This window comes from Podarcis muralis, chromosome 4, assembly GCF_964188315.1.
Source record: "Podarcis muralis chromosome 4, rPodMur119.hap1.1, whole genome shotgun sequence".
NCBI lineage: Eukaryota > Metazoa > Chordata > Lepidosauria > Squamata > Lacertidae > Podarcis > Podarcis muralis.
The window spans coordinates 94,552,745-94,671,264 of NC_135658.1; the positions used below are offsets into that span (position 1 = coordinate 94,552,745).

The following is a 118,520-nucleotide window of genomic DNA, read 5'->3' on the forward strand; positions in this document are numbered from 1 at the left end:
CCAAACCTCTCAGGGGAGCATTTGCAACCATTTGGGAACATTTTTGAGTGAATGGCTGAAAGTCAAAATTTTGATGAAATTGTGACCCCGGGGCTTAGGGATTTTTTCAAAAAAATCTTTTTCTGCGATTGACGTTTTTTAGGGCTGATTTCTTGTCCTGTGGTAAAAAGCCTGCTGTTTCGACCGCCAAACCTCTCAGGGGACCATTTGCAACCGTTTGGCACCATTTTTGAGTAAATTGCCGAAAGTCAGATTTTTGCTGAAATTGTGACCCCGGGGCTTAGGGATTTTTTCAAAAAAATCTTTTTCTGCCAGTGACGTTGTTTAGGGCTGATTTCTTGTCCTGTGGTAAAAAGCCTTCTGTTTCGAACGCCAAACCTCTCAGGGGAGCATTTGCAACCATTTGGGAACATTTTTGAGTGAATGGCTGAAAGTCAAAATTTTGATGAAATTGTGACCCCGGGGCTTAGGGTTTTTTTCAAAAAAATCTTTTTCTGCGATTGACGTTGTTTAGGGCTGATTTCTTGTCCTGTGGTAAAAAGCCTTCTGTTTCGACCGCCAAACCTCTCAGGGGAGCATTTGCAACCATTTGGGAACATTTTTGAGTGAATGGCTGAAAGTCAAAATTTTGATGAAATTGTGACCCCGGGTCTTAGGGATTTTTTCAAAAAAATCTTTTTCTGCGATTGACGTTTTTTAGGGCTGATTTCTTGTCCTGTGGTAAAAAGCCTGCTGTTTCGACCGCCAAACCTCTCAGGGGACCATTTGCAACCGTTTGGCACCATTTTTGAGTAAATTGCCGAAAGTCAGATTTTTGCTGAAATTGTGACCCCGGGGCTGAGGGATTTTTTCAAAAAAATCTTTTTCTGCCAGTGACGTTGTTTAGGGCTGATTTCTTGTCCTGTGATAAAAAGCCTTCGGTTTAGACCGCCAAACCTTTCAGGGGACAATTTGCAACCGTTTGGCACCATTTTTGAGTAAATTGCCGAAAGTCAGATTTTTGCTGAAATTGTGACCCCGGGGCTTAGGGATTTTTTCTAAAAAATCTTTTTCTGCCAGTGACGTTGTTTAGGGCTGATTTCTTGTCCTGTGGTAAAAAGCCTGCTGTTTCGAACGCCAAACCTCTCAGGGGAGCATTTGCAACCATTTGGGAACATTTTTGAGTGAATGGCTGAAAGTCAAAATTTTGATGAAATTGTGACCCCGGGGCTTAGGGTTTTTTTCAAAAAAATCTTTTTCTGCGATTGACGTTGTTTAGGGCTGATTTCTTGTCCTGTGGTAAAAAGCCTTCTGTTTCGACCGCCAAACCTCTCAGGGGAGCATTTGCAACCATTTGGGAACATTTTTGAGTGAATGGCTGAAAGTCAAAATTTTGATGAAATTGTGACCCCGGGTCTTAGGGATTTTTTCAAAAAAATCTTTTTCTGCGATTGACGTTTTTTAGGGCTGATTTCTTGTCCTGTGGTAAAAAGCCTGCTGTTTCGACCGCCAAACCTCTCAGGGGACCATTTGCAACCGTTTGGCACCATTTTTGAGTAAATTGCCGAAAGTCAGATTTTTGCTGAAATTGTGACCCCGGGGCTGAGGGATTTTTTCAAAAAAATCTTTTTCTGCCAGTGACGTTGTTTAGGGCTGATTTCTTGTCCTGTGATAAAAAGCCTTCGGTTTAGACCGCCAAACCTTTCAGGGGACAATTTGCAACCGTTTGGCACCATTTTTGAGTAAATTGCCGAAAGTCAGATTTTTGCTGAAATTGTGACCCCGGGGCTTAGGGTTTTTTTCAAAAAAATCTTTTTCTGCCAGTGACGTTGTTTAGGGCTGATTTCTTGTCCTGTGGTAAAAAGCCTTCTGTTTCGAACGCCAAACCTCTCAGGGGAGCATTTGCAACCATTTGGGAACATTTTTGAGTGAATGGCTGAAAGTCAAAATTTTGATGAAATTGTGACCCCGGGGCTTAGGGATTTTTTCAAAAAAATCTTTTTCTGCGATTGACGTTTTTTAGGGCTGATTTCTTGTCCTGTGGTAAAAAGCCTGCTGTTTCGACCGCCAAACCTCTCAGGGGTACATTTGCAACCGTTTGGCACCATTTTTGAGTAAATTGCCGAAAGTCAGATTTTTGCTGAAATTGTGACCCCGGGGCTTAGGGATTTTTTCAAAAAAATCTTTTTCTGCCAGTGACGTTGTTTAGGGCTGATTTCTTGTCCTGTGCTAAAAAGCCTTCTGTTTCGACCGCCAAACCTCTCACGGGAACATTTGCAACCATTTGGGAACATTTTTGAGTGAATGGCTGAAAGTCAAAATTTTGATGAAATTGTGACCCCGGGGCTTAGGGATTTTTTCAAAAAAATCTTTTTCTGCGATTGACGTTTTTTAGGGCTGATTTCTTGTCCTGTGGTAAAAAGCCTGCTGTTTCTACCGCCAAACCTCTCAGGGGTACATTTGCAACCGTTTGGCACCATTTTTGAGTAAATTGCCGAAAGTCAGATTTTTGCTGAAATTATAACCCCCCCGGGGCTTAGGGATTTTTTCAAAAAAATCTTTTTCTGCCAGTGACGTTGTTTAGGGCTGATTTCTTGTCCTGTGGTAAAAAGCCTGCTGTTTCTACCGCCAAACCTCTCAGGGGTACATTTGCAACCGTTTGGCACCATTTTTGAGTAAATTGCCGAAAGTCAGATTTTTGCTGAAATTATAACCCCCCCGGGGCTTAGGGATTTTTTCAAAAAAATCTTTTTCTGCCAGTGACGTTGTTTAGGGCTGATTTCTTGTCCTGTGGTAAAAAGCCTTCTGTTTCGACCGCCAAACCTCTCAGGGGAGCATTTGCAACCATTTGGGAACATTTTTGAGTGAATGGCTGAAAGTCAAAATTTTGATGAAATTGTGACCCCGGGGCTTAGGGATTTTTTCAAAAAAATCTTTTTCTGCGATTGACGTTTTTTAGGGCTGATTTCTTGTCCTGTGGTAAAAAGCCTGCTGTTTCGACCGCCAAACCTCTCAGGGGACCATTTGCAACCGTTTGGCACCATTGTTGAGTAAATTGCCGAAAGTCAGATTTTTGCTGAAATTGTGACCCCGGGGCTTAGGGATTTTTTCAAAAAAATCTTTTTCTGCCAGTGACGTTTAGGGCTGATTTCTTATCCTGTGATAAAAAGCCTTCGGTTTAGACCGCCAAACCTTTCAGGGGACAATTTGCAACCGTTTGGCACCATTTTTGAGTAAATTGCCGAAAGTCAGATTTTTGCTGAAATTGTGACCCCGGGGCTTAGGGATTTTTTCAAAAAAATCTTTTTCTGCCGGTGACGTTGTTTAGGGCTGATTTCTTGTCCTGTGGTAAAAAGCCTTCTGTTTCGAACGCCAAACCTCTCAGGGAAGCATTTGCAACCATTTGGGAACATTTTTGAGTGAATGGCTGAAAGTCAAAATTTTGATGAAATTGTGACCCCGGGGCTTAGGGATTTTTTCAAAAAAATCTTTTTCTGCGATTGACGTTTTTTAGGGCTGATTTCTTGTCCTGTGGTAAAAAGCCTGCTGTTTCTACCGCCAAACCTCTCAGGGGTACATTTGCAACCGTTTGGCACCATTTTTGAGTAAATTGCCGAAAGTCAGATTTTTGCTGAAATTATAACCCCCCCGGGGCTTAGGGATTTTTTCAAAAAAATCTTTTTCTGCCAGTGACGTTGTTTAGGGCTGATTTCTTGTCCTGTGGTAAAAAGCCTGCTGTTTCTACCGCCAAACCTCTCAGGGGTACATTTGCAACCGTTTGGCACCATTTTTGAGTAAATTGCCGAAAGTCAGATTTTTGCTGAAATTATAACCCCCCCGGGGCTTAGGGATTTTTTCAAAAAAATCTTTTTCTGCCAGTGACGTTGTTTAGGGCTGATTTCTTGTCCTGTGGTAAAAAGCCTTCTGTTTCGACCACCAAACCTCTCACGGGAGCATTTGCAACCATTTGGGAACATTTTTGAGTGAATGGCTGAAAGTCAAAATTTTGATGAAATTGTGACCCCGGGGCTTAGGGACTTTTTCAAAAAAATCTTTTTCTGCGATTGACGTTTTTTAGGGCTGATTTCTTGTCCTGTGGTAAAAAGCCTGCTGTTTCGACCGCCAAACCTCTCAGGGGTACATTTGCAACCGTTTGGCACCATTTTTGAGTAAATTGCCGAAAGTCAGATTTTTGCTGAAATTGTGACCCCGGGGCTTAGGGATTTTTTCAAAAAAATCTTTTTCTGCCGGTGACGTTGTTGAGGGCTGATTTCTTGTCCTGTGATAAAAAGCCTTCTGTTTCGACCGCCAAACCTCTCAGGGGAGCATTTGCAACCATTTGGGAACATTTTTGAGTGAATGGCTGAAAGTCAAAATTTTGATGAAATTGTGACCCCGGGGCTTAGGGATTTTTTCAAAAAAATCTTTTTCTGCCAGTGACGTTGTTTAGGGCTGATTTCTTGTCCTGTGGTAAAAAGCCTGCTGTTTCAACCGCCAAACCTCTCAGGGGACCATTTGCAACCGTTTGGCACCATTGTTGAGTAAATTGCCGAAAGTCAGATTTTTGCTGAAATTGTGACGCCGGGGCTTAGGGATTTTTTCAAAAAAATCTTTTTCTGCCAGTGACGTTGTTTAGGGCTGATTTCTTGTCCTGTAATAAAAAGCCTTCGGTTTAGACCGCCAAACCTTTCAGGGGACAATTTGCAACCGTTTGGCACCATTTTTGAGTAAATTGCCGAAAGTCTGATTTTTGCTGAAAATTGTGACCCCAGGGCTTAGGGATTTTTTCAAAAAAATCTTTTTCTGCCAGTGACGTTGTTTAGGGCTGATTTCTTGTCCTGTGGTAAAAAGCCTTCTGTTTCGACCGCCAAACCTCTCAGGGGAGCATTTGCAACCATTTGGGAACATTTTTGAGTGAATGGCTGAAAGTCAAAATTTTGATGAAATTGTGACCCCGGGGCTTAGGGATTTTTTCAAAAAAATCTTTTTCTGCGATTGACGTTTTTTAGGGCTGATTTCTTGTCCTGTGGTAAAAAGCCTGCTGTTTCGAAGGCCAAACCTCTCAGGGGAACATTTGCAACCGTTTGGCAACATTTTTGAGTAAATTGCCGAAAGTCAGATATTTGCTGAAATTGTGACCCCGGGGCTTAGGGATTTTTTCAAAAAAATCTTTTTCTGCCGGTGACGTTGTTGAGGGCTGATTTCTTGTCCTGTGATAAAAAGGCTCCTGTTTCGACTGCCAAACCTCTCAGGGGAACATTTGCAACCGTTTGGCATCTTTTTTGAGTAAATTGCCGAAAGTCAGATTTTTGCTGAAATTGTGACCCCGGGGCTTAGGGATTTTTTCAAAAAAATCTTTTTCTGCCAGTGATGTTGTTTAGGGCTGATTTCTTATCCTGTGATAAAAAGCCTTCGGTTTAGACCGCCAAACCTTTCAGGGGACAATTTGCAACCGTTTGGCACCATTTTTGAGTAAATTGCCGAAAGTCAGATTTTTGCTGAAATTGTGACCCCGGGGCTTAGGGATTTTTTCAAAAAAATCTTTTTCTGCCGGTGACGTTGTTTAGGGCTGATTTCTTGTCCTGTGGTAAAAAGCCTTCTGTTTCGAACGCCAAACCTCTCAGGGGAGCATTTGCAACCATTTGGGAACATTTTTGAGTGAATGGCTGAAAGTCAAAATTTTGATGAAATTGTGACCCCGGGGCTTAGGGATTTTTTCAAAAAAATCTTTTTCTGCGATTGACGTTTTTTAGGGCTGATTTCTTGTCCTGTGGTAAAAAGCCTGCTGTTTCGACCGCCAAACCTCTCAGGGGTACATTTGCAACCGTTTGGCACCATTTTTGAGTAAATTGCCGAAAGTCAGATTTTTGCTGAAATTATAACCCCCCCGGGGCTTAGGGATTTTTTCAAAAAAATCTTTTTCTGCCAGTGACGTTGTTTAGGGCTGATTTCTTGTCCTGTGGTAAAAAGCCTGCTGTTTCGACCGCCAAACCTCTCAGGGGACCATTTGCAACCGTTTGGCACCATTTTTGAGTAAATTGCCGAAAGTCAGATTTTTGCTGAAATTGTGACCCCGGGGCTTAGGGATTTTTTCAAAAAAATCTTTTTCTGCCAGTGACGTTGTTTAGGTCTGATTTCTTGTGCTGTGATAAAAAGCCTTCGGTTTAGACCGCCAAACCTCTCAGGGGACAATTTGCAACCGTTTGGCACCATTTTTGAGTAAATTGCCGAAAGTCAGATTTTTGCTGAAATTGTGACCCCGGGGCTTAGGGTTTTTTTCAAAAAAATCTTTTTCTGCCAGTGACGTTGTTTAGGGCTGATTTCTTGTCCTGTGGTAAAAAGCCTTCTGTTTCGACCGCCAAACCTCTCAGGGGAGCATTTGCAACCATTTGGGAACATTTTTGAGTGAATGGCTGAAAGTCAAAATTTTGATGAAATTGTGACCCCGGGGCTTAGGGATTTTTTCAAAAAAATCTTTTTCTGCGATTGACGTTTTTTAGGGCTGATTTCTTGTCCTGTGGTAAAAAGCCTGCTGTTTCGACCGCCAAACCTCTCAGGGGACCATTTGCAACCGTTTGGCACCATTTTTGAGTAAATTGCCGAAAGTCAGATTTTTGCTGAAATTGTGACCCCGGGGCTGAGGGATTTTTTCAAAAAAATCTTTTTCTGCCAGTGACGTTGTTTAGGGCTGATTTCTTGTCCTTTGATAAAAAGCCTTCGGTTTAGACCGCCAAACCTTTCAGGGGACAATTTGCAACCGTTTGGCACCATTTTTGAGTAAATTGCCGAAAGTCAGATTTTTGCTGAAATTGTGACCCCGGGGCTTAGGGATTTTTTCAAAAAAATCTTTTTCTGCCAGTGACGTTGTTTAGGGCTGATTTCTTGTCCTGTGGTAAAAAGCCTTCTGTTTCGAACGCCAAACCTCTCAGGGGAGCATTTGCAACCATTTGGGAACATTTTTGAGTGAATGGCTGAAAGTCAAAATTTTGATGAAATTGTGACCCCGGGGCTTAGGGTTTTTTTCAAAAAAATCTTTTTCTGCGATTGACGTTGTTTAGGGCTGATTTCTTGTCCTGTGGTAAAAAGCCTTCTGTTTCGACCGCCAAACCTCTCAGGGGAGCATTTGCAACCATTTGGGAACATTTTTGAGTGAATGGCTGAAAGTCAAAATTTTGATGAAATTGTGACCCCGGGGCTTAGGGATTTTTTCAAAAAAATCTTTTTCTGCGATTGACGTTTTTTAGGGCTGATTTCTTGTCCTGTGGTAAAAAGCCTGCTGTTTCGACCGCCAAACCTCTCAGGGGACCATTTGCAACCGTTTGGCACCATTTTTGAGTAAATTGCCGAAAGTCAGATTTTTGCTGAAATTGTGACCCCGGGGCTGAGGGATTTTTTCAAAAAAATCTTTTTCTGCCAGTGACGTTGTTTAGGGCTGATTTCTTGTCCTGTGATAAAAAGCCTTCGGTTTAGACCGCCAAACCTTTCAGGGGACAATTTGCAACCGTTTGGCACCATTTTTGAGTAAATTGCCGAAAGTCAAAATTTTGATGAAATTGTGACCCCGGGGCTTAGGGATTTTTTCAAAAAAATCTTTTTCTGCGATTGACGTTTTTTAGGGCTGATTTCTTGTCCTGTGGTAAAAAGCCTGCTGTTTCGAACGCCAAACCTCTCAGGGGAGCATTTGCAACCATTTGGGAACATTTTTGAGTGAATGGCTGAAAGTCAAAATTTTGATGAAATTGTGACCCCGGGGCTTAGGGATTTTTTCAAAAAAATCTTTTTCTGCGATTGACGTTTTTTAGGGCTGATTTCTTGTCCTGTGATAAAAAGCCTTCTGTTTCGAACGCCAAACCTCTCAGGGGAGCATTTGCAACCATTTGGGAACATTTTTGAGTGAATGGCTGAAAGTCAAAATTTTGATGAAATTGTGACCCCGGGGCTTAGGGATTTTTTCAAAAAAATCTTTTTCTGCGATTGACGTTTTTTAGGGCTGATTTCTTGTCCTGTGGTAAAAAGCCTGCTGTTTCGACCGCCAAACCTCTCAGGGGTACATTTGCAACCGTTTGGCACCATTTTTGAGTAAATTGCCGAAAGTCAGATTTTTGCTGAAATTATAACCCCCCCGGGGCTTAGGGATTTTTTCAAAAAAATCTTTTTCTGCCAGTGACGTTGTTTAGGGCTGATTTCTTGTCCTGTGGTAAAAAGCCTGCTGTTTCGACCGCCAAACCTCTCAGGGGACCATTTGCAACCGTTTGGCACCATTTTTGAGTAAATTGCCGAAAGTCAGATTTTTGCTGAAATTGTGACCCCGGGGCTTAGGGATTTTTTCAAAAAAATCTTTTTCTGCCAGTGACGTTGTTTAGGTCTGATTTCTTGTGCTGTGATAAAAAGCCTTCGGTTTAGACCGCCAAACCTCTCAGGGGACAATTTGCAACCGTTTGGCACCATTTTTGAGTAAATTGCCGAAAGTCAGATTTTTGCTGAAATTGTGACCCCTGGGCTTAGGGTTTTTTTCAAAAAAATCTTTTTCTGCCAGTGACGTTGTTTAGGGCTGATTTCTTGTCCTGTGGTAAAAAGCCTTCTGTTTCGACCGCCAAACCTCTCAGGGGAGCATTTGCAACCATTTGGGAACATTTTTGAGTGAATGGCTGAAAGTCAAAATTTTGATGAAATTGTGACCCCGGGGCTTAGGGATTTTTTCAAAAAAATCTTTTTCTGCGATTGACGTTTTTTAGGGCTGATTTCTTGTCCTGTGGTAAAAAGCCTGCTGTTTCGACCGCCAAACCTCTCAGGGGTACATTTGCAACCGTTTGGCACCATTTTTGAGTAAATTGCCGAAAGTCAGATTTTTGCTGAAATTATAACCCCCCCGGGGCTTAGGGATTTTTTCAAAAAAATCTTTTTCTGCCAGTGACGTTGTTTAGGGCTGATTTCTTGTCCTGTGGTAAAAAGCCTGCTGTTTCGACCGCCAAACCTCTCAGGGGACCATTTGCAACCGTTTGGCACCATTTTTGAGTAAATTGCCGAAAGTCAGATTTTTGCTGAAATTGTGACCCCGGGGCTTAGGGATTTTTTCAAAAAAATCTTTTTCTGCCAGTGACGTTGTTTAGGTCTGATTTCTTGTGCTGTGATAAAAAGCCTTCGGTTTAGACCGCCAAACCTCTCAGGGGACAATTTGCAACCGTTTGGCACCATTTTTGAGTAAATTGCCGAAAGTCAGATTTTTGCTGAAATTGTGACCCCTGGGCTTAGGGTTTTTTTCAAAAAAATCTTTTTCTGCCAGTGACGTTGTTTAGGGCTGATTTCTTGTCCTGTGGTAAAAAGCCTTCTGTTTCGACCGCCAAACCTCTCAGGGGAGCATTTGCAACCATTTGGGAACATTTTTGAGTGAATGGCTGAAAGTCAAAATTTTGATGAAATTGTGACCCCGGGGCTTAGGGATTTTTTCAAAAAAATCTTTTTCTGCGATTGACGTTTTTTAGGGCTGATTTCTTGTCCTGTGGTAAAAAGCCTGCTGTTTCGACCGCCAAACCTCTCAGGGGACCATTTGCAACCGTTTGGCACCATTTTTGAGTAAATTGCCGAAAGTCAGATTTTTGCTGAAATTGTGACCCCGGGGCTGAGGGATTTTTTCAAAAAAATCTTTTTCTGCCAGTGACGTTGTTTAGGGCTGATTTCTTGTCCTTTGATAAAAAGCCTTCGGTTTAGACCGCCAAACCTTTCAGGGGACAATTTGCAACCGTTTGGCACCATTTTTGAGTAAATTGCCGAAAGTCAGATTTTTGCTGAAATTGTGACCCCGGGGCTTAGGGATTTTTTCAAAAAAATCTTTCTCTGCCAGTGACGTTGTTTAGGGCTGATTTCTTGTCCTGTGGTAAAAAGCCTTCTGTTTCGAACGCCAAACCTCTCAGGGGAGCATTTGCAACCATTTGGGAACATTTTTGAGTGAATGGCTGAAAGTCAAAATTTTGATGAAATTGTGACCCCGGGGCTTAGGGTTTTTTTCAAAAAAATCTTTTTCTGCGATTGACGTTGTTTAGGGCTGATTTCTTGTCCTGTGGTAAAAAGCCTTCTGTTTCGACCGCCAAACCTCTCAGGGGAGCATTTGCAACCATTTGGGAACATTTTTGAGTGAATGGCTGAAAGTCAAAATTTTGATGAAATTGTGACCCCGGGGCTTAGGGATTTTTTCAAAAAAATCTTTTTCTGCGATTGACGTTTTTTAGGGCTGATTTCTTGTCCTGTGGTAAAAAGCCTGCTGTTTCGACCGCCAAACCTCTCAGGGGACCATTTGCAACCGTTTGGCACCATTTTTGAGTAAATTGCCGAAAGTCAGATTTTTGCTGAAATTGTGACCCCGGGGCTGAGGGATTTTTTCAAAAAAATCTTTTTCTGCCAGTGACGTTGTTTAGGGCTGATTTCTTGTCCTGTGATAAAAAGCCTTCGGTTTAGACCGCCAAACCTTTCAGGGGACAATTTGCAACCGTTTGGCACCATTTTTGAGTAAATTGCCGAAAGTCAGATTTTTGCTGAAATTGTGACCCCGGGGCTTAGGGATTTTTTCAAAAAAATCTTTTTCTGCGATTGACGTTTTTTAGGGCTGATTTCTTGTCCTGTGGTAAAAAGCCTGCTGTTTCGACCGCCAAACCTCTCAGGGGTACATTTGCAACCGTTTGGCACCATTTTTGAGTAAATTGCCGAAAGTCAGATTTTTGCTGAAATTGTGACCCCGGGGCTTAGGGATTTTTTCAAAAAAATCTTTTTCTGCCAGTGACGTTGTTTAGGGCTGATTTCTTGTCCTTTGCTAAAAAGCCTTCTGTTTCGACCGCCAAACCTCTCACGGGAACATTTGCAACCATTTGGGAACATTTTTGAGTGAATGGCTGAAAGTCAAAATTTTGATGAAATTGTGACCCCGGGGCTTAGGGATTTTTTCAAAAAAATCTTTTTCTGCGATTGACGTTTTTTAGGGCTGATTTCTTGTCCTGTGGTAAAAAGCCTGCTGTTTCGACCGCCAAACCTCTCAGGGGTACATTTGCAACCGTTTGGCACCATTTTTGAGTAAATTGCCGAAAGTCAGATTTTTGCTGAAATTATAACCCCCCCGGGGCTTAGGGATTTTTTCAAAAAAATCTTTTTCTGCCAGTGACGTTGTTTAGGGCTGATTTCTTGTCCTGTGGTAAAAAGCCTGCTGTTTCTACCGCCAAACCTCTCAGGGGTACATTTGCAACCGTTTGGCACCATTTTTGAGTAAATTGCCGAAAGTCAGATTTTTGCTGAAATTATAACCCCCCCGGGGCTTAGGGATTTTTTCAAAAAAATCTTTTTCTGCCAGTGACGTTGTTTAGGGCTGATTTCTTGTCCTGTGGTAAAAAGCCTTCTGTTTCGACCACCAAACCTCTCACGGGAGCATTTGCAACCATTTGGGAACATTTTTGAGTGAATGGCTGAAAGTCAAAATTTTGATGAAATTGTGACCCCGGGGCTTAGGGACTTTTTCAAAAAAATCTTTTTCTGCGATTGACGTTTTTTAGGGCTGATTTCTTGTCCTGTGGTAAAAAGCCTGCTGTTTCGACCGCCAAACCTCTCAGGGGAACATTTGCAACCGTTTGGCACCATTTTTGAGTAAATTGCCGAAAGTCAGATTTTTGCTGAAATTGTGACCCCGGGGCTTAGGGTTTTTTTCAAAAAAATCTTTTTCTGCCAGTGACGTTGTTTAGGGCTGATTTCTTTTCCTGTGGTAAAAAGCCTTCTGTTTCGACCGCCAAACCTCTCAGGGGAGCATTTGCAACCATTTGGGAACATTTTTGAGTGAATGGCTGAAAGTCAAAATTTTGATGAAATTGTGACCCCGGGGCTTAGGGATTTTTTCAAAAAAATCTTTTTCTGCGATTGACGTTTTTTAGGGCTGATTTCTTGTCCTGTGGTAAAAAGCCTGCTGTTTCGACCGCCAAACCTCTCAGGGGACCATTTGCAACCGTTTGGCACCATTTTTGAGTAAATTGCCGAAAGTCAGATTTTTGCTGAAATTGTGACCCCGGGGCTGAGGGATTTTTTCAAAAAAATCTTTTTCTGCCAGTGACGTTGTTTAGGGCTGATTTCTTGTCCTTTGATAAAAAGCCTTCGGTTTAGACCGCCAAACCTTTCAGGGGACAATTTGCAACCGTTTGGCACCATTTTTGAGTAAATTGCCGAAAGTCAGATTTTTGCTGAAATTGTGACCCCGGGGCTTAGGGATTTTTTCAAAAAAATCTTTTTCTGCCAGTGACGTTGTTTAGGGCTGATTTCTTGTCCTGTGGTAAAAAGCCTTCTGTTTCGAACGCCAAACCTCTCAGGGGAGCATTTGCAACCATTTGGGAACATTTTTGAGTGAATGGCTGAAAGTCAAAATTTTGATGAAATTGTGACCCCGGGGCTTAGGGACTTTTTCAAAAAAATCTTTTTCTGCGATTGACGTTTTTTAGGGCTGATTTCTTGTCCTGTGGTAAAAAGCCTGCTGTTTCGACCGCCAAACCTCTCAGGGGAACATTTGCAACCGTTTGGCACCATTTTTGAGTAAATTGCCGAAAGTCAGATTTTTGCTGAAATTGTGACCCCGGGGCTTAGGGTTTTTTTCAAAAAAATCTTTTTCTGCCAGTGACGTTGTTTAGGGCTGATTTCTTGTCCTGTGGTAAAAAGCCTTCTGTTTCGACCGCCAAACCTCTCAGGGGAGCATTTGCAACCATTTGGGAACATTTTTGAGTGAATGGCTGAAAGTCAAAATTTTGATGAAATTGTGACCCCGGGGCTTAGGGATTTTTTCAAAAAAATCTTTTTCTGCGATTGACGTTTTTTAGGGCTGATTTCTTGTCCTGTGGTAAAAAGCCTGCTGTTTCGACCGCCAAACCTCTCAGGGGACCATTTGCAACCGTTTGGCACCATTTTTGAGTAAATTGCCGAAAGTCAGATTTTTGCTGAAATTGTGACCCCGGGGCTGAGGGATTTTTTCAAAAAAATCTTTTTCTGCCAGTGACGTTGTTTAGGGCTGATTTCTTGTCCTTTGATAAAAAGCCTTCGGTTTAGACCGCCAAACCTTTCAGGGGACAATTTGCAACCGTTTGGCACCATTTTTGAGTAAATTGCCGAAAGTCAGATTTTTGCTGAAATTGTGACCCCGGGGCTTAGGGATTTTTTCAAAAAAATCTTTTTCTGCCAGTGACGTTGTTTAGGGCTGATTTCTTGTCCTGTGGTAAAAAGCCTTCTGTTTCGAACGCCAAACCTCTCAGGGGAGCATTTGCAACCATTTGGGAACATTTTTGAGTGAATGGCTGAAAGTCAAAATTTTGATGAAATTGTGACCCCGGGGCTTAGGGTTTTTTTCAAAAAAATCTTTTTCTGCGATTGACGTTGTTTAGGGCTGATTTCTTGTCCTGTGGTAAAAAGCCTTCTGTTTCGACCGCCAAACCTCTCAGGGGAGCATTTGCAACCATTTGGGAACATTTTTGAGTGAATGGCTGAAAGTCAAAATTTTGATGAAATTGTGACCCCGGGGCTTAGGGATTTTTTCAAAAAAATCTTTTTCTGCGATTGACGTTTTTTAGGGCTGATTTCTTGTCCTGTGGTAAAAAGCCTGCTGTTTCGACCGCCAAACCTCTCAGGGGACCATTTGCAACCGTTTGGCACCATTTTTGAGTAAATTGCCGAAAGTCAGATTTTTGCTGAAATTGTGACCCCGGGGCTGAGGGATTTTTTCAAAAAAATCTTTTTCTGCCAGTGACGTTGTTTAGGGCTGATTTCTTGTCCTGTGATAAAAAGCCTTCGGTTTAGACCGCCAAACCTTTCAGGGGACAATTTGCAACCGTTTGGCACCATTTTTGAGTAAATTGCCGAAAGTCAAAATTTTGATGAAATTGTGACCCCGGGGCTTAGGGATTTTTTCAAAAAAATCTTTTTCTGCGATTGACGTTTTTTAGGGCTGATTTCTTGTCCTGTGGTAAAAAGCCTGCTGTTTCGAACGCCAAACCTCTCAGGGGAGCATTTGCAACCATTTGGGAACATTTTTGAGTGAATGGCTGAAAGTCAAAATTTTGATGAAATTGTGACCCCGGGGCTTAGGGATTTTTTCAAAAAAATCTTTTTCTGCGATTGACGTTTTTTAGGGCTGATTTCTTGTCCTGTGATAAAAAGCCTTCTGTTTCGAACGCCAAACCTCTCAGGGGAGCATTTGCAACCATTTGGGAACATTTTTGAGTGAATGGCTGAAAGTCAAAATTTTGATGAAATTGTGACCCCGGGGCTTAGGGATTTTTTCAAAAAAATCTTTTTCTGCGATTGACGTTTTTTAGGGCTGATTTCTTGTCCTGTGGTAAAAAGCCTGCTGTTTCGACCGCCAAACCTCTCAGGGGTACATTTGCAACCGTTTGGCACCATTTTTGAGTAAATTGCCGAAAGTCAGATTTTTGCTGAAATTGTGACCCCGGGGCTGAGGGATTTTTTCAAAAAAATCTTTTTCTGCCAGTGACGTTGTTTAGGGCTGATTTCTTGTCCTGTGATAAAAAGCCTTCGGTTTAGACCGCCAAACCTTTCAGGGGACAATTTGCAACCGTTTGGCACCATTTTTGAGTAAATTGCCGAAAGTCAGATTTTTGCTGAAATTGTGACCCCGGGGCTTAGGGATTTTTTCAAAAAAATCTTTTTCTGCGATTGACGTTTTTTAGGGCTGATTTCTTGTCCTGTGGTAAAAAGCCTGCTGTTTCGACCGCCAAACCTCTCAGGGGTACATTTGCAACCGTTTGGCACCATTTTTGAGTAAATTGCCGAAAGTCAGATTTTTGCTGAAATTGTGACCCCGGGGCTTAGGGATTTTTTCAAAAAAATCTTTTTCTGCCAGTGACGTTGTTTAGGGCTGATTTCTTGTCCTTTGCTAAAAAGCCTTCTGTTTCGACCGCCAAACCTCTCACGGGAACATTTGCAACCATTTGGGAACATTTTTGAGTGAATGGCTGAAAGTCAAAATTTTGATGAAATTGTGACCCCGGGGCTTAGGGATTTTTTCAAAAAAATCTTTTTCTGCGATTGACGTTTTTTAGGGCTGATTTCTTGTCCTGTGGTAAAAAGCCTGCTGTTTCGACCGCCAAACCTCTCAGGGGTACATTTGCAACCGTTTGGCACCATTTTTGAGTAAATTGCCGAAAGTCAGATTTTTGCTGAAATTATAACCCCCCCGGGGCTTAGGGATTTTTTCAAAAAAATCTTTTTCTGCCAGTGACGTTGTTTAGGGCTGATTTCTTGTCCTGTGGTAAAAAGCCTGCTGTTTCTACCGCCAAACCTCTCAGGGGTACATTTGCAACCGTTTGGCACCATTTTTGAGTAAATTGCCGAAAGTCAGATTTTTGCTGAAATTATAACCCCCCCGGGGCTTAGGGATTTTTTCAAAAAAATCTTTTTCTGCCAGTGACGTTGTTTAGGGCTGATTTCTTGTCCTGTGGTAAAAAGCCTTCTGTTTCGACCACCAAACCTCTCACGGGAGCATTTGCAACCATTTGGGAACATTTTTGAGTGAATGGCTGAAAGTCAAAATTTTGATGAAATTGTGACCCCGGGGCTTAGGGACTTTTTCAAAAAAATCTTTTTCTGCGATTGACGTTTTTTAGGGCTGATTTCTTGTCCTGTGGTAAAAAGCCTGCTGTTTCGACCGCCAAACCTCTCAGGGGAACATTTGCAACCGTTTGGCACCATTTTTGAGTAAATTGCCGAAAGTCAGATTTTTGCTGAAATTGTGACCCCGGGGCTTAGGGTTTTTTTCAAAAAAATCTTTTTCTGCCAGTGACGTTGTTTAGGGCTGATTTCTTGTCCTGTGGTAAAAAGCCTTCTGTTTCGACCGCCAAACCTCTCAGGGGAGCATTTGCAACCATTTGGGAACATTTTTGAGTGAATGGCTGAAAGTCAAAATTTTGATGAAATTGTGACCCCGGGGCTTAGGGATTTTTTCAAAAAAATCTTTTTCTGCGATTGACGTTTTTTAGGGCTGATTTCTTGTCCTGTGGTAAAAAGCCTGCTGTTTCGACCGCCAAACCTCTCAGGGGACCATTTGCAACCGTTTGGCACCATTTTTGAGTAAATTGCCGAAAGTCAGATTTTTGCTGAAATTGTGACCCCGGGGCTGAGGGATTTTTTCAAAAAAATCTTTTTCTGCCAGTGACGTTGTTTAGGGCTGATTTCTTGTCCTTTGATAAAAAGCCTTCGGTTTAGACCGCCAAACCTTTCAGGGGACAATTTGCAACCGTTTGGCACCATTTTTGAGTAAATTGCCGAAAGTCAGATTTTTGCTGAAATTGTGACCCCGGGGCTTAGGGATTTTTTCAAAAAAATCTTTTTCTGCCAGTGACGTTGTTTAGGGCTGATTTCTTGTCCTGTGGTAAAAAGCCTTCTGTTTCGAACGCCAAACCTCTCAGGGGAGCATTTGCAACCATTTGGGAACATTTTTGAGTGAATGGCTGAAAGTCAAAATTTTGATGAAATTGTGACCCCGGGGCTTAGGGACTTTTTCAAAAAAATCTTTTTCTGCGATTGACGTTTTTTAGGGCTGATTTCTTGTCCTGTGGTAAAAAGCCTGCTGTTTCGACCGCCAAACCTCTCAGGGGAACATTTGCAACCGTTTGGCACCATTTTTGAGTAAATTGCCGAAAGTCAGATTTTTGCTGAAATTGTGACCCCGGGGCTTAGGGTTTTTTTCAAAAAAATCTTTTTCTGCCAGTGACGTTGTTTAGGGCTGATTTCTTGTCCTGTGGTAAAAAGCCTTCTGTTTCGACCGCCAAACCTCTCAGGGGAGCATTTGCAACCATTTGGGAACATTTTTGAGTGAATGGCTGAAAGTCAAAATTTTGATGAAATTGTGACCCCGGGGCTTAGGGATTTTTTCAAAAAAATCTTTTTCTGCGATTGACGTTTTTTAGGGCTGATTTCTTGTCCTGTGGTAAAAAGCCTGCTGTTTCGACCGCCAAACCTCTCAGGGGTACATTTGCAACCGTTTGGCACCATTTTTGAGTAAATTGCCGAAAGTCAGATTTTTGCTGAAATTATAACCCCCCCGGGGCTTAGGGATTTTTTCAAAAAAATCTTTTTCTGCCAGTGACGTTGTTTAGGGCTGATTTCTTGTCCTGTGGTAAAAAGCCTGCTGTTTCTACCGCCAAACCTCTCAGGGGTACATTTGCAACCGTTTGGCACCATTTTTGAGTAAATTGCCGAAAGTCAGATTTTTGCTGAAATTATAACCCCCCCGGGGCTTAGGGATTTTTTCAAAAAAATCTTTTTCTGCCAGTGACGTTGTTTAGGGCTGATTTCTTGTCCTGTGGTAAAAAGCCTGCTGTTTCTACCGCCAAACCTCTCAGGGGTACATTTGCAACCGTTTGGCACCATTTTTGAGTAAATTGCCGAAAGTCAGATTTTTGCTGAAATTATAACCCCCCCGGGGCTTAGGGATTTTTTCAAAAAAATCTTTTTCTGCCAGTGACGTTGTTTAGGGCTGATTTCTTGTCCTGTGGTAAAAAGCCTTCTGTTTCGACCACCAAACCTCTCACGGGAGCATTTGCAACCATTTGGGAACATTTTTGAGTGAATGGCTGAAAGTCAAAATTTTGATGAAATTGTGACCCCGGGGCTTAGGGACTTTTTCAAAAAAATCTTTTTCTGCGATTGACGTTTTTTAGGGCTGATTTCTTGTCCTGTGGTAAAAAGCCTGCTGTTTCGACCGCCAAACCTCTCAGGGGAACATTTGCAACCGTTTGGCACCATTTTTGAGTAAATTGCCGAAAGTCAGATTTTTGCTGAAATTGTGACCCCGGGGCTTAGGGTTTTTTTCAAAAAAATCTTTTTCTGCCAGTGACGTTGTTTAGGGCTGATTTCTTGTCCTGTGGTAAAAAGCCTTCTGTTTCGACCGCCAAACCTCTCAGGGGAGCATTTGCAACCATTTGGGAACATTTTTGAGTGAATGGCTGAAAGTCAAAATTTTGATGAAATTGTGACCCCGGGGCTTAGGGATTTTTTCAAAAAAATCTTTTTCTGCGATTGACGTTTTTTAGGGCTGATTTCTTGTCCTGTGGTAAAAAGCCTGCTGTTTCGACCGCCAAACCTCTCAGGGGACCATTTGCAACCGTTTGGCACCATTTTTGAGTAAATTGCCGAAAGTCAGATTTTTGCTGAAATTGTGACCCCGGGGCTGAGGGATTTTTTCAAAAAAATCTTTTTCTGCCAGTGACGTTGTTTAGGGCTGATTTCTTGTCCTTTGATAAAAAGCCTTCGGTTTAGACCGCCAAACCTTTCAGGGGACAATTTGCAACCGTTTGGCACCATTTTTGAGTAAATTGCCGAAAGTCAGATTTTTGCTGAAATTGTGACCCCGGGGCTTAGGGATTTTTTCAAAAAAATCTTTTTCTGCCAGTGACGTTGTTTAGGGCTGATTTCTTGTCCTGTGGTAAAAAGCCTTCTGTTTCGAACGCCAAACCTCTCAGGGGAGCATTTGCAACCATTTGGGAACATTTTTGAGTGAATGGCTGAAAGTCAAAATTTTGATGAAATTGTGACCCCGGGGCTTAGGGACTTTTTCAAAAAAATCTTTTTCTGCGATTGACGTTTTTTAGGGCTGATTTCTTGTCCTGTGGTAAAAAGCCTGCTGTTTCGACCGCCAAACCTCTCAGGGGAACATTTGCAACCGTTTGGCACCATTTTTGAGTAAATTGCCGAAAGTCAGATTTTTGCTGAAATTGTGACCCCGGGGCTTAGGGTTTTTTTCAAAAAAATCTTTTTCTGCCAGTGACGTTGTTTAGGGCTGATTTCTTGTCCTGTGGTAAAAAGCCTTCTGTTTCGACCGCCAAACCTCTCAGGGGAGCATTTGCAACCATTTGGGAACATTTTTGAGTGAATGGCTGAAAGTCAAAATTTTGATGAAATTGTGACCCCGGGGCTTAGGGATTTTTTCAAAAAAATCTTTTTCTGCGATTGACGTTTTTTAGGGCTGATTTCTTGTCCTGTGGTAAAAAGCCTGCTGTTTCGACCGCCAAACCTCTCAGGGGACCATTTGCAACCGTTTGGCACCATTTTTGAGTAAATTGCCGAAAGTCAGATTTTTGCTGAAATTGTGACCCCGGGGCTGAGGGATTTTTTCAAAAAAATCTTTTTCTGCCAGTGACGTTGTTTAGGGCTGATTTCTTGTCCTGTGATAAAAAGCCTTCGGTTTAGACCGCCAAACCTTTCAGGGGACAATTTGCAACCGTTTGGCACCATTTTTGAGTAAATTGCCGAAAGTCAGATTTTTGCTGAAATTGTGACCCCGGGGCTTAGGGATTTTTTCAAAAAAATCTTTTTCTGCCAGTGACGTTGTTTAGGGCTGATTTCTTGTCCTGTGGTAAAAAGCCTTCTGTTTCGAACGCCAAACCTCTCAGGGGAGCATTTGCAACCATTTGGGAACATTTTTGAGTGAATGGCTGAAAGTCAAAATTTTGATGAAATTGTGACCCCGGGGCTTAGGGTTTTTTTCAAAAAAATCTTTTTCTGCGATTGACGTTGTTTAGGGCTGATTTCTTGTCCTGTGGTAAAAAGCCTTCTGTTTCGACCGCCAAACCTCTCAGGGGAGCATTTGCAACCATTTGGGAACATTTTTGAGTGAATGGCTGAAAGTCAAAATTTTGATGAAATTGTGACCCCGGGGCTTAGGGATTTTTTCAAAAAAATCTTTTTCTGCGATTGACGTTTTTTAGGGCTGATTTCTTGTCCTGTGGTAAAAAGCCTGCTGTTTCGACCGCCAAACCTCTCAGGGGACCATTTGCAACCGTTTGGCACCATTTTTGAGTAAATTGCCGAAAGTCAGATTTTTGCTGAAATTGTGACCCCGGGGCTGAGGGATTTTTTCAAAAAAATCTTTTTCTGCCAGTGACGTTGTTTAGGGCTGATTTCTTGTCCTGTGATAAAAAGCCTTCGGTTTAGACCGCCAAACCTTTCAGGGGACAATTTGCAACCGTTTGGCACCATTTTTGAGTAAATTGCCGAAAGTCAAAATTTTGATGAAATTGTGACCCCGGGGCTTAGGGATTTTTTCAAAAAAATCTTTTTCTGCGATTGACGTTTTTTAGGGCTGATTTCTTGTCCTGTGGTAAAAAGCCTGCTGTTTCGAACGCCAAACCTCTCAGGGGAGCATTTGCAACCATTTGGGAACATTTTTGAGTGAATGGCTGAAAGTCAAAATTTTGATGAAATTGTGACCCCGGGGCTTAGGGATTTTTTCAAAAAAATCTTTTTCTGCGATTGACGTTTTTTAGGGCTGATTTCTTGTCCTGTGATAAAAAGCCTTCTGTTTCGAACGCCAAACCTCTCAGGGGAGCATTTGCAACCATTTGGGAACATTTTTGAGTGAATGGCTGAAAGTCAAAATTTTGATGAAATTGTGACCCCGGGGCTTAGGGATTTTTTCAAAAAAATCTTTTTCTGCGATTGACGTTTTTTAGGGCTGATTTCTTGTCCTGTGGTAAAAAGCCTGCTGTTTCGACCGCCAAACCTCTCAGGGGTACATTTGCAACCGTTTGGCACCATTTTTGAGTAAATTGCCGAAAGTCAGATTTTTGCTGAAATTATAACCCCCCCGGGGCTTAGGGATTTTTTCAAAAAAATCTTTTTCTGCCAGTGACGTTGTTTAGGGCTGATTTCTTGTCCTGTGGTAAAAAGCCTGCTGTTTCGACCGCCAAACCTCTCAGGGGACCATTTGCAACCGTTTGGCACCATTTTTGAGTAAATTGCCGAAAGTCAGATTTTTGCTGAAATTGTGACCCCGGGGCTTAGGGATTTTTTCAAAAAAATCTTTTTCTGCCAGTGACGTTGTTTAGGTCTGATTTCTTGTGCTGTGATAAAAAGCCTTCGGTTTAGACCGCCAAACCTCTCAGGGGTACATTTGCAACCGTTTGGCACCATTTTTGAGTAAATTGCCGAAAGTCAGATTTTTGCTGAAATTATGAGCCCCCGGGGCTTAGGGATTTTTTCAAAAAAATCTTTTACTGCCGGTGACGTTGTTGAGGGCTGATTTCTTGTCCTGTGATAAAAAGCCTTCGGTTTCGACCGCCAAACCTCTCAGGAGAACATTTGCAACCATTTGGCACCATTTTTGAGTAAATTGCCGAAAGTCAGATTTTTGCTGAAATTGTGACCCCGGGGCTTAGGGATTTTTTCAAAAAAATCTTTTTCTGCCGGTGACGTTGTTTAGGTCTGATTTCTTGTGCTGTGATAAAAAGCCTTCTGTTTCGACCGCCAAACCTCTCAGGGGAACATTTGCAACCGTTTGGCAACATTTTTGAGTAAATTGCCGAAAGTCAGATATTTGCTGAAATTGTGACCCCGGGGCTTAGGGATTTTTTCAAAAAAATCTTTTTCTGCCGGTGACGTTGTTGAGGGCTGATTTCTTGTCCTGTGATAAAAAGGCTCCTGTTTCGATTGCCAAACCTCTCAGGGGAACATTTGCAACCGTTTGGCATCATTTTTGAGTAAATTGCCGAAAGTCAGATTTTTGCTGAAATTGTGACCCCGGGGCTTAGGGATTTTTTCAAAAAAATCTTTTTCTGCCAGTGACGTTGTTTAGGGCTGATTTCTTATCCTGTGATAAAAAGCCTTCGGTTTAGACCGCCAAACCTTTCAGGGGACAATTTGCAACCGTTTGGCACCATTTTTGAGTAAATTGCCGAAAGTCAGATTTTTGCTGAAATTGTGACCCCGGGGCTTAGGGATTTTTTCAAAAAAATCTTTTTCTGCCGGTGACGTTGTTTAGGGCTGATTTCTTGTCCTGTGGTAAAAAGCCTTCTGTTTCGAACGCCAAACCTCTCAGGGGAGCTTTTGCAACCATTTGGGAACATTTTTGAGTGAATGGCTGAAAGTCAAAATTTTGATGAAATTGTGACCCCGGGGCTTAGGGATTTTTTCAAAAAAATCTTTTTCTGCGATTGACGTTTTTTAGGGCTGATTTCTTGTCCTGTGGTAAAAAGCCTGCTGTTTCGACCGCCAAACCTCTCAGGGGTACATTTGCAACCGTTTGGCACCATTTTTGAGTAAATTGCCGAAAGTCAGATTTTTGCTGAAATTATGAGCCCCCGGGGCTTAGGGATTTTTTCAAAAAAATCTTTTTCTGCCAGTGACGTTGTTTAGGGCTGATTTCTTGTCCTGTGGTAAAAAGCCTGCTGTTTCGACCGCCAAACCTCTCAGGGGACCATTTGCAACCGTTTGGCACCATTTTTGAGTAAATTGCCGAAAGTCAGAATTTTGATGAAATTGTGACCCCGGGGCTTAGGGATTTTTTCAAAAAAATCTTTTTCTACCAGTGACGTTGTTTAGGTCTGATTTCTTGTGCTGTGATAAAAAGCCTTCGGTTTAGACCGCCAAACCTCTCAGGGGACAATTTGCAACCGTTTGGCACCATTTTTGAGTAAATTGCCGAAAGTCAGATTTTTGCTGAAATTGTGACCCCGGGGCTTAGGGATTTTTTCAAAAAAATCTTTTTCTGCCAGTGACGTTGTTTAGGGCTGATTTCTTGTCCTGTGGTAAAAAGCCTGCTGTTTCGACCGCCAAACCTCTCAGGGGAACATTTGCAACCGTTTGGCACCATTTTTGAGTAAATTGCTGAAAGTCAGATTTTTGCTGAAATTGTGACCCCCCCGGGGCTTAGGGATTTTTTCAAAAAAATCTTTTTCTGCCAGTGACGTTGTTTAGGGCTGATTTCTTGTCCTGTGGTAAGAAGCCTTCTGTTTCGACCACCAAACCTCTCACGGGAGCATTTGCAACCATTTGGGAACATTTTTGAGTGAATGGCTGAAAGTCAAAATTTTGATGAAATTGTGACCCCGGGGCTTAGGGACTTTTTCAAAAAAATCTTTTTCTGCGATTGACGTTTTTTAGGGCTGATTTCTTGTCCTGTGGTAAAAAGCCTGCTGTTTCGACCGCCAAACCTCTCAGGGGAACATTTGCAACCGTTTGGCACCATTTTTGAGTAAATTGCCGAAAGTCAGATTTTTGCTGAAATTGTGACCCCGGGGCTTAGGGATTTTTTCAAAAAAATCTTTTACTGCCGGTGACGTTGTTGAGGGCTGATTTCTTGTCCTGTGATAAAAAGCCTTCGGTTTCGACCGCCAAACCTCTCAGGAGAACATTTGCAACCATTTGGCACCATTTTTGAGTAAATTGCCGAAAGTCAGATTTTTGCTGAAATTGTGACCCCGGGGCTTAGGGATTTTTTCAAAAAAATCTTTTTCTGCCGGTGACGTTGTTGAGGGCTGATTTCTTGTCCTGTGATAAAAAGGCTCCTGTTTCGATTGCCAAACCTCTCAGGGGAACATTTGCAACCGTTTGGCAACATTTTTGAGTAAATTGCCGAAAGTCAGATATTTGCTGAAATTGTGACCCCGGGGCTTAGGGATTTTTTCAAAAAAATCTTTTTCTGCCGGTGACGTTGTTGAGGGCTGATTTCTTGTCCTGTGATAAAAAGGCTCCTGTTTCGATTGCCAAACCTCTCAGGGGAACATTTGCAACCGTTTGGCATCATTTTTGAGTAAATTGCCGAAAGTCAGATTTTTGCTGAAATTGTGACCCCGGGGCTTAGGGATTTTTTCAAAAAAATCTTTTTCTGCCAGTGACGTTGTTTAGGGCTGATTTCTTATCCTGTGATAAAAAGCCTTCGGTTTAGACCGCCAAACCTTTCAGGGGACAATTTGCAACCGTTTGGCACCATTTTTGAGTAAATTGCCGAAAGTCAGATTTTTGCTGAAATTGTGACCCCGGGGCTTAGGGATTTTTTCAAAAAAATCTTTTTCTGCCGGTGACGTTGTTTAGGGCTGATTTCTTGTCCTGTGGTAAAAAGCCTTCTGTTTCGAACGCCAAACCTCTCAGGGGAGCTTTTGCAACCATTTGGGAACATTTTTGAGTGAATGGCTGAAAGTCAAAATTTTGATGAAATTGTGACCCCGGGGCTTAGGGATTTTTTCAAAAAAATCTTTTTCTGCGATTGACGTTTTTTAGGGCTGATTTCTTGTCCTGTGGTAAAAAGCCTGCTGTTTCGACCGCCAAACCTCTCAGGGGTACATTTGCAACCGTTTGGCACCATTTTTGAGTAAATTGCCGAAAGTCAGATTTTTGCTGAAATTATGAGCCCCCGGGGCTTAGGGATTTTTTCAAAAAAATCTTTTTCTGCCAGTGACGTTGTTTAGGGCTGATTTCTTGTCCTGTGGTAAAAAGCCTGCTGTTTCGACCGCCAAACCTCTCAGGGGACCATTTGCAACCGTTTGGCACCATTTTTGAGTAAATTGCCGAAAGTCAGATTTTTGCTGAAATTGTGACCCCGGGGCTTAGGGATTTTTTCAAAAAAATCTTTTTCTACCAGTGACGTTGTTTAGGTCTGATTTCTTGTGCTGTGATAAAAAGCCTTCGGTTTAGACCGCCAAACCTCTCAGGGGACAATTTGCAACCGTTTGGCACCATTTTTGAGTAAATTGCCGAAAGTCAGATTTTTGCTGAAATTGTGACCCCCCCGGGGCTTAGGGATTTTTTCAAAAAAATCTTTTTCTGCCAGTGACGTTGTTTAGGGCTGATTTCTTGTCCTGTGGTAAGAAGCCTTCTGTTTCGACCACCAAACCTCTCACGGGAGCATTTGCAACCATTTGGGAACATTTTTGAGTGAATGGCTGAAAGTCAAAATTTTGATGAAATTGTGACCCCGGGGCTTAGGGACTTTTTCAAAAAAATCTTTTTCTGCGATTGACGTTTTTTAGGGCTGATTTCTTGTCCTGTGGTAAAAAGCCTGCTGTTTCGACCGCCAAACCTCTCAGGGGAACATTTGCAACCGTTTGGCACCATTTTTGAGTAAATTGCCGAAAGTCAGATTTTTGCTGAAATTGTGACCCCGGGGCTTAGGGATTTTTTCAAAAAAATCTTTTACTGCCGGTGACGTTGTTGAGGGCTGATTTCTTGTCCTCTGATAAAAAGCCTTCGGTTTCGACCGCCAAACCTCTCAGGAGAACATTTGCAACCATTTGGCACCATTTTTGAGTAAATTGCCGAAAGTCAGATTTTTGCTGAAATTGTGACCCCGGGGCTTAGGGATTTTTTCAAAAAAATCTTTTTCTGCCGGTGACGTTGTTTAGGTCTGATTTCTTGTGCTGTGATAAAAAGCCTTCTGTTTCGACCGCCAAACCTCTCAGGGGAACATTTGCAACCGTTTGGCAACATTTTTGAGTAAATTGCCGAAAGTCAGATATTTGCTGAAATTGTGACCCCGGGGCTTAGGGATTTTTTCAAAAAAATCTTTTTCTGCCGGTGACGTTGTTGAGGGCTGATTTCTTGTCCTGTGGTAAAAAGCCTTCTGTTTCGAACGCCAAACCTCTCAGGGGAGCATTTGCAACCATTTGGGAACATTTTTGAGTGAATGGCTGAAAGTCAAAATTTTGATGAAATTGTGACCCCGGGGCTTAGGGTTTTTTTCAAAAAAATCTTTTTCTGCGATTGACGTTGTTTAGGGCTGATTTCTTGTCCTGTGGTAAAAAGCCTTCTGTTTCGACCGCCAAACCTCTCAGGGGAGCATTTGCAACCATTTGGGAACATTTTTGAGTGAATGGCTGAAAGTCAAAATTTTGATGAAATTGTGACCCCGGGGCTTAGGGATTTTTTCAAAAAAATCTTTTTCTGCGATTGACGTTTTTTAGGGCTGATTTCTTGTCCTGTGGTAAAAAGCCTGCTGTTTCGACCGCCAAACCTCTCAGGGGACCATTTGCAACCGTTTGGCACCATTTTTGAGTAAATTGCCGAAAGTCAGATTTTTGCTGAAATTGTGACCCCGGGGCTGAGGGATTTTTTCAAAAAAATCTTTTTCTGCCAGTGACGTTGTTTAGGGCTGATTTCTTGTCCTGTGATAAAAAGCCTTCGGTTTAGACCGCCAAACCTTTCAGGGGACAATTTGCAACCGTTTGGCACCATTTTTGAGTAAATTGCCGAAAGTCAGATTTTTGCTGAAATTGTGACCCCGGGGCTTAGGTTTTTTTTCAAAAAAATCTTTTTCTGCGATTGACGTTTTTTAGGGCTGATTTCTTGTCCTGTGGTAAAAAGCCTGCTGTTTCGACCGCCAAACCTCTCAGGGGTACATTTGCAACCGTTTGGCACCATTTTTGAGTAAATTGCCGAAAGTCAGATTTTTGCTGAAATTGTGACCCCGGGGCTTAGGGATTTTTTCAAAAAAATCTTTTTCTGCCAGTGACGTTGTTTAGGGCTGATTTCTTGTCCTTTGCTAAAAAGCCTTCTGTTTCGACCGCCAAACCTCTCACGGGAACATTTGCAACCATTTGGGAACATTTTTGAGTGAATGGCTGAAAGTCAAAATTTTGATGAAATTGTGACCCCGGGGCTTAGGGATTTTTTTCAAAAAAATCTTTTTCTGCGATTGACGTTTTTTAGGGCTGATTTCTTGTCCTGTGGTAAAAAGCCTGCTGTTTCGACCGCCAAACCTCTCAGGGGTACATTTGCAACCGTTTGGCACCATTTTTGAGTAAATTGCCGAAAGTCAGATTTTTGCTGAAATTATAACCCCCCCGGGGCTTAGGGATTTTTTCAAAAAAATCTTTTTCTGCCAGTGACGTTGTTTAGGGCTGATTTCTTGTCCTGTGGTAAAAAGCCTGCTGTTTCTACCGCCAAACCTCTCAGGGGTACATTTGCAACCGTTTGGCACCATTTTTGAGTAAATTGCCGAAAGTCAGATTTTTGCTGAAATTATAACCCCCCCGGGGCTGAGGGATTTTTTCAAAAAAATCTTTTTCTGCCAGTGACGTTGTTTAGGGCTGATTTCTTGTCCTGTGGTAAAAAGCCTTCTGTTTCGACCACCAAACCTCTCACGGGAGCATTTGCAACCATTTGGGAACATTTTTGAGTGAATGGCTGAAAGTCAAAATTTTGATGAAATTGTGACCCCGGGGCTTAGGGACTTTTTCAAAAAAATCTTTTTCTGCGATTGACGTTTTTTAGGGCTGATTTCTTGTCCTGTGGTAAAAAGCCTGCTGTTTCGACCGCCAAACCTCTCAGGGGAACATTTGCAACCGTTTGGCACCATTTTTGAGTAAATTGCCGAAAGTCAGATTTTTGCTGAAATTGTGACCCCGGGGCTTAGGGATTTTTTCAAAAAAATCTTTTACTGCCGGTGACGTTGTTGAGGGCTGATTTCTTGTCCTGTGATAAAAAGCCTTCGGTTTCGACCGCCAAACCTCTCAGGAGAACATTTGCAACCATTTGGCACCATTTTTGAGTAAATTGCCGAAAGTCAGATTTTTGCTGAAATTGTGACCCCGGGGCTTAGGGATTTTTTCAAAAAAATCTTTTTCTGCCGGTGACGTTGTTTAGGTCTGATTTCTTGTGCTGTGATAAAAAGCCTTCTGTTTCGACCGCCAAACCTCTCAGGGGAACATTTGCAACCGTTTGGCAACATTTTTGAGTAAATTGCCGAAAGTCAGATATTTGCTGAAATTGTGACCCCGGGGCTTAGGGATTTTTTCAAAAAAATCTTTTTCTGCCGGTGACGTTGTTGAGGGCTGATTTCTTGTCCTGTGATAAAAAGGCTCCTGTTTCGATTGCCAAACCTCTCAGGGGAACATTTGCAACCGTTTGGCATCATTTTTGAGTAAATTGCCGAAAGTCAGATTTTTGCTGAAATTGTGACCCCGGGGCTTAGGGATTTTTTCAAAAAAATCTTTTTCTGCCAGTGACGTTGTTTAGGGCTGATTTCTTATCCTGTGATAAAAAGCCTTCGGTTTAGACCGCCAAACCTTTCAGGGGACAATTTGCAACCGTTTGGCACCATTTTTGAGTAAATTGCCGAAAGTCAGATTTTTGCTGAAATTGTGACCCCGGGGCTTAGGGATTTTTTCAAAAAAATCTTTTTCTGCCGGTGACGTTGTTTAGGGCTGATTTCTTGTCCTGTGGTAAAAAGCCTTCTGTTTCGAACGCCAAACCTCTCAGGGGAGCTTTTGCAACCATTTGGGAACATTTTTGAGTGAATGGCTGAAAGTCAAAATTTTGATGAAATTGTGACCCCGGGGCTTAGGGATTTTTTCAAAAAAATCTTTTTCTGCGATTGACGTTTTTTAGGGCTGATTTCTTGTCCTGTGGTAAAAAGCCTGCTGTTTCGACCGCCAAACCTCTCAGGGGTACATTTGCAACCGTTTGGCACCATTTTTGAGTAAATTGCCGAAAGTCAGATTTTTGCTGAAATTATAAGCCCCCGGGGCTTAGGGATTTTTTCAAAAAAATCTTTTTCTGCCAGTGACGTTGTTTAGGGCTGATTTCTTGTCCTGTGGTAAAAAGCCTGCTGTTTCGACCGCCAAACCTCTCAGGGGACCATTTGCAACCGTTTGGCACCATTTTTGAGTAAATTGCCGAAAGTCAGATTTTTGCTGAAATTGTGACCCCGGGGCGTAGGGATTTTTTCAAAAAAATCTTTTTCTGCCAGTGACGTTGTTTAGGTCTGATTTCTTGTGCTGTGATAAAAAGCCTTCGGTTTAGACCGCCAAACCTCTCAGGGGACAATTTGCAACCGTTTGGCACCATTTTTGAGTAAATTGCCGAAAGTCAGATTTTTGCTGAAATTGTGACCCCGGGGCTTAGGGATTTTTTCAAAAAAATCTTTTTCTGCCAGTGACGTTGTTTAGGGCTGATTTCTTGTCCTGTGGTAAAAAGCCTGCTGTTTCGACCGCCAAACCTCTCAGGGGACCATTTGCAACCGTTTGTCACCATTTTTGAGTAAATTGCTGAAAGTCAGATTTTTGCTGAAATTGTGACCCCCCCGGGGCTTAGGGATTTTTTCAAAAAAATCTTTTTCTGCCAGTGACGTTGTTTAGGGCTGATTTCTTGTCCTGTGGTAAGAAGCCTTCTGTTTCGACCACCAAACCTCTCACGGGAGCATTTGCAACCATTTGGGAACATTTTTGAGTGAATGGCTGAAAGTCAAAATTTTGATGAAATTGTGACCCCGGGGCTTAGGGACTTTTTCAAAAAAATCTTTTTCTGCGATTGACGTTTTTTAGGGCTGATTTCTTGTCCTGTGGTAAAAAGCCTGCTGTTTCGACCGCCAAACCTCTCAGGGGAACATTTGCAACCGTTTGGCACCATTTTTGAGTAAATTGCCGAAAGTCAGATTTTTGCTGAAATTGTGACCCCGGGGCTTAGGGATTTTTTCAAAAAAATCTTTTACTGCCGGTGACGTTGTTGAGGGCTGATTTCTTGTCCTCTGATAAAAAGCCTTCGGTTTCGACCGCCAAACCTCTCAGGAGAACATTTGCAACCATTTGGCACCATTTTTGAGTAAATTGCCGAAAGTCAGATTTTTGCTGAAATTGTGACCCCGGGGCTTAGGGATTTTTTCAAAAAAATCTTTTTCTGCCGGTGACGTTGTTTAGGTCTGATTTCTTGTGCTGTGATAAAAAGCCTTCTGTTTCGACCGCCAAACCTCTCAGGGGAACATTTGCAACCGTTTGGCAACATTTTTGAGTAAATTGCCGAAAGTCAGATATTTGCTGAAATTGTGACCCCGGGGCTTAGGGATTTTTTCAAAAAAATCTTTTTCTGCCGGTGACGTTGTTGAGGGCTGATTTCTTGTCCTGTGATAAAAAGGCTCCTGTTTCGACTGCCAAACCTCTCAGGGGAACATTTGCAACCGTTTGGCATCATTTTTGAGTAAATTGCCGAAAGTCAGATTTTTGCTGAAATTGTGACCCCGGGGCTTAGGGATTTTTTCAAAAAAATCTTTTTCTGCCAGTGACGTTGTTTAGGGCTGATTTCTTATCCTGTGATAAAAAGCCTTCGGTTTAGACCGCCAAACCTTTCAGGGGACAATTTGCAACCGTTTGGCACCATTTTTGAGTAAATTGCCGAAAGTCAGATTTTTGCTGAAATTGTGACCCCGGGGCTTAGGGATTTTTTCAAAAAAATCTTTTTCTGCCGGTGACGTTGTTTAGGGCTGATTTCTTGTCCTGTGGTAAAAAGCCTTCTGTTTCGAACGCCAAACCTCTCAGGGGAGCTTTTGCAACCATTTGGGAACATTTTTGAGTGAATGGCTGAAAGTCAAAATTTTGATGAAATTGTGACCCCGGGGCTTAGGGATTTTTTCAAAAAAATCTTTTTCTGCGATTGACGTTTTTAGGGCTGATTTCTTGTCCTGTGGTAAAAAGCCTGCTGTTTCGACCGCCAAACCGCTCAGGGGTACATTTGCAACCGTTTGGCACCATTTTTGAGTAAATTGCCGAAAGTCAGATTTTTGCTGAAATTATAAGCCCCCGGGGCTTAGGGATTTTTTCAAAAAAATCTTTTTCTGCCAGTGACGTTGTTTAGGGCTGATTTCTTGTCCTGTGGTAAAAAGCCTGCTGTTTCGACCGCCAAACCTCTCAGGGGACCATTTGCAACCGTTTGGCACCATTTTTGAGTAAATTGCCGAAAGTCAGATTTTTGCTGAAATTGTGACCCCGGGGCTTAGGGATTTTTTCAAAAAAATCTTTTTCTGCCAGTGACGTTGTTTAGGTCTGATTTCTTGTGCTGTGATAAAAAGCCTTCGGTTTAGACCGCCAAACCTCTCAGGGGACAATTTGCAACCGTTTGGCACCATTTTTGAGTAAATTGCCGAAAGTCAGATTTTTGCTGAAATTGTGACCCCGGGGCTTAGGGATTTTTTCAAAAAAATCTTTTTCTGCCAGTGACGTTGTTTAGGGCTGATTTCTTGTCCTGTGGTAAAAAGCCTTCTGTTTCGAACGCCAAACCTCTCAGGGGAGCATTTGCAACCATTTGGGAACATTTTTGAGTGAATGGCTGAAAGTCAAAATTTTGATGAAATTGTGACCCCGGGGCTTAGGGATTTTTTCAAAAAAATCTTTTTCTGCGATTGACGTTTTTTAGGGCTGATTTCTTGTCCTGTGGTAAAAAGCCTGCTGTTTCGACCGCCAAACCTCTCAGGGGTACATTTGCAACCGTTTGGCACCATTTTTGAGTAAATTGCCGAAAGTCAGATTTTTGCTGAAATTGTGACCCCGGGGCTTAGGGATTTTTTCAAAAAAATCTTTTTCTGCCAGTGACGTTGTTTAGGGCTGATTTCTTGTCCTGTGGTAAAAAGCCTGCTGTTTCGACCGCCAAACCTCTCAGGGGACCATTTGCAACTGTTTGGCACCATTTTTGAGTAAATTGCTGAAAGTCAGATTTTTGCTGAAATTGTGACCCCCCCGGGGCTTCGGGATTTTTTCAAAAAAATCTTTTTTTGCCAGTGACGTTGTTTAGGTCTGATTTCTTGTGCTGTGATAAAAAGCCTTCGGTTTAGACCGCCAAACCTCTCAGGGGACAATTTGCAACCGTTTGGCACCATTTTTGAGTAAATTGCCGAAAGTCAGATTTTTGCTGAAATTGTGACCCCGGGGCTTAGGGTTTTTTTCAAAAAAATCTTTTTCTGCCAGTGACGTTGTTTAGGGCTGATTTCTTGTCCTGTGGTAAAAAGCCTTCTGTTTCGACCGCCAAACCTCTCAGGGGAGCATTTGCAACCATTTGGGAACATTTTTGAGTGAATGGCTGAAAGTCAAAATTTTGATGAAATTGTGACCCCGGGGCTTAGGGATTTTTTCAAAAAAATCTTTTTCTGCGATTGACGTTTTTAGGGCTGATTTCTTGTCCTGTGGTAAAAAGCCTGCTGTTTCGACCGCCAAACCTCTCAGGGGACCATTTGCAACCGTTTGGCACCATTTTTGAGTAAATTGCCGAAAGTCAGATTTTTGCTGAAATTGTGACCCCGGGGCTGAGGGATTTTTTCAAAAAAATCTTTTTCTGCCAGTGACGTTGTTTAGGGCTGATTTCTTGTCCTGTGATAAAAAGCCTTCGGTTTAGACCGCCAAACCTTTCAGGGAACAATTTGCAACCGTTTGGCACCATTTTTGAGTAAATTGCCGAAAGTCAGATTTTTGCTGAAATTTTGACCCCGGGGCTTAGGGATTTTTTCAAAAAAATCTTTTTCTGCCAGTGACGTTGTTTAGGGCTGATTTCTTGTCCTGTGGTAAAAAGCCTTCTGTTTTGAACGCCAAACCTCTCAGGGGAGCATTTGCAACCATTTGGGAACATTTTTGAGTGAATGCCTGAAAGTCAAAATTTTGATGAAATTGTGACCCCGGGGCTTAGGGATTTTTTCAAAAAAATCTTTTTCTGCGATTGACGTTTTTTAGGGCTGATTTCTTGTCCTGTGGTAAAAAGCCTGCTGTTTCGACCGCCAAACCTCTCAGGGGTACATTTGCAACCGTTTGGCACCATTTTTGAGTAAATTGCCGAAAGTCAGATTTTTGCTGAAATTGTGACCCCGGGGCTTAGGGATTTTTTCAAAAAAATCTTTTTCTGCCAGTGACGTTGTTTAGGGCTGATTTCTTGTCCTGTGGTAAAAAGCCTGCTGTTTCGACCGCCAAACCTCTCAGGGGACCATTTGCAACCGTTTGGCACCATTTTTGAGTAAATTGCTGAAAGTCAGATTTTTGCTGAAATTGTGACCCCCCCGGGGCTTCGGGATTTTTTCAAAAAAATCTTTTTTTGCCAGTGACGTTGTTTAGGTCTGATTTCTTGTGCTGTGATAAAAAGCCTTCGGTTTAGACCGCCAAACCTCTCAGGGGACAATTTGCAACCGTTTGGCACCATTTTTGAGTAAATTGCCGAAAGTCAGATTTTTGCTGAAATTGTGACCCCGGGGCTTAGGGTTTTTTTCAAAAAAATCTTTTTCTGCCAGTGACGTTGTTTAGGGCTGATTTCTTGTCCTGTGGTAAAAAGCCTTCTGTTTCGACCGCCAAACCTCTCAGGGGAGCATTTGCAACCATTTGGGAACATTTTTGAGTGAATGGCTGAAAGTCAAAATTTTGATGAAATTGTGACCCCGGGGCTTAGGGATTTTTTCAAAAAAATCTTTTTCTGCGATTGACGTTTTTTAGGGCTGATTTCTTGTCCTGTGGTAAAAAGCCTGCTGTTTCGACCGCCAAACCTCTCAGGGGACCATTTGCAACCGTTTGGCACCATTTTTGAGTAAATTGCTGAAAGTCAGATTTTTGCTGAAATTGTGACCCCCCCGGGGCTTCGGGATTTTTTCAAAAAAATCTTTTTTTGCCAGTGACGTTGTTTAGGTCTGATTTCTTGTGCTGTGATAAAAAGCCTTCGGTTTAGACCGCCAAACCTCTCAGGGGACAATTTGCAACCGTTTGGCACCATTTTTGAGTAAATTGCCGAAAGTCAGATTTTTGCTGAAATTGTGACCCCGGGGCTTAGGGTTTTTTTCAAAAAAATCTTTTTCTGCCAGTGATGTTGTTTAGGGCTGATTTCTTGTCCTGTGGTAAAAAGCCTTCTGTTTCGACCGCCAAACCTCTCAGGGGAGCATTTGCAACCATTTGGGAACATTTTTGAGTGAATGGCTGAAAGTCAAAATTTTGATGAAATTGTGACCCCGGGGCTTAGGGATTTTTTCAAAAAAATCTTTTTCTGCGATTGACGTTTTTTAGGGCTGATTTCTTGTCCTGTGGTAAAAAGCCTGCTGTTTCGACCGCCAAACCTCTCAGGGGACCATTTGCAACCGTTTGGCACCATTTTTGAGTAAATTGCCGAAAGTCAGATTTTTGCTGAAATTGTGACCCCGGGGCTGAGGGATTTTTTCAAAAAAATCTTTTTCTGCCAGTGACGTTGTTTAGGGCTGATTTCTTGTCCTGTGATAAAAAGCCTTCGGTTTAGACCGCCAAACCTTTCAGGGAACAATTTGCAACCGTTTGGCACCATTTTTGAGTAAATTGCCGAAAGTCAGATTTTTGCTGAAATTTTGACCCCGGGGCTTAGGGATTTTTTCAAAAAAATCTTTTTCTGCCAGTGACGTTGTTTAGGGCTGATTTCTTGTCCTGTGGTAAAAAGCCTTCTGTTTCGAAGGCCAAACCTCTCAGGGGAACATTTGCAACCGTTTGGCAACATTTTTGAGTAAATTGCCGAAAGTCAGATATTTGCTGAAATTGTGACCCCGGGGCTTAGGGATTTTTTCAAAAAAATCTTTTTCTGCCAGTGACGTTGTTTAGGGCTGATTTCTTGTCCTGTGGTAAAAAGCCTTCTGTTTTGAACGCCAAACCTCTCAGGGGAGCATTTGCAACCATTTGGGAACATTTTTGAGTGAATGCCTGAAAGTCAAAATTTTGATGAAATTGTGACCCCGGGGCTTAGGGATTTTTTCAAAAAAATCTTTTTCTGCGATTGACGTTTTTTAGGGCTGATTTCTTGTCCTGTGGTAAAAAGCCTGCTGTTTCGACCGCCAAACCTCTCAGGGGTACATTTGCAACCGTTTGGCACCATTTTTGAGTAAATTGCCGAAAGTCAGATTTTTGCTGAAATTGTGACCCCGGGGCTTAGGGATTTTTTCAAAAAAATCTTTTTCTGCCAGTGACGTTTTTTAGGGCTGATTTCTTGTCCTGTGGTAAAAAGCCTGCTGTTTCGACTGCCAAACCTCTCAGGGGACCATTTCAGCCGTTTGCCACCATTTTTGAGTAAATTGCCGAAAGTCAGATTTTTGCTGAAATTGTGACCCCGGGGCTTAGGGATTTTTTCAAAAAAATCTTTTTCTGCCAGTGACGTTGTTTAGGGCTGATTTCTTGTCCTGTGGTAAAAAGCCTTCTGTTTCGACCGCCAAACCTCTCAGGGGAGCATTTGCAACCATTTGGGAACATTTTTGAGTGAATGGCTGAAAGTCAAAATTTTGATGAAATTGTGACCCCGGGGCTTAGGGATTTTTTCAAAAAAATCTTTTTCTGCGATTGACGTTTTTTAGGGCTGATTTCTTGTCCTGTGGTAAAAAGCCTTCGGTTTCGACCGCCAAACCTCTCAGGGGAACATTTGCAACCGTTTGGCACCATTTTTGAGTAAATTGCCGAAAGTCAGATTTTTGCTGAAATTGTGACCCCGGGGCTTAGGGATTTTTTCAAAAAAATCTTTTTCTGCCAGTGACGTTGTTTAGGGCTGATTTCTTGTCCTGTGGTAAAAAGCTTTCTGTTTTGACCGCCAAACCTCTCAGGGGAGCATTTGCAAGCATTTGGCAACATTTTTGAGTGAATGGCTGAAAGTCAAAATTTTGATGAAATTGTGACCCAGGGGCTTAGGGATTTTTTCAACAAAATCTTTTTCTGCCAGTGACGTTGTTTAGGGCTGATTTCTTATCCTGTGATAAAAAGCCTTCGGTTTAGACCGCCAAACCTTTCAGGGGACAATTTGCAACCGTTTGGCACCATTTTTGAGTAAATTGCCGAAAGTCAGATTTTTGATGAAATTGTGACCCCCCCGGGGCTTAGGGATTTTTTCAAAAAAATCTTTTTCTGCCAGTGACGTTGTTTAGGTCTGATTTCTTGTGCTGTGATAAAAAGCCTTCGGTTTAGACCGCCAAACCTCTCAGGGGACAATTTGCAACCGTTTGGCACCATTTTTGAGTAAATTGCCGAAAGTCAGATTTTTGCTGAAATTGTGACCCCGGGGCTTAGGGTTTTTTTCAAAAAAATCTTTTTCTGCCAGTGACGTTGTTTAGGGCTGATTTCTTGTCCTGTGGTAAAAAGCCTTCTGTTTCGACCGCCAAACCTCTCAGGGGAGCATTTGCAACCATTTGGGAACATTTTTGAGTGAATGGCTGAAAGTCAAAATTTTGATGAAATTGTGACCCCGGGGCTTAGGGATTTTTTCAAAAAAATCTTTTTCTGCGATTGACGTTTTTAGGGCTGATTTCTTGTCCTGTGGTAAAAAGCCTGCTGTTTCGACCGCCAAACCTCTCAGGGGACCATTTGCAACCGTTTGGCACCATTTTTGAGTAAATTGCCGAAAGTCAGATTTTTGCTGAAATTGTGACCCCGGGGCTGAGGGATTTTTTCAAAAAAATCTTTTTCTGCCAGTGACGTTGTTTAGGGCTGATTTCTTGTCCTGTGATAAAAAGCCTTCGGTTTAGACCGCCAAACCTTTCAGGGAACAATTTGCAACCGTTTGGCACCATTTTTGAGTAAATTGCCGAAAGTCAGATTTTTGCTGAAATTTTGACCCCGGGGCTTAGGGATTTTTTCAAAAAAATCTTTTTCTGCCAGTGACGTTGTTTAGGGCTGATTTCTTGTCCTGTGGTAAAAAGCCTTCTGTTTCGAAGGCCAAACCTCTCAGGGGAACATTTGCAACCGTTTGGCAACATTTTTGAGTAAATTGCCGAAAGTCAGATATTTGCTGAAATTGTGACCCCGGGGCTTAGGGATTTTTTCAAAAAAATCTTTTTCTGCCAGTGACGTTGTTTAGGGCTGATTTCTTGTCCTGTGGTAAAAAGCCTTCTGTTTCGACCGCCAAACCTCTCAGGGGAGCATTTGCAACCATTTGGGAACATTTTTGAGTGAATGGCTGAAAGTCAAAATTTTGATGAAATTGTGACCCCGGGGCTTAGGGATTTTTTCAAAAAAATCTTTTTCTGCGATTGACGTTTTTTAGGGCTGATTTCTTGTCCTGTGGTAAAAAGCCTTCGGTTTCGACCGCCAAACCTCTCAGGGGAACATTTGCAACCGTTTGGCACCATTTTTGAGTAAATTGCCGAAAGTCAGATTTTTGCTGAAATTGTGACCCCGGGGCTTAGGGATTTTTTCAAAAAAATCTTTTTCTGCCAGTGACGTTGTTTAGGGCTGATTTCTTGTCCTGTGGTAAAAAGGTTTCTGTTTTGACCGCCAAACCTCTCAGGGGAGCATTTGCAAGCATTTGGCAACATTTTTGAGTGAATGGCTGAAAGTCAAAATTTTGATGAAATTGTGACCCAGGGGCTTAGGGATTTTTTCAACAAAATCTTTTTCTGCCAGTGACGTTGTTTAGGGCTGATTTCTTATCCTGTGATAAAAAGCCTTCGGTTTAGACCGCCAAACCTTTCAGGGGACAATTTGCAACCGTTTGGCACCATTTTTGAGTAAATTGCCGAAAGTCAGATTTTTGATGAAATTGTGACCCCCCCGGGGCTTAGGGATTTTTTCAAAAAAATCTTTTTCTGCCAGTGACGTTGTTTAGGTCTGATTTCTTGTGCTGTGATAAAAAGCCTTCGGTTTAGACCGCCAAACCTCTCAGGGGACAATTTGCAACCGTTTGGCACCATTTTTGAGTAAATTGCCGAAAGTCAGATTTTTGCTGAAATTGTGACCCCGGGGCTTAGGGTTTTTTTCAAAAAAATCTTTTTCTGCCAGTGACGTTGTTTAGGTCTGATTTCTTGTGCTGTGATAAAAAGCCTTCGGTTTAGACCGCCAAACCTCTCAGGGGACAATTTGCAACCGTTTGGCACCATTTTTGAGTAAATTGCCGAAAGTCAGATTTTTGCTGAAATTGTGACCCCGGGGCTTAGGGTTTTTTTCAAAAAAATCTTTTTCTGCCAGTGGCGTTGTTTAGGGCTGATTTCTTGTTCTGTGGTAAAAAGCCTTCTGTTTCGACCGCCAAACCTCTCAGGGGAGCATTTGCAACCATTTGGGAACATTTTTGAGTAAATTGCTGAAAGTCAGATTTTTGCTGAAATTGTGACCCCGGGGGCTTAGGGATTTTTTCAAAAAAATCTTTTTCTGCCAGTGACGTTGTTTAGGGCTGATTTCTTGTCCTGTGATAAAAAGCCTTCGGTTTAGACCGCCAAACCTCTCAGGGGAACATTTGCAACCGTTTGGCACCATTTTTGAGTAAATTGCCGAAAGTCAGATTTTTGCTGAAATTGTGACGCCGGGGCTTAGGGATTTTTTCAAAAAAATCTTTTTCTGCCGGTGACGTTTTTGAGGGTTTTTTTTCTTGTCCTGTGATAAAAAGGCTCCTGTTTCGACCGCCAAACCTCTCAGGGGAGCATTTGCAACCGTTTGGCACCATTTTTGAGTGAATGGCTGAAAGTCAAAATTTTGATGAAATTGTGACCCCGGGGCTTAGGGTTTTTTTCAAAAAAATCTTTTTCTGCCAGTGACGTTGTTTAGGGCTGATTTCTTGTCCTGTGGTAAAAAGCCTTCTGTTTCGACCGCCAAACCTCTCAGGGGAGCATTTGCAACCATTTGGGAACATTTTTGAGTGAATGGCTGAAAGTCAAAATTTTGATGAAATTGTGACCCCGGGGCTTAGGGATTTTTTCAAAAAAATCTTTTTCTGCGATTGACGTTTTTTAGGGCTGATATCTTGTCCTGTGGTAAAAAGCCTGCTGTTTCGACCGCCAAACCTCTCAGGGGAACATTTGCAACCGTTTGGCACCATTTTTGAGTAAATTGCCGAAAGTCAGATTTTTGATGAAATTGTGACCCCCCCGGGGCTTAGGGATTTTTTCAAAAAAATCTTTTTCTGCCAGTGGCGTTGTTTAGGGCTGATTTCTTGTTCTGTGGTAAAAAGCCTTCTGTTTCGACCGCCAAACCTCTCAGGGGAGCATTTGCAACCGTTTGGCATCATTTTTGAGTAAATTGCTGAAAGTAAGATTTTTGCTGAAATTGTGACCCCGGGGGCTTAGGGATTTTTTCAAAAAAATCTTTTTCTGCCAGTGACGTTGTTTAGGGCTGATTTCTTGTCCTGTGATAAAAAGCCTTCGGTTTAGACCGCCAAACCTCTCAGGGGAACATTTGCAACCGTTTGGCACCATTTTTGAGTAAATTGCCGAAAGTCAGATTTTTGCTGAAATTGTGACGCCGGGGCTTAGGGATTTTTTCAAAAAAATCTTTTTCTGCCGGTGACGTTTTTGAGGGTTTTTTTTCTTGTCCTGTGATAAAAAGGCTCCTGTTTCGACCGCCAAACCTCTCAGGGGAGCATTTGCAACCGTTTGGCACCATTTTTGAGTGAATGGCTGAAAGTCAAAATTTTGATGAAATTGTGACCCCGGGGCTTAGGGATTTTTTCAAAAAAATCTTTTTCTGCAATTGATGTTTTTTAGGGCTGATTTCTTGTCCTGTGGTAAAAAGCCTTCTGTTTTGACCGCCAAACCTCTCAGGGGAGCATTTGCAACCGTTTGGCATCATTTTTGAGTAAATTGCCGAAAGTCAGATTTTTGCTGAAATTGTGACCCCGGGGCTTAGGGATTTTTTCAAAAAAATCTTTTTCTGCCAGTGACGTTGTTTAGGTCTGATTTCTTGTGCTGTGATAAAAAGCCTTCGGTTTAGACCGCCAAACCTCTCAGGGGACAATTTGCAACCGTTTGGCACCATTTTTGAGTAAATTGCCGAAAGTCAGATTTTTGCTGAAATTGTGACCCCGGGGCTTAGGGTTTTTTTCAAAAAAATCTTTTTCTGCCAGTGACGTTGTTTAGGGCTGATTTCTTGTCCTGTGGTAAAAAGCCTTCTGTTTCGACCGCCAAACCTCTCAGGGGAGCATTTGCAACCATTTGGGAACATTTTTGAGTGAATGGCTGAAAGTCAAAATTTTGATGAAATTGTGACCCCGGGGCTTAGGGATTTTTTCAAAAAAATCTTTTTCTGCGATTGACGTTTTTTAGGGCTGATTTCTTGTCCTGTGGTAAAAAGCCTGCTGTTTCGACCGCCAAACCTCTCAGGGGACCATGTGCAACCGTTTGGCACCATTGTTGAGTAAATTGCCGAAAGTCAGATTTTTGCTGAAATTGTGACCCCGGGGCTTAGGGATTTTTTCAAAAAAATCTTTTTCTGCCAGTGACGTTTAGGGCTGATTTCTTATCCTGTGATAAAAAGCCTTCGGTTTAGACCGCCAAACCTTTCAGGGGACAATTTGCAACCGTTTGGCACCATTTTTGAGTAAATTGCCGAAAGTCAGATTTTTGCTGAAATTGTGACCCCGGGGCTTAGGGATTTTTTCAAAAAAATCTTTTTCTGCCGGTGACGTTGTTTAGGGCTGATTTCTTGTCCTGTGGTAAAAAGCCTTCTGTTTCGAACGCCAAACCTCTAAGGGAAGCATTTGCAACCATTTGGGAACATTTTTGAGTGAATGGCTGAAAGTCAAAATTTTGATGAAATTGTGACCCCGGGGCTTAGGGATTTTTTCAAAAAAATCTTTTTCTGCGATTGACGTTTTTTAGGGCTGATTTCTTGTCCTGTGGTAAAAAGCCTGCTGTTTCTACCGCCAAACCTCTCAGGGGTACATTTGCAACCGTTTGGCACCATTTTTGAGTAAATTGCCGAAAGTCAGATTTTTGCTGAAATTATAACCCCCCCGGGGCTTAGGGATTTTTTCAAAAAAATCTTTTTCTGCCAGTGACGTTGTTTAGGGCTGATTTCTTGTCCTGTGGTAAAAAGCCTGCTGTTTCTACCGCCAAACCTCTCAGGGGTACATTTGCAACCGTTTGGCACCATTTTTGAGTAAATTGCCGAAAGTCAGATTTTTGCTGAAATTATAACCCCCCCGGGGCTTAGGGATTTTTTCAAAAAAATCTTTTTCTGCCAGTGACGTTGTTTGGGGCTGATTTCTTGTCATGTGGTAAAAAGCCTTCTGTTTCGACCACCAAACCTCTCACGGGAGCATTTGCAACCATTTGGGAACATTTTTGAGTGAATGGCTGAAAGTCAAAATTTTGATGAAATTGTGACCCCGGGGCTTAGGGATTTTTTCAAAAAAATCTTTTTCTGCGATTGACGTTTTTTAGGGCTGATTTCTTCTCCTGTGGTAAAAAGCCTGCTGTTTCGACCGCCAAACCTCTCAGGGGAACATTTGCAACCGTTTGGCACCATTTTTGAGTAAATTGCCGAAAGTCAGATTTTTGCTGAAATTGTGACCCCGGGGCTTAGGGATTTTTTCAAAAAAATCTTTTTCTGCCGGTGACGTTGTTGAGGGCTGATTTCTTGTCCTGTGATAAAAAGCCTTCGGTTTCGACCGCCAAACCTCTCAGGAGAACATTTGCAACCGTTTGGCACCATTTTTGAGTAAATTGCCGAAAGTCAGATTTTTGCTGAAATTGTGACCCCGGGGCTTAGGGATTTTTTCAAAAAAATCTTTTTCTGCCGGTGACGTTGTTTAGGTCTGATTTCTTGTGCTGTGATAAAAAGCCTTCTGTTTCGACCGCCAAACCTCTCAGGGGAGCATTTGCAACCATTTGGGAACATTTTTGAGTGAATGGCGGAAAGTCAAAATTTTGATGAAATTGTGACCCCGGGGCTTAGGGATTTTTTCAAAAAAATCTTTTTCTGCGATTGACGTTGTTGAGGGCTGATTTCTTGTCCTGTGGTAAAAAGCCTGCTGTTTCAACCGCCAAACCTCTCAGGGGACCATTTGCAACCGTTTGGCACCATTGTTGAGTAAATTGCCGAAAGTCAGATTTTTGCTGAAATTGTGACGCCGGGGCTTAGGGATTTTTTCAAAAAAATCTTTTTCTGCCAGTGACGTTGTTTAGGGCTGATTTCTTGTCCTGTGATAAAAGCCTTCGGTTTAGACCGCCAAACCTTTCAGGGGACAATTTGCAACCGTTTGGCACCATTTTTGAGTAAATTGCCGAAAGTCTGATTTTTGCTGAAATTGTGACCCCAGGGCTTAGGGATTTTTTCAAAAAAATCTTTTTCTGCCAGTGACGTTGTTTAGGGCTGATTTCTTGTCCTGTGGTAAAAAGCCTTCTGTTTCGACCGCCAAACCTCTCAGGGGAGCATTTGCAACCATTTGGGAACATTTTTGAGTGAATGGCTGAAAGTCAAAATTTTGATGAAATTGTGACCCCGGGGCTTAGGGATTTTTTCAAAAAAATCTTTTTCTGCGATTGACGTTTTTTAGGGCTGATTTCTTGTCCTGTGGTAAAAAGCCTGCTGTTTCGAAGGCCAAACCTCTCAGGGGAACATTTGCAACCGTTTGGCAACATTTTTGAGTAAATTGCCGAAAGTCAGATATTTGCTGAAATTGTGACCCCGGGGCTTAGGGATTTTTTCAAAAAAATCTTTTTCTGCCGGTGACGTTGTTGAGGGCTGATTTCTTGTCCTGTGATAAAAAGGCTCCTGTTTCGACTGCCAAACCTCTCAGGGGAACATTTGCAACCGTTTGGCACCATTTTTGAGTAAATTGCCGAAAGTCAGATTTTTGCTGAAATTGTGAACCCGGGGCTTAGGGATTTTTTCAAAAAAATCTTTTTCTGCCAGTGACGTTGTTTAGGTCTGATTTCTTATCCTGTGATAAAAAGCCTTCGGTTTAGACCGCCAAACCTTTCAGGGGACAATTTGCAACCGTTTGGCACCATTTTTGAGTAAATTGCCGAAAGTCAGATTTTTGCTGAAATTGTGACCCCGGGGCTTAGGGATTTTTTCAAAAAAATCTTTTTCTGCCGGTGACGTTGTTTAGGGCTGATTTCTTGTCCTGTGGTAAAAAGCCTTCTGTTTCGAACGCCAAACCTCTCAGGGGAGCATTTGCAACCATTTGGGAACATTTTTGAGTGAATGGCTGAAAGTCAAAATTTTGATGAAATTATAACCCCCCCGGGGCTTAGGGATTTTTTCAAAAAAATCTTTTTCTGCGATTGACGTTTTTTAGGGCTGATTTCTTCTCCTGTGGTAAAAAGCCTGCTGTTTCGACCGCCAAACCTCTCAGGGGAACATTTGCAACCGTTTGGCACCATTTTTGAGTAAATTGCCGAAAGTCAGATTTTTGCTGAAATTGTGACCCCGGGGCTTAGGGATTTTTTCAAAAAAATCTTTTTCTGCCGGTGACGTTGTTGAGGGCTGATTTCTTGTCCTGTGATAAAAAGCCTTCGGTTTCGACCGCCAAACCTCTCAGGAGAACATTTGCAACCGTTTGGCACCATTTTTGAGTAAATTGCCGAAAGTCAGATTTTTGCTGAAATTGTGACCCCGGGGCTTAGGGATTTTTTCAAAAAAATCTTTTTCTGCCGGTGACGTTGTTTAGGTCTGATTTCTTGTGCTGTGATAAAAAGCCTTCTGTTTCGACCGCCAAACCTCTCAGGGGAGCATTTGCAACCATTTGGGAACATTTTTGAGTGAATGGCGGAAAGTCAAAATTTTGATGAAATTGTGACCCCGGGGCTTAGGGATTTTTTCAAAAAAATCTTTTTCTGCGATTGACGTTGTTGAGGGCTGATTTCTTGTCCTGTGGTAAAAAGCCTGCTGTTTCAACCGCCAAACCTCTCAGGGGACCATTTGCAACCGTTTGGCACCATTGTTGAGTAAATTGCCGAAAGTCAGATTTTTGCTGAAATTGTGACGCCGGGGCTTAGGGATTTTTTCAAAAAAATCTTTTTCTGCCAGTGACGTTGTTTAGGGCTGATTTCTTGTCCTGTGATAAAAAGCCTTCGGTTTAGACCGCCAAACCTTTCAGGGGACAATTTGCAACCGTTTGGCACCATTTTTGAGTAAATTGCCGAAAGTCTGATTTTTGCTGAAATTGTGACCCCAGGGCTTAGGGATTTTTTCAAAAAAATCTTTTTCTGCCAGTGACGTTGTTTAGGGCTGATTTCTTGTCCTGTGGTAAAAAGCCTTCTGTTTCGACCGCCAAACCTCTCAGGGGAGCATTTGCAACCATTTGGGAACATTTTTGAGTGAATGGCTGAAAGTCAAAATTTTGATGAAATTGTGACCCCGGGGCTTAGGGATTTTTTCAAAAAAATCTTTTTCTGCGATTGACGTTTTTTAGGGCTGATTTCTTGTCCTGTGGTAAAAAGCCTGCTGTTTCGAAGGCCAAACCTCTCAGGGGAACATTTGCAACCGTTTGGCAACATTTTTGAGTAAATTGCCGAAAGTCAGATATTTGCTGAAATTGTGACCCCGGGGCTTAGGGATTTTTTCAAAAAAATCTTTTTCTGCCGGTGACGTTGTTGAGGGCTGATTTCTTGTCCTGTGATAAAAAGGCTCCTGTTTCGACTGCCAAACCTCTCAGGGGAACATTTGCAACCGTTTGGCACCATTTTTGAGTAAATTGCCGAAAGTCAGATTTTTGCTGAAATTGTGAACCCGGGGCTTAGGGATTTTTTCAAAAAAATCTTTTTCTGCCAGTGACGTTGTTTAGGTCTGATTTCTTATCCTGTGATAAAAAGCCTTCGGTTTAGACCGCCAAACCTTTCAGGGGACAATTTGCAACCGTTTGGCACCATTTTTGAGTAAATTGCCGAAAGTCAGATTTTTGCTGAAATTGTGACCCCGGGGCTTAGGGATTTTTTCAAAAAAATCTTTTTCTGCCGGTGACGTTGTTTAGGGCTGATTTCTTGTCCTGTGGTAAAAAGCCTTCTGTTTCGAACGCCAAACCTCTCAGGGGAGCATTTGCAACCATTTGGGAACATTTTTGAGTGAATGGCTGAAAGTCAAAATTTTGATGAAATTGTGACCCCGGGGCTTAGGGATTTTTTCAAAAAAATCTTTTTCTGCGATTGACGTTTTTTAGGGCTGATTTCTTCTCCTGTGGTAAAAAGCCTGCTGTTTCGACCGCCAAACCTCTCAGGGGACCATTTGCAACCGTTTGGCACCATTTTTGAGTAAATTGCCGAAAGTCAGATTTTTGCTGAAATTGTGACCCCGGGGCTTAGGGATTTTTTCAAAAAAATCTTTTTCTGCCAGTGACGTTGTTTAGGTCTGATTTCTTGTGCTGTGATAAAAAGCCTTCGGTTTAGACCGCCAAACCTCTCAGGGGACAATTTGCAACCGTTTGGCACCATTTTTGAGTAAATTGCCGAAAGTCAGATTTTTGCTGAAATTGTGACCCCGGGGCTTAGGGTTTTTTTCAAAAAAATCTTTTTCTGCCAGTGACGTTGTTTAGGGCTGATTTCTTGTCCTGTGGTAAAAAGCCTTCTGTTTCGACCGCCAAACCTCTCAGGGGAGCATTTGCAACCATTTGGGAACATTTTTGAGTGAATGGCGGAAAGTCAAAATTTTGATGAAATTGTGACCCCGGGGCTTAGGGATTTTTTCAAAAAAATCTTTTTCTGCGATTGACGTTTTTTAGGGCTGATTTCTTGTCCTGTGGTAAAAAGCCTGCTGTTTCGACCGCCAAACCTCTCAGGGGTACATTTGCAACCGTTTGGCACCATTTTTGAGTAAATTGCCGAAAGTCAGATTTTTGCTGAAATTGTGACCCCGGGGCTTAGGGATTTTTTCAAAAAAATCTTTTTCTGCCAGTGACGTTGTTTAGGGCTGATTTCTTGTCCTGTGCTAAAAAGCCTTCTGTTTCGACCGCCAAACCTCTCACGGGAACATTTGCAACCATTTGGGAACATTTTTGAGTGAATGGCTGAAAGTCAAAATTTTGATGAAATTGTGACCCCGGGGCTTAGGGATTTTTTCAAAAAAATCTTTTTCTGCGATTGACGTTTTTTAGGGCTGATTTCTTGTCCTGTGGTAAAAAGCCTGCTGTTTCTACCTCCAAACCTCTCAGGGGTACATTTGCAACCGTTTGGCACCATTTTTGAGTAAATTGCCGAAAGTCAGATTTTTGCTGAAATTGTGACCCCGGGGCTTAGGGATTTTTTCAAAAAAATCTTTTTCTGCCAGTGACGTTGTTTAGGGCTGATTTCTTGTCCTGTGGTAAAAAGCCTGCTGTTTCGACCGCCAAACCTCTCAGGGGACCATTTGCAACCGTTTGGCACCATTTTTGAGTAAATTGCCGAAAGTCAGATTTTTGCTGAAATTGTGACCCCGGGGCTTAGGGATTTTTTCAAAAAAATCTTTTTCTGCCAGTGACGTTGTTTAGGTCTGATTTCTTGTGCTGTGATAAAAAGCCTTCGGTTTAGACCGCCAAACCTCTCAGGGGACAATTTGCAACCGTTTGGCACCATTTTTGAGTAAATTGCCGAAAGTCAGATTTTTGCTGAAATTGTGACCCCGGGGCTTAGGGTTTTTTTCAAAAAAATCTTTTTCTGCCAGTGACGTTGTTTAGGGCTGATTTCTTGTCCTGTGGTAAAAAGCCTTCTGTTTCGACCGCCAAACCTCTCAGGGGAGCATTTGCAACCATTTGGGAACATTTTTGAGTGAATGGCTGAAAGTCAAAATTTTGATGAAATTGTGACCCCGGGGCTTAGGGATTTTTTCAAAAAAATCTTTTTCTGCGATTGACGTTTTTTAGGGCTGATTTCTTGTCCTGTGGTAAAAAGCCTGCTGTTTCGACCGCCAAACCTCTCAGGGGACCATTTGCAACCGTTTGGCACCATTTTTGAGTAAATTGCCGAAAGTCAGATTTTTGCTGAAATTGTGACCCCGGGGCTGAGGGATTTTTTCAAAAAAATCTTTTTCTGCCAGTGACGTTGTTTAGGGCTGATTTCTTGTCCTGTGATAAAAAGCCTTCGGTTTAGACCGCCAAACCTTTCAGGGGACAATTTGCAACCGTTTGGCACCATTTTTGAGTAAATTGCCGAAAGTCAGATTTTTGCTGAAATTGTGACCCCGGGGCTTAGGGATTTTTTCAAAAAAATCTTTTTCTGCCAGTGACGTTGTTTAGGGCTGATTTCTTGTCCTGTGGTAAAAAGCCTTCTGTTTCGAACGCCAAACCTCTCAGGGGAGCATTTGCAACCATTTGGGAACATTTTTGAGTGAATGGCTGAAAGTCAAAATTTTGATGAAATTGTGACCCCGGGGCTTAGGGATTTTTTCAAAAAAATCTTTTTCTGCGATTGACGTTTTTTAGGGCTGATTTCTTGTCCTGTGGTAAAAAGCCTGCTGTTTCGACCGCCAAACCTCTCAGGGGTACATTTGCAACCGTTTGGCACCATTTTTGAGTAAATTGCCGAAAGTCAGATTTTTGCTGAAATTGTGACCCCGGGGCTTAGGGATTTTTTCAAAAAAATCTTTTTCTGCCAGTGACGTTGTTTAGGGCTGATTTCTTGTCCTGTGGTAAAAAGCCTGCTGTTTCGACCGCCAAACCTCTCAGGGGACCATTTGCAACCGTTTGGCACCATTTTTGAGTAAATTGCCGAAAGTCAGATTTTTGCTGAAATTGTGACCCCGGGGCTTAGGGATTTTTTCAAAAAAATCTTTTTCTGCCAGTGACGTTGTTTAGGTCTGATTTCTTGTGCTGTGATAAAAAGCCTTCGGTTTAGACCGCCAAACCTCTCAGGGGACAATTTGCAACCGTTTGGCACCATTTTTGAGTAAATTGCCGAAAGTCAGATTTTTGCTGAAATTGTGACCCCGGGGCTTAGGGTTTTTTTCAAAAAAATCTTTTTCTGCCAGTGACGTTGTTTAGGGCTGATTTCTTGTCCTGTGGTAAAAAGCCTTCTGTTTCGACCGCCAAACCTCTCAGGGGAGCATTTGCAACCATTTGGGAACATTTTTGAGTGAATGGCTGAAAGTCAAAATTTTGATGAAATTGTGACCCCGGGGCTTAGGGATTTTTTCAAAAAAATCTTTTTCTGCGATTGACGTTTTTTAGGGCTGATTTCTTGTCCTGTGGTAAAAAGCCTGCTGTTTCGACCGCCAAACCTCTCAGGGGACCATTTGCAACCGTTTGGCACCATTTTTGAGTAAATTGCCGAAAGTCAGATTTTTGCTGAAATTGTGACCCCGGGGCTGAGGGATTTTTTCAAAAAAATCTTTTTCTGCCAGTGACGTTGTTTAGGGCTGATTTCTTGTCCTGTGATAAAAAGCCTTCGGTTTAGACCGCCAAACCTTTCAGGGGACAATTTGCAACCGTTTGGCACCATTTTTGAGTAAATTGCCGAAAGTCAGATTTTTGCTGAAATTGTGACCCCGGGGCTTAGGGATTTTTTCAAAAAAATCTTTTTCTGCCAGTGACGTTGTTTAGGGCTGATTTCTTGTCCTGTGGTAAAAAGCCTTCTGTTTCGAACGCCAAACCTCTCAGGGGAGCATTTGCAACCATTTGGGAACATTTTTGAGTGAATGGCTGAAAGTCAAAATTTTGATGAAATTGTGACCCCGGGGCTTAGGGATTTTTTCAAAAAAATCTTTTTCTGCGATTGACGTTTTTTAGGGCTGATTTCTTGTCCTGTGGTAAAAAGCCTGCTGTTTCGACCGCCAAACCTCTCAGGGGTACATTTGCAACCGTTTGGCACCATTTTTGAGTAAATTGCCGAAAGTCAGATTTTTGCTGAAATTGTGACCCCGGGGCTTAGGGATTTTTTCAAAAAAATCTTTTTCTGCCAGTGACGTTGTTTAGGGCTGATTTCTAGTCCTGTGGTAAAAAGCCTTCTGTTTCGAACGCCAAACCTCTCAGGGGAGCATTTGCAACCATTTGGGAACATTTTTGAGTGAATGGCTGAAAGTCAAAATTTTGATGAAATTGTGACCCCGGGGCTTAGGGATTTTTTCAAAAAAATCTTTTTCTGCGATTGACGTTTTTTAGGGCTGATTTCTTGTCCTGTGGTAAAAAGCCTGCTGTTTCGACCGCCAAACCTCTCAGGGGTACATTTGCAACCGTTTGGCACCATTTTTGAGTAAATTGCCGAAAGTCAGATTTTTGCTGAAATTATAACCCCCCCCCGGGGCTTAGGGATTTTTTCAAAAAAATATTTTTCTGCCAGTGACGTTGTTTAGGGCTGATTTCTTGTCCTGTGGTAAAAAGCCTGCTGTTTCGACCGCCAAACCTCTCAGGGGACCATTTGCAACCGTTTGGCACCATTTTTGAGTAAATTGCCGAAAGTCAGATTTTTGCTGAAATTGTGACCCCGGGGCTTAGGGATTTTTTCAAAAAAATCTTTTTCTGCCAGTGACGTTGTTTAGGTCTGATTTCTTGTGCTGTGATAAAAAGCCTTCGGTTTAGACCGCCAAACCTCTCAGGGGACAATTTGCAACCGTTTGGCACCATTTTTGAGTAAATTGCCGAAAGTCAGATTTTTGCTGAAATTGTGACCCCGGGGCTTAGGGTTTTTTTCAAAAAAATCTTTTTCTGCCAGTGACGTTGTTTAGGGCTGATTTCTTGTCCTGTGGTAAAAAGCCTTCTGTTTCGACCGCCAAACCTCTCAGGGGAGCATTTGCAACCATTTGGGAACATTTTTGAGTGAATGGCTGAAAGTCAAAATTTTGATGAAATTGTGACTCCGGGGCTTAGGGATTTTTTCAAAAAAATCTTTTTCTGCGATTGACGTTTTTTAGGGCTGATTTCTTGTCCTGTGGTAAAAAGCCTGCTGTTTCGACCGCCAAACCTCTCAGGGGAGCATTTGCAACCGTTTGGCACCATTTTTGAGTAAATTGCCGAAAGTCAGATTTTTGCTGAAATTGTGACCCCGGGGCTGAGGGATTTTTTCAAAAAAATCTTTTTCTGCCAGTGACGTTGTTTAGGGCTGATTTCTTGTCCTGTGATAAAAAGCCTTCGGTTTAGACCGCCAAACCTTTCAGGGGACAATTTGCAACCGTTTGGCACCATTTTTGAGTAAATTGCCGAAAGTCAGATTTTTGCTGAAATTGTGACCCCGGGGCTTAGGGATTTTTTCAAAAAAATCTTTTTCTGCCAGTGACGTTGTTTAGGGCTGATTTCTTGTCCTGTGGTAAAAAGCCTTCTGTTTCGAACGCCAAACCTCTCAGGGGAGCATTTGCAACCATTTGGGAACATTTTTGAGTGAATGGCTGAAAGGCAAAATTTTGATGAAATTGTGACCCCGGGGCTTAGGGATTTTTTCAAAAAAATCTTTTTCTGCGATTGACGTTTTTTAGGGCTGATTTCTTGTCCTGTGGTAAAAAGCCTGCTGTTTCGACCGCCAAACCTCTAAGGGGGAAAATTTGCAACCGTTTGGCACCATTTTTGAGTAAATTGCCGAAAGTCAGATTTTTGCTGAAATTGTGACCCCGGGGCATAGGGATTTTTTCAAAAAAATCTTTTTCTGCCAGTGACGTTGTTTAGGGCTGATTTCTTGTCCTGTGCTAAAAAGCCTTCTGTTTCGACCGCCAAACCTCTCACGGGAACATTTGCAACCATTTGGGAACATTTTTGAGTGAATGGCTGAAAGTCAAAATTTTGATGAAATTGTGACCCCGGGGCTTAGGGATTTTTTCAAAAAAATCTTTTTCTGCGATTGACGTTTTTTAGGGCTGATTTCTTGTCCTGTGGTAAAAAGCCTGCTGTTTCTACCGCCAAACCTCTCAGGGGTACATTTGGAACCGTTTGGCACCATTTTTGAGTAAATTGCCGAAAGTCAGATTTTTGCTGAAATTATAACCCCCCCCCGGGGCTTAGGGATTTTTTCAAAAAAATCTTTTTCTGCCAGTGACGTTGTTTAGGGCTGATTTCTTGTCCTGTGGTAAAAAGCCTGCTGTTTCTACCTCCAAACCTCTCAGGGGTACATTTGCAACCGTTTGGCACCATTTTTGAGTAAATTGCCGAAAGTCAGATTTTTGCTGAAATTATAACCCCCCCGGGGCTTAGGGATTTTTTCAAAAAAATCTTTTTCTGCCAGTGACGTTGTTTAGGGCTGATTTCTTGTCCTGTGGTAAAAAGCCTTCTGTTTCGACCACCAAACCTCTCACGGGAGCATTTGCAACCATTTGGGAACATTTTTGAGTGAATGGCTGAAAGTCAAAATTTTGATGAAATTGTGACCCCGGGGCTTAGGGACTTTTTCAAAAAAATCTTTTTCTGCGATTGACGTTTTTTAGGGCTGATTTCTTGTCCTGTGGTAAAAAGCCTGCTGTTTCGACCGCCAAACCTCTCAGGGGAACATTTGCAACCGTTTGGCACCATTTTTGAGTAAATTGCCGAAAGTCAGATTTTTGCTGAAATTGTGACCCCGGGGCTTAGGGATTTTTTCAAAAAAATCTTTTACTGCCGGTGACGTTGTTGAGGGCTGATTTCTTGTCCTGTGATAAAAAGCCTTCGGTTTCGACCGCCAAACCTCTCAGGGGAGCATTTGCAACCATTTGGGAACATTTTTGAGTGAATGGCTGAAAGTCAAAATTTTGATGAAATTGTGACCCCGGGGCTTAGGGATTTTTTCAAAAAAATCTTTTTCTGCGATTGACGTTTTTTAGGGCTGATTTCTTGTCCTGTGGTAAAAAGCCTGCTGTTTCGAAGGCCAAACCTCTCAGGGGAACATTTGCAACCGTTTGGCAACATTTTTGAGTAAATTGCCGAAAGTCAGATATTTGCTGAAATTGTGACCCCGGGGCTTAGGGATTTTTTCAAAAAAATCTTTTTCTGCCGGTGACGTTGTTGAGGGCTGATTTCTTGTCCTGTGATAAAAAGGCTCCTGTTTCGACTCCCAAACCTCTCAGGGGAACATTTGCAACCGTTTGGCATCATTTTTGAGTAAATTGCCGAAAGTCAGATTTTTGCTGAAATTGTGACCCCGGGGCTTAGGGATTTTTTCAAAAAAATCTTTTTCTGCCAGTGACGTTGTTTAGGGCTGATTTCTTATCCTGTGATAAAAAGCCTTCTGTTTCGAACGCCAAACCTCTCAGGGGAGCATTTGCAACCATTTGGGAACATTTTTGAGTGAATGGCTGAAAGTCAAAATTTTGATGAAATTGTGACCCCGGGGCTTAGGGATTTTTTCAAAAAAATCTTTTTCTGCGATTGACGTTTTTTAGGGCTGATTTCTTGTCCTGTGGTAAAAAGCCTGCTGTTTCGACCGCCAAACCTCTCAGGGGTACATTTGCAACCGTTTGGCACCATTTTTGAGTAAATTGCCGAAAGTCAGATTTTTGCTGAAATTATAACCCCCCCGGGGCTTAGGGATTTTTTCAAAAAAATCTTTTTCTGCCAGTGACGTTGTTTAGGGCTGATTTCTTGTCCTGTGGTAAAAAGCCTTCTGTTTCGAACGCCAAACCTCTCAGGGGAGCATTTGCAACCATTTGGGAACATTTTTGAGTGAATGGCTGAAAGTCAAAATTTTGATGAAATTGTGACCCCGGGGCTTAGGGATTTTTTCAAAAAAATCTTTTTCTGCGATTGACGTTTTTTAGGGCTGATTTCTTGTCCTGTGGTAAAAAGCCTGCTGTTTCGACCGCCAAACCTCTCAGGGGAACATTTGCAACCGTTTGGCAACATTTTTGAGTAAATTGCCGAAAGTCAGATATTTGCTGAAATTGTGACCCCGGGGCTTAGGGATTTTTTCAAAAAAATCTTTTTCTGCCAGTGACGTTGTTTAGGGCTGATTTCTTATCCTGTGATAAAAAGCCTTCGGTTTAGACCGCCAAACCTTTCAGGGGACAATTTGCAACCGTTTGGCACCATTTTTGAGTAAATTGCCGAAAGTCAGATTTTTGCTGAAATTGTGACCCCGGGGCTTAGGGATTTTTTCAAAAAAATCTTTTTCTGCCGGTGACGTTGTTTAGGGCTGATTTCTTGTCCTGTGGTAAAAAGCCTTCTGTTTCGAACGCCAAACCTCTCAGGGGAGCATTTGCAACCATTTGGGAACATTTTTGAGTGAATGGCCGAAAGTCAAAATTTTGATGAAATTGTGACCCCGGGCTTAGGGATTTTTTCAAAAAAATCTTTTTCTGCGATTGACGTTTTTTAGGGCTGATTTCTTGTCCTGTGGTAAAAAGCCTGCTGTTTCGACCGCCAAACCTCTCAGGGGTACATTTGCAACCGTTTGGCACCATTTTTGAGTAAATTGCCGAAAGTCAGATTTTTGCTGAAATTATAACCCCCCCGGGGCTTAGGGATTTTTTCAAAAAAATCTTTTTCTGCCACTGACGTTGTTTAGGGCTGATTTCTTGTCCTGTGGTAAAAAGCCTGCTGTTTCGACCGCCAAACCTCTCAGGGGACCATTTGCAACCGTTTGGCACCATTTTTGAGTAAATTGCCGAAAGTCAGATTTTTGCTGAAATTGTGACCCCGGGGCTTAGGGATTTTTTCAAAAAAATCTTTTTCTGCCAGTGACGTTGTTTAGGTCTGATTTCTTGTGCTGTGATAAAAAGCCTTCGGTTTAGACCGCCAAACCTCTCAGGGGACAATTTGCAACCGTTTGGCACCATTTTTGAGTAAATTGCCGAAAGTCAGATTTTTGCTGAAATTGTGACCCCGGGGCTTAGGGTTTTTTTCAAAAAAATCTTTTTCTGCCAGTGACTTTGTTTAGGGCTGATTTCTTGTCCTGTGGTAAAAAGCCTTCTGTTTCGACCGCCAAACCTCTCAGGGGAGCATTTGCAACCATTTGGGAACATTTTTGAGTGAATGGCTGAAAGTCAAAATTTTGATGAAATTGTGACCCCGGGGCTTAGGGATTTTTTCAAAAAAATCTTTTTCTGCGATTGACGTTTTTTAGGGCTGATTTCTTGTCCTGTGGTAAAAAGCCTGCTGTTTCGACCGCCAAACCTCTCAGGGGACCATTTGCAACCGTTTGGCACCATTTTTGAGTAAATTGCCGAAAGTCAGATTTTTGCTGAAATTGTGACCCCGGGGCTGAGGGATTTTTTCAAAAAAATCTTTTTCTGCCAGTGACGTTGTTTAGGGCTGATTTCTTGTCCTGTGATAAAAAGCCTTCGGTTTAGACCGCCAAACCTTTCAGGGGACAATTTGCAACCGTTTGGCACCATTTTTGAGTAAATTGCCGAAAGTCAGATTTTTGCTGAAATTGTGACCCCGGGGCTTAGGGATTTTTTCAAAAAAATCTTTTTCTGCCAGTGACGTTGTTTAGGGCTGATTTCTTGTCCTGTGGTAAAAAGCCTTCTGTTTCGAACGCCAAACCTCTCAGGGGAGCATTTGCAACCATTTGGGAACATTTTTGAGTGAATGGCTGAAAGTCAAAATTTTGATGAAATTGTGACCCCGGGGCTTAGGGATTTTTTCAAAAAAATCTTTTTCTGCGATTGACGTTTTTTAGGGCTGATTTCTTGTCCTGTGGTAAAAAGCCTGCTGTTTCGACCGCCAAACCTCTCAGGGGTACATTTGCAACCGTTTGGCACCATTTTTGAGTAAATTGCCGAAAGTCAGATTTTTGCTGAAATTGTGACCCCGGGGCTTAGGGATTTTTTCAAAAAAATCTTTTTCTGCCAGTGACGTTGTTTAGGGCTGATTTCTTGTCCTGTGGTAAAAAGCCTTCTGTTTCGAACGCCAAACCTCTCAGGGGAGCATTTGCAACCATTTGGGAACATTTTTGAGTGAATGGCTGAAAGTCAAAATTTTGATGAAATTGTGACCCCGGGGCTTAGGGATTTTTTCAAAAAAATCTTTTTCTGCGATTGACGTTTTTTAGGGCTGATTTCTTGTCCTGTGGTAAAAAGCCTGCTGTTTCGACCGCCAAACCTCTCAGGGGTACATTTGCAACCGTTTGGCACCATTTTTGAGTAAATTGCCGAAAGTCAGATTTTTGCTGAAATTGTGACCCCGGGGCTTAGGGATTTTTTCAAAAAAATCTTTTTCTGCCAGTGACGTTGTTTAGGGCTGATTTCTTGTCCTGTGCTAAAAAGCCTTCTGTTTCGACCGCCAAACCTCTCACGGGAACATTTGCAACCATTTGGGAACATTTTTGAGTGAATGGCTGAAAGTCAAAATTTTGATGAAATTGTGACCCCAGGGCTTAGGGATTTTTTCAAAAAAATCTTTTTCTGCGATTGACGTTTTTTAGGGCTGATTTCTTGTCCTGTGGTAAAAAGCCTGCTGTTTCTACCGCCAAACCTCTCAGGGGTACATTTGCAACCGTTTGGCACCATTTTTGAGTAAATTGCCGAAAGTCAGATTTTTGCTGAAATTATAACCCCCCCGGGGCTTAGGGATTTTTTCAAAAAAATCTTTTTCTGCCAGTGACGTTGTTTAGGGCTGATTTCTTGTCCTGTGGTAAAAAGCCTGCTGTTTCTACCGCCAAACCTCTCAGGGGTACATTTGCAACCGTTTGGCACCATTTTTGAGTAAATTGCCGAAAGTCAGATTTTTGCTGAAATTATAACCCCCCCGGGGCTTAGGGATTTTTTCAAAAAAATCTTTTTCTGCCAGTGACGTTGTTTAGGGCTGATTTCTTGTCCTGTGGTAAAAAGCCTTCTGTTTCGACCACCAAACCTCTCACGGGAGCATTTGCAACCATTTGGGAACATTTTTGAGTGAATGGCTGAAAGTCAAAATTTTGATGAAATTGTGACCCCGGGGCTTAGGGACTTTTTCAAAAAAATCTTTTTCTGCGATTGACGTTTTTTAGGGCTGATTTCTTGTCCTGTGGTAAAAAGCCTGCTGTTTCGACCGCCAAACCTCTCAGGGGAACATTTGCAACCGTTTGGCACCATTTTTGAGTAAATTGCCGAAAGTCAGATTTTTGCTGAAATTGTGACCCCGGGGCTTAGGGATTTTTTCAAAAAAATCTTTTTCTGCGATTGACGTTTTTTAGGGCTGATTTCTTGTCCTGTGGTAAAAAGCCTGCTGTTTCGACCGCCAAACCTCTCAGGGGTACATTTGCAACCGTTTGGCACCATTTTTGAGTAAATTGCCGAAAGTCAGATTTTTGCTGAAATTATAACCCCCCCGGGGCTTAGGGATTTTTTCAAAAAAATCTTTTTCTGCCAGTGACGTTGTTTAGGGCTGATTTCTTGTCCTGTGGTAAAAAGCCTGCTGTTTCGACCGCCAAACCTCTCAGGGGACCATTTGCAACCGTTTGGCACCATTTTTGAGTAAATTGCCGAAAGTCAGATTTTTGCTGAAATTGTGACCCCGGGGCTTAGGGATTTTTTCAAAAAAATCTTTTTCTGCGATTGACGTTTTTTAGGGCTGATTTCTTGTCCTGTGGTAAAAAGCCTGCTGTTTCGAAGGCCAAACCTCTCAGGGGAACATTTGCAACCGTTTGGCAACATTTTTGAGTAAATTGCCGAAAGTCAGATATTTGCTGAAATTGTGACCCCGGGGCTTAGGGATTTTTTCAAAAAAATCTTTTTCTGCCGGTGACGTTGTTGAGGGCTGATTTCTTGTCCTGTGATAAAAAGGCTCCTGTTTCGACTGCCAAACCTCTCAGGGGAACATTTGCAACCGTTTGGCATCATTTTTGAGTAAATTGCCGAAAGTCAGATTTTTGCTGAAATTGTGACCCCGGGGCTTAGGGATTTTTTCAAAAAAATCTTTTTCTGCCAGTGACGTTGTTTAGGGCTGATTTCTTATCCTGTGATAAAAAGCCTTCGGTTTAGACCGCCAAACCTTTCAGGGGACAATTTGCAACCGTTTGGCACCATTTTTGAGTAAATTGCCGAAAGTCAGATTTTTGCTGAAATTATAACCCCCCCGGGGCTTAGGGATTTTTTCAAAAAAATCTTTTTCTGCCGGTGACGTTGTTTAGGGCTGATTTCTTGTCCTGTGGTAAAAAGCCTTCTGTTTCGAACGCCAAACCTCTCAGGGGAGCATTTGCAACCATTTGGGAACATTTTTGAGTGAATGGCTGAAAGTCAAAATTTTGATGAAATTGTGACCCCGGGGCTTAGGGATTTTTTCAAAAAAATCTTTTTCTGCGATTGACGTTTTTTAGGGCTGATTTCTTGTCCTGTGGTAAAAAGCCTGCTGTTTCGACCGCCAAACCTCTCAGGGGTACATTTGCAACCGTTTGGCACCATTTTTGAGTAAATTGCCGAAAGTCAGATTTTTGCTGAAATTATAACCCCCCCGGGGCTTAGGGATTTTTTCAAAAAAATCTTTTTCTGCCAGTGACGTTGTTTAGGGCTGATTTCTTGTCCTGTGGTAAAAAGCCTGCTGTTTCGACCGCCAAACCTCTCAGGGGACCATTTGCAACCGTTTGGCACCATTTTTGAGTAAATTGCCGAAAGTCAGATTTTTGCTGAAATTGTGACCCCGGGGCTTAGGGATTTTTTCAAAAAAATCTTTTTCTGCCAGTGACGTTGTTTAGGTCTGATTTCTTGTGCTGTGATAAAAAGCCTTCGGTTTAGACCGCCAAACCTCTCAGGGGACAATTTGCAACCGTTTGGCACCATTTTTGAGTAAATTGCCGAAAGTCAGATTTTTGCTGAAATTGTGACCCCGGGGCTTAGGGATTTTTTCAAAAAAATCTTTTTCTGCCAGTGACGTTGTTTAGGGCTGATTTCTTGTCCTGTGGTAAAAAGCCTTCTGTTTCGACCGCCAAACCTCTCAGGGGAGCATTTGCAACCATTTGGGAACATTTTTGAGTGAATGGCTGAAAGTCAAAATTTTGATGAAATTGTGACCCCGGGGCTTAGGGATTTTTTCAAAAAAATCTTTTTCTGCGATTGACGTTTTTTAGGGCTGATTTCTTGTCCTGTGGTAAAAAGCCTGCTGTTTCGACCGCCAAACCTCTCAGGGGAACATTTGCAACCGTTTGGCACCATTTTTGAGTAAATTGCCGAAAGTCAGATTTTTGCTGAAATTGTGACCCCGGGGCTTAGGGATTTTTTCAAAAAAATCTTTTTCTGCCAGTGACGTTGTTTAGGGCTGATTTCTTGTCCTGTGCTAAAAAGCCTTCTGTTTCGACCACCAAACCTCTCACGGGAACATTTGCAACCATTTGGGAACATTTTTGAGTGAATGGCTGAAAGTCAAAATTTTGATGAAATTGTGACCCCGGGGCTTAGGGATTTTTTCAAAAAAATCTTTTTCTGCGATTGACGTTTTTTAGGGCTGATTTCTTGTCCTGTGGTAAAAAGCCTGCTGTTTCGACCGCCAAACCTCTCAGGGGAACATTTGCAACCGTTTGGCACCATTTTTGAGTAAATTGCCGAAAGTCAGATTTTTGCTGAAATTGTGACCCCGGGGCTTAGGGATTTTTTCAAAAAAATCTTTTTCTGCCGGTGAAGTTGTTTAGGGCTGATTTCTTGTCCTGTGATAAAAAGCCTTCTGTTTCGACCGCCAAACCTCTCAGGGGAACATTTGGAACCGTTTGGCATCATATTTTAGTAAATTGCCGAAAGTCAGATTTTTGCTGAAATTATAACCCCCCCGGGGCTTAGGGATTTTTTCAAAAAAATCTTTTTCTGCCAGTGACGTTGTTTAGGGCTGATTTCTTGTCCTGTGGTAAAAAGCCTGCTGTTTCGACCGCCAAACCTCTCAGGGGACCATTTGCAACCGTTTGGCACCATTTTTGAGTAAATTGCCGAAAGTCAGATTTTTGCTGAAATTGTGACCCCGGGGCTTAGGGATTTTTTCAAAAAAATCTTTTTCTGCCAGTGACGTTGTTTAGGTCTGATTTCTTGTGCTGTGATAAAAAGCCTTCGGTTTAGACCGCCAAACCTCTCAGGGGACAATTTGCAACCGTTTGGCACCATTTTTGAGTAAATTGCCGAAAGTCAGATTTTTGCTGAAATTGTGACCCCGGGGCTTAGGGATTTTTTCAAAAAAATCTTTTTCTGCCAGTGACGTTGTTTAGGGCTGATTTCTTGTCCTGTGGTAAAAAGCCTTCTGTTTCGACCGCCAAACCTCTCAGGGGAGCATTTGCAACCATTTGGGAACATTTTTGAGTGAATGGCTGAAAGTCAAAATTTTGATGAAATTGTGACCCCGGGGCTTAGGGATTTTTTCAAAAAAATCTTTTTCTGCGATTGACGTTTTTTAGGGCTGATTTCTTGTCCTGTGGTAAAAAGCCTGCTGTTTCGACCGCCAAACCTCTCAGGGGAACATTTGCAACCGTTTGGCACCATTTTTGAGTAAATTGCCGAAAGTCAGATTTTTGCTGAAATTGTGACCCCGGGGCTTAGGGATTTTTTCAAAAAAATCTTTTTCTGCCAGTGACGTTGTTTAGGGCTGATTTCTTGTCCTGTGCTAAAAAGCCTTCTGTTTCGACCGCCAAACCTCTCACGGGAACATTTGGAACCGTTTGGCATCATATTTTAGTAAATTGCCGAAAGTCAGATTTTTGCTGAAATTGTGACCCCCGGGGCTTAGGGATTTTTTCAAAAAAATCTTTTTCTGCCGGTGAAGTTGTTGAGGGCTGATTTCTTCTCCTGTGGTAAAAAGCCTTCTGTTTCGACCGCCAAACCTCTCAGGGGAGCATTTGCAACCATTTGGGAACATTTTTGAGTGAATGGCTGAAAGTCAAAATTTTGATGAAATTGTGACCCCGGGGCTTAGGGATTTTTTCAAAAAAATCTTTTTCTACGATTGACGTTTTTTAGGGCTGATTTCTTGTCCTTTGGTAAAAAGCCTGCTGTTTCGACCGCCAAACCTCTCAGGGGAGCATTTGCAACCGTTTGGCAACATTTTTGAGTGAATTGCTGAAAGTCAGATTTTTGCTGAAATTGTGACCCCGGGGCTTAGGGATTTTTTGAAAAAAAACTCAACAGTGTAAATAAGTTTTGATGGATGTAATAATGGAATACTGAATGGTATTGTTTCTGTAAAATATGCAGGTAAAGTAAAATGTACCATGGAAAGAGAAGAAGGGAAGTCACTGATACTTTAAAGATGTAAAAATGAGTACTTTACATTGTAAAACGGAAAATTTAATAAAAATTATAGACATATAAAAAAGATAAAACAAGCAAAAATGCCCCCAGCAGCATAAATCAACATGAAACAGCATAAAAACCCAAAGGGGTGAGGAATATAAAAAGTACTAAAAATATGCAAATATTGTGCAAAGGCCTGTAAGAATAAAAAGTCTTTTACCTGGTGGTAGGTTATAATGCTAGTATCTTTGAGGGCATTGCAGTGGGTTGCTATTAACCCAAAGGTTCCCCCACCTCACTTCATTGGGTGGGGGAACATGCAGAACATCACAAGATCTTAGGGGCCAAGCTTGAGCGGTATTTATGGGGAAAGACAGTCCTTTAAGATAACCTGGCGCAAAATTATTTGGGGCTTTGAAGGCTAACGGCAGCACTTTGAATTGGACACAGACCGGAAGTCCTCGCAGACGACAAAAATGTGTGCTGGCGTCCTCTGAACCAGCTGACGGTCCTGGGTTGCTTTCAAAGGATGGCACATTGGACTCATCAAAACACATTGACTGGGGGAGGTCATTTAAAGGAGGCAAGTAGTGCTTTCAAGTAGTAGCCATCAAAGTTCTCTGTGTTGTTGTTTTTTAAATGACCATAATTAATGAATTATTCCATATAGCTAACATAGTGAGGAAACATGCCTTTGAGGGATTCAGCTGATTTAGTCTTCAATTTAAAAAAAAAGTGGGACAAACAAGTTCACCGCATGTACTTTGTTAAAGGAAAATATAATGAAAATGATGTATAGATGGTATTTGACTCCTGTAAAATTAGCAAGGATATATCATAATTGTGACAATATATGTTAGAAATGTAAAGAAAAGGAAGGAACCTTTTATCATATGTGGTGGACCTGTCCCAAGGTGAAAGACTTCTGGGAAAATATTTATAATGAATTGAAAAAAAATGTTGAAATATCCATTTATAAAGAAACCAGAGGCCTTTCTTCTTGGAATAACAGGTTTGGAATTGCCCAAGAAAGATGTTAAATTATTTTTGTATGCCACAACTGCTGCTTGTATTTTGTTAGCTAAAAAGTGGAAAACCCAAGAATTACCAACAATAGAAGAATGGCAGATGAAGATGATGGAATTTTCGGAACTAGCCAACCTAACCGGAAGAGTCTGCGACCAGGAGGAGGAGTATCAGGAAGAGTGGAATAAATTTAATGATTATTTAGTTAAATTTGTTAAGTTAAATTAACTGAAAATAGCTTGCAGATGCTTAATGGGCTTAGGATTTTATTTGTTAAGTGATTAATTAATATGTTTAATTCCATAAGGTGAAGATCTAAGGATGCTAATGTTTAAGTTAAATTTCATAGAAATTGGGATTTGGAAAACTGTTAAAAGGACATGCAATGAAATTCAACCAAGGGGATGTGAGGAAGTCACTTAACAAAGTTAATAAGTGTAATTTTCAATAAGGTTATGATTTTTGTTTGTTTGTCTTGTGTGTTTGTTTGTTTGTTTGTTTGTTTGTTTATAATATTGTGAAAACTAATAAAATTTTTGAAAGAAAAAAAAAGTGGGACAAAGGTAAACTACTCCATTTTCGCATCTTTCATTTCAGGAGCTAAACAGAGTTAGGGATTTATAAGCCTTTAGCTCGATTCCTGAATGTGTAGCCTATGCCATTTCAATTATTGTCTGTTCTTTCGCATTTTTCTTTTTTTACACAATATGGACATGTATGCATTCCTCTTGGGCCAGCCATTTACTCAGGTAAGCATTCCACAAAGCCGGCATCTTGTTTAAATTCTCTTTATCACATGTGGTATTTGCATGCTGGTGAATTCTGAGCCCTGCAGAGCTGCTGCTGGCATGCCAACACAGCAGGCATATGGGCCAGCACAAGCGAGAAGACCATTTAAATGACATGACAGCCATAGTTCGGTGGTACAGCACATGCCTTGCACGCAAAAGGTCTCCACTTCCATCCCTGGGTGTCCCCAGGCAGGACTGGGAAAGGCTTCGGCCTGAACCCTTGGACAGCCATTTCTTAAGTCAGTGTCAACAATAGATGAATCAATGGTCCAAATTGGCCTAAGGCAAGCTCGCTCTGTCATGTAGGCAAATGCTTCACCAGTGGCCAGCATGACATGAAATTTGGCCTCAGAATACCATGATCATAGTTTTCTCATACTGAAAGCTTTGGGAAGAGAGCAATGGTAAATTCACACGACCCTTTTGGCACAACAGAATGTGGTTACGGTGTTTTAGACTTGGATTCAATGTTCAAGGGGTTTGACAGAGTGCCTTTATATGACTGCAGTTTGTGATGAAGAATATTTGTCACTTGTTCAGTATCTCTATCAACATAAAGCAATGTACAGTGGTACCTCAGGTTAAGAACTCAATTTATTCTGGAGGTCTGTTCTTAACCTGAAGCACCACTTTAGCTAATGGGGCCTCCCGCTGCCGCCGGGCGATTTCTGTTCTCATCCTGAAGCAAAGTTCTTAACCAGAGGTAATATTTCTGGGTTAGCGGAGTCTGTAACCTGAAGCGTATGTAACCTGAAGTGTATGTAACCCAAGGTACCACTGTCCAGGCTAATTGGGTTTGATATTATCAGTGCCTTTAGATAGAATGTGCCAAGTGGCATCAACAGTACAGTGGATGCTTGGGTTGCAAACGTGATCCATGCGAGAGGCACGTTCTCAACCCGCAGCGACACATCTGCGCACGCACGGGTCACAATTCGGCACTTCTGGGTTCGGTGCAGTGCGCAACCCGACAACACGCAACCTGAAGCGCATGTAACCCAAGGTGTGACTGTAAGTGAGAGACTATGGGAAACATGTCAGCCTGAAGATCTACATTGTTTCCCATTATGTTTCCGAGTACAATTCAAAGTGTTGGTGCTGACCTCAAAAGCCCTAAATGGTTTTGGCCCAGTAGACTTGAAGAGGCGTCTCCATCCTCATCATTTAGCCCAGACACTGAGGTTCAGCTCCAAGGGCCTTCTAGTGGTTCCCTCACTGCATAGTTATAGGGAACCAGACAGAGGGTCGTCTTGGCAATGGTAACTTCCCCGTGGAACGCCCACCCGTCAGATGTCAGGGACATAAACAACTATCTGAAGGCAGCCCTGTATAGGGAAGTTTTTTATGTTTGCCGTTTTATTGGTTTTGGTGTTCTAATTTGCTGGAAGCTGCCCAGAGTGGTTGGGGCAACCCAGTCAGGTGGGCAGCATATAAAAAATAAATTATTGTTGTTATTATCATTATTATTAAGAATAGTAGTAAAGCATGGGAGTTACCTGCCAGATTGCTCAGTGACAAAACAGATGTCAGCTGTTGCACTTTTCTACCTTTTGAATATACAGCTCCAAGTCAAGCTCAGAAAAAGCACCACTGGGTATGTGGCCTACATTTAACATAGTCTTACATTTTAATATTGTTCACATAATTTCACAGGTTCATAGAGTTAAAATACTTTTATGCAACAAGAAAGACAAATTAAATTTGGAAGTACTGTTATTCTTCAAAATAAATTTGAAAGAAGCTATTAGAAATGATAAATATTTGGCATGAGGGCAGGTTTCTATACTGTATTCTTGAGTTCAGGGAAGTCTTTGGCTGTCTACAAAGCTCAATTTCTGTAGAGCAACGAGAGACAGATTTCCTTACCAGATCGTTGAGGATACATGATATGACAGTATTTTAAAACAAGCACGTGGCCAAGCATAGACTTCTGGGACAGGAAGATACAACTACAAAAAGCAGAAAATATTCCTGAACCAAAATCTGCTGCCTGGGTTGTAAAAAAACTATAACCCTGTCAATACAATACATTAATAAATAATTAAAATGCAAAACAGTTGTATTAAAAAGTGCATTATTTAATAAAAATTGCTCCAATTCAATTATTATTTTTATAGAAAAATATTAAAGCTTCAATATTGCACTGGAATGCTGATTAAAAGGCGTTAGCCCTTACAGCCCATACTGTAAAATTGTACTCCATTGTCTTTCTTGATATTATTGATAGTTGACATTCCGTGAATACAATCCTGAGTACAGTTTTTCATTAATGTGATGATCTTGAGGTAGAATGTTTTCCTTCATTATTATTTTTCTTCACAGCTTTGCCGCGGACTAAATCATACAGATTCTTCAGCAACAGGAAAAGGCTCCAAAGCTTTCTCCGCATTCTTCCAGTTGTGGAAGTTTTCTTGATACCATTCAACTAGCACAAGAAAAGGAAGATTTCAAAGCATGAATATGTAATAAACAATCTTACAGTGCTATTCCATGCAGGCTCAAACATACACAAAATCATTAAGTGCAGAGGGTGACAGATTACAGGGTTCTAGTTACTAGCTACAATCAAGACAGTATATTTTTCAGTTTGAAGAAGGTTTCTATCTTGTGATTTTTTTGGTAGCACATTTCAAGGATTCAGGAACCAAAAGGCGCAAATAAAAAGTTTTGGTTTATGATGGTTTAAATGTTGTTAACAGCAGAGCAACAATGCCAGACATTTAGGATTAAGCAGGGCATTTGATCGCCCCTAAAGGAAGTCAATTTCATCTCACAGCATATGTAGACTTGTTTCTCTGGTTGGAACCAGAGAAAGGTATGCAGAACTCTGCTCTCACAACAAGCCAACCTATCTTCCTCTACAGGCCCTTGTGTCTCTTGAGAAGCCACTCCCACTTCTCAAGGTCCACAAGGTTTTAGCACAAGTTGGTGAAACTCAGGCAATTCTTGCACGAGCAGAGTTGGCTTTTGCTCACACACAGAAGGCCCTGAATTCCAGGTTAACTTGTGAACAAATATTTGTCTTATGGAAGTTTAAGTCGAAGTCTGCAGTCCTTTGCCAAGTTTCCAGAGCAGCCTAGGAACTTAATGGGGCACTTAAGCTAATGGTGGAAACCAGTGTTTTTTTTCTGGAGGTATGCATACCCCTAAACATTTTGTAAATCGAAGTTTGGCCTCATTGAGGGGGAGTATTTCAATATGGGTAGGAAAATGAGAGTACCCCTAAACATTTTTTTAAGAAAAAAAAGCACCAACGGCAACCAAGCACATACCACGTCCAAACGTAAATTATGTACCGTAAATTTCGCTCTATAACACGCAGATTTTTTCTCCTAAAAAGTAAGGTGAAATGTCTGTGCGTGTTATTGAGCGAATGTGTGGTCCCTGGAGCTGACTCTCCGGAGCTAAGGGGCAAAATAGGCAAAAATAAGGCAAAAATAAGATCGGGCGGTGGCCGGGCGGAGGGAAGGCGGAAGCTGTTGCTTTCCTGCATTCTGCCTCAGGGTCTTACTGCCCACCCGCTTCTGTTGCTGCGTTTGCTCAAACTCAACAAAGAGCAGGGAATCCCCTGCCCTCCTGGCAAGCAGAGGGTTAAGGAAATGATCGAGTCCTTCCGTGCAGGCTCCAGCCCACCACCTCCTCCTCTCCGTGCTCTAGGGACTCGCAGGCAGCCGAAAAACACGCAAGTGGGAGAGAGAGGGAGGGAGGGAGAGAGAGAGGGGGGGGGTGGCTGGCTTGGGTTTGGTGGAGGGGACTTTTGCTTTACAATGGTAGGTTTCTCATTTCTTTTCCAAAAGCAGAGAGCCCTGCCCCCAGGCCCCCTCCAAATTACAGCTTCTCCAAGCAATGTACTGCTGGAGGGAGACAGTATGCTTGTTTGGAAGAGAAACCCTGCTTCCCTGCTCGTAAGTAACAGCAGGCTGGATTGCAGAGTGAGACATGGAAATCTCTGGATTTATATGCTGTATATCAAATATCTTAATCTATACTTTCTAACGCGGCAGGTAAATCAGAATCTCCTGAGCCAGGAGGATTACAGCATCTCTCCTCTCCCCTTCATTAAAAGCCTAATACTCTTCTTTGAAGAAGTATAACGTGAGAATGTTTTTTATATATTTTTTTAAAAGTTCATTTCCTCATTGTGTGCTATACACTGATAATTGCTGCCACAATAACAATTGATTGAAAATGGAATTTAGTCCCCCCCCCCCCATAGAGAGCTGTTCTTCAAACGTTTAGCCTTAATACAGTGGCTGATGTAATACCCTTCTGCTTCACTAGGCATTTTATATAGGGACATTAAAATTGATTTTCTACATCTTGGCAGATGAAAAAAAGTGTGTTACATGCCCTATTGCCCAAAAGTGTGCAAGCACAGAGCAAAGGTTGCAGTGACAGAGGTGGCCAAAAAAGAAATACCGTAAATAAAAAAGAAATCATACTTCGTATATCCTGTCTGTTTTATCCTTAATAGGGACTTTTATAAGCATGGATCCACAGGATCTTTGCATTGGGTCACCCCAAATTCACCATCAGATAACATAGCATGTCCATGGCTACAGCCTGCACCAAAAAAATCACGCACCCACTGTTGCCTAGGGTCGCAGTGGTGCAAAAACGTGGTTACAAAGCATGGATCCACATGGATCCTCAGGATTTTTGCATTGGGCTACTCCAAACTCACTGTCAGATCACATGTCTGTGGCCACAGCATGAACCACAAAAATCATACATCCACTGTTTCATTTAGAATATTTTTTTTCTTGTTTTCCTCCTCTAAAAACTATGTGCGTGTTATGGTCTGGTGCGTGTTATAGAGCGAAAAATACGGTATGTGAAAAGTGCTTATGTGGTCTAGTCTAACAGTTGCCTGGATGTAGATAATTTTTATTCTCATATTTCTTACTGCTTCCCCAACCCCAACGTACAGTGCCTACTCTCAAGCTCACAGAAGCAACATTTATTTCCTCTCTTACCATTACAGCCATACCTTGGAAGTCGAACGGAATCCATTCCGGAAGTCCATTCGACTTCCAAAACGTTTGGAAACCAAAGCGTGGCTTCTGATTGGCTGCAGGAAACTCCTGCAGCCCATCAGAAGCTGCAGAAGCCCTGTTGGACATTCGGTTTCCAAAAGAACGTTCGAAAACCAGAACACTCAGTTCCGGGTTTCGATTGTTCGGGAGCCTAGGCGTTTGGGATCCAAGGTACAACCGTATATACAAACAAAAATACAATGGGAGGTTCAAAGCCTTTACTTTAAAAATTCTAGCTTTAGCTAATTCAGTAAACAGCTTACTCTCCAAAGTAACCTATTAAAAACAGCTCTTTTGAAAACAGTGCTTCCCCGTTTTCCTTTCACTCTCATTCTAGATTCAGTATCAATGCAACATACTGGTTTTCTTTATTCCTTCGTTCCAAGGCACTTTAGGTCTCCAGCCCAAGCTGTGCATTTTTCCAGAATTCATTGGATATCCCAAGTCATTCGTAGGCCTTTAAATAAATGAGAAGAGTGTTATTCCTATGGAGAACTCAAAGTTTCATATAGCAGGTGTATTAATTACCTTCAAAGGACATTTAGAAGTTCAGCACTTTATTCCTTTGTATTAATCTTTAGGCTGCCCTTCCTTCTCCTGTTAAACACACATGATTTACACAGAATAGTCTATATTTACAAATATTACGCACACGCAAGGCACCCAAATAATTTCCAATATGTGACTCAATTACTTCAATCACAGACCTGAGTGTGAGTAATCACAGCAAAGATCAGTCATGTAGGGCAGAAAAATATACTACCACTAACCTCAAACATGGGAAATTTATTTGGAATATTATGGATGAATACCAATGAATTTGAGAAGTTGTAATTGCATTTTCAGGTGACTGTCCCTGGCAGGTGCATAGATATATTCATATACATTCTGATTATGAACACCTTTCGTTTAGTTTTAATTTATATAACCCATCACAATTCCAGTCACTAAATGGGGTGTGTGCAAATTAAAACCATGTGGAACACATAACACAAACATGCCAAATCATATCCCAGTCAATTTATATTTAAAAAAAAAACAAATTAGAAAGGAGTATTATGAACATCCTTAAGCCTTAACACCAACAGCATTTTTCAGGAAATGTATCAAAACATTGAAATGGAGTTTTGAATGCCCTTGCATATTCAAAACTCCATTTCAAAGTTTACTACGTTTCTGTCCCACTCTTTGTCCAAGGAGCTCTCATCGTATCCTAACAACTCTAGAAGGTTGCTTAGGCTGACAGAGTCGTAAGCTTCATTGTTGAGAAATGATTCAACCTCAAGTAAAAAGTAAAGGACCCTCGACGGTTAAAGTCCAGTCAAAGGCGACTATGGGGTTGTGGCGCTCATCTCGCTTCAGGCCGAGGGAGCCAGCGTTTGTCCACAGACAGCTTTCTGGGTCATGTGGCCAGTGTGACTAAACCGCTTCTGGTGCAACGGAACGAGAGCACATGGAAATGCCATTTACCTTCCCACCGCAGTGGTACCTATTTATCTACTGGGACTGGCGCGCTTTCGAACTGCTAGGTTGGCAGGAGCTGGGACAGAGCAATGGGAGCTCATCCCATCGCAGGGATTCGAACCGCCAACCTTCCGATCGGCAAGCCCAAGAGGTTCAGTGATTTAGACCACAGCGCCACCCACATCCCTTCAACCTCAAGTATTCTTGATTCATTACACCACACTGACGACTTCTAATCTCTCATAAAAGAAAACCACTCTTTCTACAACCCTAAATGTTTTAAGCGAGACCATGAATCACATAGATGCAGATGAAACTTTTTATTGGTACAGGTAAAGAAAATGAGATAGATAAGAACAAGTCACATTTAGGACTATTTCAGTTGCTGCATCTAGCAATAAACAACATTAATCATACTTAGAGGAGACCTACTGAAATCAGTTATCTTAAGTCCATTGATTCAATCATTCTGCGCGAATTCAGATGAGGGGATTACTGTGTTAGTTTTTCTTATTATATATAACATTTCTGTCCTGATTTCAAAAGTTCCTTTCACATTGAAGTACTGGAGTGGCGGCTTTTTGATCGATATATCACCATGTTACACTAAATTGATTGATATATCACGTTACATTAAACTGATATACTACCATGTTACACTAAATTTTAAATGGCAGGAAAGGAGTGCATGCTGGGATACCACCCCAAAATTTGTCACATGAAATTACAACGCCAGATTCCTGTGGTTTTCCAAGCTAAAAGAGTTGGATACAGAATTTATCTGTAAAGCAATTAATGCTAAATTCAACTAGATTTCCGTTGTGTGAAAGATCAAATGCAATGCAGAAAATAACAGGAAATGCCAGGAAGACAAAAAAATTGCCGTGTGACCGCAGACCCAATTGAATATCTCTTGTGATGTTTTGGGTTTTTCAAGAAGATGCTTCATTATACGAAATCTTTAACTGAATTGCTTCAAGGAACTATAAAACAGAAATAAAATATTCCAGTAAAAATAATGGGTAGTTTGCCTCATTACTTTTATATCCAAATCCAAGTAAAGGGTCTTTGTTTAACTGTAGCAATAAACTATAAGCTACTTTCAAATAGTTAAAATCTCAAGCAAGTCACTTGATGGTTGGTAAAATATAAAAGCAGTGTCTACGCCAATATGAAATGCAGTGACTCAGCTTGCATGCAAAGCTACAGCAAAGGTTTGTTCTGGGTTCACTGCTCATGGTTTGCCTGAAGTAAGACAAACTGTGAGCCCAAGTTCAGACATAATGCTAAGACAATCACTGCCCCTTTTCAAGCTCTGAGGCTTGGGAGTGTGTATTGGTCTAAACCACTGAGCCTCTTGGGCTTGCTGGTCAGAAGGTCGGTGGTTCGAATCCCCGCGACAGGAAGAGCTCCCGTTGCTCTGTCCCAGCTCCTGCCAACCTAGCAATTCAAAAGCACATCAGTACTAGTACACCCTTGTGCACGTTAATTGAAACAAACAATGTTGTTTAGTGTACAAAACTCACATATACGTACATTAGTAACTGCTATTTTTAAGCAGCATTTGAACATGGTTTGGCATGGAGTCTACTAGTTTCGAAAAGTCACTGGGATCCCTGTACCACACTTGAATCAGCGCCTGAATGAGCTTCTCCATAGTTGTACAGTCTGCAGCACGGAGGCGACTTTTGCATATAGCCCACAAATTCTCAATGGGATATATGTCTGGGGAATTCCCTGGCCAATCAAGTACTGCTCTGTCATGAATTTCTTCACCACTTTTGATGTGTGACAGGGGGCTAGGTTCTGCTGTAATATCCCAGTACTGTCAGGATACCTCTTTTCCAGCTCTGGAATAACTCTTTTTCGTAGAACCTCAATATATTGTGGCGAGCGCATCATTCCTTCTATTGGCTGCAGGCTTCCGACACCATAATGATAAGTGACTTTTCGTGTTTGTTTTGACTACAGGATTATGAGTAAGACAGAAAACATGCTTTGTTTCAATTAATTTGCACAAGGGTGTAGATAAATAGGTACCACTGTGGCGGGAAGGCGTTTCTGTGTGCTCTGGCTTCTGTCACAGTGTCCCATTGCGCAAGAAGCGGTTTAGTCATGCTGGCCACATGACCCAGAAAGCTCTCTGTGAACACGCCGGCTCCCTCGGCCTGAAAGCGAGATGAGCACCACAACCCCATAGTCGCCTTTGACTGGACTTAACCATCCAGGGGTCCTTTACCTTTACCTTTTTACCTTGGGCAACCAGGACCAAACTCACCTTCCTATCCTGGAGCAGGAAAGGATTGTACAGCAAAGCTCCATGCTTGCCTCTCCATGCCACAGCCCAACCTACAAAGGGTGGGGGTTGGGGGGCAGAGGAGCTCAAAATTTGGCTTCGCTGTAACATAAGGAAAACATTCTGTACCACTAAAGAAGAGGACACATAATATTACCCAAATTAAGATGGCATCTGAAATCCTGTGGGATATTTTACAGGACAGGACAAAATATTTGAAACGAAATAATAATATCTTACCTGTCTTTAACATAATCCATCCAATATTCTGTCTCTGCTTCAGAACTGGTATTTTTAATCTGTAAATCAGTAAGGTGGTAGGAGATCCACATCAGCAGTGAGAGATTTAACATTTAACAAAATGTTTTTATTTCTATTGCATTGTAAGCATTGTAATGAACAGATTTCCACAAAAATTTCCAACTCTGTTTTGTTTAAAATGTAGATGATTCCCAAGTGCTCCTAGTTGTATCTATAAAACTATTAAGTAAAACAAGAGATGTAAGTTGTGAGAAACACTCAAGCGGCTGTAAATAAATCTTACATTTAAGATGCTAAGTGCTAGCTAGTCGGCCCAAATCAAAGGTGTTTATCGTTTGGTCTATGTGACTAACGTGGTTAACTAAATATATTCTGAGCCATGCAATATTGACCATAATATAAGAGCGTGAAGCCATGCAGATACGTGATGAGGATTTGCCCTAGTAGTTTGAATGGAACTACCTTGCATCTCTTAAAGAAAAAGAAGAACTGGCGTGTTCTTATATAATTGGTGATACCTGAAAGTGTCAGGAAGGGAGACTCCAATTGAATTAATGGGTACATCCATAAACACAACATTTCAGTGAGGAGCCCACCATAGGAAGTCTGCTGTAATTAGGCAAGCCACATTCTTCCCTGGACTGAACTTGGGGGGGGGGGGGGACTGGTTTGAGCAGAAAATGGATTGGGGGCTGTCACACGGAAGGTGGAGCAAGTTTGTTCTCTCCTGCTCTAGAGGGCAACACCTGAACCAATGGCTTCAAGTTACAAGGAGATTCTGGCTAAACATCAGAAAGAATTTTCCGATGTTAAGAGCTCTTTGACAGTGGAACGGCCTCTCATGGAAAAGGGTTGACCCTTCTTCCTGGAAGGTTTTTAAGCAGAGGTTGGATGACCATCGGCAATGGATTATTTAGTTGAGATTCCTGCATAGCAGGGAGCTGAACTAGATGACCCTCAGATCCCTTCCACCTGTACAATTCTAAGATTCTACCCTATTAACCTTCCTCTATGAAAGCCTAACTGATTTCTCTGGCATCAATAATGAAGCCACTCATCTTGTCATTGAAGTTTTCCAAGTGTTGTGGGAGGTGATTATTATTATTATTATTATTATTATTATTATTATTATTATTATGTATTTTGTGTTCTCATTTTGTATTTTATGTTGTGAAACACTATGGGATCTTTGGATGGAGGGCAGCATACAAATTTAATAACAGCAATAATAATAATAATAATAGGTACCTCAGGTACCTCAGGTTAAGTACTTAATTCGTTCCAGAGGTCCGTTCTTAACCTGAATCTGTTCTCAACCTGAAGCACCACTTTAGCTAATGGGGCCTCCTGCTGCCGCCGCACGATTTCTGTTCTCACCCTGAAGCAAAGTTCTTAACCTGAAGCACTATTTCTGGGTTAGCGGAGTCTTTAACCTGACACGTATGTAACCTGAAGCATATGTAACCTGAGGTACCACTGTATAGGCAAAAAGAGGTTAAGTCAAATGTTTAAACATATAAGCATGCGAGTGCTAGAAAATAAACAAAAAAACCAAAAACAGAGAGCCTGCCTGAAATATGATGGAAATGAATTTGTCAACACAGGATCAAAGGCAGAGCAAACAGACCCCACTGGTTAGTAAAATAAAACTTTGCACATGCTCCCCCATTTCCAAATGTATCTGCACACACACATCTTACAGAGTCATTTACTGAAATGTATCAACAGAGTTCATTTGTCCTAGTCAGTATTTATTGCTACTAAGCCACCAATTTCCAACACTGTTTATTACTCACTAGATGGATTAATTCCTTTGCAAGTTGTGCAATCGACATCTCAAAGCTGGTCCCAATGTTGTAGATTTCCCCGGGCTGCCCCTTCTTCATAACAGTAAGAAATGCTTCGACTACATCACTGGCATAAAGAAAATTTCTTCTCTGAAGTCCTGAGCCATGAATACAGCTACAAGCAAGCAAGATAGTGCATACATTTAGCACTGCTTTTCAAACGCTATTCTAACATTCCAGCCAGGTTTGCAAAATTATAAAATGCTTACAAAGGGCAAAGCGAAAAGTATGTGATAACAAAACACAACCTCCATTCATGCTAATTCTTCACAATGGCAATAAACCTGGTGGCACGCACAGCAAGTTACAAAGAATTACGGAAAAGTGGCTATTGCAAAGCACCCTGTGTCAGACTTTGCACTACAGAGTGTGTCCTAGCAGTGTTAAAACACATAAGAGGTGTAAATCCATGTCAATGAGAAGCTACAAGACTAAGAAAACAAATCTTCTTTACCCCAGCATTATACATTCTCTTCAGCCAAGCTTTTAAATTAGCGAAAAGCATGAAACAGTGACTCTGCTATGTCCAGCTCTACATCTATGACCTCTTGTGGTGGGACAGAGTATTAAGAAACCTATTGTTGATTAAAAGCAGTTGTGCATGCAGGTTTTGTCCCAGGGCAGTGCGGTCTCAAAACGTGACCCATTTTACTGTCCGGACTAGTTTTTAGCATGGGGTGTTCAGTTTCAAGGGTATGTCACTGACTTAGCTTGCCATACACTTATAACGGGGGGGGGGGGGGGGACCGAATATGACCGTGATACATACCATTTTCTGTTCTGCTGCAAGCGAGAAATGAACTTTGGAATAACCTAAGAAACATTAAAAATAGGCAGCAATTGTTAATGCTGGCTACTTAAAGAGAATGATAAACCTTTCATCTTTTTTGAAATATTTGTGTGAGAACATATTTAATTCTAGCAACGGACAGTAATAAAGACCACCAATCACTTGTAGCAGTACCTTCTCTTTTTTTAAAGGGAAGGGGCTGAAACCACAACCTGCTCCATCTCCTAAACAGCCAATTAAAAGCCAAAATGTTTTCAATTATGGGTTCTGCACACACAATTTTGGCTGCTGGATCGGAGAGGTGAACTGGATGGGTAGCACTTAGCTGCATGCATGGTTCCTCACCCAGCTGGGATTTACTATTTGCATGGAAGCCTATTTTCACATGCTAGAATCCCTAGCTAGATGATTGGCCAACTCTTGATATTTGACGGCATGCACGTTAATAAGCAGTAATTCTACAGAACAGAGACCATGTAATAAATACTTGGCAAAGTACTGCGACTTGTTAACTGAGGGCTCACAAAGGGTTTGTTTGATAAAAGAAATGCCTTCATCTCACTTACTTTTTCTGGAAACTGATGGGGTCCATAAACATTGCTGCTCCGCGTGATAACCACTGGAAACTTTAAAGGATATACTATGAGTGTGCCAGCACAAATTCAAGGAGAACAGCCATAAAAAAGCTTGCGGTGGCTTAGATTCTAACTCAGGTTCCACTGGTGAGGGACATCTCCCCTTCCTCCCACCACCCAGCTGATTTTCTCCTGTGAAATCTGCTCTAGGGTGTTGGTATATCCTCCCAAGCAACATAAGAAGCATGTGAGGGGAGAGACTTCATCAGGCAAGGCCTTCTTCCATCTGCCTTGCCCCACGCGCCAGTCTCTGTTTCTCAATCTGTATTGTTTTTTTGATTATAGTTTAGAAATTATTTCTTATAATTGTTAAGAGTGGATTTCTGTTTAATTTTTTATATGCTGGTATTTAATATTATTCTATACTATTCTAATGGATCGTTGTATATTACTTTCTTTGATATAAGTTGCTTATTTTAAAGTTATGTTTTATTATCACATTTTTTAATTGGATTAGATTGTTGTAAGGTGTACATTCTTTGTTTCTTCAGCTTGTAAGCCACCTTGGGTATTGTAAAATAGAAATACTGTATACAAATTAAAAGCGGAGTGAAATGAAAAAAATCATGTCCTAGCCTCACAGCTCCCTCTGCAAATGAAACAAGGCCACCTGTGTGCATGGGACTAGTAAAGATACAAACCAATGCCTTCTTCCACAAACAGAAGAAGCAGTAAGTGGTGCACTTTTCACAGCTCTGAAGAATATCAGCTAAGATCAAAATAATACACTTTTGGGATAGGACTTTGGGCCCAATTGCATGTTATACAATGTCATGCCTGGGCTTATCACCATGTACACAAACCAAAAAAACCTTGCTCCTTGACAAGCATACCTATACAGTGGTACCTCGGGTTAAGTACTTAATTCATTCCAGAGGTCCGTACTTAACCTGAAACTGTTCTTAACCTGAAGCACCACTTTAGCTAATGGGGTCTCCTGCTGCTGCTACGCCGCCGGAGCATGATTTCTGTTCTCATCCTGAAGGAAAGTTCTTAACCTGAAGCACTATTTCTGGGTTAGCAGAGTCTGTAACCTGTATATCGTGCCACGTGGCCACCAGGCCCAGCAGGAGTAATCAGTGGTGCTCTATTTTAAAGTATTCCTTGCTTCCAATATGGAGAAGCAGAAAGGGGACTCTGGGACATGCTTCACTTCTCTTTGGAGTCAGAGGCTAAACAGATATTGTTGAAAGAGGGAAAAGCCAGACCTTATCAGGAAACTGATACCTGTGGTGCAGCATTTCACAGAAAACCGTAAACAAGCATAGCAAGTTTAGCAGGTTACATATCAAGTTGTTAAATGTTCATTTTTTGTTGTAAGCAAGCCCACAGCAAAGATATAACTACCATATTTTATACTGGAAATCTACTATGTATTTTAAAACTCACTAGTACCAGCATAGCAGGGATAGCCAATATTGAGTCCTCCAGTCCTACAGCTCCCATCAGCCCTAGCCAGCATGGCCAATGGTGAGGAATGATGTGAGTTGTAGTCCCATCGTATCTGGAGGACACAACATTGGCTAGCCCACTGAACATAATGAAGTTGACTTCTGACTAAACGTATATAGCTTGCGGTGGTAACTTCTTTAACCTCAGTGTGGGTTCTTGTGCATTTCTTCTGTGTCCAAAACATCTTTGGGCATATGGACCATGTTCAGAAATCCAAATAATTAATAATAGTACCTAAAATATCAAGTTTCATTTTTGCTTACCTGGTATCTTTCCCAATATGACTGGACAATGCATTCAGCCGCTGCCTTAGAAGCTGCATAAGGATTTGACGGTTTTTTAGATGAGGATTCATCAAATTCCTAGAACAATTTTTTTACATGCCAGACATTCAAAGTCTTAAAAAGAATTTACATTGATTTACAAGCCAGCTTAAAATGACTCTTGTTAATGGCCCGATTCTCACATAATGCTAAACTATGGCTTATTTAACAAACCTCAAATTAACCATGAGCTGTCTGATAAAGCAGCAGAGAACAGCTTGTTCCTCCACTGTTTGGGAATTTAACACTAGCCTTGTGTCTTTGTAGCTTAGTGAGCACCTGGGGTTAAGCAACCAAACAAACTATGGTTAAGGAAGGGTACTAGACTCACACATTAAGAGCAAGTCATAGGTAAATCAAAGCAGGGTTCGTAAACCAGCAACAAATCACAACTTTATATTCTGGTTTCTTGGTAATAAATAAACCACAGTTATGTCATTTGCCAGTGTTTTCAGGAAACAGTAATTCATAGCTTAAATAGTCTACAAACTAGACTAGTGATTGAGGATAAGCTTGAAACTAGAAACATTAAGTTACTAATGTAGCAATAATTCATAGAAACGTTGTTCAGTTTAGCTAATGGTTGCACAATACTAAATTCCAGATTTATATACCAACAGTAATGTTTAAGATAGTTGTGGAATTGCATGTAAATTGTTACTAAAGACACCTTTCCTTTTTTGGTTTGAGTTAACACAAATAAGCTGTGCAAGCTTGCCAAAAACATGTAATAAATTAAAAAAACACCACCACCGCTTTGGAATAAACACAAAATGCTATATATGGAGTGGAAAAATTTAAGAGGTTTTTCTCATTGCTAATAAATTAAAAAATAAAAGAATTAAAAGATAGTCTAGTAGCACCTTAGAGACCAACTAAGATTGTTCTAGGTATACGCTTTCGTGTGCATGAAGAGTATCTGAAGAAGTGTGCATGCACACGAAAGCTCATACCTAGAACAAACTTAGTTGGTCTCTAAGGTGCTACTAGACTATTTTTTTATTTTAAAAAAATAATAATTTAATTTTCTTTTATTTCGACTGCATCAGACTAACAAGGCCACCTACCTGAATCTTTCTCATTGCTAGTTATCTAACATTATACCCAAATAATACTTCCACTCTCTGATTAGCAGTAGTGCTAAGAAAAATCTACCCCCAGCTAAGCACATAAGGATAAAATACTAACCCACTTACCTAGAAGTAAGCCCTGCTGAATTCAATAGGGCTTACTTCTGAGTGGATGTTGGTTAGGATTGTGCTGCAAGATACCCTAGAGGGCCTGATCCTTTTCCTAGCAGATGCAGCTGAAATCATGGAAAAAGGGAGAGTGGTCCTGTCTACCTATATAGTATAAGGAAACCACCCTGCCCAAAGCGTTCTCCTAAATTCAACTCTGACTACCTTTACCAGTAATTAATATTTTACTCTTCCTCCGTGACAAGTGAGGTTTCATGTTCCATCCTCTTACTGAAAAAAAAAGTATTTACTTGCACAGCAATCCTAAAATACCAAAGTACTAACCAAAACTCTTGCATCCTTTAAAGACAGCAGAATCGAAAGCGCTTTAGGTCAAATTTGTACCAGCACATTCCTTCTGTGTAAGATTATCATTATCTTTTGGTTATTTTCAAGTGGCCAAACATTGGTGTAAATGTAAAACAATATGCTTACTAAGCTGGAAACAAGAGAGGCTCAGTTCCTAATGTTTGTCTATTTTTATTGGTTGGTCATGGGAAGTAAAGTGGTACTAGTTAAACAAAGCTAACAGTCTCCACTTACTGGTCATTACAGGATCATGGCCTGTTTAGTTCACCCAAGAGACAAACATGAAGGTAAGAGATGTAAGAAGCTCATTTAATTCAAGCTCACCTTGTTGTAGCTTCCCCCATAAACTTCATCAGTACTGACATATATGAACTTCTCCACATTAGCCTCATAAGCAGCACCAACCAGAATGCAAGTTCCATAAACGTTGACATAGTTGAATTCAAGCTTATGCCAGAAAGAAAGATCTAAGTTTTGAGACAAAATAATAAAGAGAAATGTACGTCAAGCTTGGTACCAAAAAAGCCTGAGGCCATGATCTCTGGGGGACCTTCAGACCTACAACATGAACTTAAGTAAAAGAAAAAATGTTGTCTCTATATGCAGTATAACAAAACTACTCTTAAGAGAGCAATCCTACATACAAGAAGCTGGTATAAAGCAAGCCAAAGTAAATTAAGCCATGATAAAGTTCCACCCAACCCAAACTCCACTCAGCAGCAGAGCTACTGCAGGGTGATCCCCACGGGGCCTAATAATAACAACAATAATAATTTTATTATTTATACCCCACCCATCTGGCTGGGTTTCCCCAGCCACTCTGAGCAGCTCCCATTAAAGACATTAATCAGGTCCATGGGCCAGATGTTCTGTGCCACTCACAGCAGCAGCAGATTAACACCTGACGTCAAAAGTTTAAGCAATGATGAATCAAGGGACACAATGGCAAAACAGTAAAACATAGCAATTTACGCACATTGTCACTAGGAGGGACAGCAGGATAGGTGTCCAGCTATGTTAGCAGTGCCAGCATAAGCAGTATCCTCTGCCCCTCGCGCAAAAACTGGAAGCTACTACTACTAGTAGATTATTGTAGTGACATGCAATGCTCACCTACATGTGTTTGAGCTGCAAAATGTAGCACTATATCAAATTTCTCAGCCTCAAATAATTCTTTTACAAAACTGGGTTCACAGATATCCCCCTAGAAAAGATGAAAAGTATAAAATTAGTAGTCAACATCAGGTTTGGTTATGTATACCCCCAAATTCTTAAACTACACCAAATTTTACTTCTGCTGCAGAAAATTTAATATTTTCACTTCACAAAGCTCTGTGGAGGGATGCTCCAGTCAGTTCTAACTTCAGTGTACACAGTGAAATACTCAGTAACAAAGAAAAGAAAAAGCTTCCAGTTCCATGTCAGTTAACAAGACTTACGCTCAGGTAAGTCTGTACAGGATTGCAGCCTTCATACTGTAGATGGTTTTTAAAATAACAATGAATTACAAAAAAAAATATGTATAGTTTACCTGGATAAACTTGTAGTTCTGTCTCTCAGAAACTCTCTCAAGATTTTTTAAGCTTGCACAATAGTCCAGCTTAACAGCAAAAAAAGAAAATAACAAAGAAGTTTTATTTCTAGAGTCAAGCCTCTGCTCCTCCATTTTATCTCATAGAATTCTCTTCCAACCCACCTTCTCTGTATCTTGGGACTAGTACAAATCAATCCTTTTAATTAAACTCAGGTGTGTCTTAGTTCAAAATAAATGAAAATCATCACATCCACATTTCAATTACAAAAATAATGTCAAGAAAATGAATTCTTAAGAGAGAGAAAAAGTATAATGAAAGCAAAGATGTGTTTAATGACAAATCCTTGGTCTGCAGAGTTAATATCTGAAGGAGATATAGAGACTGTATTTTCATTATAAACACTTCCAAGGAAGAGTTTAATTTTTTATTTACATGGATAAAAGTGCAAGACACACAGTACTGGTCAATGAGAAGACCAAAAGCCAGGATTACAAAAAGAAACAGTGTGGAAGTCAGTAACAGCAAGCTGTGAAGGTTAAGGAGTTTTTTTCTTCATTAATGACAATGCACTGAACTTCATCTTTTAGAATCTGTTACCGGGTAAAATATGTATCATATGAAGAAACCTTAAGTGGTATCTCTAATCTATACTCTGAGTGATCCTTCAATTTATATAAGAACAAGGAGGTATATTGAGGAGGTTTGAATGAATATTTTTATGATAGCAACAAAGCAACTGAATAGGGTTTGGATCTAGTATAACCTTAGGCCACCTTAATTTACACTAGCTCACTTTACATCAGCTTCTTCTGCATGGGATTTTTCCCTTAGAGCATGGCTATTTGGATTAAAGTGCTGCAAACATTAAAATCTCATTTACTGTTGTTTATCTCCAGAGCTAAGTAAATAGAGTATTCTGTAAGAAATTGGCCTTCCAGATCAAAATTCACCATGGCAGCACATGCTTATGAGTTCCATGGCTTACTTTAAAATCAAGAACTGAAATCTTGCATGCAGTCACTGATTGCCTGTCAAGTATATGTTGGTTTGCTACTTTATGTTTATTTAAGCAAAAGAGTCTTACCTTATCAAGATTAATAATCATATAGTTTGGATGCTTCTCTACGAGGGAAACCACTACATGAGATGCACTGCAGGTTTTGAGGAAAAAACAAAAAATCAACATATTTCAAATTCAAACTGCATTGATTTCAGATGCATTTCCAAAACAAGTACACACATGTACCAGTCCCATGCTGCTCCCTGGTTTCTGCTGCTACGGTCAGATTGCTTTTTCTGTCACTAAGACTGGCACACCGCAAAAGAGTCTTGTGGCAATGTCTCATGAACTGTCTCTCAAGAAATCAGCCTGAACCGAGAAGCAAATCTCAGTGGAAAATATATTCATTTGTGGAGCTCTTAGAATATTTGTTTGTAAACTTTTTTCAGAATAATCCAAAATATTGTTTTCTTTAAGAAGCAACTGTGGTTTTCTTTAAGAAACAAAAACATAAAAAGCTTCTAGCAAATAAGCAACTTACCTATCCACCTCCAAATAGTTTGAACTTCCTACCCCTTTATTAGGGGCATCAAGGAATAAGTGACACTCTTTCCAGTCACACATATTAGGATTTCTTTATTTTTACAGTCATGGAAAACATGACATGGGCCTCATGAATGAACTTCAATGGAGAAGAAGCATAAGACACCTTTCTCTTTTTTCAAACCCATATTTTCTGAGAAGGAAAGCTTAAAGCCTTTAATCCCTTGCCCCAAATTCACCCCAACCCAACCCAAACTTGTAAGCGGACGCAAGCCGAATCACGAATGGTAGGTAAAGAACGACCCTGCAGCTCCTCAGATAGAGGAATTATACAAAAACATATTGCTTTCCTCTCTTTTTTTTAAAGTAGTAAACACAAGCAAGTTTGTTTTTTTGTAAAGAACTTCAATGGAGAAGAAGCATAAGACACCTTTCTCTCTTTCCAAGCCCATATTTTCAGAAAAGGAAAGCTTAGTAGGTAAAGAACGACCCTGCAGCTAACCAAGTAGAGGAGTTATACTAAAACCTATTGCTTTCCTCTCTTTTTTTTAAAGTAGCAAATGCAGGCAAGTTGTTGTTTTTTTTAAAGACTGTCAATGGAGAAGCATAAGACCCCTTTCTCTCTTTCCAAGCCCATATTTTCTGAGAAGGAAAGCTTAGTAGGTAAGGAACTACCCTGCAGGAATTATACTAAAACCTATTTTTGCAAGCTTTTCTTTTTTAAAAAGGAAGTGGTACTCCGGTAATTTATGCAATCTAAATTTCGCAAGGCTGCTTGAAAGGCACGCTGCCAGAGAAAGCAGGCCAAAAGTTTTTGGTTTTTTAAACACACACACACAACCCTAGGCACCTTTACTCAAGAGTAAGCCCACCCCATCCTATTCAATGCGCTTTTTGCTCCTTTCGCGAGGGCTTTTAGGAAGCCTGAAAGCCCCCCCCCAAAAAAAAAACACCCCAACCCAACCCAGGCGGGAATTTACATGAAGCCCGCGCCGCCGGTCACCAAAATCCTCTTGGCGAAGTCCGGGGGGAGCGGGGCAGCCTCGGACCCGGACAACCCCCCAGACATTCTCCCCACAGCTGGAGAGCCTTTCCTTCCTCCCTGTCTCGCCTCCTCCTCACCGTCGACGCGTCACTTCCTCCACGGCTGTATACGTCACTTCCGCCCGCTACTGTCACCTACGGCGACCTTTGCACGTGCGCTTCTCTCTGCGTTCTGGGAACGTTGCGCAAGGGGGGGGGCGCGTCGCGGGCATGCGCACTCGGGCGCTCCTCTCTTTCCGAAACTGGGCGTGATAAAATAAAGTTGTTGTTTTTAATAAGATATTTATTAGATTTTATCAAAGAATACACATAAATTTATGAAATAAAAAATTACAAACAATTACAGTATTAAAAAAAGAAGATCGAAATTACAGAAAAACTAAGAAAAAATACAGATAGAAAATACATACAAAAACCGAGAAAGACAGGAAAAAAAGAAAAATTTAAAAACCAATCCAATTTTCAGAGCTTGTAGGCTCATTTGCTTATTTTCTTGACTTCCTCACACCTCCCCTTATTGTATTCCCATTTATATAATTGATTCAGCAAATCCTAGCCTTCTTTCATTTATCTTAACTTCTGATCTTAACCTATTATGACAATATATTTTAATCCATTATCAATCCATATTTACATATTCTTATTACTCTTATTTGCCAACGCCACTTATTTTCAATCCAACATCATTTTAACATTCATTCATTTTACAGTATTTATGCAGATAGTCTGTGATAAAATAAAGTTGTTTCCCCCCAAAAAAGTATTCATTTTTTTCTGTTATGTGGCAGCGATGTGTTTTTTTCTTCTGTCGTCGACCGCCTTGAGCTCGGCTGGCACTGTGCAAAGGCGGCATGCGTTCCTCTTCAACCAGACTTTTGAATATCCTACAGCCTTTTAAATGTTATCCGTGGGAAAAAGGGGGGGAGTTTTAGTTTTGTTTTTTTGCTTTAATTATTTACCTGAGTTTTACCCTGTATTTTATTCTGTGAACCGCCCTTGGACCTCCCATTTAATCAGTGACTCCAGGTGGCTGGGATGACATGTTCAATATATCCTCAAGTTGGCTGACTGGACATTATTACACAACCACGAAGAAAATATATGAAAAGGTCAACTCTGGCAAATTATTTACTCTAATGTGGAGTGTATGTTGCAGTGAGGTGGTCTGGCACCCTTTGCAAATCTTTTTAATTCTGAAACAAAGCAGGTTAGGCAAATAGGCTAGTGGGGTTGGTTTGACTCCCGATAGTTTCAAAATTCCACTGGAAAAACGGTTATGTCCCTGTAGAGATGGCAGTATTGAGTCAGTGGCTCATGTGCTTCCGGCTTGCACTCTTTACAAAGATTTGAGGAATGAGGTTATTACCCCTCTATTATTGTCGCTCGACCATTGCTACTGTGTCTTTTAGCACTTTCTTTTAGCAGATCAAGATGATCAGGTGACAGCAAAAACTGAAAGGCTTAACGGGGGCAATTAGAATAAGATCTATTATTTGATTATTGACGTAAACCTGCAAAATGTATTTTGTATAGTTTTTACCTCTCTCTTCGGTACAATTTATTTTATTTTATTATTATTTATATTTGATGCAATTATTATTAGTGGCTGATGCAAATAAAAGATTCTTCTGGTTCTGAATATAAAATAAAATACGAATATTGATTATATATTTTGTGCTTTTATCTTTTGATTTTGTTCTGTGAACCGCCCTGAAACCTCGGGGTATATAAATTCAATAAATAATCACCATAATCATCATAACTCCTGTATAAGACGTGTCCAACGGCTATGACGTCACGACCCCCTTCTGACGCCGCGTTCCCTCACCCTCTGCCCTCCCTTGGAAGTTTCCCCGCCCACCTACCCACTCAGCAACCAATCAACAGGCTCCTCAAACGCGGCCGGGTCACGCGGTTGGAGAGCTCGTTCCCTAGCAACCGCCGCCGCGCGACGATCAAATGGGCGGCAGGCCGGAAGTATTCCCGTTTCTATCGGCTGGCCCCGCCCACCCGGCCGATCCGAAGAACGCTATTGGTTAGCTGCGCGGTCAATCCCGCTCCCGCCCGCCCACCCGTGAGGTTGTAGACGTGGTACGGGGATGAGAAAGCGGTGACTGAGGCGGCCGCTGCCGCAGCCGCCGAGGGAAGGACCATGGGGCTTCCGTGGCTCGCCTGGGCCGCCCTGTGCTGCGGCGCGTGGCTCCCGGCGGCGCAGGCCAAGACGGTCCGGGGCGGCTTCTCCAGCGCGGCCGCCGGAGCTGGCCAGGCGGCGGCGCAGTTCCAGTTCCACGGTAAGCGGGGCGCTGCCCGGCCCGGAGGGGGATCCCGCCCAGCGCCTTTTCGCAGCGCGATCCTATGCGCGCCGAGCTCGGGATCGAGCGCAGCAGGGCCTTCGGTTGGGAGGGGATGCGAGGGATCCCGTGCCAATGCCCTTTCTGATGTTTGCGCACGTTTCCACGCGTTATGCGCCCTTTTGACAAGGGTTTCCAGGGGGCTCTGATCTTGCAGCCATATATAGTGGTACCTCGGGTTACATACGCTTCAGGTTACAGACTCTGCTAACCCAGAAATAGTGCTTCAGGATGAGAACAGAAATCGTGCTCTAGCGGCGCAGCGGCAGCAGGAGGCCCCATTAGCTAAAGTGGTGCTTCAGGTTAAGAACGGTTTCAGGTTAAGAACGGACCTCCGGAACGAATTAAGTACTTAACCCGAGGTACCACTGTATACCGTCACCTATATGGGTAAAGTAAAGATCTCTGGATGGTTAAGTCCATTCAGAGGTGACTATGGGGTGCAGCACTCATCTCGCCAGCATGAATAAACCGCTTCTGGCACAACAGGATACCGTGATGGAAACCAGAGTGCTTGGAAACGCCATTTACCTTCCCCACCACAGCGGTACCTATTTATCCACTTGCACTGGTGTGCTTTCGAACTGCTAGGTTGGCAGGAGCTGGGACTGAGCAACGGGAGCTCACTCCATCTCAGGGATTCGAACCTCCAGCCCTCTCATCGGCAAGCCCAAGAGGCTCAGTGGTTTAGACATTTAGTCCCGCATATGTAAGTTACTGTAAAGGTAAAGGGAAGTGGGTGGCGCTGTGATCTAAATCACTCAGCCTCTTGGGCTTGCCGATCAGAAGGCTGGAGGTTCAGATCCCCACCATGGGGTGAGCTCCCATTGCTCTGTCCCAGTTCCTGCCAACCTAGCAGTTCGAAAGCACGCCAGTGCAAGTAGATAAATAGGTACTGCTGTGGTGGGGAAGGTAAATGGCGTTTCCATGCGCTCTGGTTTCCGTCACAGTGTTCCATTGCTCCAGAATCGGTTTAGTCATGCTGGCCACATGACCCAGAAAGTTGTCTGCGGACAAACGCCAGCTCCCTTGGCCTAAAAGCAAGATGAGTGCCGCAACCCCATAGTTGCCTTTGACTGGGTTTAACTGTCCATGAGTCCTTTACCTTTTTATATATCTTAGGTAACCAATTAACTTTTGCATGCCCCACTTTTAACAAACAGCATTTGCTGTCAAAGAGGGAGGACGGTGCTGTTGCAGCAGGAGTTTTTCTCCTGTTGGCACTGCTTCTTGTTTTCCCCTTTGGAGGGTCGTAGAATCGCAGGGTTGGATGGGTTCACGAGGGTCTCCTAGCCCAACCCCCTGCAATACAGGAATCTATTTCCTCGACGTGGCGCTCGAATTCACAACCCTGAGATAAAGTGCTTCATGCTCTTCTACTGACTGAGCTATCTATCCCGCAGGCAGCTGTCAGATGACAAGCATTGCCTTGCTAGTCGCATCTCCTTTCTACTGGTTTGGAGTTATGAGATTTCCCCAGTAATCGTAGGCCCAAGGTAAGCCCTGAATAAAGGGCTCTATAGGGGCAGGGGGCAGAGACTTAGGCTGGATCCTAAGCCTGAACAAGTTAAAGGCAAAACGATCTGGATCTGGTGTAATTTTACCCTAGTTTAAGTTATACCAGCTTGCTTTATGCCAGTGTCTTATGTATAAGGTTGCTTCCATAGAGAGATCCAGTGTGTACATGGGTGTAATTGAGTCGCTCAGCCTAGGTCTTAGCTGTCTGATTTGAGCCAACTGAAATCACTTTGCGGTATAAATAACATTCTGCAGCAGGGACAATCCAAAACATTTTTTATACCCACGTCAGAATGTCCAAAGTCCCCTTCCCCAAATAAATCTAGGTTCTACAATCCTATTTTAAGATAAATATATAGCAGCCCAATGTAGAGCATTTTCGCAGTTTTGAATTTTTTGTGCCTTGATGTAAGCTGGAAAAATAATTTCAGGTTTCTTATACAACTATTTGTTGAACTAAATATTGGTAGGAAAACGAACACTTGGCAGCAGTTTGCATTAAGAGGCGATTCTGCCAGGATTAAAAGCTTTCTAGCTAATATTTATCCTTTATTTCCGTCCTTATCTGTGTAATAGACTTTGACTTCTTTTTAAATATCAAGGTGATTGTGCTCTTCTGTATGTCAGAATCAACAATGTAGCAACAGCAGTTGGAAAAGAAGCCAAGCTTCACCTCTTTCAAGCTCAGGAATGGCTAAAGCTGCAAGAAAGCCACCAGGATTACAGCTGTAAAGAGAGATTGTCCAAACCTCAGCTGATAAGTGAGTTCGAATGGGCGGTGGGTGTCATAATATACTGAGTCAGTTCATAGCTTATCCTATGCATCAGTTGAACCATAGGTTTAGGATGAAGGAAAAACTAAGAGAAGAGTTAATTTGCTCATGTAAACAAAAGGCATGGAATTGTAAGCCAAGGTACCTAGACTTAACTTCCATGCCATGCAAGCAGTATATATTGTGCCTGATTGCAACTTAGCCTTCATACATGCACTTTCCCGTGGTTTTTCAGCCCCAGTTTTCATATTGGGGGAGCACACATGCAGTAGCAATGCACAGCACATCCACACAGCAATGTGTGCAGCAGTGTGTCTTGTGCAAGCACATGCAGCAGCAGGCTGAACTGTGTCATGAGCAGGCATGTGCAATAGCACATCATATAAAAATATGCACGGCAACACATCATTGCAAGAAGCAGTTCAGCACATGCAAAATGCACACAGCAGCATGTCATCTGCCCTTTCCTCATCCAGAAAGCAGCCTGCTCACTCTGTGACCACCATTTTTATTCTGGGAAGTATCAAAAGTGGCATGATAATTCATCGGGGGGGGGGGAGCTTTGTAATTATTGAAAAAATGGCTTGCATCCTAATATAAGTTCCCAGCCCGTTATTCCACCAAAACCCCTCTCCAGGAAATCATGAGTCTTCCTAAACAATTTTGGTTGGGATTTAGAGGGCAATTAGGAGGAGGAAACTTTTCTACCATGAACTTGTTAGAATCCAAGCTGATATTAATTCTCCTCTTGGAGATCTCCAAACATTTACAGGTATAGACTATCCAGGCACGTCCAACAGGTAGATTGTGATCTACCGGTAGATCACCGGACGTCTGTGGTAGATCACTGGTAGATCACTGGGTCCCCCCAAAGAAGCTCAACAAGTTTGGCTCTCCTAAAAAAAGCTCAACAACTTTGACCTGAACCCCCCAAAAAGAGGTAGATCACTGCCAGTCTTTGTGAGTAGATCGCAGTCTCTTGGAAGTTGGCCACCCCTGGACTATGCTCACATTCAGAAGTAGGAAACCTATGGCCCTCCAGATAAAACTGTCATCCATGACCTTTGACCATTCTGGCTGGGTGGGGCTGATGGGAGCTGGTCCAATAGCATCTGGAGGGCTACAGGTTTCCCATCCCTGATTTCATGCCAAGAGCTTTAGGGCAGCAATGGGGAAGGTGCATTCCTCCAGATGTTTTGGCCTCTATCTCCCATCAGCCACAGCTAGCATGACCAACTGTCAGCGACGGTGAGAGCTGTAGTCCAAGAACATCTGGAGGACCCCAAGTTCCTCATTGCTGGCATAATGTCTGAGTTTTTAAGATACATGGATAAGTCTGCAATCCTATATACACATACCTGGGAGCAAGTTCCTCTAAACTCAGTGGCAATTACTTCAGAGTAGATACGCATAGAATTGCATTGCACAAAGTGTCTGTTTGTTTTCTAAATATTTGCTTCTCATCTCTCTTAAACATTTTATCGCTTCAAAATACTTGTAGACTGCTCTCTCTTTACAGCTGGTTTAAAACAAATTTCATCACTTAATTGTGGTTTGTCTTTGAATATCTTGAGTGTTAATATTTAGTTCATAAGTAAGCTAGCATGGAATAAGTGTGCAGTGTTGTTTAGTTTCTGTAGTATCCTATCTCCCCATACGCTACCATGGTCCAATTACAGACTCATTGAAAATGAAGTCAGCAATTCAGAATCTAAAGCTTAATATAACATTTGTGGAGCACAAATATTTAATGTACAAAATAGTGAAGTTCCTCTTACAGTTACTATCAAAGAAGTGCTAATCATGATCATTCTTAATTTTATTGATCAAAATAAAGACGTGCAAATTATATCTCAGGACAGTATAATTATATAACTGAATTGAACAGATGCTAAAAACATTATTGTAGTATCATGCGTGTATTTATATGAACAAGTCTAGTTATAATTGGATTCCCCCCCCCCCCTTTTCCTTTAGCCCAGCCTGTTCAGATTTTACCATGGACAAGTAGAGAATTGAGAATGTGGTTTGGGGCTGAAGGCATGCCGCTGAATTAACATTTGAACTAGACCAAACATTATGATCACAATCTAAGCACAGCTTAACACTTTTATATCCCATTGATTGCAATGAGTTAGTTATGCACATGCTTAACTGCCTCCTACTGAAATTAAAAGATAACTGAAACTGCTTAACATGTGAATGCATTGAACCATATGGTTTTTAAGGGCACACTAAAGCGTGTAACACAAATGCATCATATGGCTCTGTCTTTTAAAAAGCACCTTGATGCATGTGCACCTGGCAAAAACTGCTTGTGCATTCCTTAGCCATAGCTAACCTGAAAGGTTTTCTAGCATTGTTTTATGTCCTGTAAGTCAAAGCTTTCTGAGTTTATTCAAGTCTGGTTCCTTTTGCAGTGCACCTGAACAGCACAGAACAAAATCTGACTGTGTCCCAGATTCCGTATCCTGACACATGGTATGTGTTTTATGTCGACAAGTTTACCTGTGCGGTGAATTATGAGGACTCTGAATCCGAGGAAGTTCAATTTGAAATGGTGTTACTAAATCCAGATGCAGAAGGGAATCCTTTAGATCACTTTAGCGCAGGGGAATCAGGTAAGATGTTTCTTCTGGACTTTGGAGGGAATTGGTTGGGGAAGTGACAGGCAAAAATAACCCGTTAAATTGTATACATACAGTAGATGTTGCTATCCAGTTATCTATAGGATGAGGGAAACATACGTGCTTGGGTAAAGTATAGGATTAGTCATATAACAATGACTTTGAAGTGCCTGATAACTTTAATTTGCCCTAATAGGTTAGGGGTCACCCTCTTTTTTTATTCCTTTTTTTCCACAATCCAAGACAATTACCCAAAGTGTCTACTTAGTTCCATTTTTGGTGCATTCTAATTGTGATGTCTCAGAAGATACAGTAACACATTAATAGAATCAACCACTACAATTTTATTATTACATAATTAGCATAAGTTGCTAATATATATGGCATTTTAGTTCTGACTGCAAACACAGCTTTAAAGAAAGTTATTTGCTGTTCATTGAATGGGCTAAGAATTTACAATGTAACAGAGATAAATGACTACTTCTTACACAGCAAAAAAAAAAAAAAAATCCAGACAAGTATAAAAGGAAAATAAAATATATCAACTCAAAAATTCAGGGACCAGGTTTCTTTAATTCATCTGCATGTTGCACACCATAGAACATGAACATCATTCATTCAAAACTGAAAATAAGTGCATTGTGGACTGGCTATGCCTTTTAAATGTTGCAGCAATGACATCTAGTGGTAAGATGAATGTTTCACACATCTGTTGCACGGCCTCTCAAATGTTGGCATAGTAAAATCTCGGTGAGTCAATTGTGTCCACAAATCTAAAGCAAAAGTGGAAGCTTCTTTGTTCCGTATGAAAAAGTGGTGTTTGCAGCATGTCCAGCATTATATTTGAAGAGAAATTTATGTCTGCCAACAGACACCTGAGAACCTCCTCTTCAAACGCTGCGATCGCTATGAATATTTGCAGCAAACAACGTGCTGCAAACATCTCTTTTTGGTATTGTGAGGAAAAATAGAGATATGAGTACATAGGAAGCACTTTTTATAGTGCAAACCTCTACATATTTACGCAGAAGTAAACCCCATTAATGCAGTGATGCTTTCAAGCTAGGGTTCACAGAATCATACCCTTGGGAAGCAATAATGTTTTGTGTGTGAAGTGTGGCTTTGATGCTCATTCACAATAGATGTGGCATTAGCTGGGAGTGACTGACATGCATATACTGCTATCCTGGCATAGTACTTCTGTGCGTGCTGTGCTTGAAACATTTCAGTCACTCAGTGTTTGTCAACTGCTTTAGCAAAAGACATTACAGCAGCAACAAAGAAGTCTTCGTATAAACAGATTTGTTGAGTTGAGAGCACTGTTCACAAATGCCATATCCTCAAGGCAAACGTATAATGTTTGTATTGCAAAGTCAGCTCTATTCCGTGACTGCAAAGAGGAGCTACATTTACCCAAAGGCTAGATTCTTGTCACTAAGCACAGTAAGTTTCAGACACTTCTGACAAGGCACTTGTGTTTGCATATATACTTAGTAATTTCAACAGAGACGGTTGGTGGCTTAGTAAAAATAAAGTAGGCTGCAAATTATTTCTGTTATTAGACAGAAACAAGAAAATGCAACATCTGTCCCCAAGGTTTGTAAGCAATATTCATAGTATCAGCATCAAACTGGAAATACTGGTATTATAGTTAACAGTTATTTTAAAATCTATTAAGTTATTTTGGTGAAGGAACAAAATATTCTTTGGTCACATCTTAACTGGTTCTTTGAAATAAATTGGTTGCAATGCTCTTGAAAGGTAGCACACGACAACGTAGGTTAAGGCATATCAGCATAAATGTATTCCATTATGATTTTTGATGCAGCCTGTCCTGAGACCTGACAGACAGGTAACAAATATAATTAATGATACGACTCCAGCATTTCCAGTGTTTTTATGCTGGTATTGTGAGTATATATACGAGCACAGTATTTACAATCTGCTGGGGCAGTAGTTGTAGTTTCCTGCTTCTATTTATTCATAGAAAAAAAATTCCAGCCTTTTTTTTAAAAAAAAAAAACCCCAAGCTAGCAATTATCTGTTCAAATTACTCAGTATATAGGCATATATTAATAATAACCCTGCTTTGGAGCAACGTACTGCAGGGACCACTCCCCCCCCCCCCCCCCCCGTTCAATAGACTCATCTCTGCACACCAGAGATGAGTTTTTTTCTGTTCTTAATTTAAATTTTATCTGGTCAGGTTGCTACTGTGTTTTGTCATTATTACATTTAGCTCTGGATTTTTTTTTATTTTTTAAGGGTTGGACATTAAATATCTAAGTACAGAAATATTATGTAAGGTACTTTTTCTCTTTGCAGGCCTCCATGAGTTCTTCTTCCTGCTTGTTCTGGCATACTTCGTCGCTGCTTGCATATACGCTCAGACATTGTGGCAGACGATTAAAAAAGCAGGGCCTATGCACACTGTGTTAAAAGTTCTGTCGACTGTTCTGCTCTTGCAAGCCGCTTCCGCTTTTGCTAACTACCTACATTTTTCAAGGTAAATTTATACCCTCCGCCTTTGGGCATACGAAGCTGCCATACCAAGTAACATCACTGGTCTTCCACGTCTAGTGCTGTCTGTGTCAGGGATGGGGAACTTAGGACTCTCCAGATGTTGTTTGACAGTGATCATCCCTGATCATTGGTGATTCTGCCTGGAGTCCAACATCTGGAGGGCTACAGGTCCCCCATCCCTGGTCTTGCTTTGGTAGTGACCTTCCCAGGTTTCAAGAAGGAATTTACATTGTCAAATTGGCCCAAATTTCTTTTATTTGGAGAAGCCGCTGCTTCAATGGCAGCTCTTGAGGCAGTTTGCTGTGGTCTCGATCGCACTGTGTGTCTGTGCTTGATCTCAGAGCTCCCGCCGCTCCCTCCGAAGCTTTGGGAGCTCCTAGAGAGCGTCCTATTACACTGCTGGACCCTTTAGAATTCAAACTTTTCCTTTCGACTTTTTTGAGAAGGTGCTTTGCCCGTGCTCCCTTCCCATTTCCTCACAGCAATCAGGCCGCTCAGTGTAAGTGGCCTCCATCATCCTCCATTTCCCGCAGTTGACCCAGGAGTCATTCCTACCCATGTTCCTTTGTTCCCTTCAGATTGAAATGTTCTTTCTGAAAATCACCACACAAGGGTGGTAGAGCAAAATACAGGGTGCTGGTTTGCCCCAGCACAGGGGAACAGCAGGTTTCGAACTCGCAGGCACACTGATACAATTAGCTAAACAACTGTGCAAAGGTAGGCTACATGTATCTTAGGGCAGCTCCCTGCTTTGCACAATAAAGGTTTTTGCTACATATACTGCAATACAGTGGTACCTCGGGTTAAGAACTTAATTCGTTCTGGAGGTCCGTTCTTAACCTGAAACTGTTCTTAACCTGAAGCAGCACTTTAGCTAATAGGGCCTCCTGCTGCCACCGCGCCACCGGAGTACGATTTCTGTTCTCATCCTGAAGCTAAGTTCTTAACCCGAGGTACTAATTCTGGGTTAGCGGAGTCTGTAACCTGAAGCGTCTGTAACCTGAGGTACCACGGTATTACAGTGCTGTTTCCTAGAACAGCATAAAAGATATACAAACATGTAAATGTATGTTGGAACCCTGAATCGCCAGAGTCGCCATATGCATTCACAGGTGTGAATGTTTCCCACACTTTACGTAATACATATTTGCTGCAGGAAACACTGGGGTGTGGGTACGTAGGAAACACATCTATCTCCTAATATTTACACCATCCCCAATAGATCATCATTCACTGTTCTCTGTACCAAAGAGTGAGATAGGAAATAACCATTTAGCAAAGCTCATTTAGGTTTTGTAGTAGGGAATACAATACAGTGCTGAAAGTAGGTGAAGAAAGAAGCTATTGTCACTTTCCACTATAAAGCCTAAATATGCTGTTCTTAAGGTGTTCTTCCACCTTAATTTTATTTTCTTGTAGTTAAACATGCATGCTTCAGCTTCCTTTCAACTCAGATGTATTGATCAATTGTCATTATTGTTGGTTCCTCTAGATTTGCTGCATTTAAACTTAACTGAGGCCTACCACTCTGGAGGGGACGCGGGTGGCGCTGTGGGTTAAACCACAGAACCTAGGGCTTGCTGATCAGAAGGTCAGCGGTTCGAATCCCCACGACGGGGTGAGCTCCCGTTGCTCGTTCCCTGCTCCTGCCAACCTAGCAGTTCGAAAGCACGTCAAAGTGCAAGTCGATAAATAGGTACAGCTCCGGCGGGAAGGTAAACGGCGTTTCTGTGCGCTGCTCTGGTTCGCCAGAAGCGGCTTAGTCATGCTGGCCACATGACCCGGAAGCTGTACGCCGGCTCCCTCGGCCAGTAAAGCGAGATGAGCGCTGCAACCCCAGAGCCGGCCACGACTGGACCTAACGGTCAGGGGTCCCTTTACCTTTTTACCACTCCGGAACAGAATAGTATTGACATTTTGTTTTAGTATTTCCCCTCTATGTAAAAAGAGTTACATAAATTCAATCAAGTGCATTTTCTCTCTCTCTCTCTCTCTCTATATATATATATATATATGTTTTGCCCTCCAATTAAAAAACACTTTTTAAAAAGTAAGTAAATAAAAGCTTTTAAGTTTTTGAAAGTCCTCTTCTGCTGCACTTCCACAAAAAACAACCGCCATCTTTTCAGTGTTCTGCAGGCAACGTTTTGGACAGCCCCACTTGTTGCAAAACTTGTGGACCTAAAGAAAAATAGGAAACACAGTGCAGAGAAAGGCCATTATGTGCAGCAGCTAATCCAACTCAGGATGATGGGAGGTATTGGCATTGCATTTTGGGAGGCAGGAGACCTCCAGATCAACCCAATTTGCATGCCACTGTGTACTGCTAGCGTAGCCTCTTCTGTTAAGAAGTCAAATCTGCTTCACAGAAATTCATATGAGAAAAGCAGAATTCTGGAGCTTCTGTGCGGAATGCAAAATAGTTATATGCTAGTAGGTTTGCCCATTTCCTTTATCGTATACAAGCTGGAGGCAAACCCAGCTGATTTTCATGTTATGTATTCTTAAAGCTTTTACAAAGTTATTTCCATTTATTTTAATATCCAAAAATAGTATTAGTGGTGGTTGTGTTTTGCAATCAGTTTATGCTTTTATGATGCATATTTCTTTAGTATAGGCTAATTTATCAGGCTGGTTTTCCTTTTTAGTTACTCTAAAAATGGAGTAGGAGCACCTTTAATGGGAAGCCTTGCAGAGTGTAAGTACATGTTGCTTTCTTTGAGCGGGTCACAAATGAGGACATTGGTTTTAGGGAAGCACATTATCTGGATGTTCATATATCTTGTATTACATGAATGCTGAGTCTGTTGGAAAGTCAGAGTGGTTTAAAATATTAGATAAAAAATTTAAGCCACACCTAAAAAACTGTCCTAGTGCTGAGTTGCAATTCCTGGCTGCGTCTGAAGGAGCCCCTGCAGCAAATGGGGCTCTTTACCCTTATTTATTAAAAATAGTTACGCTTTTTAGAACAGTGTTAGAGTCCACTCAAGCATTCTGCTCAAAGCTAAGCCCCATGAAATCAGTAAAACTTCATTCATATAAGTCAATATAGGATTGCAGCTTAACTAGAAGTTAAATCGCTTCAGCTAAACAAATTTCATTTCCCCCCTTAGGGTGTTCCAGGCAGACAGTTTCTTGTGCAAATATTCCTGTAAAGACGTGGCACAGGTTAGACCCCACTCTGTGATTTGCCACTGCTCCTTTCCTCACTTCCAGATTCTTTCTCTTGTTTCCTCACGAAAGAGGTGTGCATTTTCCCCAGATGTTGTAGTCTCAAGTCTCCATACAGTCATGCACGCCTTCGCTGAATTTCTTGCAGCAAAAGCTAAACCTGACAGCTTTACCATTTCAAGATATGCCAACACGACTCCACCCTTACATGTGATGATTTTAATTTAATTTAATTTTTCTTGTAGCATATTGCGTAAAATCTGTTGGGTACAATTTTTACAATACTGTGCTGTTTCCTGGGGCTCTTGTACTTCCAGGAGGACTGTGCAGTGTTAATTGGAGCAGCCAATGCTTTTGTTGCGGCGAAACTTACTTAATTGCAAACCAGTGTATCTCCTGCCAGTGTCAGGGGAAAAAACACATTTCTGTCCCTAGCTATTGCAACTGTTGACCTTCAGTGTACAAAAGGTGGCTGTGTTGCTGTTGTGTGGCAAATACCTTGGTTCTCAAACTTAATCCGTTCTGAAAGTCCGTTCCAAAACCAAAGCTTTCCAAAACCAAGGCGCACTTTTCCATAGAAAGTAATGCAGAACGGATTAGTCCGTTCCAGACTTTTAAAAGCAACCCCTAAAACAGCAATTTATCATGAATTTTAGTATCTAACAAGACCATTGATCCATAAAATGAAAGCAATAATCAATGTGATGTACCATTAAATAAGACAGCATTGTAGATGATAAAAAAAATATGTTTTAAGAAAATTTCTTACCTGCACTGATGATAGTCATTGTTTGGATGGGGGGCTTTTATCCATTTCCACAGTCGCACAACCAATCAATCAGTAGCTGAACCGGGTTCCACACAGTCACAAAAACAAATGAACCAAAAAAGCCTCAAAAACAAAAACGCAAAATAAATGGCAGAAACAAAAGCACACAACTTAATCTGTTCCGAAAGTCCATTTGACTTCTGAAATGTTCAAAAACCAAGGCACAGCTTCTGATTGGTGCAGGGGCCCCAGAAACAATAGCCAACAGCCGCATCGGACGCTTGGCTTCTGAAAAACGTTCGAAAACTAGAACACTTCTGGGTTTTCGGCATTTGGGAAACCAACGCGTTTGAGAACCAAGGTGTTTGAGAACCAAGGTACCACTGTACTGGATGCATCCGGTGACGTAGACTTTTTTTTTTTTAAAGATGCTTTTCTGGACACATACAGAACAGCTCTGGATAGATGACGTGTACAGACTCTCAAGAGGGAGGGGGAAAACATAAGCATGAAATCATGATCCTCCTTCATTTTGTCCCCTCATTTCAGAAATATTTTTATGGCATTTTCCTTCTTCCTTGTACGTTCCATATATCTGATTCTGGTGTTCCAAAAATACGTTTAAAAGCCATGCAAGGCTGTCCCTGCACACTGTCCATGCTGTGGTTGCAGTGACCAGCCTTCCCTAACATCATGGCCAGTTGTTGGGGATGATGAAGATCTTGGGTCCTGAGGTTGGGGAAATCTGGTCCAGATTATGAAAATTGCATTCCTCCACTAGAGGACATTGTGTACAGCAGAGGCTCTAAATATTGAGGGGAAAGCCACTATATACGGGAAGCATCATATTGGAACACCAATGGACAGAATTTAAATGAATTTGTTCACTGCAAGAGTGCTGGTCAGGATGCATGCAATTATCTAGGCTAGATCATCCTGCTAGTTACAGTGGTACCTCGCAAGACGAATGCCTCGCAAGACAAAAAACTCGCTAGACGAAAGGGTTTTTGGTTTTTTGAGTTGCTTCGCAAGACGATTTTCCCTATGAGCTTGCTTCGCAAGACGAAAACGTCTTGCAAGTTTGTTTCCTTTTTCTTAACACCGTTAATACAGTTGCGACTTGACTTCGAGGAGCAACTCATAGAACGCGGTGTGGTAGCCTTTTTTGAGGTTTTTGAAGACTTTGGTGGTTTTTGAAGCTTTTCCAAAACTTTCCCGACACCGTGCTTCGCAAGACGAAAAAAATCGCAAGACGACAAAACTCGCGGAACGAATTAATTTCGTCTTGCGAGGCACCACTGTATATTGAAGTGTTTACAACAATGTTAATTGACCTCTTATGTATGTTTTGCAGAAGTAAAGCCCTACAACAGGCCATTTTATACAGAGCTTTTCTTGGTGGCGTAATTCAGACAATTCAATCATATTAATGTTCTTCCCCTTAGTGTGCGACATAATCTCTCAGGTGCAGATGCTCTATCTACTGCTCAGTTTGTGCATGGGATGGACAATAGGAAGAATGAAGAAATCTCAGAGTAAACCTCTCCAGTGGGATTCCACTCCAACATCCACAGCCATTGCAATAGCTGTCGTGGTAACACAGGTCTGTTTTCGTGCTGGGTGTTTGATTTACTGTGGAAGTGCTTTGGGGGGTAATTAAGAAACATTAATAAGCATATGATGTGATAATTATCCTGCATGAAGAGAAGAGGCTGTCTGTACTGATGTTCCTTTGGGAATGTTGTGAAAGGGTCTCCAACCCAAAAGACTGCAAATCATACAGATGATTGAAAAACTCTTCAGGAGATCTCTTGCAGAGGATTTAATGTAATACCTAGCTCCTGAAAAAGTAGCAGCCCCAAGTACCTGGTTGTACATTTTCTAAATCCTCACTGATGGCTAGGTATTTCCAGGGTCACTCAGTCTCTCCTTTAGCTACACTGATATACTGCATCAGCCCAAAGTGTGAAATGGGAAGTCCCTCGTTCAAATCTGCTCTTAATCATGAACTTCCTTTGCTGTCTTAAGCCAGAGGAAGCCAGCCTGCCCCCCTCACCCACCCAAATGTTGTTAGACTAAAATCCTCATCAGCCCCTGACCTCATGGCAAGTGGTCAGAGATGGTGGAATTTGTAGCCCAGTGTCTAGAGGGCACCATGTTTGCCGCCGCTGCCACAGGCAAACTGTTTTTCTCTTCATACCAGCAATGGCTTACTAGTTGCCAAAGTACAGTGGACCCTCCGGATGTGAATTAAATTTGTTCCGGGGGTCCATCCGCAACCCGAAAAGTCCGTAGGCAGAGGGGCCGCTTCTGTGTGCGGTGAAACCCAGGAGTATATACACTTCCGGGTTTGCCACGTTCGTAACCCGAAAGTTATGTATCCAGAGTGGTACGTAACTAGAGGGTTCACTGTAATTGATCTGCCACCGTCCCCCAGCAACTCTACCAAATTCAAATAAAAAATATAAAAAATATACTTCTTGGACTATTGTCTAGAGCAGTGTTTCCCAACCTTGTGCCTCTAGCTGTTTTTGGACTACAATTCCCATCATCCCTTGCTACTGGTCTTGCTAGTCAGGGATGATGGGAGTTGTAGTTCAAAAACAGCTGGAGGCACAAGGTTGGGAAACACTGGTCTAGAGCAGTGGTGAACAAACTCTTTTCTGTCAAGGGCTTCATACCCTTAGGGTAATCTGTGGGAGACCGCATATTGGCACCAAAGGTGGATGGAACTGCTGCTCTTTTATTTCTCTTTTTACCACCTCGTTCTCTCCCTTTAACTCCCTGGTTTTCCCTTGTTACCTGTATGAACTCAGGGTGCCATGGGGTTAGGCCTTGATTTATCCACCCCTGGTCTAGAGAATGAAGACACATGTCTCCGAGCATTCATTCATTCCTTCCTTGGCCCTCTGTGTTTCATATATTGATGGGCATTCAGGAGAAAAATACAGTTCTCACCCTCTCAGCCATATGCCTCTGAGAACCCCATTACAACATGTGGCCCTGAGCTGGTACATGTATTATATGCGCACCAGCCATGATAAGTGTTCTCTGCCATTTAATTTTTACTGTGATCTCTCTCTCTCTCTCTCTCTCTCTCTCTCTCTCTCTCTCTCTCTCCCTCCCTCACACACACACACACAAAAACGGGTACAGTGGTTCCTCGCAAGACGAAAATAATCCGTTCCGCGAGTCTCTTCGTCTAGCGGTTGTTTCGTCTTGCGAAGCAACCCTATTAGCGGATTAGCGCTATTAGCGGCTTAGCGGCTATTAAAGGCTTAGCGGCTTAGCGGCTAAAAGGCTATTAGCGGCTTAGCGGCTTAGAAAAAGGGGGGGAAGCGAAAAAAATCGCAAGACTCGCAAGACGTTTTCGTCTTGCGAAGCAAGCCCATAGAGAAATTCGTCTTGCGAAGCAACTCAAAAACGGAAAACCCTTTCGTCTAGCGGGTTTTTCGTCTTGCGAGGCATTCGTCTTGCGGGGCACCACTGTATTTATTTTTCCATCTTATAGATGCCCCCATGTATAAGATGCCCCCTTTTTTGATATTATTTTTTAGGAAAAAAGCCTAGTCTTATACAGGGGGAAATACAGAATATTGAAAGATTATATTACTTTTTAAACAAACAAACTAAATGGGCACAGGTGAAAGGTTTCCTTCTCCAACATACTTCTAATTATTTCCAAACCAATGCTTGTTTATTTCTTCTCCCAAGGCTAAAAAGCCCACTCACAGAGTTCTCTTGGCAAGTGCCTGTCACACCTCATAGAAGCCTGCATGGTGTTGTCAACAGATGGAATCTGCCACTGAATTGGGACCCTATAATTGAGGCAAAATTATCCACATCAGTCCCAAACAGAGTGCTTGAACTTTTGTCCACCCGTGACCACCTCACATCCTAAAAAGATTGTATTAAAAAAATATATTGCTGACTAGAATCCCAGTTTTATTGAAGAGAGCTTCAGTGAATTGTACTCTTTTTGTTCCTCCTTCCCCTCTCTCCACTGCCCAGACTAACAATGTGAGGCCATCATATTTTGTTTTTATACTGTACAAAGTTATACGAAGAAAGATCCATCTGGATACTATCTTCTAATTGTCTTCCTTGTTCTTTTGCAGGGCATTTTGCTAATTTGGGAACAGTTTGAGGATACAAATCATCACAGCTACCACTCACACCAAAGTTTAGCAGGCGGGCTTCTCATTGGCTTGAGAATTTGCCTAGCTCTGTCACTTGGCTGCGGACTTTACCAGATCATCCGAACTGAGAGAAGCACGCTGAAAAGAGAATTCTATATCACCTTCACAAAAGTATGTGCATCATATAGAAACTCAATGTATTCTTCCAGAGCTCTATTGAATGCAGTGACTAGTTTGGAGGAAAATAAAACAGTGCAATCTCATATGTACTTACAAATGTTTCATTGTGTTTAATGGAGCTTATTTCCAAGTTATTGTGTACAGGATTGTAATTTGAGGCTACAATCCTATGCACACTTACATGGAAGTAAACCCCATGGAACACAGTGAGACTTCACTTCTGAGTACATACATACATACATACATACATAGGGTTTGGTTAAGCAAAGGTATGATGTTATACATCAAGACTCTCATAATGTTCTATGGTTTGATGCAGAAGAGCAATTGGTAAGTTACAGAACGTATTTTAACGTGTGAAATGAAAATATGTAACTAGAGATCCGTTAATGGACAGAGTGACTTTTAGTACTGACAGATGATGATGATGATGATGATGATGATGATGATGATTATAACTTTCCTAAACAGGGCTGCCTTCAGGTGTCTTCTAAAAGTCAGATAGTTGTTTATGTCCTTGACATCTGATGGAAGGGCGTTCCACAGGGTGGGCACCACTACCAATGAGGCCCTCTGCCTGGTTCCCTGTAACCTCACTTCTCATAGTGAGGGAACCACCAGAAGGCCCTTGGAGAAGGACCTCAGTGTCCAGGCTGAACGATGGAGGTGGAGATGCTCCTTAGCTGATGGTGGTCTTCCTTCTTCTTTCAGGGCTGTCTTCTGTGGTTTTTGTGTCACCCAAGTCTTGTATCCATATCTCTAATGTTAAGAGATTACCAGCGAGAGAAGGTAGGTAGATACAGCATAATAAAACTTGAGTCAGTTACCGAATGAAGGCTTAATTGTATGCAAGACTTTGGATTGTTAAACTCTTGATAAGTAATGGGAATTTCTGAATCTATTTTTTCCCCTGTAGCCCGCTTCAATCATTCCACATAAAGAAGCAACATGTATAGAGGGGGGTTGTGGGACCCCCCTCCCTTCCCCCAGCATATCAAGTTCCCCTGGCCCCCCAGTCATGTATTAGTGTGGATGCTTGAGGCAGGGAAATCTGTGCATGTCGACTTCCTCATATCCTGGAACTCTAATTGTGCAAGTTCCAGGAAAGCCTGAAAAACGTGAATGGCGGGGCCAGAGGGAACTGCACAGTCCCTTCCTACCCGTGTTGCCCCTTCATGTGCGTAATGTATGCAGGCAGCTTTAGAATTGTGACGTTAAGAGATCCCATGAAAGACTACATGAAATTGTCTTTTAAGAGATCTGGCGATTCCCAAGGTGAACTTCTAAACTTGAATTCCTGAGTAGGTCCAGTAAATTTCAGGTGAATATTTTGTTCTTTCTACAAAGCTCTCTTCTTTGTTCTCTTTTCCTTTCATATTTCAGGTCATTACCGTAGGCGTCATCCTCTGCCAGTTGTTCTCCATGGTCCTCCTGTACCGGCTCTTTGTTTCCCATAGTCTGTACTGGGAAGTGTCCTCCCTCTCTTCAGTAACACTGCCACTTACTGTAGCATCTGGACATAAAAGTCGGCATCATTTCTGAGATGCATCTGGGAGATCCGTTGACAAATGTGCAATAAAGACTTGGAAATGTTCAGCTATTTTCAGCAGTGAATCCACCACAGAGGATCTTTGGGAGAAACGAAACCATCAAAATACAGAATTACACTGCTGCAGGAGCTAAACAAGTGCAGGTATGAGGCAGATTTTCTCAAAAATCGTGACAAAGCATCTTGGATGAAGTCAAAGAAAATTCTTAACCTCGGTGTCTTCATTTAAAAACTGCCTCATCTTATGTTGGAACTAGATCCAAATTGTCATAACTACAAGCATAAATGCATCACGTAGACCACTTTTGGAATTAAAATAATATATTGGTTTAAAGTTGCTTTGAAACAGTGCAAATTGTGCAGAAGTTTAAAAGGACTTGAAAATTGTAATAGATCCAGGAAACCAGTGTAAAATGTTTACAGCAAACTGTAGCACTCATTATTTGTGTTTTTGAAAACGAAAAGAAAAAACACTTCCTTGCCTTGAGATTTGGATGCAGTTCAGATTTCAGCTTGATTACCAATTGCTTTTTACACACCATGTTTGTGACAAATGTTACAAGAGCATAAGGGTGATGGACTAACTTGAGTTCTGTTTTTTAAAAAACAAAAACCTGGCATTGTTAAGGTTATAAAAACAGCAGGCTAGCATCTCCTAAACTTGGGGGGGGGGGGTATGTGATGCAGCACTAGAATTTTAATCCTGATATAATTCATTACTCTTACATTGAGGATTCAATCATAATTAAGCCATATTCACAGATTAAATTAACAGAAGCATTTCAAATAAATGTTAGTTTCAGTCATCAACTACCCATGAATTCCTGCCCAAGGATACTTAATCAGGATTAAATTTTCTATGAATAATTGAAAAACAAAATACTCACTGGATTTGTTATAATCCATGTTGGCAGTGGGTTCTAAGTAGTTGCCATCTCCCACCCATTGTAGTAGAAGCACACTCTGAAATGATTCCTAGCATTCAGACTGCCATTGTAAATATATACTCTTATTGAAGTGCCTATTTATTGCTCAAGATTGAAATAATTTGAATGAGTTTTGCTATATAAAATAAACATTCCTGTTAAGTAATTTCTGTGCTGCTGTGTGCTATTAAATCATGCTTGTAAACTGGTGTCTCGGAGGAAATGTGAAGCTGGTTTTATAATACGCTTCAGTTTTTTTCTGAGTTCCAGACACAAGGCTGTGTTTGTAGCATCATCAGAAGCCAGCCATGAAAGCTGATTGATTCATGCTTATTTACTCTTCCTACTTGCTCCAAGGCAATACTCGCACTGCGTTGAGCCAACTGCCAGAAGAAAGGAGGAGAAGGCCGTACAAAACTAATGCTTCCCACTTATCCCCTTCCCCACTCTCTTTCCCCCTTCACACCAGGATTAGCAGCAGTGGGGAATACAACTATGGCAGACTTATCCTCAAAGAACTTGGTCAGGAGCGTACGGGGAGAGCGTCAGGGGAGCCTGAGGCGGCAATCCTGATACAGTACAAGCTTGAACATAATTTTAGGAATGCGGCCTTTAAAATCAGACAGTCTAGTCTTCAAAAGCACTGCTTCAGCACAAGCCTTACTAAAGGTAATAGAGCTTCCAGTTACAAACCGCTTTGAGAATCAGTCTCGGGATTTCATTTAAGTTTAAAGGTGCCACGTTTTTGCCTCTGACTAAGGCAAATGGCAACATGACAAAGTTGTTCATTAAACAGGTTCACTCGTTACTCTTTGTAATTCAGGACAAGAACGGCAGGTTGAGGCTGGAAAGACTGAAATCGTAGACTTTCATGCCATCAGCAGAACGACTGCAACGTTAATTTTTGCATTTCTCTGGTAGCCACATCAAAATGTTGTCGGCTTAAATTGTGTTTATCTCTGTACTCATATTCAGAATAGAAAAGGTGGGTTTTGGCACAAACTTTTAATAATACAAGAGAACATACCTCTGGGTTTCCTCTCATACAATATGCACACAAGGCTTGCACCAATAGTGAGGAATGGTGCCAGTTGTCATCTTGCGTGATAAAAGTTGCATTTGGTCAGAAAAAATGCGTGAAACTTTGATACTTCAATTCTCATATTAATTGTGCAGTGTGATTTCTGCTTTCAGTAGTCCACGTGCTGGCAAATTAGAGATTGGATTATTTTAACAGCAGGCGGTTGCTACTCGTAAAGTGGAGTCCAGGAGAGCCATTTCCGAGCTTGGGAGGAGAGGGGGTTGTGGGCTACCCCCTCCCACACACGCGGGGGCTGGCCTTTTGCCCCCGCGAGATCCAGGGAATCCCCGGGCGTGCCTTCGACCCGGCCCGCCAATCGGCAGGCTGGGGAGGCGTGGCCTAGCCTACTTAAGGCCAGGCGCGCCCGGGAGCCGCCCTCTTTCCCCTTTCCAGCTGAGCGGTTTTATTCACTCTGGGACCCGTGCCGACGAGGTTTTTGCGTTTTTCCGTTGCTTTCTTTTCCTTCCCTGCTGCTTTTGTTCAGACCGTTGCGCATGCCGCCTCGCTCTGCCTGCTACCCCTCGCGCTTAAACCACTTCGGGACTCGGGTCTTGGAAGAGCTGAAATCACTAGCCAGGAGTCCCAGCGGCTTACCTTTCTCAGAGGTGCGGGAATTCAGCACAGTGGTTCGCCACAAGGCTTTAAGATCAGCGCTCCGGAGTCCCGTCGGAACAATCAGGGTCGTGGTAAAGTATCCGGGTGCTGGGGGGCTGGCTGCTTGAGACTCTGCGTACTTCTTACCTCCTTAATTGCCTCGATTGCTCACCCGGTGCTGTGAGGAGTTTCTGGTCGTCCCCCCCTTCTCCTTCACTTAAAGAATGTAATGATTGGGCTTCTGGTGAATGGTCTACCATCGGCATGTTATCAGCATCCATCCGTCTCAAAAGTCAGTGGACTGCGCCTCTGGGTGCGAAGTCAAACCAGTGGAGAATCGCAGAGCCTGCTGTGGCTGCAAAGACTCATAACTGCTGCATCCTATGTTGTTTTTGCTGCATTGGCAGCAGCACCAAAGCCACTGTCAGGGCAGACAGCGAGACCCCGCTCTCAGGCTCGCTGATGCGCTCAAAAGCAGAGCAATATGTTTGGCACCAGCTTGGCTGCAAGAGTTGACGGAAAGAGGCGTACAGGATGCCATCCAACCGTCTTAGGGACTCCACTCCAGATTTGTGTAGGGCTTACTCCTTAGCCTTTTCTTCCCCCTTTCTCACAAATGAGCATATCCGCAAGGCAGTGGAAGTTTACGATTCTCCTTCTCCTCGATGGGCTACCTTCCCAGGTTGCCTCACTTCCCTCTACAGCATGTGCAGTCACTGTCTCCACCATTGGACTTGCTATTGGTCTTATCCGCTCAATCCGCTTCACATGCAGAAGAAGTCCCCAATCCACCAAGGGTTTGAGACTTCTTGGCTACCCTTGCCTGGTTTAGCCGACCAGTCGAAGCCGTTTCGCGGGCTGTGGCCACTGTTGAACGCTGACAGCTTCTAGAAGCCACAGGTAAGAGCTGAGTGCAGGGTGGGGTCCAAATGGGGGCACACTACCCCGGAAGGAGCACCACATGTCCCCCACCAGAGGTACTACCCCCCCAAACACGCCATACATGCCATACAGCAGCATATAGCACCATTGTTAATTGTCCACATACACCATTTCTATTGTCCAACTGATAAACAGTTGCCATGAACTGCATTGTTTTCTCCTCCCGCCCTTGTTTTTCAGAAGCTGCTGAGTTAAACAAAAGAACGTTGAGAGCTTCCTTCTCAGTATGGGCAGACAGCACTGCCCTTCATGATTGAGATGAGGAGAGGGATTATGGGAAGAGGAATAAAAGACCAGCGTTTGGTACAGAAAGGGGTGTTCATCTGTGAAAGATTCTGCTTGAACTTCTCCAGACTGGATCCTACAGCTGTACTGCCATTTGAGGAAGTTTGGTTTCCACACTAGCCAGTCATTAACTCTAATCTTTGGCTGTGGCGCTCTTCCTCTACTAACTATCTAGTTTTACCCTGTAGAGATTTGCTTCTTGGCAGTATGGCCCTTAAAAACAGTAAGTCCCTGTGAGTGCTATGGCCTTTGGTCTTTAAAATGGGTGTGCTCTGAAGTTCTCTGTTGTTTCACACATTGATTCAGCAGCCCATCTGTGGCGTTTGCCTCCTAGGCGGGTCATAAGGAAAGGGTTAAAATGAGTGTGATGTGATTGGCCAGTGGAAACTGATAGGAGGAGTTAGGGTTAGAGGGGGAGTTGTGTGAAAGTCAGTCGAGAGTTGGGAGTTGGAGAAGGAGGACGGAGGAATAGTCTGGGTTGGTCGAGTTGTGAGTGAGAGGAATTGTTAGGTGGAGTCAGATAGATAGTTGGAATAATCAGTTTGAGGTTGTTAAGAAGGCATAGGACAGAGCTGTGGAAGCCTGTGCAAACATAGCCAACTTAGTTAATAATTAGAAAAGGTTCAGGATACAGAAGAGGGTGCTCTCTCAGAAGCTAGTCGATCAACACATCGTTGGATTCTAGTTCATCACATTTTTTTGGTTTAAGAGTAAAAAAAAAATGTTGCTATATCGTACATTAGTGGAGAGGGCATTCATTGGGTGTGTGGCTTTTTTAAAGGTCTTATAAATAGAATGGGAATAGGGAAAAAAATTAAGCAATCTATTGTTCTGCTAATATGCACAATATTTCAAGTGATGCTAATGTAACAGAAACTCTTGATTTTCTAAGTGAACAGGCCCTAATGGCAATAAAAGTAATCTCAGAACTGCAGGCAGCTCCTCTGACCCTTGTCTCATATTTTGTTAGATTCTATTATTAGGTTGCACCTCCCCTTAAACTGAGAATGTAAGACACCATTTAGCGGCTAAGGCACCAGGGCACCTTTTAGTTCTCTTTGCAGTTCTCCAAAAGGTATGGTCTTGAAAGATTGATGGCCATTATCAATACCCATTTTGAATCACTGATGCCCTGAGTGACCTTCTCCATGCTCTGATTCACTCTCAGCCACGCATACATCCTACTTGATTTTTATGCTTTCCCTAGTCATGCAATCACAGGCCCAGAAGGGGCCAGAATCCTAGCTTAAAAAAAAAATTGGAAGAAGTTTCTAGCGCTTAAGGCAGTAAATGTGTGGGTGATGCTGGATAAAATGTTCTAATCTGAAGCAAGATTCAGAACTGGGTGGGGCAGGGGTGTGCATGCTTATGGAGTCTGCACAGCTGTTGGCTCTCCCAGTGATTGTAAAGAGAAGAATAACACTGTACGGCAATAAATGCATGCCGGTTTGCTTGTTTTACTTAATTAATTTGCACAAAAAAATAATAAAGCACAGACTGATTTTATTTCATTTTTTTTAAATAAACATATATATCACCTTTCAAAACTAAAAATCTTTGCAAGGTCCTTTACAACTCTTATCAAAACTATACCAAACCCGGCAATTGCCCAGGATAATATAACACAGCATAACAGAACTATTAAACCCAGACCACAAGTACCAGAACTGCAGCTGGGCCACAATTTGTTTCTGACATACCAGCTTTCATGACAGCAAATTTAGTTCATTAGCTACATGAAGACATGAAGTACATATCCAGTGGTACCTCGGGTTACAAACTTAATTAGTTCCAGAGGTCCGTTCTTAACCTGAAACCGTTCTTAACCTGAGGTACCACTTTAGCTAACGGGGCCTCCCACTGCTGCCACACAATTTCTCTTCTCATCCTGGGGCAAAGTTCTTAATCCGAGGTACTACTTCCGGGTTAGTGGAGTTTGTAAACCAAAGTGTTTGTAACCCGAGGTGTTTGAAACCTGAGGTACCACTGTAGAAGAAGATTTCTGTTTCCCTTTAATATATTATATGACTTCTCAAGGTGTGTTGTTCCTGCAGCAAGTGCCCCTGCCACCCTCATCTGCATAGGGTAAATTAGTACACATAATCTAGTTTATAATTTAATTGATAACTCTTGCTAAAATGTCTGGTTCCCCCTGTTCAGATTGACTGTTCCTTCTACTCACTGCTAGATGCTCCTTTCCAAATAGCGCAGTACTTGTCCAGAATCTGTTTCAAATTCTCTCTCTCCCCGTATCCGGCACTATCCAATTTACAGTGTTAGGACTCTAGGCACAAAATTGAAAGGCTGCAAAATTGCCACTTTATCTGGCCAGCTGCATTTGCTAAGCCTCCCAGCAAAATCTCCCGCCTTAAAAAGTGTCTAGTTGTTCGAAATTAAAATAAATGCTATGTAAGTTAATAGCGTTTAAACAAGTTTAAATATATTGCACAACCGATTCTGCAGCAGTTGTCCCTTTCAGCCCAACCGCCAAGTCCACCTAAAAGCAGAGTGAAGTGGAGGCCTCCAAGTGGCTTTTTTCAGTATTTTATTATGACTATCTTTTTTCAAATGGTATAATCTTTATAAAATACTGGAGAACCCCAGCCTTCTTTAGAGGCACGTGGACTCCACCAGAGTTCTGTTATCAAGGCAGCATCACTGTTCTCTTGCATGATGCTGCATTCAATACCAAAACCTATATTTTGCACTCACATGGTAGATATTAAGCTCCTAGATGCAGCTGTTGATGCGTTGCACGAGTAGCCTTATTTCAGTGGTGAATTCTGTGGTCAAGTTCCATACTAGCTATTTTTTACAGAAAAACCTGTGAATAAAATCAGGCAACTCCAAATGCTTTCATGGTGACACACTGCCCATTGTGGACATACAGTGGTACCTTGGGTTACATACGCTTCAGGTTACAGACTCCACTAACCCAGAAATAGTGCTTCAGGTTAAGAACTTTACTTCAGGATGAGAACAGAAATCATGGTTCGGTGGTGCAGCGGCAGCAGGAGGCCCCATTAGCTAAAGTGGTGCTTCAGGTTAAGAACAGTTTCAGGTTAAGTACAGACCTCCGGAACGAATTAAGTACTTAACCTTAACCTGTATTGTTTGGTGGCTATGGTATCTGGACATTTTAAGAGTGCTTATTCAGAGACAGGGATGCGGGTGGCGCTGTGGGTAAAAGCCTCAGCGCCTAGGACTTGCCAATCGAATCCCCGCGGCGGGGTGCGCTCCCGCTGCTCGGTCCCAGCGCCTGCCAACCTAGCAGTTCGAAAGCACCCCCGGGTGCAAGTAGATAAATAGGGACCGCTTACTGGCGGGAAGGTAAACGGCGTTTCCGTGTGCTGCGCTGGCTCGCCAGATGCAGCTTGTCACGCTGGCCACGTGACCCGGAAGTGTCTCCGGACAGCGCTGGCCCCCGGCCTCTTGAGTGAGATGGGCGCACAACCCTAGAGTCTGTCAAGACTGGCCCGTACGGGCAGGGGTACCTTTACCTATTCAGAGACAGCGGGGAGATCCTGCGTAGCCCAGGCATCCTCTGTGACTTCTAGAAAGCTACTCATTTGGAAAGTATTAGTTGGTTCGTGCCTATCCCCACTTCTTGCTTATCTTTCCTCATTAAGGCTTGCATAGAAACAAGATCAACCAACGTGAGTTGATTTAATCATCGAATCCCTTTGGCATGTCAGGCCTGAACTGCATAACACTCGGCATACTGTTCTGCCCACTCATTAGTAGCAGTGGCGAGGCCTTCAGTAGGCCCAGGCTTAAGAGAGTGGGGAAACGGAGTCATCCTCAGTCTGGAAATAATTTGCGTCTAACAATTACACGTAATGAGCAATCCAGAAACACCTGGGCAAATAAGAAGGTCCAAGATATTCCCCATCCTATTCTTGGTTCTCTAGATGGTTGTCAGCTCTACGCACCAGAATGTCACTGTTGCCTTCTCCTTGTGAAAACCCTTTAAAAAAAAATTTCTGGGGCAAGAAAGGCAAGAGAAGCCACACATCAGGTATGTCCAACTCCCAAGAGACTGTGATCTACTCCCAGTATAAAAAAAAACTGGCTGTAATCTACCCTTTGTCGTTGGAAGGAGGAAGAGCGTGCGTGGGGTGGGTGGATTGCCCAGAGTTGTTGAACTTTTAAGGGGAGGACTGCACAGAGTTTTTTAGCCATTTCCCCTTAACTTTTTGTACATGATAAGGATTCCACGATCTACCAGGATCAGCCGGATCGCGATCTACTGGTTGTACATCCCTGCCATATATCATTTAAAAATATTGCAATAGACTGTCATATGTGATTTCTGGAAGTGTGTGTGTGGTGTGTGTATGTTTCTGGATGGATGAATTGTTGGACAGACAGATACATAATCCATACATTGATAGTTGTATTCAGTCCATGAACTAGGCTGACTTAAAGCACTAGGCTAACCAGCCTGAATTGTACAGAGTGCTAAGGAATACAAACAAAATGGTGGCAAGTTTCATTTAAGCAGCCTACTTACATTGTGTTTTCCCACTTCAGGATAAAGTGCTGAAGAGTGTGTTTAGGCTGGTTAATGAGTATTTCACGGTACACTAAGAAAACTCACCAGGGAAAAGTCTGCAAACAGGCAGTCTCAGGAGGCCATCTATTGGCTTGTTTGATGTGGCAGGTAGAGCTGAAAGGGCAATCAGGACAGTAAGTCATTTAACAAACATTTCCTGGGCATGTGATTCACTTTAAGACAATTGAGTTATGAATTTCAATCCATACGCTGAAAACATACATTGCAGTCAAAGGTGTTTCAATATTTACAAAAGGCCTCTATTCAGTTCCCTCAACACGAACCTTTGCTTCAGGCTGAAACTTGCAAAACAACGCTCATGCATACTAGAGGGAATGTTATTATTTTTTTGGGGGGGAATGTTTTCTCTAAATTGTGGATACCTTAAATTGTGCTGTAAAAGAAATAAAGCAGCTTGGAAGCATACCAGTTTCATTTGCATTTTGGCACTGTTAAAAATTAAAATAGATTAGATTAAAAAAAGGAAAATTGGCAAGTGATTAGTCAATTACATGATTTTACTGCTTTGGGTATTTTGAAACTTTAAAAAAAAAATATGAAAAGATATATTTTACTTTGAAAAGTGCCTGCTGTACACACAGTGCAACCACTTTTCAGAGACACGGGAGGTTTTCTGCCGAACGTACACTGAAGGTGCTACTCAAAGCTCAAATATGTATTTGAGTGATAGGCAGCAATTGCTGCACAAGAGTAGTGGAGGTCAGTGGGTGACTTTTAAATAAACATATTCAGATAAAATGGCAGTAAGATAAGCGTATGAGAGAGGCTGGATTTAATCTAAAATGCAAGGGAATTGAGAGCAGCTATGAAAAGTCTTGCGTGGGTTATTTCTACCCACAGGGTAGAAAACAGGAAATGCTGCAACTTTGGGGCTAATGAGTTTCCCATGGAATTCTAGGTACATCCAGATGCAAATAAACTTTATTTGCCTTTGGTCTGTGTGTGTTCACCAGGGCTGGTGCATCTTGCTTCACCGCCTGAGGCAAAATGGGAAGGTGCCACTGCCCCTACCAAAATCTCACTTATTGGGGTTGTGCAGTTGCGGCAGCAACTTCCAGGTTGTGGCAAGATCTTGCAAGAGTCCTGCCAGATCTTGCCACAACCCAGAAGCTGCCTTGATTTTCCCCCAGTTGTGGCAGCAGAAGGCAGGCAGGATGTCCACAGTGGCAGCAGAGAAGCAAGGAGAAGCAACGGTAGCTTCCAGCAAGATCTCACAAGAGCTCCGTGAAATTTTGCAAGAAGCTACTGCTGCTGCTTCTTGCCTCTCCATTGCTAGCGGGGACAGACAGAGCACTGACGGTGGCACCTTCTGAGAGCTGCACCTCATAGGAGGCCCATAAGGAGTAAATGCCCTGATTTCAGATTCTGGCTGCTCCAAGAGGTTGTGGGCACTAGGAACCCAAACAGCTCTAGACTATACCATCACTCCAGTGACCACAGGAACAAAGGCAAGGAAGGCCCTGTACAAGAATAGGCACTGAAGATACAGTGCCCATTCAGCAACCCAAGACTTCCCTTCCCTCATCCCGACTTAGGAGGAGGAAGCAAGCACTAGTACATGTTTTGGATTTGGGCCTACTTAGAAGATCATGGCCACTGGTCTCATCACCTCCTGGCAAATAGAAGGGGAAGAAATGGAGGCAGTGAGAGATTTTACTTTCTTGGGCTCCATGATCACTGCAGATGGTGACAGCAGCCACGAAATTAAAAGATGCCTGCTTCTTGGGAGTAAAGCAATGACAAACCTAGACAGCATCTTAAAAAGCAGAGACATCACCTTGCCAACAAAGGTCCGTCTAGTTAAAGCTATGGTTTTCCCAGTAGTGATGTATGGAAGTGAGAGCTGGACCATAAAGAAGGCTGATCGCCAAAGAATTGATGCTTTTGAATTATGGTACTGGAGGAGACTCTTGAGAGTCCCATGGACTGCAAGAAGATCAAACGCATCCATTCTTAAGGAAATCAGCCCTGAGTGCTTACTGGAAGGACAGATCGTGAAGCTGAGGCTCCAATACTTTGGCCACCTCATGAGAAGAGAAGACTCCCTGGAAAAGACAATGATGTTGGGAAAGATTGAGGGCACAAGGAGAAGGGGACGACAGAGGACGAGATGGTTGGATAGTGTTCTCGAAGCTACCAGCATGAGTTTGACCAAACTGCGGGAGGCAGTGGAAGACAGGAGTGCCTGGCATGCTCTGGTCCATGGGATCACGAAGAGTCAGACACGACTAAACGACTAAACAACAACAACAACAACAACAGCTTCAGGAAGAGGTGCTGCTGCTGCCAAGTCTGCTATAAAATACCAGCCTGCTAGCTGTCAGTACAAAGCAATGAAGAAGGTTGCCACATAGCCTACCTAACTCAGCTTTAGATTCTGCTGGACAGCTCCCCTGCAGGTCCAAGCTCAGTTCCTGATCTGGTTGCCATATGCAATATTGTCAGAAGTGAACAGCAAGTAGAATTGAGCTGAACTCTATCATCTCTACAGAACTACAGTTTTCCTTCCTGCAAAGGAAAACAGTGCTTGACACCATCCATATAGTGTGTTGCAATGGGAATCAAAGATAGAAATGGGAAACATTTGCTAGAAAAGTGGACCTTAGACTGTGTGTTTAGGAAAACAATGAACGGAAGTAACAACAATCTTGAAAGTTCTTATATCAATCACATATGAATGTGTCATTCACTGGAACAAGAAAGATGCTGCTCTGATATCCAAAAACTAGAGATGTGTGTATGTGAAAGTGGCAACCTGGGACTCAGCTATACAGCTGCAAATAGAACAGTTTAAATGTGTTGTAACACTAGATGGTGACAGTGAGCTATACCAAATTCAATGTATTTTTCAAAATATTTTTTTAAAAAATGCATTTTCACAGCGTTTTTACTATTTGTGTAGATTCCACCCGGGTAAAAGAACCACATTGTGCTTCTTTGTCTAAAAAAGTCACATGATGTCTCATTAACATACACAAAATGCATGTTTACTTTTTATACCATGAAGTGCACTTACTTTGGACATACTTTCACAATGAAAGAAAGGTGGGATATAAATGTAAGACAAGAAAATTACTACCATTATCATTATTCAAATTTATATCCTACACTTCCTGCCAAAGGAGCCCAGAGGAAAACAATTAAAACATCTAAAAACAATCTCGGTACAGATGTGGACTGGGAAAGAGCTCCACTTAAAAGGCCTATTGAAAGAAGAAGGACTTCAGTAGGCACCCAAAAGACAATGGTAATGGCCTAATATTTTAAGAGAGGGAATTCCAACGGATTGGTGCCATGATACTAAATGCCTGATTCTTATATTGTGGAATGGTCCATAATTATTTGCCACTGGAGCAAAAGGCTATCATGAATATCAATTGCTTGTGTCAGGCAAAAGGCATTTTCACCTACATATCTAAGGACCAATTTTAACATTACACGGAGGTGATTTTTGCATTCACCAAGCTCTCTTAGCATTCTTCCTAGCAGCAAACTGTGTGAACCTCACCCACAGCAATATCTCTAACATGCATTAGAGAGCAAAGGTCTTAGGCTTCTGTCTCATATGTTACATTAGTCACATGAATGTGGTTGTTGGGAAATGTTCCACAAGTGCAAAGGTTGTCCCCGTGTCACTCCTGCATCAGTCCTAATATACAAAGAGTGTATTGCAGCGCCTACTGTATGTGCATTACCCTAGAGTAATTTCTTTCTTTGGGGTCTGAAAACCAGGAAATTCTGCAGATCATGCCTGCCTTCTGCTCTTGCTTAAACCACCACAAACACCATTTAAAACTACCTTTGTATTTTTGTAAATCGGAAAGAGCCACATTTTCCAAACATGACTCTGAATCATTTGAGGCTAAGATGTAGATAGCTCACAAAGTTGCTTTTTTAAGTGCATGTAAAATAAGAGGAAATGGACAATAGATAAAATAAAGCATGCAATTTTCTATAATAACTGCAAACAGGTGACAGGATGTAGGATGCAATCTTATAGCAAAAGGAGCAACCCACCTTTAACCTTTGAAATTGCAGGTGTGTGGAAAATGTAAGGTTAAGATAGCATTGGAATGGGAAGGCCACACAAACTTTAATTGTTTCAGATAAACTGCTACTACAGGGATGCAGTTTGGCCCTTACGTTGTACAAACTTATATGAATACATTTATAATATTTCAGCTACGTATGTCAGGCAACAGCTATAGACAGTAACAATCAAAAGTTATTGTTTATATACTTCCTTGCTTTAGTGAGCTGATATGTTAGAGTCTTTCTGCACATTAGATGGAGGTAGCAGTAACTAATATTATTATTTGCTGTTTAAGTAGGGAACGCATTCAATAATATGAACTCCACCTGGAGTCTGAAGTGGTATGCTCCAGTAATCTACCACCACAGCTTAACAACTCTTTCTGCATAATATGTAAAATGGTTCTTCTACTGCATTTTCACAAATGATGACAGCACATGTTTCACACACTTTGTGCTGAAATACATAACCCGATATTTGAATGCAGTGTAAGAAAGCTAACTTGAAAATCAAATGTGGATTTTAGCCATTAAAGCTTTTATATTCGTTTTACAGATCTATAGTATTTAGGCTACAGTCCTCCTATACTCATTTACCGGGAGTTAGTCGCATTGAACTCTGAATCTTAGTTATAGGATTGGTTAGCTGGAGAACAGGCAGTGGTCGTAGTCAGTCCTGTTTCAGGAAATGGTTAACAGCTGAGAGAATGACACGATTTAATTATCCAAAGGATGCTTACTTTTAATTTATTGCCCCATTTGATAAAGTATGCTGACAAATTAGTTTATACCAATGTGTTTGATCTGAGATGTGCAGGGTAAAAACATTTGTTAAAATACTGTACATTTTTATATCTCTTCACAGGCATATGCATGTGCAGTTTATATACAACATAAGCTGTGCTTATTTCACAACATGAATGATCTCTCTCACACACACACAAACACCCCCCCCCCTTCCTATACAATCTCCATCTTTTAACCATGCTATCACTTGCAAGTAGGAATTTGTTTATGTGCAATTTTTTGTGTGTACTTACAGTAGCACTAGAAATACCGCTAGGGGGATTGTTAAACCATTTTGTGTGTGGAAGAAAATTAAATTGAATTTCTGGAAGTAACTGTTAAGTTTGTGGGTGTTTTCCCCCCCTCCCCTCTTCCCAGCGGTCATTAGCCAACTCCAAGCAAGCGCATCTTAAGAGCTCTCAATCGCAGCTTTTGTAAGCAAACAGCAAACTCTCTCTCACTCTCTCCAGTACAATCTGTCTCTGGCCAAAGTCCTTTCGTCTTTTTAATTGCATTAACGTAACCTTTGAAGTACCTGCTTTTCCTCCAGTACCTGTTCCCCAGAGCTAGCTGAGCTAGCAAGCACCAGAAAATCTTCCTGGTTTTAGTTTGGAGACTGGCAGCACCTTGGCTCAGCCTTGCTTTTCCATCTCCCATCGCTTTGATATCTGTAGGCAAAGGCCGGAGAGAATAGTTAGACTATCAACGTTAGGAGGTGGGGATGTGATTTATTAGAAGGAGGGTGAATACGTCATAATGTCATTATTTTCTATTTCACCAGGTGAAAGGATGCCAGATCTGGAAGGCATTGTTCACCTAAATGGAGGCGATTAAAGGAGCATCAATTTCAAAATAAAAGGGACAACCCTCCCCATCCCTTTTTAAAAAGGATGCTTCTGTTTCAAGAATCTTTTAAATCTGAAGAGCTCTCTTTCCCATAGCTGGGGCCTATGCAACAACAATAGTTTAGTGGGAATAAGAGAAATCCACAGTGGTTTGATCTACTTTTATAAATCCGGAATATTCCCTTTGAATTCGAGAGATACCGTAGCGGTTATTTTCAGGGTCCAAACAAATAAGACAGGAAGGCCCCAAGTGGCATTAGGAAAATAGGTGGGGAGAGGCAAAAAGGGCGGGGGGAGAAACTTCAAGTGAATCTTTGGGGGGAAACCCCAAGGCATTAGGAAAAAATATGTGTTTTCCTGCCAAAGAAGGTTGTCAAATTCTTTTCTTTCTTTTTGTTGTTGTTTTTTAAATAGAAAGGCACACTAAAAGGAAAATTCTTCACAGAATCTTAAAGAACTTCTTGACACAACAGCTGCAAAATCTATTTTCTAAACAAAGATTTATACATATTTATATGAGCTTAATCCCGATTTTTTTTTTAATAAATCATTCTCAGAACTGCAGAGGTAAACTATATGTAAATACCTCAAGTAATAGGCTTGTAGTGCAAATCACATCATTTTATCTTCAATTTTGCATTCGTTTTTCTGGCTTAAAGGTGCATCAGAGATATGCATTTTAGCATATTCAGAACACGGGGCGTGAAATTAAATGTTTGACAGAGTGAGAAAAATATACAGACTTTGGAGATGCCTTAAAAATAGTAATTTATGCAGATCTAGAGAAGTGAAATCATTTGCAATGAAGTGACCCTCTCTCCAGGAATTTTTTGCTCACTGTTCTTCTCTAATCTCCTGCTGTATCTTCATTTTTCATTGAACTAGCCAGTTTGCTGCGAAGCAGTCTTGTAGATAAGGGAAGTGCTAAAAGAAGAAGAAAGAAGACGCTCACTGGGTCCGTTTCCATTGCACTTTTACCCAAGGCAATGGGCAGAATTTAACGGATTCCTTCCAACATATGTTTTTGCCAGATAAGTAAACAGTGTGTGTCGGAAATGAAAAAGCATTTGCAATTTAATGACATTACAGCTCTCAGCTTAGGCTGGCGTGCTGCGAGGCGAAAAGCAGAAAGAGAGAGGAGAGTAGAAAGAGAAAAAGAACAAAGTTCATCTTCCCTTTTGTGCATTTTTATCAAGGAAAATATTACTTCTTTCCCCCCCTCTTGTTCTCTTTTCTTTTTCTCTCTGCCTTTTTTCCCTTTTTTTTTTTGTCTCACTCATTTCCATTTGCTTCTCCCTACCCCCCCCCCAATAACTTCACCGTCCCCTGTTCATTTTTACCTCATGCTGCCCCCCCACCCATCGCCCCCTAACCCCCACCCACCCACTTCAAATTGTGGGGACTTTGCCCATCTGTTGGGGGCACTCGCTTTTCTTTTCAAAAAATAATAAAATAAACGAAAAACTGAGGGAAAGCTCCTTATCCAACGATGCCTATATACATCTATCTGTCGTATCCCCTTCCCTTGGTCGCGTTGTGGGCGCCTCAGAGGCCCCACCAACCCTCCAGCAGCAGCAATGGAGGAAGAAGAAAAGCCCCATTTGTGTCCCCCCCCCCCCAGCTCTGACTGCTGCTGAGGAGGGAGAAGAAGGCGCGTGCATGGAACAAAATGGCGGGAAAGAAAGAGAGAGAGCCCCCTCAGGCCTTTGGGAAACTTGAACCCGCTTGGCCCTTGCGACCCTGGCTGAGGAAAAGAGGGGAAAGGCGGGGTAAACACCTCCCCTTGCAAAATACAGGAAACGTCCTGATTTTCCTGATCAGGAAGACCAAAATTTTAATAAAGAATTTGGAAAATTGATAATTTATCTGAAAAAAACCATTGCAAACAGCTAAAATTGTTAGTAGGGTTGGAATAACACTTGTAGTTTAATGGGTCTCCTTCATGGATCACTGCCTTGCTGTGGCGAAGGGGCTTGAATAACTCAGAGAAGCTATGAGCTATGCCGTGCAGGGCCACCCAAGATGGACAGGTCATAGTGGAGAGTTTGACCAAATGTGATCCACCTGGAGCAGGAACTGGTAAGCCACTCCAGTATCCCTGCCAAGAAAACTCCATGGACAAAGACGACAGGCATATAAAAGTTATGACGCTGGAAGATGAGCCCCTCAGGTTGGAAGGCGTCCAACATGCTACTGGGGAAGAGCGGAGGACAAGTACAAGGAGATTCCAGAGCTGATGAAGCAGCTGGGCCAAAGCCGAAAGGACGCTCAGTTGCGGATATGCCTAGAAGCGAAAGGAAAGTCCAATGCTGTAAAGAAAAATATTGCATAGGAACCTGGAATGTAAGACGAGATGGTTGGACAGTGTTCTCAAAGCTACCAGCATGAGTTTGACCAAACTGTGGGAGGCAGTGGAAGACAGGAGTGCCTGGTGTGCTTTGGTTCATGGGGTCACGAAGAGTCGGACACGACTAAATGACTAAACAACAACAATAACAACAACAACAGTTTAATGGTGAATTTTGGACAATGGCGATGTAAAACCACCCTGAGACCCTGGATTTAGGGCGGTATATAAATAATAATAATAATAATAATAATAATAATAATAATAATAATAATAATAATAATAATAGATTTGGGTTATTATAAAAGATGCAGGAGGAAATGACTAATAATGGGACCCACAAAGGGGAGGAGGGAAGTCCAGGACATTCTTTGGAATCTTGTTTTCATGTTGCATGTTGGACGTGTGATTGTAAAACCTTTCAACTGGAAAACCAAATAAATAAATTTTCCAAAGGGAAAAAAAGAGAGGGAACTTCATAGCAGGGGAGTTTTGGCGGGAAAACTCTTTTCTCCAGAGTAGGCGAGGTGGCTTTTCATGGGAAGATGGCCCCTCGCTTCGCAAGGGAACGCCGCCATATTGACTCCAGAGGGAGAAAAAGAGAACCCTGTCTCAATCGATTGACACGTGTGTGTATCTGTACTGCTGTACGGGAAAAGTTTGCCTTGTGAGTGTGTGAGAGAGAAACTTGAAGAAGTGGCCATTTACTATGTGTGGCTTAAGCCTGTTTGCATTTGAGAGGAAGAGCCAAGGGATGCCTCACAAAACTGTAGGGTTGGAAGGGACCCCAAGGGTTTCCCAAATTTGGGTCTCCAGCGGTTTCTGGACTACACTTCCCACCATCCCCAGCAACTGATCCTGCTAGCTAGGGATGATGGGAGTCATAGTCCGGCAATAGCTGGAGACCTGAGATTGGAAAACCCTGACAATTTAATTTAATTTAATTTAATTTAATTTAATTTAATTTATATACCGCTCTATATCTGGAGGTCTCAGGGCGGTTCACAAAACAAAATCAAAATATAAAACCACAAGATATATATAATCAAAATAAAAACAGCAACCCAATAACACACACACACACACTCCAAAAAGAACCACATGTAGTCCAATGCCTTGCAATGCAGGAACCTTTCGCCCAAGGTGGGGCTCGAACCCACAGCCCTGAGGTTGAAAGGGTCTCACGCTCTGCCAACCGGGCATTGTCTGGGTACAGGGAGAGATGGGAGAGCATGGGGGCATTGGCGTGAGGCGTGATGGGGTGCGAGGATGCTTCAGTGTAACATGGGGCGCTTATTTGAGGAAACGGAAGAAGTGGGTGGGCCACGTATTAGGTCTTGTGGGGATGCGTTTGTATCTACGGACAGAGTGAGCGGTATTTCTAGTCAAATTTCCCCGAGAAAGGTTCGAATCCCCGCTTGGCAGCGCAGCTCGCTGGGTGATGTTTGGCCCCGCATTTGCTCTCCCCCTAGCCTACCTCACAGGGTTGTTGTACAAGCAGAAGTATGTGTGCCACCTTGAGCTCCTTGGTGGCGAAGGAGTGTAAAAAATGAAATAAATTGGTAAATAAGTGTGAGGTGGTGCTGATGGGGGTTGTTCTGGGATGACAAAGTGTGCTCCAATCCGAATGCGGGGAAAGTCTAGAAATGTGCATCTCAAGGGAGCTGCGGTCATATTTTGTGAGGGTGGATACAAAGTGTGAAGCCATTTTGGGAGGATGCTTGGGCAGATGTGGTTCTGAGGACAATGAAAGAAGATGAGAGCATGTGAATAGGGAAATT

General features: G+C 42.0%; 2 protein-coding genes across 7 annotated transcripts; one reads left to right on the forward strand and one right to left on the reverse strand.

The window, feature by feature from the left end:
* Positions 1–63,009: 63,009 nt before the first annotated feature.
* Positions 63,010–80,822, reverse strand: TGDS (TDP-glucose 4,6-dehydratase). Of its 2 annotated transcripts, XM_028728296.2 has the most exons (12): positions 80,662–80,821; positions 79,223–79,289; positions 78,135–78,203; positions 77,717–77,807; positions 76,928–77,070; positions 74,997–75,095; positions 73,213–73,272; positions 72,626–72,669; positions 71,806–71,971; positions 69,989–70,047; positions 66,348–66,445; positions 63,010–63,377 (listed from the first exon to the last, which is right to left on the reverse strand). In XM_028728296.2, exons 1-12 carry the CDS (start codon positions 80,748–80,750, stop codon positions 63,292–63,294), a joined length of 1,071 nt encoding a protein of 356 aa, XP_028584129.1. In that variant the 5' UTR covers positions 80,751–80,821; the 3' UTR covers positions 63,010–63,291. The 2 variants fall into 2 exon arrangements, with proteins under 2 accessions (XP_028584129.1, XP_028584130.1); XM_028728297.2 differs by lacking the exon at positions 73,213–73,272 and having other exon boundaries at positions 80,662–80,822.
* Positions 80,823–82,796: 1,974 nt separating this feature from the next.
* GPR180 (G protein-coupled receptor 180) lies at positions 82,797–105,094 on the forward strand. 5 transcript variants are annotated; one of them, XR_013392686.1, is made up of 11 exons: positions 82,797–83,016; positions 85,197–85,355; positions 87,788–87,988; positions 90,320–90,500; positions 93,166–93,215; positions 95,903–96,060; positions 98,576–98,767; positions 99,488–99,565; positions 100,160–100,469; positions 101,721–103,826; positions 104,049–105,094. XR_013392686.1 is itself a non-coding variant. In XM_028728299.2 (9 exons), exons 1-9 carry the CDS (start codon positions 82,878–82,880, stop codon positions 100,316–100,318), a joined length of 1,317 nt encoding a protein of 438 aa, XP_028584132.2. In that variant the 5' UTR covers positions 82,797–82,877; the 3' UTR covers positions 100,319–101,417. The 5 variants fall into 5 exon arrangements, 2 of the variants coding, with proteins under 2 accessions (XP_028584132.2, XP_077783843.1); XR_013392685.1 differs by having other exon boundaries at positions 101,721–101,920; positions 102,817–105,094; XR_013392684.1 differs by having other exon boundaries at positions 101,721–105,094.
* Positions 105,095–118,520: the final 13,426 nt, after the last annotated feature.

Excerpts from the sequence above, each read along its gene's own strand:
- TGDS (XM_028728296.2), bottom strand. The coding sequence starts at position 80,750 with ATGTCTGGGGGGTTGTCCGGGTCCGAGGCTGCCCCGCTCCCCCCGGAC. Across the intron at positions 78,204-79,222 it reads TGATTATTAATCTTGATAAG|CTGGACTATTGTGCAAGCTT; the intron begins GTAAGACTCTTT and ends TTTGCTGTTAAG. Across the intron at positions 72,670-73,212 it reads CCCATCAGTTTCCAGAAAAA|GTTATTCCAAAGTTCATTTC; the intron begins GTAAGTGAGATG and ends AATGTTTCTTAG.
- GPR180 (XM_028728299.2), top strand. The coding sequence starts at position 82,878 with ATGGGGCTTCCGTGGCTCGCCTGGGCCGCCCTGTGCTGCGGCGCGTGG. Across the intron at positions 83,017-85,196 it reads GGCGCAGTTCCAGTTCCACG|GTGATTGTGCTCTTCTGTAT; the intron begins GTAAGCGGGGCG and ends TTAAATATCAAG. Across the intron at positions 99,566-100,159 it reads GAGATTACCAGCGAGAGAAG|GTCATTACCGTAGGCGTCAT; the intron begins GTAGGTAGATAC and ends TTCATATTTCAG.